This window comes from Coenobita brevimanus, chromosome 97, assembly GCF_032717465.1.
Source record: "Coenobita brevimanus isolate Jiangsu-jjx chromosome 97, ASM3271746v2, whole genome shotgun sequence".
Taxonomy (NCBI): Eukaryota; Metazoa; Arthropoda; class Malacostraca; order Decapoda; family Coenobitidae; genus Coenobita; species Coenobita brevimanus.
Window position 1 is genome coordinate 5,517,295 of NC_137050.1, and position 120,847 is coordinate 5,638,141.

The 120,847-nt window shown below is 40.8% G+C and overlaps 4 protein-coding genes and 1 long non-coding RNA gene across 5 annotated transcripts; 3 read left to right on the forward strand and 2 right to left on the reverse strand.

The window, feature by feature from the left end:
- The first annotated feature begins 11,783 nt into the window (after positions 1-11,783).
- LOC145413790 (STAGA complex 65 subunit gamma-like) lies at positions 11,784-30,565 on the forward strand. The gene is made up of 8 exons (XM_080283445.1): positions 11,784-11,847; positions 15,695-15,879; positions 17,184-17,283; positions 18,507-18,625; positions 21,636-21,870; positions 23,162-23,337; positions 26,726-26,881; positions 30,412-30,565. Exons 2-8 carry the CDS (start codon positions 15,707-15,709, stop codon positions 30,563-30,565), a joined length of 1,113 nt encoding a protein of 370 aa, XP_080139571.1. The 5' UTR covers positions 11,784-11,847; positions 15,695-15,706.
- A 3,556-nt stretch (positions 30,566-34,121) lies between these two features.
- Positions 34,122-51,691, forward strand: LOC145413703 (uncharacterized). The gene is made up of 10 exons (XM_080283359.1): positions 34,122-34,251; positions 37,198-37,282; positions 38,148-38,338; positions 40,339-40,446; positions 40,815-40,991; positions 43,376-43,486; positions 46,202-46,414; positions 47,973-48,160; positions 48,953-49,199; positions 51,448-51,691. The coding sequence occupies exons 1-10, from the start codon at positions 34,159-34,161 to the stop codon at positions 51,643-51,645; spliced, it is 1,611 nt and encodes a 536-aa protein (XP_080139485.1). The 5' UTR covers positions 34,122-34,158; the 3' UTR covers positions 51,646-51,691.
- Positions 51,692-54,336: 2,645 nt separating this feature from the next.
- pelo (pelota mRNA surveillance and ribosome rescue factor) lies at positions 54,337-73,088 on the reverse strand. The gene is made up of 9 exons (XM_080283398.1): positions 72,959-73,088; positions 71,415-71,618; positions 70,481-70,634; positions 69,020-69,160; positions 66,296-66,424; positions 64,247-64,340; positions 59,772-59,964; positions 57,133-57,239; positions 54,337-55,270 (listed from the first exon to the last, which is right to left on the reverse strand). Exons 1-9 carry the CDS (start codon positions 72,997-72,999, stop codon positions 55,176-55,178), a joined length of 1,158 nt encoding a protein of 385 aa, XP_080139524.1. The 5' UTR covers positions 73,000-73,088; the 3' UTR covers positions 54,337-55,175.
- An 11,224-nt stretch (positions 73,089-84,312) lies between these two features.
- Positions 84,313-84,987, forward strand: LOC145413847 (histone H1.0-B-like). The gene has a single exon (XM_080283514.1). The coding sequence runs from the start codon at positions 84,367-84,369 to the stop codon at positions 84,877-84,879; it is 513 nt and encodes a 170-aa protein (XP_080139640.1). The 5' UTR covers positions 84,313-84,366; the 3' UTR covers positions 84,880-84,987.
- Positions 84,988-105,287: 20,300 nt separating this feature from the next.
- Positions 105,288-112,158, reverse strand: LOC145413791 (uncharacterized). The gene is made up of 3 exons (XR_013899768.1): positions 112,142-112,158; positions 111,315-111,461; positions 105,288-105,379 (listed from the first exon to the last, which is right to left on the reverse strand). It is a non-coding gene; the product is annotated as an uncharacterized LOC145413791 (long non-coding RNA).
- Between the last annotated feature and the right edge of the window lie 8,689 nt (positions 112,159-120,847).

The window sequence follows — 120,847 nt, forward strand, 5'->3', positions numbered from 1 at the left end:
TTTCTAACGTTGCTGTTGAAACCAGGTCAACATGTCTACGTTTCCAGTTTCAGATTACGATAATAACACTGTTGGTTCACTTTCTAAAATGCTTGTGCTGGTTCTAAGTGATGTGTTGATGCAATGTTTGATTATTATCATCACCGAGTATGAGTTGCTCTTGACCTATCGTTTTTTTTTTTTTTTTCATATAAAAAGCGTTATTTCTATTCGCAGAATCAGGAGCAGTTATTTTAGCAGAGCTCTTCACTTTTCGTAGTATGTGCCAAGGTCGTTGTCAGTTTTACCTTGTGAGATATTGTAAGCAGTCATTCACAAAACTAATTCCCATTTGTATTAGAATGGCAGAAGTTCAAAATGCCAGATATATCAATGTTGGCAAGTTTAAGCACACAAAATTCATATATGGTCTTATGATGTCTGGAAATAACATTCACTGTCTGGAAACAGCATTCATTCATTCAGATATCGTGTGTTAAACACTTCAGAATCTAAATCACATTAAAATCCAAGTTAATACGGTGGATGTATTAATTTATAATTATTTGAGCAGCAGTATAGGCACTGTATAGTTTTTGCAATGTCTTGGAACGATAAAATTCTAAAAGACATCGAATTCGCGCCACTTAAATAGATTATCCTATAACACAATGGAAGTAAAGTCTGTGCATTATGTTTTTATATAATAATGCACGTATAGTTTTTGCAGTGTCTGGAAACCACATCAAATGCGCACCATTTGAAAATTCCAAAATACGCTGTAAGAAAAGTTTGTTTTCTATTTTTGAGCAGTAAAGTATGCACAGTAGTATTTGTAGAGCTTGGAAATTATACAGAGTCCTTACATATACTATACCCTCAGCACTTGAAAATCCCCAAACTCACTGGAGGTAAAGTATTGTTTGTCGGCAATGTGCTAATGGCGCATTCGGCGCGTCGTCTTCACAGTCGCCCGCCACGCCACACTCTGCCTCCCTCCTTCCTCGCTCACTCCTCTTCCTCGCGTGGGCTTTCACTCACCACGCCTCACTGCACCCGAGCACCCTGCGGAGAACCTTGCCTACAGACTACATAAATCTGATGCTGTGCAGAGGTGTAGGACAGGAGTTTGCCTAGTTTCACCTCTTCTGCTTCTCACTTTCTGCTGTTGGCTAATATACCGAAGTTGAGACGGGTTTGGTAAGTTTCTCTGTCCTCGTGTTTCACCTCTTCCGCATCTCACTTTCGTCAACTGGATAAATATACCAATGTTGAGAGTGGCTTGGAGTATTTCTTCTCCCATAGTTGATTTCCTGATACGATGAGTCAGTGACGAGAGTGACGGACATGTTTTTAAGTGTGAAGTGAATGTGGTCGAATAGTACTCAGTATATATCACTTCTTAAATTTCTCACTTTCCTCGGCTGGTTGATTTGTTCCTAGGCCGCGAGAGGCTTCATATGCTTATCTTCCCATGAATGATTCTCTTTTTTATTTGATGCTCCAGAGAGGAAAGTTGTCGGACATTCCCTAAGGGTGAAGTGGACGCAGCAGAATAAGTGACGTACTTTTGTCCCTGTCTGTACTTTGCGTCATTTGTTTCACCCCTTGCCTGTGATTTACCAACTTTGCATTGTATTTCGGATAATGGTAGACAATTTTACGCGACTCAAAAAAGAGAAAAAAAAAGACAAGAAAACAAAAAAAGAAAAAAACTAGGACACAAAAATGTTTGTTAAAAATCACATTTATGTTTTGGTCGAGAATAAAGAGCTTGGTATAATATTTCAGCTTATGATGCATGATTCGGCTGAAAGTAGGTCATTCGAGCCTGAGTGTGTTAATACTGTCACCATTAGCCCTTTCATGGTCGGAACGACCCTGGTATTCTGTTCCAACTAACGCCAGACGATTTTATTCAGGCGAGAGTACGTCAGAGGAGCCATAGTGTTAATCAAGTTGAGGACAGGTGTACCTAGTGAAAGGGAAAACAAGCGGGTATATCAAGCGAGGCCGGCATATCAAGCTGCAGTGACTCACCTGACTTAGATTTAGTCACAGCGTTGACCACCATAAATAATTTGCATGTGCTTTTCTTTCTTATCGATTTCTTTAAATACGACGAAACTTTAAGCCGACGGGGTTATCACTGGTTTCCTAAATACTGTAGACAGTTTGAGGACCCTAGCTGCAATTTGTTTGGCTGCTCTTATTATATATATATATATATATATATATATATATATATATATATATATATATATATATATACACACACACACACACACACACACAATATTTTGCCTGGCGGCGCACTTTGTGACGGGTGGCCTCGACAACACAACCTCCAAGCATTTCTGTCTTCACTCAGTAACTCTTCCCACGACACACCACTCTCCTTTACACAGTCGTGCATATTGTTTTTCCACCTTGTTTTCGGTCTCCCTCTCCTTCTCCTGCCAACCACCTCACTGTTAAAGTCTAGTCTCTCACCCTCCATGCTTCACATGACCCAATTTCCTTTAAATGTCCCTCTGTTTTTCTCACAGCATCAGCCTGTGCCCCACAGTCATCACGAATCCTTTCGTTTGTCCATCTATCCCTCCCCGCCATTTCACAAACGCTTTTGATGTTAATTCTCTCACTACAGTCATATCTTTCAAGCATCTTTCCACGCTCCTCTACTGTACGTTACCGTTGAGATTAATATACTGCCATGCGAAACTTTCTGCCATTCCACGCTTATACTCCTACGTCTCGTCACTGTTCTCAGCGCCTTTTCCATGTTCCTTCATTGTTACTTTTTTGTAATTCATTTCGTCTGTCATAAATTTTTCTTTACAACCCAGCACAAGGATCTTAGCGTCTGCACATATTAAATTTCTGTACCATCCCGTCTCGACCTGCAGTTTGTTTCTATACCTTAATAAAACACCATCTATTGGACTTTTTTTTCACATTCACTCAAAATTATTTTTCACACGCACATTTCACACAGACAAGCGAGCAGATAAACAAACACATCCACACACATACATACATCCACACTCACCCACCCACCCCACCCTACACACACACACACACACACACACACACACACACACACACACACACACACACACACACACACACACACACACAAATAAAAAAATAAGAAAAATAAACATCCACATATACATACATCCGCCCCCACACACACACTTCCAGATTTCCCCACCAGGCTGTATACCTTCCTCTTCACATCTGCCATTATCAGTGCAACATCTGCAAACAGAAGGGCAGGCGGTTCTCACTCATTACTTCTCCTCAGAGCCACTCCCCTGACAAATGTCCTCGCTTTCACCTCCCTCATTACTCCACCCACATACACAATAACTGGCCGTGGTAACATGGCACAGCTCTGTTTTACTCCAACAATAGAACTGGATCTCTTTTTCGATGTAATATCCATTTTTACCGCTGCTTTTGTTGCGTCATACATACTCTGGATTGCTTTGAGTGTCCTGTCTTCCACCTCACATAGCCTACGCCTAGTACCTTCCACAATGCCAGTCTGTATGCTCTATAATATCCCTTCTCCAGATCCGTTGGTGTTGCAAGTAATTTTTTTCTTTAAAAAAATCCGTGTTAGACGTCTTAGTACAACATCTAGTCACACACATCCCCTATCCTCAATAAATCCACCCCTCTCTTCACATACGACTTTTTAAAACTGTAATGTTATATCCTTTTCCAAAAACCTCACTGCCAGGCATCTTAGTGCAAACTCTAGTCATCGCATCCCCAACCCCCGCTAAATCCACCCTTCTCTTCACATAGCACTTTTTCACACTATCTCTACCCTAACCATCAAAACTCTACCTTACACCATTCCTGCCACATTCAGCAAGCATACGATTATGTCCTTTTGGTCCAACAGTCTCTCCTTTCATCCTGTCTTTTGTACAAAGGTAGATTATATCGTCCACTCCTCAGGCACTGTTATCTCGTACTCAGGGTAATCTACACAGCTTCCATGGAGGTCAAGTTTATTGCTTCTTCCCGTTCCCAAGACAGCCTTTCTCCACTCACACCATCAACCCCTGAAGCTTTGCCTCCCATGAGCTTTGCTATTGCTGTACGTGCCTCTCATCTGCTCCTCTCTTCTCACTCTCATTCCTCCTGCCTCTCTCCCTCCTTCTCTCTGGTTTACTCCTCCCAAGTTTGATATCACAGCATCCCTTTTGTTTACCATATACGGCTATTGACTGAAATGTTCTGTCAGTCTCTACAATGCCTCTTCTTTCCACTAACACTGCCATTCACACCCTTAACATCTCACTTGTAAAGTAATTCTTATTTTATTTATTTTACAATCACCCGTATAGTGTAATTTTATGTAGAATATAACATTAAAGCTTATTTGATTCATAAAATACATTTGATTCATAAAATATAGTATTTCGTGCAGTACCACTACATACAAATTTAGCAGCTAAGACTTACCTGTTAATACAGTAATTACAACTGATAAAACTTTACAATAAAACACTACCAATATCATTCAGTCAGACGCGTGTAAATGCCTATTTCCTTAATGATTTAAATTTTTTGCAATTTTACAATGTAGTACAGTACAACTTTGTATTTAGTGTCTCAGCAACGGGCCTGCTCGACGATGATCTGACAGAATTAGATGGTGAGAGGGGAAAAAAAAAGTTCGATAACCCCTGACTGGCAGGGTCAAGAGCAGAATTAAAAGTCATCACACTATAGTCGTCTTCTTTTCATCTAACATACCTGGGTCACTCTTACAACTGACGTATTAAGTCGTGGTTACATGAAATATGACGAGCTGTAATTATAAGGTAGGAATGTTTCTTCTTGGTTACTGTTTAAAATGACCCTCCAGCCTGACTACACTTAGCCAGTAATCGATCTGAAAGGCGCTAGCGATCTTTGGTCTATATTCTCGTCTGGTAAGGAGGGTCTCCAGCATCTCTTCCTTAGCTGTTTGTTTTTGGATATGGCTGGTTATCCATTTGTACGTTATTTATGCAGAGCATGGCGATATTTAAAGGATTTATATAACGCAGAATAGGACAGTAAGGTGTAAATAAACAAAATAAATTGCTTAGGAAAATGTGTTAAGACAGCGTCCTTAACGGACGAGAATATGACCTTTGTCAGGTTAAGCACGCAAAAGGGATCGAACCATCGCTGGTGTGGACCCAGTTATGTCATCCCACGAACGTTAAATTTACTCAGATGAGACAAATCCATGGGATGAACGAGTTAAACCTCTGGGCTGGGATGGGTTTCTTTGGGCTGAGTTAAAATCACCTGGCACTAACTGGAATTGTCAATGCCTGGAATCCGGTGAGGTGTTTCTTTAATTCAGACCATTCAGCTAAGGAAGGATTTCTGATATATATATTTATATATATATGTGTGTGTGTGTGTGTGTGTGTGTGTGTGTGTGTGTGTTAGCCTTGTAGTGAGATGAGAGCAAATGAGACTGGATTTATTGACATTTTGAGGGCATGGAAACCACCTGATGTTGTTCATGTTGCTGCTGCTGTTGTTGTTGTTGTGAGGCTCATCTGTACGTAAGCAACATCAATAAGTGTTCTCCTTGTTCTCAAAATGTCAGTAAATCCAGTCTTATATGCTGTCATCTCACTAAAAGGTTAACACACACACACACACACACACACACACACACACACACACACACACACACACACACACACACACACACACACACACACACAGATACCAGTGAGTGAAACTGACAGGGAGAGTGTGGTGAGCATAGCAAGTGGATGTGGGTCAACGCAAGATGTGGAAACCTAAGAATTCAAGGCCACGGCTGGTATTCACAGACACATTTACGATCACTTCTCCATCGTAACTCACTGTAGATTTGTTTTAGTGGAGAAATAAAACACACACACACACACACACACACACACACACACACACACGACAAAACGTGGGAACATCTTGCCCTTTTTCTATATCCATCTTTAAAAAATAAAATAAAATAAAAAAATAAAAATAATGCTTGGTGATGCGATTGATTCCCTCTTTAACTAATTTTTTCTTTTCGTTTTTTTTTTTTCTTTTTCTTTTTTACGGGGGTGGGGGCAGGGAAGGAAGAGGGGAATGCCAGCAGAATATCCCAGCGTTTTGTTGTACCTGCAAAGAAAAGTATTAGTTACAGGAGAAACTTATCCTAAATATTTTGTCTTCAAAGGAGGGGAAATGGAAAGGGATGCAGTATTTCCCTCTGTCCCTTGTCTTAGAAAATCAAGAGAGAGAGAGAGAAAGAGAGAGAGAGAGAAATGTTACGACTGGGACCTGATAGTAAATAATATGGTCGTGAACCCTCCGGCAAAAGTTTCCAAGCACTTGCCACAACTCTCTCAAGTGTTATTTTTATTATTTCATTTTTATTTTTACTTCATCGGTTTTATTTTTTATTCTTTGGAGACAAGGAAATGAGACTGCAGAAATTTCCACTGTTTCTTTTTCCATCCCCCCCCTCCCCCCCAAAAAAAAAAGTTCGAAGCGGCGCTTGAAGTAATCTTAGGGAAATTTTGATATGTATTGCAATTAGTCAGAGAGAGGGGGGGGGCAGAGGCGGGGGGGAAGCTGTCTACCATATGTACTGTACAATGCAGGTTTGGTTAATGTACGTTTGTTCTTGATGTGCTCGTAACTAGGCCTGAGTACTGCGTCACTGCGTCAAGAGGTAAGGCCTTCACTTTTTTTTTTTTCCTTCCAGTTTGACCTTCACCCATAATTTAGGTAATTTTTTATTGTTAACTCCTCCAAGGAGGTTATGTTTTCACCCCTGTCCGTTCGTTTATGTGTTGGTTGGTTGGTTTGTGAGCAAGTTTACACAAAACTACTGGACGGATTTCCACGAAACTTGGTAGAAGAATGGGCCTTGGCGCAGAACAGACTCCATTAAATTTTGGTGCGGATCCGGATAAAGGTGTGGATCCAGGATTTTTTTTTTTTTTTCACTTTTTTAACATTGCGAGATAACGCATTTTTCAACATTTTCGTAAATTTTTCAGTGAATATTGCATGGATCTTGATGGAAAAAATTAGGCATATTTAGGATGTTGGTATCTACGAATGTGTACAGTTTGGCGCGGATCCATAAAAAATTCCGGATCTAGCGGATTTAAATATGCTTTTATAGGGGAACAGTCTTTTTCCAGCTGCCGTACAGTAACAAATAGGACTTGACTGAATTAAAAGGAACTGCATGTTGGGCCTTGGCTGAGGTATGCGCTCAACTGAGTGCCATTCTAATTATTAATGTGTTGATTATTAACTCGTGTTTTTGAGGAGTGAAGGCAGGACAGCTCAGAGCTCTGTGAATTTGAGGAAACACAATGGAGGTTGAGAAACACATTGGTTACGCATTATACTGAAAACAGGGAAATAAACTGAAGCTAAGGAAGTCCAGGGAAGACTAGAAAATAGAGTGAAGGTAGGGAAGCGTAGTAGCACAGTGAAGATACCGTTACATAATGAAGTATTGGAATCAGAGTGAAGATTATAGAGTATAATGAAGGTGTGTAGGATTAGAAACAAGCGTAGTGGGACTGTGAATCAGTCAAAATGAGGAAGCATATTAAAATTGTGGAGACTCAGTAGACCACCAAGACTGCTAACATCCCCATGAGAATGCAGGGTGGTTTCTATACAGTTACAGTACACCGACATGCTTCGGTTCAAAATGCCATAATAATAAATGAACATACATCAACAGGATTTCAAAATTTGCGTGTTTACATGGCTTGACGTTTAAACCTATATATTCTTCTAAAAGCCCCCCCCCCCAAGAAAAAAGAAAGCTATAAAGTGAAAAGTATCTGTGGCCACTATCCCAAGAACAATTGTGCCAAGTTTGAGGCTAGCTGGTGAAGAGATAAAGGAATGGCAGTAAGTTAATGAAACGTTTTGGAGAAAGATGAAAGAGAAGGAGGAAATACAGCAACGCTAGTCACTTTAATATGGAGACCTAAGTAAAAAACAAGAAAGGTCGTGGTACCTCAAAATCATGCTACAGTACCAATGTCTTAGGAAAGTAGGGGCCTCTGATTTTTTTTTTTTTTTAACTTGGTACTGATGTGAGGAGGGAGAGAGAGAGAGAGAGAGAGAGACCTTGAGTATAGACATGGATAATACTGTGTTACTAGAGACATAGATTCTTTACTGTCCTGGAGACGTATTGTCCAAGAACGGGTCGTGAGGCTTAGGAAGGCCTTTTGTTTGGGGCTGACTAGAAGACTGTGATCACAGTGTAGAGGCTCTACACTGTGCGCCTAACGGCCTAGATAACCAAACCCCATCAAGATGACATTGCTGAAGTTGAGTTCGGTTCGGTTAGGTGCGGTTAGGTTAGATTAAGTTGGTACAGTTTTGTATAATTTTATCACCCTTCAGCCTAAGCAGCTCACAGCCTAGAGGTTCCTGGGGCCTAAGCGTCTTATGTCCTAAATGTCTTACGGCCGAAACTCCAAACGACTAACGGCCTAACAGGATCACGCCGAAAATAATACGGCCCAATAGTCCCGAACTCGGAGGATGATGGTGGGATGTGGAAGCAGTCTGTGAAGATCATGAAGTAGCCTGGGTACTGTGTATGAACTATCTCTGCGAACTTACGGTGGGTTCCCAGTCGTATTTCAAATTAAAGTTTGTAGGATGGTCAGCGACATTAGAATCTTCCGCTGTTTTGCTTTCTTTCGTAAAAAAAATTTCCTGGTTACGAGACGAAAACTGACACAGCAGTTATCAGTTTTGGGTGAAGAAAAAACTTTTCCTGTCTCCTCTTCCTCCTGCAAAAGTAAGTCACAGTTACGACAGGGATTCAATCATCGTAAATATGTTCGAGTATCTCACGGCCCACCCCTGCTTTGCAAGTGGGGTACAGCTGGGGCAGATCCGACCAAGGAGGTTTGGGGAATATAGTTGTGTGGCTGGTACTGGAGGAGAAGGCGGGATGTGGAGGGACGCCAGCTTCCTGAGAACTCGAACTAAGTATGGTTAAGACAGGACTAGAGGGTGAGGGTTTAGGCGGTCCATTCTTGACTGAGTATGGAGTAAGAGGCGACTAAAAGGGCCTCACCACACCTGTCAGTGTTCCTGGGATTTGCTCCCCAGACGCAGGCGGCCTTCCATTAGATTCTTATTAAGGAATGATTAAACCAGAGTAAACTCTTCGGCTAGGCAGGATTACCCGTTCTTTCGAATCCTAAGCAAAAATTTAAGCCGGGTTAAACTTGCCGGCTAGGCGGGATACCCATCCAATAGAATCATAATAAGAGGTGAAACCGGGTGAAACCTAGGTGGGGTTACCCGTCCATTAGATACTTGGTATGGAAACGGTTAAGCCGGAGTAAACTAGCAGGCCAGTTGGGGTTACCCATCCATTATCCTTAATAAGATTAAAGTTAAGCCTGATTCAACTCACCGGCTGGGCGGGGTTACACATACATCATCATTAATAAGAAAAGGGTTAAACGGGATTAAACTCACCTGCTAATTCTGGTGGCCGGACTCACCTATGGGTGCCCAGTATATGCACAGATGAGTCGAGTTCCAGCACCAACACCTATCTGTTAAAGCAACAGCCTTTGGTCTTACTTTGGCATTCTTCGATCCCCTTGACAGTATTTTTTTTTTATTTTAAGTTTTTGAAAGCTGATGCGTTCTTAAATTTTAGCATTTATTTATATTTACCACCCTTCAGTAAATCTGCAGAGGGAAGTGCAGAAGGCAGCTTCAGCTACTTCCTTAGCTTTTATCATTCTTTTTCTGTGCCTGCCCTCCCCTCTTCCTATTTCTCCTATCTTTCCTGTCACTTCTTATTCCTTTTCTTTACTTTACAAGTGGCTTTACATTGAGTAACAAGCCAAATGGTTTCCTGTAAGCCAAGAAACCATTTACAACGCTGGGTGGTAACCATATAACCAAACCATACGTGCTCTCTACGTGTCAACAAGTGGGTTGGTGGAGGGTTGGTGCCCCTCCCTGTAAAACAACTAACTCAGTGTCAAATGGCCACCCTTTACGGGATTATGGTGTCTGGCAATAGATAGATAGATAGATAGCTTCAGCCTCAAGTCTGGAGCTGCCTTCTGCCGTCCACCAACCTCCCAGCGGATTGATAGGCTATATTATCCTACTTGTATCACTAAAGCCCCCGTCACACATTCCATAATCGAACCACGATAGCGCCACTAATTCAGTTATTATCGGCGTCATGGTCCTGATTATGGGTCTGTCGTGATCGATCGTGACACTCGTGGCTTACTTGGCCGAGGCCACGAGAAATTAACGCAAGCATTTACTTCTCGGGAAGCTTCCCGATTTTTGTACCCAGCGTAGCGCTATCGTAAGTCTTACGTGACCCTATCGTGATCTTCGTTGCAGCTACGTGACTGTCGTGGCCGTCATAGGTCCTTTCGTGACTGTCGTGACAAAAAAACCGTTACGAGTCACGACAGCCCTAGTACTATGCCGAATGCATCACGATAGGTGCAGCCATGAGTCACGATAGAGCTAATAATTTTGACAACCATTTGACAGTTAACACACACGTGTCACGATGGTCCTAAGATGGAGTCACGATAACCCTAAGAATATGGCGATTAAGTCACGATAGAGCTAATTATGTGTCATGATAGTCACGATAGACCTACGCACTTTTCGCGGCCTCAGCGATTTGGCAACCGTGCGGGCACACGTGGCAGACAACCCCGACGCCTGTGAGATCCATGTTGCTCAGACGTGAGGGGGGGCATAAATCTTTACGCTATCGTGGTACGTCATCGTCGTGACTGCCATGGCACTATCGTGGTGATCGTGGCCTCATCGTGACGACAAAATGACCGTTAAGAATTTGAAACTGCCAATCGTGCTTCAGTCTTACAGTTATCATGACTCCATAGTGACCATCTTACGCCCATCATGACACATACTTGCAGCCATGGTGACATTGTTTGTTATCGGCGTTTATCATGGTCAAATTTCACGACAGTTCGTGGTTCGAGTATGGAATGTGTGACGGGGGCTTAACTGGGGACACCGCTGATAGGGGTCCAGATAAAGAGAGAGAAAAAAAAAAAAAACGCCAGGTGCTGCAGTCTGACATGCAAGAAGCAGGACAATAATAGAAACAAATTGAATGGTTAAATGTATTTTCCGCGAGAAGTTCTGTTTTGAGCTAAAAACCAGTTAGTACATGAAGTGGAAAAAAATACAGCTTATACATGTGGTTTAATTGGCCAGGTCATGCTGTTTAGTTACTAGTCACCGTTTCTCGTATGTATCTTCCATAGGAATCCAGTGACAATATTCACTTTAGTTATCCCTTTTTGGCATTTCATTTAAGAGGTCATCATTATTCTGCGTAAGGAAGAAGAGGTAGTGTTTTGTCTGGGGAAATCAATCTACAGTATTCTAGCAGTGACGAGAAAGCAAATTGCTGACATTGTAGTGGCCACTACGTCAGATCATCTACCAAAACGAAGAAACAATATAAAAAGTAAATTCCCTGGGGAAGTTGCCCCAATAGATTTGGCGAGAATTGTAAATATATTTTACTATATTGAGGAGGAAATCGGCTGATCGCTTGATCACACATTTCACTTCATCATATCATGCTATGCTAACTGCCATCCGTAAGACGTACATCACCATATACTAGTTTCCACTGAACCGTTTACTTCATCACATGAGGCTATAGGAAGCAAACACGCAGTGTTTACATAATAGAGATACCAGTATCAAGTTGTTAGAATATCTCGGGCGCAGTATTGACTAATGATGAGACTTCTTGTCCTAGAGACCCTGTTGATAGTATGAGATTTGATAATGTTGCTGAGTTTTGATTGGCTGAAGAATTGAATGCCCTGATGTGTTGCTAATCTGCCGTCCACTAGGTTGCCATACCATGTGTGGGTGATATTGCAGGTCTCAGTAAACTTTAACATAATTATCATCGTGATAGCTGTAAAAAATTGTGGAATTGTGTAAGTTTTAGAATATCAACTGTAAAACCACCAAATGACATGCAAACTATGGCAAGTGGTCACAGGCTGTTTTGGACACATAGATTGATTCGAAGTCAGTTTGTCATTAATTGCCCATCCCAGCTAACGTAATTCAGCTAGACCTAATGAGACTAACCTAAACAATTTTGGGATGAATGAGTTTGGATCTGAATCGACTTGTCCTCACTAGGACACCACTGCCGATGTAAAAAAAAAAATAACTTGGTGCTCTTGAGTAACATGTTATTTTTGCTTAAATTTGGGAGCCATGAATGAAATATACAGTCTTTAATAACATAAATGACATTCCCTACCGTGACGTATGGAAGTGAGGCGTGGACCTTGCAAGAGGGGAACAAGTCAAGAGTGAGAGCAGTGGAAATGAGTTACTTGAGAGGAGCATGTGGAGGGACAGGTTGACGAATGAAGAAGTGAAGGAACGCTGTGGGGTGGATGTGGATGTGGTTGAGAAGATTAGGAGAAATATACTGAGGTGGTTTGGACATGTGAAGAGAATGGAGAATGAAAGACTGACTAAGAGGGTGTATGTAGGTGAGGTGGAGGGAGGGAGAGGGAGAGGTAGACCGAGGATGAGGTGGAGGGATGGAGTTGAGAGGTATATGAGGGAGGGGGGGGTGAGTTGGCGGGAGGGTAGTCAAATGGTGGGTGACAGAGTGACTTGGAGGCGTTTTGTCTGCGGCCATCCTTTATGGGATTAGGGCATTGGGCTATAGATAGATAGATAGATAGATAGACATTTCAAGTAAATCTAGGTGTCATGCATGTCTATCTATCTATAACCAGACGCCTTAATCCCGTAAGGGGTGGCCATTCGTCTTGAATTTTTAATTATGAAAGATAGTCCCTACCATAAAATTTTTAACATTTGTTAATGGGAGCTCTCCTGCAATTTGTGTCATGTTTGTAATGATCATGGACTATTTTACTCCCTTGTCGAACTACGAGAGATAGTAATGGCATTTATCGTTGGAATTACTAAAATATTACCTGGAAAAATCATAACCATTTAGAGTGATCATTTTGAAATCATAACCATTTCAAATGATCATTTTAATATGTATAATTTTATTATTTACGATTGTAGACTTGCTTCTCATAGGACAGTCCTTCACATCTACTCACTGAATTTTTTTTAATTGGATGATTGAACACTGTAGCCGATCACTTGTGTATATTAAGGCTGAGCTTGACTGTTCAGTAATAACATCATTTTTTGTACTGACAATTCAAATATTTTCTCATTTAATACACTAAGTTTAAGTCTTTAACTTAGCTCTACAGTATATTGGAAGGAGACTCATACTTGTGCATTAAAGGGACGGTCTTAAGTATTCATTCATGTATTTTTTCTTTTTTTATTGACAAGCATTGTAGTGTCTCTAATGGTCTGTGTAGATCCCATAAGTTTACGTAGACATATATACCGTGTATAATACTGTATTCACAATAGTTGAAGTTCCCGTTTTTCAGGACTGAGTTAGGCTCCCTAGCTAGGGAAGAGAGGAAATTTTTAAAGTTTCCCATTAAGTGCCCAGCACAGTAGAATGATGTTGCCAGATCACAATAACAACTTAGTTATTGACATCTTTATTAATTTTACTCAAACCAGATTTTACCAGCAGTTAGCTATGTGTTTAATGATCTCCATCCAATATATTACCAATATGCTGGGAATCGAACCCAGGACTCTCAGGTGAGAGCCAGGCAGCATACCACTACAGCATGACCAGATAAAAAGTTATCTCACATTGTCACAATCGTGTAACCTTGTTACAAGATTGTGACTTAGTGAGATAACTTTTATCTGGTCGTGGTGTAGTGGTATGCTGCCTGGCTCTCACCTGAGAGTCCCGGGTTCGATTCCCGTCATATTGGTAATATATTGGATGATTTTTCCTGTGTACAGTACAGGTTTCTTTCCTCAATGATCATCATCATCATTATCCGGACCTCCTTTCCTACCGTAGGGCAGGGTGAGGAACAGCAGCGTCCACACAGCCCAGTCCAATAGGCCACGCTTCCATTCACGGATCATTCAAGCCCCCGGAATCCTGGCTCAATGTGATCTCAATGCAGATATAATAACATAATAATAAAACAAGTAAAGGAAATATTTTTCTTTTATTCATGAAAAGAGTAATTACACATTCCATTTTGATTAATCATGATATCGACAGCCGTAGCCTATAGCGTATGTAGGCTACATGTTTTTATAATCATTATGGAGAGATTTAATAGAGGAAGCATGCTCATGAAATGTAAATGATTGAAACGAATATCCGGTTATTTGTTATTCTAGCATCATTAGGCATTTGTATAAGTGATGTTGTACTTCCCAGGGGACCCAGATTGGAGTGGTCTTGTCTCTTTATATCTACCCACCCATGCAGACCAGAGGCAGAGCCCTTATTGAGGTGGTTTGGCCATGTGTAGATAATGGAGAGTGAGGGACTAACAAGGAGAGTAAGTGAGTGAGGTGGAGGGGAGGAGACTGAGAATGAGATGGAGGAACGGAGTAGAGAGGTATATGAGAGAGGGGGGTATAAGATGGGGGGAGGGACACAAAATGGCAGGGGACAAGGTGACATGGAAGTAATTTGTTTGTGGCCACCCCTTATGGGATTAAGGTGTCTGGCTATAGAGAGATAGGTAGATTATTGGGTAGGCTACAGTAGTGCTTGTATATTGAAAGCTACCAAGTCTCGGTAAGGAAATTATTCATGCAGATGAAGACAATTGGCTGTAGATATTGAGTGCTGGTATCTAATGTCAAGCTTGTTGAACTTGACTTTAGTAAGCTGTGAGCCTGGGCTTGGAACCATCCAAGCCCAACTTCCAAGTCTGGCTCGGGCTTTGTTCTGGTGCCTTAAAGTCTCTTCCTAGAGTGCTTCCAAGAGGAAGAAGCATAGAGTGAAAAGCCTATCCTTGTAGGGAAGAGGCTAATGGAGAGTGTTTCTAACCTCTTCAGTATAACAGGACCCTACTGTGCTGAATACTGTTGTCAGGCAGTAGCTAGAACAGATCATGAAAGCAAGTTACCATACTGAGAGGGTTAAAGGCATGACAGTGTGAGACACATTAATGCATTTGCAAAAACTGTGCACAGTAAAAGTCCTGTAACCCGACCACCAATAATCCGAAAATCCCAATTGTTGGAAAGTGAATCGTGTGAAAATTAACACTATTCTAGGAGTAAATCAAGTATTTTCTTTTCTTTCTCTCTCTCTCGGCTTTATCTGTGGATTTATCTGGCTTGGGCTTGTTATTCAGCTACACTTCTTTGCATTTCTGGTGAGTAAAACAACAACCCATATCATTTTAAGTGTTTATTTATTTGATCATATACATATTTCTAATGTTTTTAGGCCCCTCCCATAGTCTGATAAATCCAATAATTCAAAAGACCCTCGGTCCCTCACCATTAGGATTACAGGACTTTTACTGTACCATCATTCCTTCAGTAAAAGTGGAAACTACTTTCTTGTACTAGGAATGAAGTATTGTTCTCAGTTATTTTGATGAAAGACGTAAGTTTATTCTACCTGTGGGAAACCATTCATGTTCAGAAAGAAAGCCAGAATCATTGATAATTCAAACAAGTACAGTACTCTATATTATTTTTTACCCCCTAGGCAGCATAGAGAATGAGCTGTGCTGGTGTCCACTGGGGTGAAGAGATGGATGGAGAAAGAGGTGGCGGGGATGACTGGGGCTTGAGCAGTGCAGACATGGAGGACCTTCTTACCCCCAAACCACCTCTGCCTACATCACCAGCCCTTCACCAGCCATCACAGGAAGAAACACCATCATTCCAGATGTGTGTATCACCATATGGCATGTTTGATCAATTTACCACCCTAATTTTTTGTTTTACCAGTCATATTTCTTACATATTAGATCAATTTGTCTACTCTGCTATTAACTGCTGCAACCCTTACAGTCATGCAGAAAAAGGTACAGTACCATCATTCCACATATGCATATTCCATTTGTTTATCTATTTGTCATGCTTCACACTGCAGTATTAGGGGCAGGTTCAACAGATATATCTCCAGACATGTATGTTCCTCTTAGGTAAAACCCCTCTTCACATGACAGTACAGCATTCCGCAATTTGCTGCCTTGTCATGCCCATCAGCTTCATCCGTGGTATACGATTTCTTTGTCCAGTCATCCTACTTATGTCTGCAGTATCTGTGAATCATGCAGATGCCTTATCCCCTCCTGTCAGCAACCCTGCAAGTGATTGTTATGGCAGAAGAGTCATCCATTTTCTCCTTAAGCTCAGTACCCTTAGTACAAAGGGGATCCCCTTTCGTGCAAAGGGCGCGCTCATCAAAACATGTGAGAACTGTAATGCTCGGCAGTGAGACTTGTCCAGTGAGAGGAGAGGATAAAGCTGATTGAAATTCACAGATTTTAGTATGTTGAGATAGATAAGTAGGGCATCAGTGAGTGATGGAACTGAGAATAATGTATTTAAAGAGAGAAATGGTGTAAGAGATATTAGAGAACTAACGAGAATTGGTAATTTATTATGGTATACCAATTAATTACAGAAACTGAATTTACTTCAGGACTTTTGATAGAAACAGAAGCCAGTGGAAAATCCTAGACCTAAAGCCAAAGCCAGTCACTCTCCAACTCGAAGCCAAAGCCATTGCTTGTTAACATAGCTTTCTTGAACAGAAGCTATTGGTGACTGTTACCCCATTTCTGCCCTCTGTATATAACCCCTCCCCTGCCCCTCAGAACATAATCTCACCTTCAGGTTCTTCCTTGACTGCCCAAGACATAACCTCTATTATTATTTCATACCACCTTAAGCTGTAATTTTCTCTGTCTCCGACTGCCCCAGAATACATGGTGGCCCATATTGTTGGTTAATGAGGCTCCCCAGCACCTCTACCTTACCAGTTTACTGTACCATATTTCCTCTTATAGCACATTAATGTTGTGTGGTATGTATTAGTATGTGTAGATAAGAAGAAGATTTAAGTAGGATAGAAGAGAATTCCTGTATTGCTATGTAATATGAAAGGTAAATCAGTAATAAAAAGGTGCTTGTAAGCCTCCCAAGCTCATGAGAATACAAGTCATCTTTCTTTATCTTTGCACTAGCCTGCCAGGGGAGTTTTGTCGCACAGATCAACTAGTGTTGCAGACCATCCGCCTCCTTCAGCACCAGCGCCAGGTCTCACAAGTCATCTCACGTGTCCAGGTTGATATTTTTTTTTTACTTTAATTTAGCCTCAGATTACCATATTTCCATCTAGAATGCTGACTTCTAACAGTAGTTTAGCGATGAGGAAATGCTGTGGAAAGTAGATAGGGCTGTAGTATTGTCTTTTTCTGCTACTGAGCCATGTGAACTAAACCAAGAAAGGATGGAACCCAGGCTAAGTTAACACAGTATAGTTGGTTTAGTGATAACAGGCAGTCCAAAGTGAGCTACTCCCTGGTAGGTGTACGGTAGGGATCTCAGGCTAAATCACTATAACCTAGAACAATTTGAATAGTAGGAGACCATCCTACATCCTATGATTAACCTTTGCTTGTCTGATTCTTTGTAAGTCACTTTATCTCCTTTAAGTCATTGTTTTAAAACCAGAGTAAATTGTACTTTATGAGGCTTGCAGCTTGGTTTGTGCAGACCTTTGTTGTGCCTCACATGAGAGCTGAAGCACGGCAAGGATTAAAAAACCTCCAGTTTTCTCTTAGGGATTCGGACTAGAGCATACAGCACCTGACTTTTACCCAGGCTTGCTCTTAAGGCCACCAGACTATCTTACTGTATATGTTTTGACTGGTATTTATTGTGCTTCCTTTTACTCACCTTAGCAAAGTAGTGCCCCAGACATGATACATGGACCATATAATATCCTCACATGTACAGCACGTCCTTATCTTATGATGAGGATGTGTGTGAAAAATACTTCACATGACAATGTATCGCATAGAGTCATATAGCCTACCATGGGTTCAGTGGGGGTACATTTTTGGCCAAGGGTGACCCACCCTACAGTTTAAAAACAAAGTTTCTAACTCACTTAAGCTTGTTATTTCACTTCAATGCACTTCACTTGCTGCTTGTACTTCAACACCCATATTAACATATGAGAATGAAACTTTGTTATGGTATGTGTGTGAAAAGTTCAGAGTAAGAGTAGTAGAGACAGGATTGTTGAGGGGTGGGTTCAGAATGCATTGGATAGGATAAGAAGTAGAGCAATAAGCAAAAAATTAGGTGTAAAGAAATCTTCTGGTTTGTAGGATATGAGAGGATTTGCATGGATGTAGATAGATGGTGTTACTAGTGCTGTACTGTATTTGTGAGTGAGGCATTTGTATTTCTGTGAGTTGCTTTGTCATATAGAACTATATGAAAGATGCCAGGAGGTAAATGATACCTAATGCTCATATTTAACTTTACTGTATTTATAGAGTGTTGGTGTGGAGGCAGGAGGCAGCATTCCGCTGTGTCCCCCACCTCCTGAAGATCCAGCATTGGACCGCAAGACAACCAAGTCACCCTTCCTTAATTTCCTGCATCCAGAGAATACGTGAGCTCATACCACACTGTTTAGCTTTTATCAGATTTTACACATTTGCATATACAGTAAACTCACAATTATCCATTGTTGCAATATCCGGCCCAGTGCAATGTCTGGTGCTACTGGCTTGGCTCTATTAAAGCAAAATCAGGCACTGCTGGCCTGGATGTATTAAAGCAATATCCTGCACCGAAACGGGATGTAACCAGCAGTCCTATGCAATATCCGGCGTCAAGGCGTATCAACCTGCTCAAAAACAGTAGCCAACCGGCGCTCTTAGTGTATTGTTTCATTACTTTATCGTATTTTTTCTTAATTTTCATCTTTTACTCCTGGGAAAGTTTTTAGGGTAGAGGTTCGAGATGGATAATATCGCAGTATCCGGCTCAGCCCCGAATATTGAGCCGATAGGGGATACTATGAAATATCTGGCATTTTACTTTAACTGGTGTAGGGTTTGACTGAATTGTGCCAGATAATTGAGTGTTTACTGTAGTTGGGTGATATCAGTATACTGGTACATGCCGTTCTTAGTTGTAAGCACTGTGTGTAGTAGTACAAAGTACAGTACTTTCAAAATACCAATAGCCAGATAAATTGGTCATGATACAGTTTCCTAAGGTGATCCCTGTTATATATGTGACCACTTTTGATCCTCGATTTTATTACCGGTACCCACCATGCTCATTAACCCTGTTAGCTGAGTATTATCTACAAAGGCAGTTACTTTAGTGCTGTAACCGATACAATTAACCAAACTGATATATTGCCGATTTTTGTATTTTAGCCAGTTCTGAACCAGTATCTAGTTTTTGCTATCATTATCAGCATATAGGATTGGGACAGAGGAAATGTTTATTTTATTCAAGATTTTGTTCATTGTTTGGCTTCTGTGTGAAAGAGTATTGTCACCTTGACAATTTTTCAGCTTAGTGAAGAACAGTCTTACTGAAAATCATTGAAGGGTTAGAAGAATAAGTGAATAAGGGGAAAAAAAAAAAATCCAAGGCTGAAAACAGAGTAAGTTGACAGTGAGGTGTACTGGATTTACTGGTGGTGTGTAAGTATGGTGACCTCGAGAGTTTATTGCATATATAAAATACACACGGTGTCAACAGAAGTACGAACTGGTGCAACCATACTGATAATTAAGATATAAATTTGATCAATTTTTAGGATTTTGTGTTTACAGTTCAGATGAAGGCCTAACGTCCAATATCTGTAGATTCCTGGTGACAGATATTCCTGGGGGTTAAATCTTGTAAATTGATGTTGGCACTTGGGATTTTTGGTCCATCCATCCATCATCTAATCCAGTGTTGCCCCATGAGGAGCATAGGAGCCCGGGGCAAGGCAAGTTGGTTCTGAGATTTAAAATGAGAATGACCAGCCTGACTCATTGTTGAGTGGCATTACATGAGCAATAAACCCAAACCATCCCTTGAATAGAAACCTGCACTGGCTCAATCCGATTGGAGGGCCTCAGTTACCCACTAAATCACCAGGTGCCGTAATTTGGTTATATGGTTACTGCCCAGCACAGTAAATGGTTTCCTGATGTACAGGAAACCATCTGGCTTGTCACTTATTGTAGAGTCACCCGTAGGCAGAAGGAAGAGGAAAGAATAAAGGAAAGAAAGAGAGAAGAGGGAATGTAAAGTCACCTGCAGGCAGAAGAAAGAGGAAAGAATGAAGGAAAGAAAGACAAGAGGAGGGAAGGAAGAGAGGAACGGGCAGACACCCAAAGCAGCACTACATCATGTGAGTGGATGGTGAGCTTCCCCACCCACCACAGATTTGTTGGTAATTATCAGATTTGTATTTTCTACCTTGTAAGTAATTTAAGATATTATTTACTAAAATTATTATGCATAACAGATCACATGGATCTTGTGTAAGGGAGAAAATTTGAGTAGATTTTTTAATTTAATCTCATTAGTAGAGCCCCGTCATATAATCTAATACTGTATGGATTTTGCAAGTTCCCCATGAATCTCAAGGATCCATCTTCTTTGGTTACGCATTATGTTTGAAATACCTCAGCTGGCAGAGGCCATCTTGATGCCATAATACTTTCATTTTCTCACAGTTTATTTCATGATACAATACAACACAGTCTAATGCTGTACTGTATTTTGAAGTGATGGTGCAGTACACTTTTTTGTTTCGGGCTTAGTGATATGAGATTTAGTGGGTTTAATGAGATGTGGATTGGGTTTGGTTACACTGCTTTCTCACCCCAGTTGAAACAATATTTAGTAAAACGTAGCACAATTGCATCAGGTTTCTTACCTTTTTGCATACTGTGCAGTTTTGTACTGCACATTTCTTGCATTATAACATCAAATATCCTAAGTAATTTGGTCAAAGCACAAACATCAACTGAAAATCAGATTTGAAGTAGAGATCATAACTAGCTGGACTTTACATTATTCATATTTTTCAGCCCCTTGAAAATAATACTTTTTTTATGTACAAGTCAGCCCCATCTATTCTGGTTTAAAAGATTTTTCCTATAAACTCAGCTTGCTCATTAGCATATACATTGTGTAGTAATAATTATTGAGAGTATTGCATAACTGAATCAAATAAAATTTTGCTATAGGCTCTTTCCCTGTTCATCATTTCTTTGGCTTACTACAGTAGCAATATATTTTTAGAGTTATCTACATGTTAGTGCTGGAGACAGACTCCTTCATGTAGTGGTATTGATCAAACTGGATGGTGAAGCTGCTCCCAACTTCCATGCTGTCTTCAGAAAGAAAGATGGTGGGCTGCAGGAGACGGGCAGCTTCAGCCTGCAGTCAGTTGGGGTCACATTCATATCAGCTTGGGATCAGCAACAGTAATAATGACAAAAACCTGCAAGTTACATGTCCTTGATACTGAATTTACTGGTATATGCTATCAGTTACCAAAATTTAATTGGTAGAACTGAATAAATTGCTGCTTTGTCAGATTATGATCATTTAAAGCCTCCCTGATTTGTTCTCAGTTATGAACATCCTCTTCACCACAGAGCATTCACTCGAGGCCGGAGTCAGACCCCTGCTGTGGAGGTGGAGGCTGCCACTGCTCGATTGATCCTACGTAAGGCAGTGGCTGGACTCTTGGCTCATACTGGCTACACAGATACATCAGAATCTGTTCTGCGCCTTCTCACTGATACTGCCCACCATCTTTTGTCACGTCTTTGTGCAGTCCTCCGTGCCAACACTGATCTTCTTCTTCTCACTGATCGATGTCCATTCCATGTTAGTTACTTTCTGTGTACACTGTTCCCATAGACACACACATCATTTGTTATTTATGAAACTTTGATACCATAGTTTTTATTCTACAAGTGTTTTGCAATAGGTTAGCAGAATGTAAACTATGATTCTGAAGTTTAAATGAGTTAGCAAGTGAAGTGTGTTGGAAGAGCTGTAATGAAAGGCGGAAGGAATATATTACTAAGTGGTCCTTGTTTGCACCATGTGTTGGGGTGTAATGCCGTATGGTAGTATAGGAGGAAGATATTCATAGGGCAGTATAGGAGGAGGATTTTCGTAGGCGCAAGAGAGATGATAATTTGATGGATGTGTACTGATTCCTTGAATGACTGAATGATTGAAGTCAGTCAGACAGTCAAATGATACCATGCTTCCTTTTAACCCCTGCCAGCTCATTGCCTCATATGAGGTGATATGCAGGCCACCCCTGGCTGTATTATTGCCTCATATGAGGCGATGGGTCTCAGTGCCCTAATTTTAAGCAAGAGGAAGTGTCAGTGGTTTCCATGGGAACGTTGAGTCTCCCTCTACGCCATCAGAGCAAATTGCCAAGCCCTGCCACACTGTAGTTGCCAAATATCGCATATTTAATAAGTCAGATATGCAGTCTATCCATGGCCATGCGGATAGCCTCACATGAGGTGATGGGTCTCTGCACCATAATTTCAAGCATGAGGAAGTGTCAGTGGTTTCCATGAGAATGTTGAATCTCCCTCTACGCCATCAGAGCAGTTGCCAAGTCCTGCCACACTGCAGTTGCCAAATACCGCATATTTAGTACAGTAATTTAGTTCTTGTTTGTAGCCCAGCAATGGCAGACTCATGTCTGACTTATCATGCAACTTATTGCTGTCCTCACACCCACCCAAGAGGCATAAATTACAAAAAGATGAGGGTGATGAAGAGTTTGAGCTTAGAATCACTTGATCTGATGACAAAAAATCAACTTAAAAAAAAAAAAAAAATGTCCGAAAACTGACACAGGGAAGGTAACCAGATTGATAGAATTAGTACGGTGGGGGTTAAAGGAATCTTACTGAAGTTGCCAATGATACAGTTAATGTTTTCTAAGTTCTGGAAGCTAAACCAGGTGCCAAACCTAGCTGATTACTTCCCAGTAAAGTAAAGATCAGGATGATAATTTTCTGGATTCCATATACCTGTATCATGACTCTACCAAGTTTGTTAAGGGTGATTTAGATGGATCTTGCTGAATATCATCCTGTTTCATACAGTTATCCAGTAGTTTTTTTCATTTTTCTCATCTTTACAGGATGTGGTGGAAAAAACATTGCATGATGTTGGTCTGGGCAGTATGACTGGTCTGCACCAGTTGTATCGTAATCGTGTTATCCAATACCACTCCAAGGTGAGACAGGAGACCACACATCTCTACCATCAATACCTCAGCTTAGCCCATGCCCGTGACACAGCAGCATCAACACCTGGGTAATGTCATGTCATATTGTATCTGATTTAATACGCTCAGTAATGCAATACAGAGGTTATATTAAAAATCGTAATATCCAGTTCTGTATTACCTGTGTAAGGTATATGCATCAAGACTTGGTTACTGTAATCCACATTATTATGAGTGGGTGACTAGTTCCATTAATTTTGTGTTGTTCAGAGAAGCATGGTTAGGAGTGTTATTGACAAGAAATGAGTGAGGACAGTGTGGAGGATGTATGTTCAGACATAGTGGGGACACTGGCTAGTGATCATGACAAAAATGTACTTTATTAAAATTCTTCTGTATTTTTATTGACTCAGCCTGTATCATAGGAAGCACCCTGGGGATCTGGGATAGAGGTCTCAGTTTGGTGAATACTAGGCCGTATTTCAGATCAGAGTAGTGGCTGGATGTTTTCTAGCATTAAATTGTTGCCAGGGATGTAGAGTGGCCACTTGTGACTTAAATATTTTGGACTGTAGTAACCTTGCCTTCATTCACTTTATGCTGTGAGCCTTCTTGGGCACAAAGTAGTTAATAGGGACAGGGTGGTAGGATTATGATATGGTTAGCAGCAGTGGTCATTAACTAAACATGAAACCATCAGAACTGGCAAGTTTCAGAGTACAATAACCAGACTCAGAGCTGGAACTTCCAAGATTTTCATCAGTTTCTGGTTTTGGTGGGTGATATGATGCTTCAGCAATCTGATATGGTACTAATAATGAAATGTAATTCATTCATTCATCCATCATACAGTCCTATGTTGCCCCTTGAGGAGCATAGGAGCCCGGGGCTAGGCAAGTTGGTCCTGACATTTAAGATGTGAGTGACCATCCTCACTCATCCCTGAGTGGCATTACATGAGCAATAAACCCCAACCACTCCTTGGATATAAACCTTCACCTGCTTAATCCAGTTGGAGTGCCATAATTATCCACTAAACCACCAGGTGCCAAAATTTATGTGGTTACCATCCAGCATAGTAAATGGTTTCCTGGTGTACAGGAAACCATTTGGCTTGTCAGTCAGTGTAGAGTCACCCACAGCCAGAACAAAGAGGAAAGAATGAAGGAAAGAAAGACAGAAGAGGATGGAAGGAAAGAAGGATGGAGGAGAGGAAAGGGCAGACACCTGAGAGCAGCACTGCATCACGTGAGTGGATGGTGAGCACCCCCACCTACCACACAGATTTTTTATGTAAATTTTGTTACACGGAAGCCTCGCTGTAGTGGATATTCTGACTTCATACTTGTGGAACATTTTTGTAGAAAATTTGTGTTGCTACTATTATTAGTTCTGGAATGGGTTGGCCTCTGTGTACTGTAGCAGCTTGTGGCACTCTTGCATCTTCACTGAATGCTGTATATAACTATGGTACTTCCAGAGTACTAATAAATTCATTGCTGGTGATAACTCCGAGCAGAATGTTATTGTCAGCCATTAGCTGGGATAAAATACTAAAGGTCATATTTCAGTGAAAGAATTAAGGTAGCACAATATATATTACATGCTGTTTTAGATTGCATTTCATTAACTAGAACAAAACACAGAACTGAATATTGCAGTGAAAGTATCAAGAGTTAACTTGGATTCATTATGTTATTACTCTTTTAACAGAAACTAACTTTCCATAAGTAGCTGTTGTTGAATAACCCGTCTGTCTGGCCGAGCAGTCCCATCAATCAAAAGCACCTGTCCCTGCAGGGCCATCCAGTGCATCAAACTGATGTTCTCATGTGATGCACAGCACCTTGCCGCAACAAGGCACTGGGGAAATTGTGGAGGTTTGGTTCTTGGATGGACCTCACATTGGCATCTCTCCATCCAGTTAATGGGCATCAAAGTAGGCTAAACATCGCCCTGTTATTTGATTAAATGGTTACCACCCAGCATTGGTTTCCTGGGTTACGGGAAATCATTAGGCTTGTCGCTCAGTGTAAAGCCACCTGAAGTGGAAAGAAAATTAATAAAAAGTGGGAGGTGAGAGCACTCACAATCCTTTCACTCAATGTAGTGCTGCTTTCAGGTGGCTGCCCTTTCCTCTCTTCCTTCCGTCTTTCCTTCCTTCCTCTTATATCGTTTTTTCCCTCAGTCTTTCCTCTTCCGTCTGTCTATGAGTGACTTTACACTGAGTGACAAGTCAAATGGTTTCCTGTATACCAGGAAACACTTTACTTTGGGTGGTAACCATATAACCAAACTAGGACACCTGGTGGTTTAGTGGGGAATTAAGGCATTCCAACCAGATACAGCCGGTGTTGGTTCATATCCAATGGGTGTTTGGGGTTTATTGCTTGTGTAATGCCACTCATTGGTGAGTGAGGCTTGTCACTCATCTTAAATGTCAGGACCAACTTGCCTTGCCCTGGGCTTCTATGCTCATCATGGGGCAACACAGGTTTAGATGATGGATGAATGGATGGACAGGAAGTGTGAGAGAAATAGGAAGAGAGGTAGGCAGACACAGAAAATGAATGATAAAGGTGAAGGAAGAAGTAGACAGCATTGCATAAAGTGAGCAGATGATAATTGTGATACCAACTCTAATGTATGGGAGTGAAGCTTGGACCTTGTTGGAGGGACAGAGGTCAGGAGTGAGAGCAGTGGAAATGAGTTATTTGAGAGGAGCATGTGGAGTCACATGGAGAGAGAGACTGACAAATGAGGAAGTGAAGGAGCATTGTGGTGTGGATGTGGATGTGATAGGAGGTGTTAGGAGAAACACAATGAGGTGGTTTGGCTATGTGGAGAGGATGGAGAGTGAGAGACTAAATAGGAGAGTGTATGTGAGTGAGGTGGAGGAGGGGAGAGGGAGGGGGAGGCCAAGGATGAGATGGAGGGGTGGAGTGGAGAGGTATATGTGAGAGGGGGGTGTGAGCTGGGAGCAGGGCAGTGAAATGGCAGGGGACAGGGTGACATGGAGGCAGTTTGTTTGTGGCCACCCCTTACGGGATTAAGGCATCTGGCAATAGATAGATAGATAAATAGATGATAATTGCCACCACCATCCATAAGGAGCAATGGACAATTGATGATAAAACCTGTCTTTTTTTGGAATGAATGTATACATGTCACATGAGTAGATTAAAGTGAACTAATCAATAGACTGAATATATATTATAAACTCTTTTGCTTTTGACCCAGGACAGGTATTTAGTTCTTACAGGATTTACTCTTATTTAATAACCAGTTGTAGAATTGATTTGGTTAACTGCAACCAAACCCAAACCCAAGACTGATTATATTTGATTCCACTTCATTTGGTTGTCAGTGATAGGATGATGATTTCTGTTTTGCTAACCATTCCTGAACTAATCAAGCTTAGCTGCTGTACATTGTTTTTAATTTGGAACCCTCCACCCCTGCTTCTTCTTTCCCTAGTTCACGTCGGGAGAGCACCAGTGAATGTTGGGGAGCAGAGGATGGTGGTGTTGGGACAGGGGGTGTAGGAGATGAGGCAGCATCTGTGGCATCCATCAAGAGCAACTCCAGCATTGACCATGACCCCTCGCTTCATACGTTTTCTACACTGACACAGTAAGAACAGTTTTGATAGTAATTTACCATCTATAACTAAACGAGATGACAGCATTACCAGGCTAGACTGGGGTCCTCTTTGCCCGACACGTACCCTGCTTTAGGCCCACACAACGTAACACATGTAGTGGAGCGCTACACAGCACATGCCATACTAAGTTGTAGACACAGCATTAGAGGTTTAGCCAAGGAACCTGTGGAACAACCCCATAGGAGAAGCTGCATACCTGTGGTCAACGTGTCTGCTCGATCAGATGGACTGGGGTTGAGCAACAACAACAATTGCCTCTTGAGTTAGTAGATTGATGGCTACCATTGACTCTGGGAGGTACTACCATGAAAGTGAGGTGTGGACACAAGCCTGGTAAATCACCACACAAGGACCACTCTTGGGCATGAAATTCATCCACTAGTAAATAGAATCACAGTCCAAGCTGAGACTTGCACATTGTTGAAATCCCATTACACATCACATATTTCTTTTCTTCCAAAAGTTTCCAGCAACTGTTTGGAAGTACAGTGGCCTTGCATCCAACATGCGTATCTTTGTCACTGACTGTCTTTAATATGGTAGACACTGAAAATATTAATTGAAAGATAAATTAATGTAGTATGGAACACTTACATTAGTAGAGTTTGCTTCCACAGATGTGCATGAAATATGATTTTTTTTTTTTTTTTTTTTTTTTGGGGGGGGGGGATCTGTTTTCCTGGAGAGTCCTGGGAGAAGCGTTGCAGTCAGTGAGAACATGCATTGGCTGGGAGAGGTGCAGCAGCCAGTCAGAACATTCTTTCACACATGACATCAAGTGTTAGTCTGCGTGCTGACTGTGGCTTACTAACACCGTAATAGCATGTTGCACTTTATCAATGTGTATTTTTAATGCTGCCTGTCCTTATTCATCATGCCGTGCATGCCAGCAGCCAACCCACAAGTGAGGCAACACCTCACACATGAAGAGAATATGGAAACAAATAATGCACTGGAAGCAGTGGAAGAACAGGGTTGAGAAGATAGTCAGCATTACAAAATCGTATGGAATTAATGAGTCCAGTATGCGGTGCATCTTATGGAACAAGAACAGGTTACTGAAAACTGTTAAGGCATACATTGGCAGACTACTGGTCATCAGGTGCAGAACAGCAGGGACAGTGATGATTATAATGGAATGATATTTGACTACTTACATATTCTGGAAAGAGAGAGAGGACGTGCCCATTGACTTAGTGAATACTCGTGAAATGGTGTGGATTTTTCATCGTGCTGTTGGCAAGAAAATGGGAGCAGGACAGCCTTCATGGCTTCTTCAGGCTGGTTTTCATCTTACAAAAAAAAAAAAGGGCGTCATTGAAATCGTCTGAGTAAAGAGATTGCTCTTGCTGACATTGTTGCTGCCTCAGACTTGTCAGAGGAAGGTAGCCATGTTTAAAATATGGATGGAGCTGGGTTACAGTGGAAACAAATTCCAAAATCATCTTACATTTCTAAGACAAGCAGCCATGGTTGAGGTCAGAAAGCAGTATAAACAAGAGTCACATTTCTCCCTACAGTAAACGCCTCAGGATCACACAAGTTGCGTCTTTTTTATCATTAAAGTTCACCACCCAAGGTGTTTTGCTGACCTCAGGTTTAAGGCTGACCTTGACATTATTTGGCACACCAGTATGACTCAGACTACCTGTATTGAATGGTTCGAGAAGCCTTTTGTGCCAGATTCTAAATGCAAGTTGCGTAATTTAGGTCTGCCTGTAAAACTTCTGTTGCTGGCAAACAGTGCCCAGAGCTGTCCTCAAATCCTCTGTGACATGGATCCTGCAGTCAAATTTGTATTTTTACCACCCAATACAACTTCACTTATTTAGCTGCTGGATCAAGAATTAATGAGAAATTTCAGGAGTTTCTATAGGATTTTGGTTTCTCATCATCCCATGTCAGCCACTGGGAAGCCTTGAGGAAATATCCATGGTAGAAAATGATTTGAATAATGGCATGGATGACCCAGATGAAAGTGTAAGTGAACCTCACCGCAGGTCCAACTGGCCCCCTGTCGCCTTTCTTACCCACAGCTGACAGTGTTGCGAGTTCAAGTGCACCAGAGGGGACACGTGGTCATGTAAGTTCTCAGAAAATGTAGTGCCACCTCTTGTCATGCAGCAATGGTGGTAAATCAGTTTTGGTGGAAATTTGACATGAAAGCTTGGGTGAAGAACATCACTGCTACTTGGTGTGAAATTAATGTGGCAGCCATCAGTTGTGCTTGGCGATAACTCACACCACAGCATTAAACAGCTCCAAGAGCTGTTACAGTTTCCATTTGTTAGCAGACAGGCAGTTCTTGCTGAAACCCGCCAAGGTCCTGGCTGTGAGGAGGTACAGGACGAGGAGTTAGAGGCCCTGATACAGCTGAGGGAAGACACGACATGCACGGAAGCTTTGAGGAGAGTTACAAATAATGGCGAAGCGTGTGAACATAACCATGAAATACATGCTGCATCACAAAATCTGTCCCCAGAAGCCAGTATGAGGAGTGTCACAAGTATCCTTGGTACTTGCCAAGCCCTGAAGGATGCCATTCAAGATCATGAGCTCAACTTAACTAGATGTCAGGAGTTGATTTTCATGGTGGACAAAATGCTGTGGCACAACAGTGTGATGCACAAGGCTTATATCAGGAAGATGAGCCTTTCACTCACTATTTTCATCAACAACAGGAAGCAGAGGGACAAGATGAACCAGTTGCAGAACTGGCAAAACCAGCAGACGAGACTCAAGTATCGGAGTGTGATTTTGAAGGATTTATGATTGAAGTTGAGGAGATTTCAAGTGACCCAGTCAATCACTTTCAGGCTTCTTAAGTTCTCTTCATCCTTTCCGGTTTACTTCAGCTGGCTGTACATTCCATAGTCTCGTGGTAAATGTTTTAATACATATTTTATATTGCATTTTTATGTGGTTGCCTGTCATTGTTTACAACATTCTAGTGATTATGGTACCCTGAATTAGAGTTTTGTCTGATCTAAATAAAGTAACCTTTATGGTTTATTATTAGTTCAGTGTGGAATTAGTCCAGTATGGTAGTGTTGTCTGATCTTATACTGGATGCAATGTCACTGTAGTTAGCTGGTTGCCACTTGGTGTAGTTCCCAGTCCATTGAAGACATCAGCTTTGCCATGGTCAACATCAGTACTGTATGAGGATTTCTTAAGGTGAAACATGGTGTTGTTTGATTTTATTTGTTGATTATGTCTGTTGTGTACTTCTCAGTACATATCAAACTGGACTGGAAATGTAAGTACATATCAAACTGGACTGGAAATGTAAGTGTGATTTATGGCTACTGGGCATAGCTACTGGATTGGATTATTCAGTATATCTTTACCAATTCCTAGCATTGTTTAGGCTGCAGGAATATTCAGTATTTTTGTTTATTAAGTATTGATTTATGCTGACAGTCACCTTCCCCATTAAACTGGATACAGTAGTGCTACTGAAGTGTTGCTGTATCATTATGGGTTTATTTTTTAACAGAGTGGGTGGTGATGGTGAAGAGGGGGTGCAGAATTCTCCAGCATCTGTACAGCAGCAACAACAGCAACAACCACAACAACAACAACAACAGCAGCAACAGCAGCCACAGCAACAACAGCAGCAGTATCAAGTGTACCCTCACACACCAAGATAAAAGATTGGATTTGGAGGAAAAGAAGAAACCTGCAGGAGTATGAAAAAGAAAATAAGAAATACAGCATGTGTGTAATTTATTAACGGGTATGTGTCTGTGTCTGCATTACTGGATGCCTTCTTCTGTGATAGTATCATTGAAAAAGAACATCTCCAGGCATTTTTATAGATGTCCAATACTAGCCATTCCTCCCACAACACTACCCTCCCTTATATAGCTGTTATTTCTCCCCCCCCCCCTTTTTTTTTTTTTTTTTACATTTGAGGCACGCAGTGGAACAGGGCTAGTTAACCAGATCCCAGATAGTGAGATTTTTCATCTACCTTGTCTTTGGGCTTGTTCCTTATTTAGCTACATCAGTATTCATGGGCAGATCTTAAGCTGAAAATTAGGGTTGTTTACTGAGTATTGATAAAAGAAAGCAAAACAGGTTTCAACCTCACTTACTTCAAATCATTATTTTGATAAATAGGTCACACTTCAGCATTTTGTTTATTGTATTTATTTATTTATTTCTATCTTTCTTTTCTTTCAGGCATTCAGCTCTTATTTACTTGCTTCTAGTCTGATTTCCTGTTTGCTTTGTTTTACATTGGATCAGCCATTACACTGCATACCCTAGAAAACCATATTAATTCATAAGATGATGCAAGAAACTGTATAAGTTCTGTAATAAAGAGTCAATCTGATAGTGATATGCTGTGACTTATATCCCTGGTTACAGTATACTGGTATGTAAATGAATGAAAACCATATTTTAGTACTGTTTTGTTATATGAAAACTAATGGGAGTTGCAGGACTTGATGAATGAGTTTGAAGGTGTATGTCAGAAATGGAATTTGAACATGAAATAGGCAAAGAGTAAAGTTACTTTTTATTTATTTTTTAAAATTAAATCTTGAGTGTGTAATGAGGCGAGTTGTCAGGAAAAGGAGCGTGAGTGTCTTCAGGTATGTATATATCCAGGTATGGCAGTTATGAATAATCTGGTTGGTCAGAAGAATATAACTGATAAACCAGCTTCTGTATCAGATGCCTAACTGCCTTCTGATTATGCTCCATTTGTCACAACTAAGATATGCATACAAAAAAATTAGAAAATACCTCTATCTGTGAGAAATTCTTAGTTAAATTCCAGTCATGGTGCACAAAAGACCATGTGCGTTAATAATTTCACCCATTGATGTAAACATGTTATATTGGAGATCTTAATTAAACATATTGCCTACTTGATCCATTCAGTGTGTCACAGTTGCCAGATATGTGCAGACATGCAGCAGCCATAATTTATAAAATAGTAAACAAATTCATCTTAGAAGTTAACTTGTGCATTCCAAGAAAAGTGCCTACCTCCAGCCCCTACTTGAGAAGCCTGGTCTCTGTGTTGAGGGCTTGTTAAACAATCATCCTGTCTCCAACTTATTATTCTCGTCCAAGATTATTGAGCGGGCTGCACTGGATCAACTCTTACCATTACTGGAACAAAGCAGAGTTTTTCCTCTTTTTCAGTTGGCATGTATGAAATACATGTACCACTCAATTGAAACTGCAATATCGAAGGCTCCTGACGACTTGGTTTTGAACACCAGCAGTGGGATGTTTTCTCTCTTCCTTCTCTTGGATCTGTTTGTGGCTTTTGACATAGTAGATCATGACCTACCATTAATAACCTGCATTTTTATGGTGTCTTTGATGATGCCCTTTCGATCCTTAAGTTGTATTTCTCTGACATCTCAGAGAGTAATTGCAGACAACAAAAACTTGTGCTCAGTTCCCCTTCTATTTGGGGTTCCTCAAGGATCTGTTTTAGCTCCAGTTCTGTTCCCAGTTTATATGAGTAGTTTATCGTCTTTACTTGCTGCACGTGTGTCTTATCATTTTGATTCTGAGGACATTGAGCTTTATGTTAAGACAACCGATATTAATGAAACCGAGCATAAACTGGAATCTCTGGTTACTGATAATTATTTGGATGGCAAAGTGGAGATTTAAGTTGATGGTAAAACAGAAATCATCATTATTCAAGGAAACAGGAGGGATGGTGATGCTGATAGTGCCTTAACTGAGGACTGGCAAGTCACAACTTCATCCAGCTAGTATTGTCCAAAACTTGGGTGTATATGTAAATTCAAAACTGATGTGTAAAGAACTTATTAATCAGCTTGTCAGAGGTTGTAATCTGCACATCAGAAACCTGTGCAGTCAGGCCTCACTATACAATGAATTGCTAGAATGAGAAATAAGAAGCTATACCCGGCCTCACTGAACAGTCATGAGAGTTGCTAGAGTGATGGCCAGAAAGATCATCCCCTATGACGACCCTGTGCATCTATGTGGCTAAACGCAAGCTGGCAGTCATATGTTTGAGTCAAAATGGCCACCTGTGTTTACCTGTGAAGAACCCTTTTTTGACATCATGCTCACTTCCTCCCTCCTGCCACCCCTTTGAAGTCTTCACCATGCTCAGCTGCTGTCACATGTTCTGCCACAATAGTCATCTCTCCTTATGCTTATCATTTTACGTCATCACGCCAGTGTATCGCCATCAGACCACCATTGATATCACAATATCACATTGCAAATGCATTCCCATTATTGTAGTGTACATTGTAGTGAGATGCAATATATTAGTGAAATACAGTAAACCCTTGCTATAATGGACCAATTAGGGGGAAAACCAGGTCGATTCTAGAAGACAGTTTGGTCAAGTAGTGAAGAATTCACTGATGAATCCCCATTGCTCTTGTAATGCAGAAACAAATAGCAGATATGAAATACTGTATGGGCACAGTGATGTGGGGGAAGGATATGAGGTTTTGGCTACTGAGATAAAATTTGTGTGGCAGCAGTGGGTTAGCAGAGGGGAAGAATTCAACAAAGGAGCAAGCAATAATATGAATGAAGTACCGGTGGTATGGATGGATGCGGGGAGGCTGACCAACAAGGAAAGTATTGTATGTTACTTGAAAGGTGTTGCAGTGACCAGAGTATTTCTAGCAGTACATGGGAGAAGAAGTGAACATTTTATTGGTCAGGTTTGAAAAGGTAAGGAGTCACTATAAGAGCAAGGGATGTGCAAAAGGCAGAAAAGCCTGGAGAATGTACCGGTATGGCTTCAGTATGGGAGTTCCTTGAGCTGGCCGCCGTAAAGTAGTGGGTAAGTAATTAAAAAAGAGAAAAAAAGTGCTATTGCCAAAATCGTTGTATTTGTTTCATTGATTCTGCGTAATTATAACGTATCATATTTTCCCCAACAATCAAATTACGCGGGTAAGATGTCATGCTTATCTACGTGTCGATTTATTATTTTGGTAATATCAATCCGACTTCCTATTCAGGTTCAAGTACCCCATGTAGCGTATTCCAGGTGAAAAAATGAACTTAACAGAAAAGTTCCCGTAATAATGCTAAAGAAACATCAAGTAAGCAAAATTAATGAATCGTCCCTCTTGTGTATCACTGTATCTGCCATTGGAAAATTAAAAACGTGTCGAGTTGCGGTGCGTAAACAAACCCACTTCCCAGTTTGAAGAGGCCGAGAAGGGCCTTCTAAAACGCATCTCTTCCATTTTATGTTACCACAAGCACGAAGATGATGCACGAGTATGCTAAGGATGTCAAGAAGGAACCAAGATCAGGGACAGCCAAGCCATTTCAAGTGAAAAAATTCAAGACTCTAGCAGAGGTACAGTATACTATATCCTACCTGCTTTTCGCATGAACTTCGGAAAAACCCAGTAAGAATATTTGGTAAGCTTCATGCACAAATTCGATTAAGGTACTTGGAGATGAAGTGGAAATCATCAATAATTTGAGTACTTTTTTCTGAAGATTTCATTTCTGATAATGCATGCATTAAGTTTCAGGTGCTCTTTCCCCACTCTCTCTCTCTCTCTCTCTCTCTCTCTCTCTCTCTCTCTTTTCAGGCCATACTAGGGTGAAACTGCAGGAGAGGTCCTGTACATAAAATTTACAATTTTATATTCTCAATAAAATATAATGCAATTATCATTATGATTGCATTAAAAAGTAGTGGAGAGCTGTATTTTTGGAGATATCGATCTTAAAACCACTAGTTTTATATGCAAACCATGCCAAGCAGCCACCATCCATGTTAGACTTAAAGGCTGATTCAGCCTCATAGTAAATTGTCACTAGTTGTTCACCAGTACTAACCTAACCTAAACTAACCTGAACAATTTGGGGATGTATGAGTTTGAATCCAAATAGACCCATTGCCTTGTGAAAGATGCCACAACTGATGTCAAGATATCTAAGTTTGTGCTCTTGAGTAGCATGTTATTTTCGCAGAGTTTCGGTGTCATGAATGAATGATTCAGTCTTTAGCAACGTAACTTATATTTCCACATCTGGGTGTCATAAATGAATCTACAGTTATGAAAAGATAATCCCTGTCATAAATTTTTTATCATTTGTTAATGATAGCTGTCCTGCAGTTTGTCCTGAATAAGTTGGGGCCATCCCTATGATTTCTGCTGCAATTGCTTCAGGAGATGGAGAGGGGAATTTGGACAAAATGCAAGAGAGCCTTGTTAACAAAAGGTGAAAATTTCATGACAGGTAACTCTCATAATGTAGTTGTATTTGATCTGACAGTAAAATACTGTGGAACTAACATACAGTATTTAAGTTACGAAGAGCACCAAGTTAGGTTTGTTAATACTGATGTTGGTGTCCTGCAGAGGGCAGTAAGTTGATTTGGACTTGAAACTCATGTGTCCCCAAATCATGCCACTTTGGTTAGGTTAAATCAGGGATAATCCGTAAGGAGACATAGGACCACTTTATTTCACAGTGTTCTTCTGTTTTTTCATTACCTTGGCTCTTCATGGGATTCTCTTAGTATTTTCTGATTACATTTTCGTGTTTCAATTTTATTGTCCTTTCGAAAGTGGTGAAAGGCATTTAAAAAGTGGCGCTTGTTTATTGCTGAAGAGAGACAGATGCCATCTTGTGGTGAACAAAAATGAAAGAATGATATTTTTAAATTAAATTACCCTTGTCAGTGCCTATTTATCCAAGCCTAACCTAAATTTTTGTAATTAACCCAACCTTATTGATCCTAATGTAACCTAACCAATTTTATGCTAACCTAACCATACTTATCCTGACCTAACCATAGCCTATCCCATACGTAAGCATATTTTCCTTGTTTATTGATGGATCCTCTTCATACACAAAGATGCACTTCGGTACACCTTTACAGTCACCAAATCATTTCAATTATTTATTTATTTATTTATTTATTTATTTTTTTAAGAGGTGGTCCAGTGTTTCCTGAAGGAAATCAGATTAGGATAGGTTAAATTAACCCGTACCACGCTAGCGACGTAGATCTACGTCCCCATCAAAAACGCTGGTGACGTAGATCTACATCCCTCAGCACTGAAAAGTAATTGAAAACAACCGAAGTAAAATGGAAGGTAATATCATATCTCGCTAACTTCAGGCATTTCTCCGCTATGCTTACAACACTGATTTAGGAGCATGGAAGTTGAGGGAGTCTTCACAGGCTCACAGCCGCTCTGTTCTGTCTGTAACCGTGAAGATTTCATAGGTCGAGTGGCACCAACCTGACTCAATTCAACCTACTTTCTGGCTTTGATGATTACTTTTATTAGTGCCCACAGAAAAAATCCAAAATTGGTTCACAAGCTCACAGATGCTTTGCACTCTTAATAACCTTGAAGATTTCAGAGGTAGAGTGGCTCCAACCTGGCTCAATTCAACTTACTTTCTGGCATTGGCGATTACTTTTATTAGTGCCAAGGATCTTCTACTGATGTATTAAGCCCATGTAGCCAGAAAAAAATATCCAGAATTGGTTCACAAGCTCTCAGACGCTCTGCTCTCTCAGTAGGCTAACTCTGAAGATTTCAGAGGTAGATTGACACCAACCTGACTTGATTCAACCAACTATCTGGCTTTAGTGATTACTTTTATTAGTGCCAGGGAGCTCATATTGATGTATTAAGCCCATATAGCCAGAAAAAAAAGAAATCCAAAATTGGCCTGCTTAGAGGGGTATCAGTCTTTTTTTAGCCCAGTGCGGCACAGGTTAAATTAGGTTAGGTTTTCAGATTGGGTTAGGTCAGTAGGAATGAAACGATTAGTCACAGATTGACCATGGAGCCATCCCACTGTTGTAATTATGTTGCACCATCCTAGTCCATGGATGAAAAAAAAATAATAATAATAATAATGATCACCCACCCAACATTGCACAGTCTCAACATCCCTCCTCTCCCACCCAGCATCACACTTCACAAACATATGCATAAACACAAAGCCACCACAGCCATCCAAAACCTCCAGCCAGACAGTATCCTACATAGACCACAATCCCTCAGGAACTTCCCTGCCTAGGATAACAGGAGTATTCCTAGCCGGACTCTGATTTGACCATCATCTTTCCCATCAGCATTATCAGACATAAAGGGAATCATTATCTGATGTGTGTCTTAGATGGTTCAACTTTTCTGAAATATATCCACTTAACCTTTGGTAAAATACTTGTTTCATTTACTGTAAATACATACTGTAATATTTTGATAACAGTGCGGTATTACCCCACGTATTCACATTATTTTTTTATTGTTATTATGACAAGGTTGCTGCATGTGTAGAGCAGTACCAAGAGGAGACAGTCACTCACTTCATCAAATACAACAGAGATAAGCAGTTTGGCAATGAATGTAAGTGACAGATATATTTAAGTCTTTAATTTAGTTTTGAATGTAATCAACAAGGCAATTGAAGTAAACAGAGTGGGGAAGAGGGAGGACAAGGAGAAGGTGGAAGGATGGTATGAAGGAAAAAATGAATAATAAAATTTGAGCATGTAGGAGGGTGGGAGTCATGTGTGGAGCAGGAAAATTGGAGTAGAGTAATGCATTTATGGGGATAACTTGCTGTCAGTGATAAATAACAGCAAGTGGTGAAGTGTCCGGGGTAAATTGTAAACTACGGGGGCATGTTTGTGGATGACTTAAAATTGCTTTGTGTAGACCAGTACATATGACAGCTGAGAGACTGATTATAAGCACTATAAATGAGGTTACTGTCTCTTGTTTTCGTGTACTATCTGGTGGAGTGGATAACAGTGAACGTGTGTTAAGAGATACAAAATTGTGTGGTGGTTGTCTGTTTAGGATTTGAAACAGAAAGGAAGGAAGTGATGGTTGTTAGATGCACAGTACTGTAACCCCAAATGGTTTAATAATTCCAAGGTGAATGATGCTGCAAGAGTGGTTTGTTATTATCTTACATACTGTATATACTGAACAATTGTTACAAAATCTCAAATATTTTCTTTACTAGTTTGAATTTATATGCAGACTTAGGCTAGCACTATTTTACCGGCTATTTAGAATACTGTACTTGCTAATATTATTATTGTTATATTTTATTTATTATTATTATTTTTTTTTTTACATAATTTGTAGTATACATAAAATGGCAGAGCAAGTTGTCTGTTTCCAGGAAATATCATACATGCATACAGAAATGTCAATAAATGTTCCCTGTAATTTCTAGTAATTTTATTATGTGTCATTACAGCATATATGCCAAATATTGAGCGTGGCCGTATTCACTACTGGTCACACACTGGGAAGTGTGGGGTGCCCATTGAATATGATGGCGTGCCCTTCATGCATGTTGGTCGCTGGGTGCTCATGTGCCACCAAGGTCATGACACCAACAAGGGACATAAGGAGAAGTACCAAATGCGCAAACTACGGGAGCAGCAGGTTAGTATTATAGCTGGGAAGTAGTGTATCATAACCAGTGAATTGTGTACTGTGCTATACTCTCCATACTCTAGCATGGTGCAGATTTTCATCACTTTGAAGTTTGTTTCCCATAGTCCAGTGGTATGAATAGACAATACTGCAGCTCTACATCCTATGCACAGCACATCTTCATGATGAGCGGTATATTTTAATTCACTCTACTCGGCAATCAAGATAAAGAGATGACAGTTTTAGTCCAGGTTAGAGTAAAAGCAATATGGTGTGCAATATTTAACAGTATTCTAGATGGTAAATGAATGCAGTGGCACTTCATGATAGCACTATGACAAATTTTGAAATATAACTCACTGGCTCGAAAGCTTTATGGTAAGGTTTGAAAAGTGATAGATACCATACTGTGCCTAGACTAGGCTCCCTTTTCTTTTAATGTTAGGCTCATAATTATAATTCCACTTACCCTATAGAGAAAATCACACCAGTATTGCATCACAACATTGGCCAGGCACTTAAAAATAAGTTTGTGGACCTTCCTGCTGGAATTAACCTCCTCTTAGTAAAAACTCATATACTGTATGCAACTCACATGTGTTGTTTCCACTGACATCCTTTGTCTCAGAGTTTTCTCTGTAAAGAAGGAGGACAAGAAGGAGGAAGGGTAAGTAAAATCACACATCTTTATTTCATTCCAACACCAATCTTTAAGCCATTTATGTGCCTACTTACCCATATGCATGCATAACTACCCTTGTATGTCAAATAGTATTCAGCAACTTACCATCGGTATAGCACACAAAACCTTCCATAATCCCTCTTTGTCTACCTTGTCATATGCTTTTTCCAGATCCATAAATACCATAAATACTGTGTATTTTTTCTCACAAACCTACTCCACTATTTGTCTCCTTGCAGATATTTAATCTGCACATCCACTACCACTCCTAAAGTCATCCCATTCATTACACACCAATCCTTTTGATATACCCCTTAGTTTCTCTATATTATTTCTTCCATATACCTGTCCAACAACACTAAAGAGGTGCTAGGTGCTGGCGTCCATCATCCACTCACTTATTCAGGGCCAAAATCCAACACTATGAAAAAGGTTGGGTGCGATTCCAGGCAGAATTACCCCTTAATGCATGTGATGAATTAAAAAGATAAAAATCCGCTTTTATTTTGCTTGTTGAATCATAGAAGAACCATATTATAGGCAAATGTAGTAAGAGATTCATTGCATATGCAGATATTTTGGTAAACAGCATTGTTTTTTTTTAATTATACCGGTAAGTAATCATTGGCCTGCTGGGGGGGCATACACCCCCCCCCAAATATTCGTGCCAGCTTATTGTAACACTGCCTACTTCTTCATTCACCTTCTGTCATTCATTTTGTATATCTTCTCCCCTCTTTTCTAATTTCTTCCATCCCTCCAGTCACTTTTTATTAGAATCTTCATTCCACCCGTGGTAGATCTACACTAAGTGACAAGACTAATGGTTTCCTGTAACCCAGGAAACCATTTGCAGTACTGCACAATGCTGGGTGGTAACCATATAACCTAATAACAGGATGAAGTGGACTCTACTGTGGTGTACCTGTTAACCAGGTAGAGTGATGCAAATGCTGCATCCATGCACCCAGAAATGAAACCTCCACACTTTCCCCACTGTCTCACTGTCGCGAAGTGCTGTCTGTCACAAAGGAACATTGGTCCTGTGCATAGGACAGCCTTGCACGGGTGATTGCTTGCCTGTGGTTCATGGGTCTGCTCAACCAGACAGACTGGGATTGCATACCTGCAACAACACTCAAGAAACATGCCACAATAGTTTTTGCATTCTCTTTCCTCACCTTAATTATTGTACAGGGGTACAGTCATAGCCTTTATTCACTCTGCTGATACAGTATATGTTGTTTCTTATCTGTATAGCAAAAGTTAGTTTCCTAGAAAGAGAGAGAAATTGTGTGATGCTTAATTTGTTTTATGTCCTCCTCAGGAGAGCGGAATAACTCCAAAGAGCCGTAATCGGTCACAGGTAACCAAAAAAGTGGACTGCCCAGCTGAGATCTACATTACACACATCATGAAGTTCCCACAACACAAGGTGAAACACCATACTGCATACCACGTTTAAAAACAGTAGAGAAATGCAGAACCTCAGTACTGTTCGGTTTTGAGAAATCCAGGCTGTCAGAATTATAAGAACTCTGCTAATCATTATTACAGGAATAGACACATTTAATTGTTATTCAGGCAGAATTAAGATGATTTTGTTTGCCAAGAGGAATTCCAGCAGTCAAATAGCTGGGATCCCAAAATAGCTGCTCCTAGCACACTGTTCAGTTCATTGGCTGTTTCATTGTAGTGTTCAGAAAATTTCTGATTGAGAGAGAGAATGTCTCTGACTAGTATATTGTACTGTGCAAGGTACTATGCAGTAACCAACCAACCTTGATCTCTGCTACTGCACAGGTACCTAGTGCACTCCTAGCCATCAATTCGCTGCCAACAGACCACATGCGAAAGCTAGCCAAGAAAAGGATGATTGCCAGCTACCGGCGGCAGGGGACCCGCTTTCCCCGGGAATCCTGGTACTACGTCCGCCTCCCTGACCCAGCCACACATGAAGGCCATCCTGTTCTAGGCATGGTAAGTTTAATTGGGTCAGATAGTAAGGAGAATCAATTGATTATGTAAGGCCTTTACAGAAGCAAGTACTAACTCACCATCCAAGTGAAAATGCAGTTTTTGCATCACATGCTTTCTATATACTTGCTGTATTTTATGGCAAAGAATGGTTGATGAGGTTTATGCAGAGATGCTTAAGTGTAATGGAGAGAGTGGAATGAAGTGCTTGTTGGAAATATGTAAGAAGGCATGGATGAGTGAAACTGTGCCTGCAGAGTGGAAAAAGGCTGTCATTGTACCCCTGTACAAAAATAAAGGTGAGCGAAATGAGTGCAAGAATTAACGTGGCATAAGTTTATTGAGTGTGGTAGGGAAGGTATATGGAAGAATTATTATAGAGAAAGTAAGAGAGATATCAGAAGTCCTAGTGAGTGATGAACAGGGTGGCTTTAGGAGTGGCAGAGGATGTGTGGATCAAATATTTGCAGTGAGACAGATAGCAGAGAAGGCTTGTGAGAAGGACTATAAGGTGTTTATGGCATTCATGGATCTGGAAAAAGCATATGACAAAGTAGACAGAGGGATCGTGGAAAGTTTTGTGCATGTACGGTGTAGATGGTAAGCTGCTAGGTGCCGTCAAGAGTTTTTATGATGGTAGTGAAGCATGTGTAAGGGTTAATGGGCATCTAAGTGAATGGTTCATGATTGGTGTGGGCGTGCAGCAAGGTTTTGTGATGTCCCCATGGTTGTTCAATATATACTGTATATGGATGGGTTGATGAGAGAACTAAAAACATGAGTATTGGAGAGAGGGATGGCATTGGTAATGAATGGTGGTGGATGGAATATCTCAAATTTACTGTGTGCTGATGATGCAGTACTGTTTGCAAGTACCAGACAAGAGCTTGGTAGGCAAGTGCAGAGTTTTGTTGATGTCTGTAAGCATCATGCCCTGAGAGTAAATGTAGAAGAGAGTAAAGTGATGGTTTTTGAGAGAGTAGGTGACTCCCAGTGTGATGTTACAGTGAATGGAGAGAGACTGGAATTGGTGAGAGAGTTCAAATACCTGGGTACAGTGATAGAAAAGAGAGGAAAATGTGCAAAAGAAGTTGAAAGTAGAGTGACACAAGGAAGAAAAGTACCAGTAGCTGGTGCAATGAAGGCCTTGATAAGAAACAAAGGCTTGAGTGTTGCAGCTGCACGAGGCTTACATGAAGGAGTGTTGGTGCCAACTTTATCATATGGATGTAAGACTATGGTGTGGCATGAAAACGAAAAATGAAGAGTAAGGGCAGTGGAAATGGGACTGCTGAGGAATGTATGTGGTGTACAGAGGGTGGATAGGATGCGAAATAATGTGGTTCATGAAAGATGTGAGGTGAGGAAGTCGGTGGACACCAGAATAGAAGAGAGTGTACTGAGATGGTATGGTCATGTGGAGAGAATGAATAACAATAGAGTGGTGAAAAAGGTACATCTGAGCAAATTTGAAGGAGGGAGGAGGCAAGGTAGGCCAAGGAGAAGGTGGAGAGATATGGTGGATGAGTGTTTGAGGAAGAGAGGTTTGGAAGTTGGTGAGGCTAGGAAATTGAGAAGAGATCGAGCTGGCTGGATGAATGTTGTGAGGAGGAGTGCATGATCAGGGATTTGGCACCCTTTTTAACATGGCAGCGTCCAAATTGACTCAGTCGGATACGTTTATGTGAAGCTACAGATCGTGGTGAGTGTTTTTGGTGTATCCGATAGAGCCAGGATTCAGGGGGCTTGAATGATGAGTGAATGGAAGCATGGCCTATTGGATTGGGCAGATTTGGGCTGTCTGGACATTGCTACTCCTTACCCTGCCCTAGGGTGGGAAAGGAGGTCCGGATGATGATGATGATGATGATGATGATACTCATAGTCGCATTTCAGGCAGTGAAACTTCAACTTGGTAAGATAATACCTGTATCTTGTTTTCTTCTGGTAATGTAACCTGTAATCATAATCGATTACAGACATTTGGAATTTTAATCATAATTGATTCCAACTCTTTGTTGATGAAATTGTAACTGTAATCATGATCATGGACTTCTTAAGTAATCATAATTGTAATCAATTTTGTGGGTGATGGAATCACAATATGCCTGATCATGAGATAGATTACCTGATCTACTAATTAAAATGAATACTAAAAAACTTTTTTCAATCTTTTATGTTCCCAGAATGCATAGCAGGTATTCAAGCCATGAAAAAAATGAGGAACTTATATTTTTATTGGGAGCAAATTGGAGTTCTGCTGCTCATAAGTATTTATACATTTAGAGATTTTCTAACATGTTCCAAGTAGTTAGGATTTTTTTTTTCTCTTCTTTTTGTGAAATCGTAAATGTACAGTATTCACATAGTAAACTTTTTTCTTTCAGGTGAAGCAAGAAGGAGCTTGTAATCTGGGGGAGGAGTGCACTGTGGAGGTTGCGGATCAGATTGCTGTTGCTCCACCAAGAGAAGAAGTCAAGAGAAAAAGGCAGTCACAGGTGACTCGAAGGGAGGGAAGATTGGATTTATTGAATTATTCTTCCACAGTGATGGAAGAATATAGAGTCTGGGAATTAGAGAGTAGATGGTTTTAGAACAAAACTCCTTATACTGGCATGAAGGGTTTAGTGACTGATTAAGTATACTGAACATGGTCTTGATTGCAGTAGGCTTCCTTATTAACTATCACATAGGCAGAACAGAAAATCACATTAGTGTTGAAAAATGTCAGCTAAGCAGTCATAAAACCCTTTGATCTCCCGCTCTTCTAACAGTTTTATTATTGAGCTTTATTGGATTATATGGTAGGTGGTGTATCGTATAATATAGGGAGTCTGATAAGAAATATTGAGATCTCGAAAGATGTTGAATAAGGAAGTTGATGAAGAGGTGAAAGAGTAAGGTAAAGGCGGGAGCAGACACCATGAGGCACTTAGCTGTGGTGCTTATCTCTGTAACATAGGGATTTTAGCCTGTGGTGGGTTCTTCTTCCCATATCCTGGGATACAAGGCCACTGCATCATCCATGTTACCACAGTTACCTCCCGTAGGTGTTACTCTGGGTACTCATTTTACCTAGCAACCCACATGGTTGATGGACACCTGAGTCGAGTGACGCTAGCTGCCCAGGCCAGGATTAGAACTCTGACACTAATGGGGCAGCAGCTCCACAGTCAGCAATGCTAATCACTAAGCCACGGTGGCAGCAGTGTCTGCTTAAATTTAACAGTATGTGGGAAAGTTAGATGAGGAAGCAAAAGTAGTAATTAAGGATGAAACTAAATGGGTGAAGTATATACGTAAATAAACACGATTATAGTCAGTTTGCTCTCATGTGACAGAGCTAAGCCACTCCCACAACTCAGATACTTAGTTGTGATTGCAGAGAATTGAATAAGCCTCAGCTGTAAGGTAGGAATGAGGGTCCTTGGCTATATGCTGTTTTTACTTTAATTTGGCCCAGATTTTCGTAATTTTGTAGTTCATTTCATGTAGTTCGGTGGCAGAAAGAGACGGTGGAATTGTTCGCCATCTTTTACATAGCAGTTCATCATGACTAGCACTATATTTTAGTGTTAATCTTCTACTACAACTCAGCATTCAAGGTGGAGAAATGGCAGTTTTAGACCATGTTAGAGTAGAAAGGCCTTAGTCAAATCCAGCCTCCAGTTTGACCATAGGCAACCAGCTGAGTTGAAAGTTACTAATCTCCATCAGTTGAAAACAAACTGACTGTAGTGTTACACCCTTTGTTAAAGTTGATAGTTGATGGAAAGGTTTTACCCCACGGATGGTGCGAGGGCATCTTAGTCAGTTGAATCATATAATAGGGGTTGTTTTCACCTATGGGATGTAAGTGAAAATTTTAAAAGCTTCAGTGATGTAATGGATGTATGATTTATTTTATTGGGTCTCGATCTAATAGTTTCTCCTACACCTGTGTTTGTTTTTTTCATGTGACTAGATCCTGTTCACCTCATTTATGATAGTAGGAAATAGGGCATGGTTGATGATGATATATGGTGCAATATTTACTTTGCAGATGTTGTTATGAATTTTAGATGATGATGATATATATGATGCAGTATTTACCTGCAGGTGCTGTTATGAATTTATCTATTTATTTATGAATGTGGGAAATAGAGCATGCATGATGATGATGATGATGATATATGGTTCCATATTTACTTGCAGGTGTTGTTATAATTTTTGGATGATGATGATGATGTAGGTGGTGCAATATTTACCTGCAGGTCTATCTGTCTATCTATCTATAACCAGACACCATAATCCCATAAGGGGTGGCCATTTGTCTTTGAGTTAGTTGTCCTACGGGGAGGGACACTAGCCCACCGCCAACCCACTTGTTGACACGTAGGAAACATGTGTAGGTTGGTTATATGGTTGCCATCCAGCATAGTAAATGGTTTCCTGGCTTACAGGAAACCAGTAGGTTTGTAACTCTATGTAAAGGCACATGAAAAGGAAAGAAGGGTAATAAAATGTGACTGGAAAAGTGGGAGAAATAGGAAGAGAGGAGGGCAGACACAGAAAGAGGATGATAAAGTTGAAGGAAGAAGTAGGCAGCACTACATCAGTTGCAGGTACTGTTATGAATTGTTTATCTTTTATTTATGGTACAGTACATGAAATTTTTTTGCTGTACCCTTTTCTTCCTTAGTTATTCATTATTATCATCATCATCATCTGGACCTCCTTTTCCACCCTAGGGCAGGGTGAGCAGTAGCAACGTCCAGACAGCCCAAGTTTGCCCAATCCAATGGCCCATGCTTCCATTCACTCATCATTCAAGCCCTCGGAATCCTGGCTCTGTCTGATATGGCAAAAACATTCAACATACTCTGTAGCTTCACCTTAACGTATCTGATAAAGTCAATCCGGATGCTGTCATGTTACAATGGGGGGCTAGATCCCTGATCATGCACTTCTCACAACATTCATCCAGCCAGCTCGATCTCTCGTCAGTCCCCAAGCCTCACCAACTTCCATACCTCTCTTCCTCACCCTCATCCACTATATTCCTCCACCTTCTTCTTGGCCTGCCTCACCACCTCTCTCCTTCAAATTTGCTCAGATATACCTTTTTCACCTCTCTGTTGTTATCCATTCTCTCCACATGACCACCTCAGTACACTCTGTTCAATTCTGGTGTCCACAGACATCCTCTAATAATGGTACTTCAATAATTGCAGAATACAAAATATAGGACCAAAGAGCCAGTTGACCCTCGTGTGTTGACCAAGATGTATGAATTGACACGACAAGGAGTATCAACTGTGAAAATGATGCAGGAGGCCATTGCTGAGTATGTTCGGGAGGAATTGTTTCCCTGTGGCGAGCCTCCACCATCTATGTATCGGCGATATAATCCTACGTCTTCTGATATCCAGAATGCCATGTACAAGGTGAGTTGGGAATGATCAGAATGGATCTAGGATGCAGAACAGGTATATATTACTGTTTGTAGATGGGACAGCTATGCAAGTAAAAAAAAAAAAAAAAATGGATATGTTAAAAAAAATATATATATATATATGATTGTGTTTTTTTGTCTTGAGTGGAACCTTTATTAAGTTTTGTCATTACATGTTAGCCTTGTAACCATTGAGTGCAGTTGCACAATGATATTTTAGAACAATATGAAAAGTTGACATTGACCAGTTTTTGTTCCAGGCCAACAGTGCATGTGATATAACAGTTCATTAATCAGTGCAGGTGAATGCATCTGTGCACCATTCATGCGTCATTTGTCGTCGTTATCAGTGTTATTGTTATCATCATCATCATCTAATTACCAACATTTAAGTAAGTTGGGTAGGGTCTAGAAATAAGATAAATGATGGTAGCTGTACAAGTGCTAGTGATAGTAGATGCTACTATAGTACTGGGATTATATTAGCTGCTCTTTATAATCACTGTCTTATAACCGCTATACTGTATTTCTTAAAGATAGGGTATGTCTTTAGGAAGCATATCAGTGGGCAAGTTGTTGTTATTGTTGTTTAGTATCCCTGGTCAATCTGACCTAACAGACCCATCAACTGCAGGCAAGCAACTGTCCCTGCTGGGCTGTCCCATGCAGTGAACTGATGTTTCCTTGTGTCAGACAGCACCTCGCCATAGGAAGATGCAGGAAACTGTGTGTAGGTTTGGCTCTTGGATGGATGCCGCGTTTGTCTCTCTCCACCCAGTTAACGGGGGCACCATAATATGCTAACCCATCACCTGATTATTTAGTTATATGATCACCACATAGCTAGTTTTCGAAATGGCTTCATGGGTTATAGGAAACCATTATGCTTGCCATTCAGTGTAGAGCCCCCTGAGGTGGAAAGAAGAGTAATAAAAATTGATGGGAAAAAATCAGAGAAGAGGAGGGCAGGAACAGAAAAAGAGTGATAAAAGGTGAAGGAAGAAATAGGTTGCACTGTGTCACGGGAGTAGATGATGGTTGCCACCACCACCTACCACCTGTGGGCAAGTTGGGGTCTTATGTGATTTTTAATTGGAAAGTGGTGACCAGGTTAGAGATGTTAACACATAAGTTTTATTACAATGGGTTGAAGGGACCTACTTATGGTATGCAGTTCCCAGTGACACAGGGAGGTTAGTTAAGTCATTAACCATGTAAATTGGGGTCAGTTGTACCATTTTTACAAGTACTGGTATTTAGCAACCTTACCGGGTATTTCACAACAATTTTTGTATACAGACATATTCCACAATTAATTTTTGCACTCATTTCAGTCATCTTTACTTTTGTACGGTGGTACACACAGCATTTTTGTACTCCACTTACTACAGACAATTTACTGAACTCTGTTGGTTACATTTTATTATTTCTGCCTATGCTTTATCAGCTTCTGATGCGTTCACATACTTTAGCGTGATAACAGTTTCTGCTTCTGCTTTTTGTCACATTTCCAGCCGTTTAAAACATTAATAATCCACCATCTTTCCCAGGTGAAGCAGGAGATGCGTCTAGAGGGCAAGAGCATTCTACAGTACCGGTGTGCAGCTCTGGTACGGGAAGTGACGGAGCTGGTGGTTAGAACGGATAGTGAGGAATACCTAACCCAGTTGGAGGAACAGTTACGCAACATATATAATGCTGTTAGGCACACACTGCCTGTTCAGGAGGTTCAGTTCAGGTTAGTGTTTATGATGTATATAAAGGCGGGGATGTCTGGAAGGGGGGAGGAAGGTAAGGGGAGGCCAAGGATGAGCTGGAGGGATGGAGTGGGGAGGTATATGAGACAGGGGTGTGTGAGCTGGGAGCAGGGCAGTGAAATGACGGGGGACAGGGCGACATGGAGGCGATTCGTTTGTGGCCACCCCTTACAGGATTAAGGCGTCTGGCAATAGATAGATAGATGTCTGGAGTCAGGCCTGAATTTTGTTCAGGTGGTTTTAGTTGCATAAAGGTAGCATTGAACCTTTATGTCAGGCAGTATGAAGGGAAGTTGATAACATAAACTAAGACCAGAAACCCTAAGAATGAGGAGATTCACTTTTAATGCTAGAACTGGAACTGAACCTTAAGACAAAATTCACCAGAATTAGCCTAAAGGACCAGACCCAGGCTGGTACTAGATGTGGAGGCAAAATGTCGATTTATCTAGGAAGTCATTACAATATTATCATTTACCTTTCCCCCCCTCTTCTTTTTAGTTCCAGAAACCAACTGGAATTAGTCTGCCAGACGAGACTAGAAGTAGTTTAACATAACTAGCCTATAGGATGAGACCATGGCTAATATATTTGTAGGGACTGGGCTGGACCATATTTTCATGGGGAAAAAAAAAAAGTAAGATAAACCACGTCTCTGGAAGTGAATTGGATTTTCACTGCCATACCTGAGCTCTGATTTTATTTATTGCACTTCACACAGAGTTGAATTGAAGGAAAGAAAGAATTATTATTTTTGCACCTTCTTTGCACAGAGCTGAACCAGAGGGAGAAAAGGGAAGGCACCTTGAAGGGTCAGTAGGAGAAGACTTAGTGATGGATCAAGTTATGAGGATGGAGGCACTAGGGGAGCCACGGACAGCTAAACGTGGAAGGAGACGCAAGCACAGCACCCATCTGCACTACCACAATCAACAGCAACAACAGCATGATGCTGAGATCAGCGCAGCAACATACCATCTTAAACTGGAGAATCAGCAATTCAGGGGTGACGTGAATATGGTATGTGGGAGGTCATTGAGTGCTATGCTGTGTACAGTCTCAGTCTAAAATAAGCATCCAGGCCTGTTAACCCCTTGAATCCAGATGATGTACCATTTAGTTTATTGTTACTTGTTACTGCTACCAGACAGATTTATTCAGTTTAGGAAGCATCTGTAGTAGTGAGGAGGTATAATAAACATATATCATCCTTGCTTTTTCAAAAATTCTCCCTTACATTGAATGAAATTGTCTAGAAATAGCACAAATGAACTGAAAAAAAGTTACTGGATTCAGGGAGTTAGAGTCAGAGCCAAACTGTCCGGAATGACTAGGTGACCGAACTTGCTTGTCCCCTTCCTCATTACCTTTCCACCCTCAGTGGAGATAAATTTGCTGTCTCATTGGATGATTTGAAGGTGTTAAAGGTTGTCATTAATAACATTTCACCGTTGGGTCACTATATCTCTTGATCACTGTTTTGCAGGCAAGAATAATTAATGGGCCTACTGATATTAGGGATGAAAATAAAGGAGTTTTTACCAGTTTTGTATTGTAGAGTACTTTAAACATAGTGGTGTACTCTGATATTGTCTTGCTGGGATATCCAAGTATTTTTTGTGGCATTCATACCAAGGGTGATGATCTTCATTGTACGGTACTGCAGTGTATTACTGTCCTTTTATTAGAATAGTTAGTGATATTTCATTTCTCTGCTCATCATATGAGGAGTTTGGAGTACGAGAAGTGAATACGCCAGGTTTCCCATTTTCATTTTATGATGGATTCATAAACTTGAGTCCCCCATCTATCCGGGCAGTGAGGCAGGACGTGTAGATTTGCCCTTGCTCCACTAGATATTCCCATTCTTCTGAGGCTATTTTTTTTTTTTTTATATACGCATCAGAGGATCTTTGTGTTTTGTTTCGTTTCGCTTCATTTTCGAAGGCTCCAACATGCTTACATGTGTCGGCCTTGGTTACTTAATGGCAGCTCTCCGTGCTGCTCGATCACTGGCAGCCTCCCTGTTCAGTCCCTTTAGTGTCTGAGTGAGAATATACAACAGGCGAATCTACTCTCTGTGCCCAAGTGCAGTATCCAATCAACGAGCCATATGTTATCCCCACCCACCTCACGGGCCTATCAGTGCCCGTTTTGCCCTTCCTGCTGGCCTCAGTCGCACACCTGCTCTGCTTTTGACTGAACTCTTCCATTTTGGTGTTATTTACTTTCGTTTTGGTCAGTATTTTGTTGACAGAACTGCAGAAATGTGTTGTGATGATGGTAAAAATGTCTGTGGATCTTTTGGGCACACTTGCAAGTGTGCATGTAACGTGGAACAGTGGATTATGAACGTTGTAAAGGGGAAGCGTAACATTGGTGAGGAGTATGGGTCTCGACAAAAGAAGCTTGTTCCCGCCAGGAAAGTTGGTGAAAAGCGCAAGTGTTTCTGATTTGTCAAGGTAGGAAGTGATAAAGTGGAAGCTATTTTCAAGGCATTTCGAGATCAGCAGGAGGGGGAAGTCGATGTGGATGACGACCTCCTTGGTTATTAATTAAGACAGTAATCCCCTCTCATCAGATAAGCCAAGAAGTGTGCTTAGGAAGATATGTAATAATTTTTATGCCATGTATTTTCATTGTCATTACTGTATCCGTCTTCTCTGATGTCTTTTTGGTGACTTTCTTTTGCACAGGAGTAATACATTTTCAGGTATGCACTCTTTATTAGGGCTGCATGGGCTCAATATTAATGACATTAGTAAAACCTTACGGGCATAATCTAGACACATGTACATAGTAACCTGCAAAGTTTCTTGAAGATAGGTGTAAAAGTGTGTTTGCTGCATGCTTTTAAACACTCATAACTCAAAACATGATTTTGGCATATTCGCCACTTATATTCCAGACTCCTCCTATTTGAGAGCTTTTACATTTCTTTAGTGTATATAGATTTTCATATGAGATGTTTATGCTTAGCACTTGCATGCTGTTGTCTGGTATAAATATTTCTTAAGACCAGTAACTTTTAGCTGTTACAATGATGGCAATGTAAAGATACCGGTATTTTATGGATGTCCGTGTAAAAGAAAGTAGTCTTGGTGAATGTATTTCTTTTTAACAAGAGCTAGACCACGTATTCACTTGGCATGGAAGAGAAATACAGTAGGAGGTGTTAGAATACGACTCTTTGATTGCAGGCTTAAAGGAGCACATAGGGAACAAAGCTCATTATCATTTTCAAACCTTGTGTTCGTCTTTGGCACAGGAACAGGAAGTGACGACTTCAGAGCTGGATACAGTACTGGATCATCAAGTTCATGAGATCATCCAGCAGGAAGATGGCACCATCATGGAGGTGTATTACTATCAGCCACCTGACACTGGCCCTGACCATGCCACTTCAACCATTGTCATCCACCCAGACAACATCAAGACTGAACCCAGTCATGCTGACTATGTCTAGCACCTGTTACCTGTTTGAATAACTTAACTCATCAGAGCAAGAAACACACATGGCAAGTATATTTATAAATTGCAAAAGGTAATCCTGCTTCTACCCTGTTTGCAGAGAAGATTGCTATATTTTATGCTTGTTTGTTTTTGTGAAGAAAATCTCAATCAGAGTTGTAAAAGATTTTGTTACTTTTATTAAGAAATTGCTTACACTGTACTATGCTATGGAGAATCTTAAAACTTTTACACTGCTGAACAGGGAAGAGGGAAGGATCTGATAATTTGGGAGAGAGAAAGTAGATACAGGTATGTCTAAAGCTGCGATAGAGGATGGTAGGGGTAAAGGACTCCATGGAAAAGCAGGTGCTTAGGCACTTGCACTGCATTTTTTGTGCTGTTTATTATCTCGCAGATAATCTTCCTTTGTCTTTGTCCCCATGTTCAGAACTTTATTAGAATCCTTTTGGAAATCAACAAAATACCAAAGTTCTGGTATTTATATATGTGAATTATGATTTCCATGATCATAATTATGCTCATATAGGCCTCTGTGCTTCCTCCTCAACCATCCATGTCCACAGCATGGGTATGATGGTTACTGTAGAACATTTATTATTCTTTTAAAGGCTCCAATATGCTTGCATGCGTTCGCCTTAGTCACCTGATGGCTACTGTCCGTGCTGCTCTAACAGCCGTAGTCTCTCATTAATGATGTCAACGTACATGACATTGTATCTGAAATGTGTGTCTGCCTTTGTTAATATGACTGATAGGTGGGGGCATCCACCTCCCATGCAGAATAATGTAGTGCTACCCACCGGCGGCTCTACCTTGAGTGACAAGCCAAGTGGTGTCCTTTGTATCATTATCATCTTTATTATCCCATCACAGATTTTCTCCTAAAAGTTGGGGTGATGTAGGATCTAAAAGCACCATCATGATCACCTGACGAACCCTAATTTTTATGTAAATGATAGGATGAGGTAGGATTCAGAGTCTGAGAAAGTATCAAAAGTAGGAGAGCTGTCAGACAGCATGCCCAATGCAATGGTCAGCATATTCTCCTACACATTATCAAGCCTTTGAAATCACTCATAAGCACATGTGTCTGCACAAAAGGGGGTGCCAAACCCTTGTCATGTGCTTCTTTGTACATAGTTCATCCATCTGTTTCGATCCATTTCAGTTCCCTATCTTCCATAAGTTGCATTCTCATACTCATTAATTGTACCTGTCCATCTTATTTTTCATCTACTACATTTCCTACCACCTTCAAGCCCAGTCACGTACAGGTATGTATACCCTGTACATGATCAGACACTCACACGTGTGCAACACTCATGTAATACGTTATTTGTAGCTGTTTATAGCTTTAAATCACAGGTTTAGGTACTTGAGAATATACAAAAGCTCCATGAAATGAAAGACAAAGACATGTTGTCTTGGAAATTATTGAGTCAGCATGTACTGTGTGTGCAGTGGAGGCCTTTGGGTTCAGCATCTGTTTTGCCACAAAGAGGCCAGTCATTCACTTGAGATCCTTGCTGACCCACTTAGCATGGCTTTGCAACCTATTTCAGGCCATTGCCCTGAAGTTAAGAACCCTTGGTATAAGGTGTCAGGTAGTAGAAGCAGATATATAGTGTGCAGGAAACTGTTCTTAATAAAATCTTAATTTATTTCAGAGCTGTGTCTTGGCAAGTAGAGGAGACCAACACCAAACTGAGTTCTAGCATGATCACCACATTGTACAAATGTCATATAATTTTAAAAGCATGCCTTATATGTTTTGTTTGACATCCTATGGAATCATTAAATATGGTAATGTATTGCAGCAGTGTGATATCCTTTTTCTTCATGGTGGTAGCTTCAGAGTTCAAGTGATTGCTGCTCCAACATTTGTACTGAACTTACCTCTTCTGTTGATCCCACACCCAGTCGCCTTATTCAGTTACAACAGAATCAGTATGGTAGTTTGGAACTCCTACTATCCTTTCACAGTTTAGTGTAGTGCTCTCTCTTCAAGGTGAGTCTACAATGAGTGACAAGCCAAATGGTCTCCTTTAACCCAGGAACCATTTACTGCACTGGGTGGTGACCATATACATATACTCAAGTGATACCAGGTGGTCTAGTTGGTTATGGCGCTCCATCCAGATGGGGCCTATAAGAGTTCTCATTTGAGGGATGGCTGGAGTTTCTTGCTCATATAATGCTACTCGGGGACAATTGATGCTGGTCACCTTTAAGTTTGAACTGAGTAGCCCAGCCCCAGACCCCTATGCCCATGTTTGTATGGGGTAAGCTGGGTATGGATGATGAATGAAAAACTATAATTATTGTAGGAGAAACAAGGTGCTGCACTCTCCTTTCCTTGTCCTTCCTGCAGAAACATACCCTGGATACTACAGGGAAAGGATTTTAAGCTTGTTTGTAAATCTGAGCCCTGACATGTACTGTACAAGTCCTGGTTGGCTTTTGTGGCTCTTCTGTGACTCCTACATAATAACCTCCCGCCTTCTCCCGTGTGCATGTATCTCCCTGCTATAATGCGCAAAGAATAAGCAAGTAATTTTTTTTTTTTTTTTCCTATATTCAGATTGCAAAGGGGAAATGTCCTTAGTGGAAGATGGAAATGGGGAAATCAAGTAAATAGGGTTCGGTACCCCTGTTTTAAGGACAGTCAGGTAATTATTCTTTATGCTTTATTATTTACTTATCATATTACACATAACTGATTCTGCATTGCTTTTTATCTTGCTGGTGGTAATATAGAAAGTATGTGGTCAAAGAAAAGAAAGGAGGGGGGGGGGGAAGGAGTCAGACATAAAAGGCTAAGATTAAATATGCATCCAAATACCATCCTCAGTTGCTGATAGTGATGCTCTCATACCCAAGACTTGGCACTGATAGCTATATCCATTGGTTACTGCATAAATACTGTACATACTAGTAGTATACAAATAGGATATGCTTATCAAATGCTTAATTTGCTGATATTATCATAATAAATGATGCATTTTCAGCTAACATGTACACCAGAGGAAACTGGCAGTTTCAAAGATAAAATTTATGAAGCAGTTTCCTTATTGTCAGTATGTTAAAAGCTTTCCTCCAAAACAGAGATCATCTATTACATTTGGCTGGTACCCAACACCTAAAATCCAGGTCTTTAATTTCTTTCTACAAAATTATCAGAGGAAGCATTATAATATGGGAATTCAGTACACTGCTATGTTTAATTGACAGTGAATATTAAAATGCTGGATGTCAGAAGTTTTGTGAAATGTTAAATCATGAGACTAGAACTGTAAAATTATTAGTTTTGACAAAAAAAGATAGTACAGTGTATAATGAAAAAATAAATACAGTAACAAAGAAAATAAAGTAAGTACAGTTATGATGAACAATCAGAAAAAATGAAGTCCCAGACAAAAGAGAATTGCACAGCTGATAGAAAGAAAAACAAATTACAATGGAATAAAGTTGGAAAACTTATCAGCGTGGGGCTGTCCCCCTCCACCCGATGTTGGGCTATGTTTACTCCTGGTCAGAGTCGAGTGCATGGTCCTCCTCCTCAATTTCTGGCATGGGGAAGCGCAAGAGAGCAGCCACACCCGTCATTTGGTCTAGTTCTGGAGTGGAAGCAAGGGTGACTGATTAACCTCTCATTGTTGCTGTTGCAAAGGCCCTAGGCTCATTAGAATGTGAACCTTGTGGACTGCAGACTGAATTAAAACCTTTTGCTGCAGTCTGTCATCTTCCTTTTGAGATATATACAGAGAGATGAAGGATAATTGCATATTCAGGCAGCAAAGCAAATCAACTGTATCAGTGCCACCATGTTAAGGCATCCATCTGCAGCAGTGATTAACCCGCTGAATCTGGGTGACATCCTTTACATTTATTCTTATGTTACCAGATATTATTATTCTACTTAGGAAAGACCTCTCATACCGAAGGTGTTTACTCAGGTTATATATGACTCCCACTGCTTTGAAGTTTATTCTACAATGAGTAAAATGGGCAGGGGATGCAAGAATAAAGTAGAAAATACATCCTTGGGCTGAAAGACTTAAACGACAAGCATTTAGTGAGGTCAAAGTAAGTTTACTCAGTGAAAGGTAACACTTGGTCATGCACATGAGCTGGCAGTGTGGAGATGACAAATTATCAATGCACTACGATAATCATCCCCCAACTGAGTGTTATTTTGTATATTATGCTATTCAGTAAAATCCAGCGACAATATCCCCCCCACCCAGCAATGCAGTTAATGGGTCTGGGCGTTTCGGCATGCAAATGGAAACCACGTAGATGGTTACAGTGAAACCCATGTTATACGGACAAATGGGTCTGGAAATATCCCAAAATTTTACCAAAGTCCACCTCTGACCCTCAAAATTTTTTACAGCATACCAAACATTACTGGTAACTAGAGTACACACAGCCTCTACAAACATTATTATGCACATGAGATCACTTACAAACCTCACTGATACCAGCTAAGTGCACTGCACACTCAATTTTATTTATTATTTGTTTATTTTTATTTTTTTTCCCCTCGCTGTGTGCACAAGTGACCCACTAACACTGAGATGGTTAGCCACCTCCACCACATGCTTACCACCATCAAGCTTGTGAAATATTACCCTCTTTTTCTCATAAGACAGACTACTCCAGTGTGCTTTTTCTTTGGCACCAGAAGCACTTGAACGCAGGGAAGACATAACATTGAAAGCACACCACGGCACTGGGAAGAGGCACGTTTTGTATGGGAGAATGCAGAGGATGGTCAAGGCTGGGCAGCATGAACAATGGAGGGAGGGTATGGGGCAGGACCATCAAGGAGGGGGTTGAGTGCATGGGCGCAGCGGCCATGTTAGCATTCGTCGCCACAGGGGAACTCCAAATGGAGTGCAGAGGAGTCCCTCCAGTAAGAATTTTCTTGCACTAACAAGGGGAGTTACTGTGCTGATTGATATGGGATATGTTTTATGCTGCCGCACAAATCACGATTTGTGCACACCGGAAACTGCACTGCTCATGGACCTACTGTACACTGAACTGGACTAATTGGCAGATAACTCAGCCTATTAAATGCAAGTCTGTTATAAGCAAGGTTTCATTATACTGGAATCTTTCTGGATACCAGTTTATCAGACTAGTCAAATATCTGGGAGGAGACTTTCTATCCAACTTGAGACTAGAAAATGTGAAATATGCATACATTACTATCACAATCAACACAATAAGTACAGTACTGCAGAAAGAAATATGTTTCAGTAATAAAGCTTAGTGAATTTGCAAAGCCCACAACAAGATAGTTAGGCAATGGTCTGAACTTTCTTCAGTTAAACAACTGAACCTGATGTACAGTAAGTTAGGTATGTTTAAGATGTTGAGGGAAAAAAAAAAAAAAAAAAAAGTTATAGTGACATTTTACAGTACAGTCAATTCTTGCTATGAGACACATTTGTCTGGAAGGTCAACTTACGCTCTCCTGAAACGTGCAGACTGGAAAAGATTTTAACGTCTCCCCCATTGTCCCGAACACTGTCTACTAGACGTACGTACCGCCTTCTCTCATCTAGATTCTGTGACCTGGGGGTGAGGGGAGATCTTATTAGTTGAAACTTACTGAGTAGTTAATTATCTACAGCTAAAACCTTGAGCTATCCATAAAATCAACAACCTCAGTCAATCTGCAACTTACATAGCTATTATTAAACCTTGCACTGTCTAACAAAACCTAACTTGCCTCAAAGACTGTTTAAAGCTACGTAAACTCTCCTGATGTACATTTTTCAAGTAATATTGATTAACATAGTCCCCAAGTATATATATAAAAATAACACTTCACATCATGCACAATATCTAAAGTGAACCAACTTTCCCATGAAATATCACCTCTCTATCACTTGCACTACTCTGGATATTACTTGCATTTCAACACTTGGCTCAGCATATACTGTAGGAACATAGTAATAGTCCTTCTCATTCATATTTTAAAAAAAAATCAGTGCTTATGCAAAACTTAGAATCATCATACCAAAACTTACAATCAATATGCAGTATTTAAAGTTATAAGTATTGTACTGCAACCTAAGCTAAGACAATACTGTACACATATTTCTTTCCTCCATTCAACAAACTACTCTTTCTATGCCTTTTCATGCAAACTGTATCGCCTCACCTGACTGTAAATACATCCTGTCACCTACAGACATCCAGTTCACTCCATTTTATCTTTGCCTCACAAAGTACCATCACATCACTTCTTAAATATGTTAACTATACTATTCCCATTACATTCTCCATTTACAATAGTCAAGCATTTGGGCTTATATAATTTTACAGTTTTAGGCAAGCACATGTTTGGGTCTGAGGATTCTTTATTTTATTTATTTATTTATTTTATTTTTTTCAGAAAGAAATAGTATTCTTAGTTTCAAACACTTTGTTTTGCATATGCGTGTGATAAAGACAGTTAAATTATAGTCAGTTGGGAAAAGAGAGGAAAATGTGATAGAAAAGAGAGGGAAATGTGCAAAAGAAGTGGAAAGTAGAATGACACAGAAGGAAAGTACAGTAGCTGGTGCTATGAAGGCCTTGATAAGAAACAGAGGCTTGAGTGTTGCAGCTATGCGAGGCTTACATGAAGGAATGTTAGTGCCAACTTTAACATATGGATGTGAGACTATGGTGTGGCATGAAAATGAAAAGTCAAGAGTGAGAGCACTGGAGATGGGACTGCTTAGGAATGTATGTGGAGAACAGAGAGTGGATAGGATACGAAATAGTGTGATTTGTGAAAGATGCAGGATGAGGAAGTCTGTGGACACCAGAATAAAAAAGAGTGTACTGAGATGGTAGTGTCATGTGGAGAGAATGGATAACAATACAGTGATGAAAAAGGTATATCTGAGCGAATCTGAAGGAAGGAGGATGCGAGGTAGGCCAAAGAGAAGGTGGAGAGATATGGTGGATGAGTGTGTGAGGAAGAGAGGTACGGAAATTGGTGAGGCAAGGGGACTGACAAGAGACTGAGCTGGCTGGATGAATGTTGTGAGAAGAAGTGCATGATCAAGGATTTGGTACCCCTTTTTAATGTGACAGCATTCGGATCGATTCTATCGGATACGTTTATGTGAAGCTATAAAATGCAGTGAAAGTTTCTGGCGTATCAGATAGAGCCAGGATTCTGGGGGCTTGAATGATGAATGAATGGAAGTGTGGCCCATTGGACTGGGCAAACTTGGGCTGTCTGGATGCTGCTACTCCTCACCCTGCCTTAGGGTGGGAAAGGAGGTCCGGATGATGATGATGATGATGATGATGATGTATTCACATGACACAACTGGGCCACTATCACAACTTGACTACTACATCATGGAATGCTGAAATTTGATTAGCCTTAACCCTATGGATCTGGTAACTTTTTTCTTTTTCTTCTACAACAAGGCAATTTCACTCACAATGTTAATCTAGTAAAAAGAGAACTGATTAAGACTATTCCCTTCAGCTCGAAAAGTCTACCCAAAGTTGAATAAAATCATCTGAAAATAACAAGAATTAAATAAAAAATACTTGATCGGACTTAAGGGGTTAATTATGGGGTACGTCTCTTCAAAGTTATTGGTTAAGTCAACCCATCAGTCTGACTACACTTGATGATCCTGGAAGCTGAAAAAGTTAGAGACCTTTGTCAGGGCAGAGCAAATACTCTTTAGTTTAATGACACATGATCGGGTTTCACTCCTTGCGCATTTGGGAGAGCATTTCCATTAGACAACAAAGTAATACATGTCTGTAGCTAAACACACAGCTAGTGGCAGGTCTCAGAGAAGCCTTCATACATCTTGATTCAAGCATGGGTAGGATTTCAAAATAAACTACTGGTTATAATTATGTAACTTTCTCTAGCTCCTGGATTATCAACTGGCTTCAGGTTCATGAATTTTAAGCAAGGTCTGCTTCAGCCCCAAGGCATTCTCTGAGGGGTTTTGTTACCCACAGCATCCCACATGTCTTTTTCAATCCACATTCTTCATAAAACCCTCATTATTAAAGACATCATACATTCTTCTCACCATTCACAGCACCCTTGAGCACTAATGAAATGTGCTTTCTTACCTGAAGAGTGTGTCTGATACAAGCAGAGTCTCAATAGCTTGGCTGTCATTAGCACGTTCTACATGCTTGATGCCATAGAAGGCGCGGTCAGGGTCAGTGCCGAGGAGGGTCATGAACTGTTGAAGGGCCTTGGTCTCACCAGCAGCCTTGGTATCTGCCAGGCGTGAGGCTACATTCGGGTCCTCCAGCACTTCTATTGACATAAAAAGAAGTAGCCAGTCAGTGGTTACAGTGGGGGAGGGGGAGGTGAGATGAGATTTAATCCCCGAGCTAGGCAACTATGGCCATATAGCCCCGCTAGGTTACAGGAGCACGCTACCACTCCCAGCACAGCAGTCCCGAGCGAGGCTCGAACTCGCAATCCCCCGATCACGACTCCGATGCTCTACCACTGAGCCACCGTGCCCCAGGAGGTGAGATGAGAGAGAGAGAGAGAGGAAAAATCAGACAAAAGAAACAATATATAGAAGGGTATGTATGTATTATCATCATCATCATCATCTGGACCTCCTTTCCCACCCCAGGGCGTGGTGAGGAGTAGCAGCATCCAGACAGCCAAAGTTTGCCCAATTCAATGGGCCACACTTCCATCCACTCATCATTCAAGCCCACGGAATCCTGGCTCCATCTGATAGGTCAAAAGGTTTCACCATATATATACTGTTGCTTCATATAAACCTATCTGATTGAGTCAATCCAAATGCTGTCATGTTAACACTTCCCCAGTCCGACCCTCCTGCAGCCAGCAGAACCCTCCTGCTTTACCCCCCTCTCACTCTCCCTTCCTCCTACCCTGCCACGCACTCGAGTTTTTTTCTTTTCCGATCATTTTTTTCACCCCAAAATATTTGGAACAGTAGATTTGTTTTGATACCGCTAGAAAGCCGAGACTTTGTAGAATAAGATGAGAGAGAGAGAGAAAAAAGGGATATTGCATAAAGTAAAAAGGTTATGAAGAGTATAAGTTGAAAGTGCGCATAAGTATGTTTATGCAAAATACAAGCGCAGGAGTTCTTTCTATTCCGATCATTTTTTCATCCTGAAATAGTTGGATTTGCAGATTTGTTTTTATACCTTTAGAAAGCTAAGACTTTGTAGAATAAGATGAAAGAACAAAGGAAGTGATATTGCATAAAGTAAAATAGTTATGACGAGTTTAAGTTGAAAGAGTGCATAAGAATGATTACATATACAGTACTGTACCAATTTATTTCCTAAGCTTTTATTGGTCATGTTTTCAAATTTTCCCATGAATGAAAATAGTACCAACAAACTGGAAATTCAATCAGGTTAATATGAGACCAAATTTCTGGATGCTAGACACAGTTCCTGATTTATGGTGAATATTTCTTTGGACACAGATCTGCATCCAAAAAGCGGATTGGACACTTTCAGGATGAACATGTATCCATGTCAAAAGACCATGAAACTGTTAAAAAGGGGTGTCAAATCCCTGGTCATGCACCTCACCACACAAAATTCATCTAGCCAGCTTGATCTCTTGTCGGTCCCTTAGCCGCATCAACTTCCATACCCCTTTTCCTCACAATCGTCCACCATATATCTCCACCTTCTTCTTGGCCTACCTTGCCTCCTCCCCCCTTCTAATTCACTCACCTTTTTCACCACTTATTATTATCCATTCTCTCCACACGGCCATACCATCTCGGTACACTCTTAGATTCTGGTGTCCACAGACTTCCTCACTCCACGTCTTTCACGAATCACATTATTCTGTATCCTACCTACTCCCTGTACTCTACATACATTGCTCAACAGTCCCATCTCCACTGCTCTAACTTTTGATTTTTCATTTGCATGCCACACCATAGTCTCACACCCGTATGTTACAGCTGGCATTAACACACCTTCATGTATGCCTTGCACTGCTGCAACATTCAAGCCTCTGTTTCTTATCAAGGTTTTCATAGCTCCTCTCTTTTCTATCACTGTACCCAGGTATTTGAACTCCCTCACCAATTCCAGTCTCTTTTCATTCACTGTAACATCACACTGGGAGTCACCTTCTCTCTCAATAACCATCACTTTACTTCTTTTCTACACTTACTGTCAAGGGACGACGCTCACAGACATCTACACAACTCTGCACTAGTCTACCAAGCTCTTGTGCAGTATCTGCAAGTAGTACAGCATCATCGACATACATCAAATTTACATATTCCATCCATCGCCATTCATTACAAATACCATCCTTCTCTCCATTATTCATCTTTTTACTTCTCTCATCACCCCATCCATATATATGTATATATATATATATATATATATATATATATATATATACTGAACAACCATGGGGACACCACACAACCTTGTTGCATGCCCACAATGATCATGAACCATTCACTTAGATGCCCATTTACCCTTACACATGCCCCATTACCATCATAAAAACTCTTAATGGCACCTAGCAGCTTACCATACATAAGTAAAACCTTCCGCAATCCTCCTCTGTCTACTTTGTCGTATACTTTTTCCAGATCCATAAATGCCATAAACACCTTAGAATCCTTCTCACAAACATTCTCCACTATCTGTCTTACTGCAAATATTTGATCCACACATCCTCTGCCTCTCCTAAAGCCACCGTGTTCGTCACTCACTAGGGCTTCTGATGTCTCTCTTACTATCGCTATAATAATTCTTCACTATATCTTCCCTATATACAAAACAGACTAATGCCATGATAATTCTTGCACTCACTTCGCTCACCTTTATTTTTGTACAGGAGTACAATGGCAGCCTTTTCCACTCTACTGGAACAGTTTCACTCATCCATGCCTTCGTACATATCTCCAACAAGCACTTCATTCTGCTCTCTCCACTACACTCGATCATCTCTGCATACACCTCATCAACACCAGCTGCTTTCCCATTTTTCAGCCATTTCACAGCGTTCTTCACTCTGCAAGTGTCACGTTTCCTGGCACTTCAGTCCTTGTCTGCACATCCCCAATACCAATCACGTTTACAGCTGTTCTGTTCTCTCCATTCCCATTCATCAGACTTTCAAAATATTCTTTCCATCTGGTCCTTACCTCATCCCCATGGGTTAATAATCTGCTGGTACCACTTAAATCCTTCACAAAAATCACACTTCTTTCCACTGTCACTTCTACATTTCTACACCTCTTTCCAGAATAATTTCCTATTTTCTGAGCAATTTGCATTCATTTTTCTTCATAGATCATCATTTGCCCCCTTTTTTCACTTCACTAGTCTCTTTATGTGCTTCTTGCTCTCAATATATTCAATTCTTATTTCAATTGAACCCCTGTCTTGTATCCACCCTAGCATCTTCTTCCTCTTTTCCTCCACGGCTCTCTTAACCTCTTCATCCGACCATGCCATACCTTTCTTCTTCATTGTTACTCTTGCAACACCACAGACCACTTTAGCATTCCCATCTATGCAATCCCTATATGCATTCCAAAAGTTGTCCAGATCCATTTAATTCCAATTCACTGACTCCAACTCCCCTACTCTGGCCCTGTATTCATCTGCCATCTCTTTAATCGTCAGCTTCATGACTCAGTCTCTCTCCCTGACTGCTCCTCTCTTTTCTGATTCACCTCACTCCTCTCAGCTTGATCCTGCATACCACAATCATATGATCTGATAAACTTCCACATCATCCTCTCACTGCCCTCATATAAGCAACACTTCCCAGCATCGATTTCTCTACAAGCATATAATCAATCAGGCTCCTTGCAACACGATCCCCAATCCCTCCGTACCATGTATATATATGTGCATCTTTATGCCTGACGTAAGAATTACAATGCACAACCTCCTTTCCTGACACAAGTCCTTCAGTCACTTTCCATCATCATTCTCTCCTGGTTCTCCATTACTACCCATTAGATCATCCACAGGACCAGGTATGTATGTATGTATGTACTGTATGTAAGGACAATAAAAAGGAAGACAATGAATGGCTTGGAATGAGTTCAGATGGGAGAAAGAAAACACCATATATGGCGAGCACAATGTATGTTGAGATATGCAGACATAAAAAAAGTGTGGAAGGGGACAATGAAGGCTTTTGAAAAAAAACAACGGATGCTTTTATAGAAATGAGAAGCTGTTTCAAAAACAAGAAATTTCTTTTATGTCCACACCATACATAACAAACACCTTCCACAATCTTTCTCTGTTCACCTTATATGCTTTTCCCAAGTCGTGAGTGCCATAAATACCTTTAATTCCAAGCTCAGCTACCAAATATTCTTATTCAGTTACTGAATGGATCAAGGACAGATTCTGAACCGAGACTTTTGTTATGTTATAGGCATGGTACCATTACATTTCATGCATGTTTCACTAATATCTACCATTCACTGATTTGGGATTGTCAACTGAATGTCTGATCAGGCATATGAGCATCCGCAAATGATAAGCAACAACTCAATGACAACACCACAATAAAATACAGCAACAAAATAGAGACTAACCTCTGAGGGAATGCTTAAAACCAGTGGAAGAATGAACCAAGACAAACTTGCTCCGGTTTTCCAACAGCAGTTTGTTGTCCGTCTGTACGGCATTCTGTAGACATATCAACAGCCTGAGACAGATTTTCCTCTTGGGCTTAGATATAAATTAAGGAATGTTGCTTTTCATATAACTTTCATATGAGCATCACTCTAGTCCTTACCTCTTGAGAGAGAGACAGTGCTTTCTACACAGTTCCTTGCATGTTACACAAGGTGCCTGCTAAGTGCAATGAGACTGACATCTCCACTAAAAGTAAATTTTGGGAAGTGATTATAATGGGATCCACAGTGGCTTAGTGGTAACATGTTCACTGATTGATCTAAAAATGTCCCAAGCCCAGGGTTCAAGCCAGAGCTGTGGCAGACATTTAAAAAGGGTGCTGTTTTTTGTCTTTTTATATGCTTGCATATGTTTTTACCCTGTAAGCTACAAGACATGACATATAGACTCTGACACACACAAAGATGGCCAATAATGTGCAACTCTTCCATTTTCAGGTGTACTGTTCTCCCTGAAGACACTCATCCTAATTCATACTTGGCCAGCTTGTGGAAAACTTAATTTTGGGTATCACTCTCCTTTGGGGAAAGTCGGGCCCTGCATAGGACCTTATATGGGTTGATGCAGATACACCATTACTTTCAAGATGATAAGTTTCCCCAAACCATGCCAAACAAACTTTTGCTATACATGAGAGAAATGGGATCTGTACTTTGTTTTCGTTGACTTGAAGAACACCTTTGACAGACTCCCTAGAAAGGTGGTGAAGCAGGCAATGAGAAAGCTTAGGATCAAGGAGTGGTGGGTTAGGGTGGGTATGGCTATATATGTGGGTGCTCGCACCCAGGTAAGAGTGAACGGAGATTTGAATGATGAGTTTTCTGTGAATGTTGGTGTGCATCAGGGGCCAGTCTTGATCCTCTTGTTGTTTATCATGGTAACTGAAGCCCTCTCACATGACATGAGAAATGGACTCCTGTGTGAGATGTCGTATGCTTATGATTTGATACTGACTGCAAAGAATGAAAGGGTGGAGAAGGACAGACTTAGGAAGTGGAGAGATGATATGGGACACAAGGACTTGAGAGTAAATGCTGATGAAACAATGGTGATGGTACTGTCAAAGAAGAGGAAGAGTGGCCATGTGCGGTTTGTCACAAGGGTGTAGGAAGTACTGCAATTCCATCTTGTGCAGTGTTGATAAGTGAGGCATAAGAGATGTAATGATATTAGAGGCAGACTGTGAGATAATGCTTATTTCACATGAGCAGTGTCTCAGGGAGAGCATGTGGAAATTGTCAGGTGTGAAAGGACTGATCTTCCTAGTGAGTCTCTTGAGTGTGTGGAAGAGTTTTGTTATTTCGAAGACATGTTAAGTGCTGGAGGTGGGGCTGGAGCTAGCTCTGTGGCTACAGTGAGGGACAGTTGGAAGAAGTTCAGGGAGCTGCTGCCTCTCCTGACACTGTGGGGGCTCTCCCTCTGTGATAAAGAATCTTTGTATGAATCATGTGCTAGGCATGTAATGCTGTATGGTGGTGAGACCTGGGCAGTAAAGGAGAAGGATATTCACAGGCTCAAATGTACGGAAATGACAATGATTAGGTGGATCTGCAGTGTGGCCTTGAGTGCGAGGCCTGGGGGGAGGATACGTTGACGATGAAAGAGTTAGAAAGTAGAATGGAACTGGAGTGTACTGGAGTTGTGATGAGGAGGGGTAGACTGAGGTGGCTTGGGCATGTGGAGAGGATGGGGGACAGCAAATGGGTGCAAAAAGTGAGAAGTGTTAACGTTAAAGGTTGGGTTGCGAGAGGTATACCAAAAAAGACCTGGGATGAGGTCATTAAACGTGATCTCAGGGATAAGGAACTGAACAGGGAGACTGCTAGAGATCGAGCAGCATGGAAAGCCACCATTAGGTGACCAAGGCAATTGCATACATGCACGTTGGAGTCTTTAAAAACAAAGACAAAACTGTAATGTATACTGATGATACAAGGCAAGATTACCTTCATCATGTACTCGAAGAACTGGTCCTTGACAAAGCCAGGAGATGCCACAATGACTGCCTTCACCACATCAAAGTTCAGGTGCCGCAAAATGGCTGCCATCACCTGATCAAAGAACTTGGCAACAGCCTGTAATTACCAAGAATGTGTTACCTGCAGGAAACAGAATGCATCATTGTCATCATCATTATCATCATCATCATTATCCCAGCCTCGTTTCCCACCTAAAGATGGAGTGAGGCACAGAGGAATGAAAAAACTTAAGAGGGAAAAATGAAAAAATTTTGCCCTACCAAATGGTCCACACTCTCATTCACTCAGCATTCACGCCCCCAGAATCCTGACTCCACCTCACAGGCATAAATATCCACACTTACACACTTCACATTACCTATCAACCCCTTGACGCCGGGCTCCCTGCACCCTACCCCCTTCCCACAGCCGGGCTTATTTTCGTCATTTGGATTTTTAAAAAAATATTTTGTTTTTCGTACAAATTAATCACAAATGATACAAACACACAAAAAAAGTGTGTACTTACTCTCTGCTGGTGTATGGTGGCTGACTGCAGTCAGTACATGTGTACTTTGCCCCACCAGGTGCATCTCCCCCCTCCCAGGCCCCCCACCCCATCTCTGTCCCAGCTAGCCTCTCCCCACACCCTCATGTGGACGACAGAGCCTGCCACACCTATCTCAGCGAGTTTGGTGTGCTTTAAATTTGAAACATGCCTGTGAAATATGAAAAAGTCCTCAGACATGAATCAGCACCTGTCGACCACACATCCTCAGACATGAACCAGCATCAGGGGGTTAACAAGTGTCAATTCAATAACTATCACATTACTGGGGGGGGGGGGGTAAACCCTTGTCACACACTCCTCCAAATAAAATTCATCCAGTATTCTTAAAGATATATGCATCATACATTTACAATAACTGTCTTCATTCTTACATCTCTGTTGCATCTTTACTGATTATAATGCTATAATGCAATGTAAGTGCAGTTCATGTTATTATAACAGACATACAATTAATAAATGTATTAATGTATAAAATGTTTAAAATATAAGTGGCTGGTGGGGGCATTCACCATCCACTCACTCGATGTAGTGCTGCTCTTGGGCACCTGCCCTTTCCTCTCTTCCTTCCCTCTCTCCATCCTTCCTCTTCTGTCTTTTCTTCCTTCATTCTTTTCTCTTCCTTCTGTCTACGGGTGACTCTAAGTAGGGTAACAAGCCATATGGTTTCCTGTATACCAAGAAACCATTTACTGTACTATGGTAGGTGGTAACCATCTAACCAAATTATGGCATCTGGTGGTTCACTGGGCAATTATGGCGTTCCAATCGGATTGATCCAGTGCAGGTTTATATCTAAGGGGTGGTTGGGGTTTACTACTTATGTAATGCCACTCAGGGATGAGTGCGGCTGGTCACTCTCATCTTAAATGTCAGGACCAACTTGCCTAATCCCGGGCTCCTACACGCCTCATGGGGCAACACTGGATTACATGATGAATGAACAGAATACAGTACTGAATTTCTTACAGAAAACTCCTTGGAAAAGACCAGTACATTCATACCCCGCTATATGATCCCCCTTTATGTGATACACCGTATTAGTGATGTAAAAAAATTAACACTTCGCTGCCTATCGATGGCCAGTCCCTGGTTATCCGATGAGTTTTTATCAGATGGGCCTTTTTTAACCAATTTTGATGATACCTTAGACTTAAATTTTGTGTTTTGATTGATTTATAAACTGTTTTTAGGCTTAGATTAATAGGTTTTACTCACAGGTGGGGTAAACAGTGCCATTTTTGGGTACAATTTACTGTATGATTTTTTTCCAAACTCATTTTTGATGATTTCCAGATTTTATTTTTGGGTTTAGGTGAGTTATAAACTACTTTTAGGCTTAGTTGAGCTTGTTTTAAAGCTATTTGGGGGTTTAGGTGAGCCTGAAATTTGTTTTTAGACTCATCCAGGTGGGTTTTGAACTTGGTTGGGATGAGGGGAGATCCCAAGGCTCCCAAACACATCCCTATACTTTCTATGTTATAACGCCCCCATTAAATGATACCCTGGCTCAGTGGTGGGTTTTGCCAAATGCATCTCATCTTTATAAAGAGGATGGCCTGTATGTTGTTCTTACTTTTACATATAACTGCAGGATAGTCATTTTTGTCAACTACCAAATTTAAAAAAGGGGTACAACCTTTTGTCATGTATCTCCACATATATACCATACTACTTCAAAATCTCTGTGATTCTTTACCATTTCTTTTTCTTTCACAATTTTTATAGCTTGCTTGCATGCCTTTCATTTATTACATCCAGCCATTTCCTTGACCTTCCAATTGTTTGTTTATAAAGGCTCAAACATGCTTTCATGCATCAACCTTAGTCACCTCATGGTGGCCCCCACACTACTCGATAACTAGCAGCCTCTCCATTCGGTCCCTTATCCCGGATGTCACATTCTGTGACCTACTCCTAGGATTTTTTATTTTTAGGTCTGCTTCTTGCAACTCTGTCCTCAACATTCACACCTTTTGTCCACTGCACCCAGTTGTCATCCTCCATCCTCTCCACATGCCTAAACCATCTCAATCTATCCCTTCTCAGTACAACACATTCAAGGCACATCCTTTCTTCCAACTATTCCTTTGCAATAATATTTTGGAAAAAAACACACACACACAATTCTCTGGTTCTGATACCTTCTTTCTTTGTGTGTCATCAGCCTTGCCCTTCTTTGGAATGTTGACGTCAATCTTGGCACGGTCAACTGTCATGGCAGAAGTGATAAGACACACAAATGCAAGCCCCTCCTGCATTACCACAGCTGCCAGATCTGCATGCTGCCAAGGAAGAAGCAACAAAGAATTAGTGTACTGGCACTATACAGAGAACATGAGCACCAGGGCCCTGATTTGCTAACATCCCCTAGATACAGACATTCTTATGGCCATCACAAACAGGTATGAAAATTCTCTACAGTGGTATTTTCTGACTGTTCTTATGCTTTTTTGGGCTACAGGTTATTGAGCTGAAGTTAATGTCACTATGTCATCACAGACCTCCACTGCCAATTACTGTATTGGTAATCATAAGATGAGAGTTCTTAATCAATCCAGAATAATAGGAACAAGTGAATGATGGACACAATTAATAAAGAGTTACCATTGCAAACACTGATAATATTGACTAAAACCCTTTATCAGTGAGATTACCAAGCTTCAATACAATGCAGTGAATTCATAATTAAGCTGTTGTAACCAAATGAATGATGGTTTCCACTGGGACTGGTGTGTCTACTGGAGATTTAGAAAAGACAGTACATTGTCTGTTGGAAAGCTTGCTGGTTAAGTACTGTAATGTGCTATTCTGTGCCCTGAGTATATGTTTCATGGCATTTGCCAGTAACAAATGGGATTTTTTCAACACAAGATGATACAGTACACACAGTAAAAAAGTTAAATTACATATGTATAGTAATGTCTATTATGGACAATCAATTCAATCTCAACTTAAAAATAAGTAAGCCTCAGTAACAAAATTAGTAATACAAAATGATGACATGATGCACACAAATGTACCTTAACCACAGTAGCAAAATGATTATTCCATTAATGCCTGGTATTAGGAAAACATGACAAATTCAGAAGCACATACTAAACTACAATTCAGTGAATTGTTCAAGTTACTATCCAAGTAGTTCAGATCACAAGGGAAAACACTTGGTTCTGGGTTTATTAAGTTCTTAGGTTCTAGGATTATTAAATCTGTTATTATGGCACAATATGGATCTCACAACGACTGTCTCAGTTGTGTGATAACATCATTAATCCTCAGACCAACCAGTTGTGTTAAGACCCATATTCAGTCCACTGCATAATACAACTGACTTCTCACATGCTGCCACTCTCAGCCCCTTACAATATAATTATTTATTTATTTTTTTCTTGTTTTACACAGGTACTTGTGACAACTTTATTAATCTAAAGATGGACCTCCCAAAGACAAGGGTTTAGAGATAAGTTCAAATCCACCATTCATTGTGATGATGATGACTTCACTTTTATATTCTCGTTGAAGCACTTATACAAAACAGAATTTAGCTGAGTGTGACTTATAGGAAAAACTGGAAAAACCGCCATTTGGATTACTCTCCTACTAACCTTAGTAGGATCACAAGCACTCTCCACTCGTTCAATAGTGACCGAGTCCCACTCCTCCTTATGAAGAGTGAACTTGCGGTTGGGTTCTAAGTCCACCGTGTGATAGGCACCCATCTTGATGTACTGGTTCTCCACAACATTGCGGCCTTTAACCCTGTAAAAATGGGCACAGTAATAACAACTGCATACTGTACATTATTATGCGCTCCAATGAGTGAAAGGTTCTAAGCTCTGTGGTTCATGTATAAAACCACTGCACCTCTTGCAGTGTGTTATGTTGGGGTCTGTGGCCACACAATCAAATACAGGTTATAATATGTGCTGATCTGCATTTCTAATGATGCGCCAGGACAAGTATTTAAAAAAAAAAAAAGTACCGTATATACAGTATTAGGACAACAAAAGACTAAGTATCCAGAAAACTACATAAGATAACCACCTACTTTATCTATAAACAGACATCTAGCTTCCAGGTGTGGCTGCCAGGTACTATCCGAGTATCCTGTCAGGTTTTGAAAAATATAATTACTGTAAAGCATTTTTTTATTACTGTATTAAATTCAGTACTTGTCTATATACCCAGTATGATATTACTGTAGTTTACTCTACTTTACATTTTAGCAATAGGATATTTTATTGCACCAGTATATTAAGACTTCATTTCTTATTCTCATGTGTTAAAATATATAGTTTTCAAGACTAGCTGAAAGTGGTTCTGTACACTATTCATCCAGTGATACCAATATACAGTATACAAGTAATCATAAGTCAAATGGATACATACTGTATTGCAATCTGCACTGTAAAGAAAGTACAGTTGACTATAGTGAAGATTATATACCCCATACGGTACTGGGAAAAGTGGCCACAAAAAATGGACAAAATCAGTTTAGCATACAGTCTAGTCCAACAAAATAATCTGAGCATGGCCTACCGTAGCATACAGGCAGCAGTGTCGAAGGTGACAGCCTCGACCTGGATGGTGATGGTGGTGCGAACCCGGGAAGAGGTGGAGGACCCTGTGGCAGACTCCTGCTGCACTTTGCGGATGGTGGTAGCACACAGCCGGTCACTCTCCGCAATGATGTTGTAAGTGTGCCACATGTCCTCACCCTCATCCGGGATGAGCACCATACTCCTGTAGGGAATTTCAAGAACAAATCAGGGAATGACAACCATACTCCTGTGAGGAAGACTAGGAAGCTCAAGAATCAGGCAGGGATGAAAAAAATACAATTTAATAATCACATTGGTTTGTAGTGTACAGCTGATGTGGTGGGAAGTGTGATGGCTACGTTACGTGGTGTACAGGAATGAGGTGCTTGGAAACTGAAGAGCTGACTGAGGTGAGTGAGTAAGAGGGATGATGATTAGTTGAAGGAGGGTTCAGTACTGTTCTGTACAGTTCTGGAACATCTTTCACTCAACCTCACAGGATTATGAAAAGATAATACAGTAACTCTGGCCTATTTCAATACTGTGGAGAGAACTGAACTTATTACATCAAACAGAAGCTACCGAACTCTCTACAACACAGCTACCTGTATGTATCAAACTTATCAGCTATCCAAGAATGATCTCTTTTCAGTCTAGCTCCTATTTTCATCCATCTCATATTTTCTGACACTGCTACCAGTTACTAATATTCCTTCTTTCTTCTTTATTGTTTTGTCATTTCTTATCCATACCTATGTATTCTTAACCACAGCACGTCTCTTACAGCTCTTCTCTCTCCTGGTTTTCTTTCTACTTCTAATTTAATTTCCATCTTGTACTACGGTACTTTTTAATACTATTGTCTCCCTCTCTTCTTTCACAGTTCACTTTACTAAAACTGTTTTGCCTGATTTCTTTCATTGCACTCAAATTGAGCCTTACATGTACTATTAATTTCTTTTACTTTAAGTAATCAACACTCACATAGCTTCTCCTTGATGCTAACATTTTCAGCAATTACATCACTTCCTCTGCCTAAGAATGGCCTACTGTTCTTCAGCATAAGTTACAACAACCGAGTATCTCTTAACAGCTGTCAGTTCACTCTACCTATCTTATGCATCAAACAGCATATCACACTTCTTGAGCATAAAGTAGCAAATAAAAATATTGGAGGCATAATGCAATCTAGTCACTACATACTTGATTAAAGGCAACATTGGCGTACAGTTAATATAATTCGAAAATCTGAGAAAAAAAAAAAAAGGCTTGTATGATGCTGACAAGCAAACCCAGAGGCCAATTCTTCATCCATATCAACCTGCTGCCCACATGCATTGTTATGAATTAAACATCAAAGTTTACTATCAGTATAAATTAAATAACTTGTTCAAAACTCAAGGAAAAAATTAACATTTCAACCACTGAAAATATACTGTATATATTGTCACTTTCTCATACCAATGATATTTTCACTAGTTTATTCAGTGCCTCAACACGCCCTCACCAGAACAGTTTGGGGTTCATATATTCAGTACTTACCCCTTGCCATCTTTATCGATATATCTATTTACCAACTTCATTTTTTATATGGAAATAGAATAATAATAGGCCAACGTGTCTAAACATCGGGTCGAGGGGGAGAAACTGAGGTCCGACCGTCTCGTTTTCCGGCGCTATTTTGTGAATGGTAATTATTTGGTGTACAACATACATTTTGTTAATTTTTAAAAGAAAATGAATCATCATAACGTCTGGCAATTGATTATCTCTGTATTTTTAATCATCATATTTTGCAACACACATTGAACTTATACCAGAAAGAGGGTAAGTCTAGCTATTGTGACGGTACGTGTATTTATTTATGAAAGTGCATCATTTTCGAGATATCGTCATTTTGTAGAGTGATTGTGTTCAGTTCAAGGGTTAATGAACTACATACACCTTGGAATTTTAGTGCATTACCACACACACTTTCGAAATATTGTGAAATCACAAATCAATGATCGCAAGTTGGAAGAGATGACGGTGGAAGGTAAAAGCTACGTACTGCTATTTGTTTTCTGTTTACGAGTACAGTATCATGTCCAGAAATAACCTGACAGTGTCTCAACACAAATATATATCTCGTCCTGTACAAATAGTTTGTATTTCTAGAAAATCTAGAAGAATTTATTTGCGTTTTCTGTAAAGATTTTTCAGAGAATAGCTATAGTCATTGGGTAACTAGTTATAATTATTATGGGTCGTACAAGACATGTTAGAACATTTCATGGTACTGTGAAACAAGATGTTCCAGAGTGTTGGGAACTTTGTAATGTCGGGTCCGTACACAAGATTTTTGAAGGAAGATAAGGGGGAAGGGTACTGCATGATCTGTGGGCTTTTTAACCTTCCCATGCGCCATATAAAAATAATAATATGGTATAACTAACTGTACGTGAAAATTGTATCTGACACTACATTATCTTCGTGGCTGATGCTTTCTTGTGTGATTAATCCAGTTGTCAGCGCATGCACGTGACATATGTTTGTACATCCTTTCTGGCAATGTTTTGTTTTTGAGCCAAGTAGACGAAGTCGATGGTCATTATTTTTGTACTGTGAAAGAAGAGGGAGAGTAGCCACGTGCGATTTGCCGCAAGGGTGTGGGAAGTAATTCCATCTTGTACAGTATCTGTGATAAGTGGGTGCATAAGAGATGTAGTGGTATTAGAGGTAGACTGCAAAATAATGCTGATTTCATGTGTGCGTGTGTCGGGGAGAGCGGGTGGAGATTGTCAAGCGTGAAAGGATTTAATTTACTGGTGAGTCTTGAGTGTGTAGAAGAGAATTTGGGAGACTTGTTATGTGCTGGAGGTGGGGCTTGAGCTAGCTCTGTGGCTAGAGTGAGAAGTGGTTGGAAGTTCAGGGAGCTGTAGCTTCTGGCATTAAGAGGACTCTCCCTCCGTGCCACGGGATCTTTGTATGCTGCATATGTAAGGAGTTTAATGCTGTATGGTAGTGAGACTTGGGCAGTAAAGGTAGAGAATATTCGCAGGTTCAAACGTACAGAAATGACAATGATTAGGTGGATGTGTAGTTCGTCCCGGAGTATGAGGCTTGGGGGGGCTAGGAAGATGGAAGAGTTAAGGGTAGGATGGGACTGGAGTGATGAGAGGTAGATTGAGATGGTTTGGGCATGTGGAGAGGATGGAGGATGATTACTGGATGCAGAAAGTGAGAAGTGTAATGTTAGGAGTAGGGTTGCGAGAGGTGGACCGGAAAGGACCTGGGACGAGGTCATTGATTGTGGCCTCAGGGATTAGGGACTGAATAGGGAAGCTGCCAGAAATCTAGCAGCATGGAAAGCCGCCATTAGGTGACCAAGGCCGACGCATGCAAGCTTGTTGAACGAACGAACGAAATGTGTGTGTGTGAAGATCGATCTGTATTTGTCAAAAACTCAAATTTCAGAAAGTATTGATTGTAGAAGGAAAAGTTATTAATAAAAGTTGTGTAGAGCCACAACTTGAGTTCACATGTCACTCAATTAGCACTTGGAGCACTGATGTACAGTATATAGCCTACTGGGAGTCATCCGGGTTGGATACATAATAGTCTAGATTTCATCAAACAGTATAACTGCAGTCTACCTGGCTCACAGGTGACGGGTAGTCTTGTCCATTTTCTTTTTTTCCTTCCTTTTTTTTTGGGGGGGGAGGGGGATCAGGATAATTGAAGACCAGTTAGGTCTTTTGATGGTGGAGGTGGTGGTGGTGATGATGATGATAAATATTAGGTAATCTTATGAAGTAGTTTATTGGTGACCAGCTTTACCGTACTAGGAGCCGGTGATGACGTCACGTAACCATGAAAACCGCCGTGCTGGTTCTACATAAATGTCCGACACTGCGATCTCTACAATATCGTCTCTTGTTTCTTAGAGGAAGGAAATCAGTATATAAGTGCGAAAACTGCTATAAATGTATTCATATATGAACCTTCTCTTACAGGGCCCTACATGCGCAGGATTTTTTAAGGGGAAGGGTTTTGAAAAAAAAAAAAAAAAAATCATAGCATGGTTTATTCACTTTCATCCATTCATTCATCATCTCATCCTGTGTTGCCCCATGAGGAGTGTAGGAGCCATGGGCTAGGCAAGTTGGTCCTGACACTATTAAGATAAGAGTAACCAGCTTCACTCATTCCTGAGAGGATTACGTGAGCAATAAACCCCAACCATCTCTTGGATGTAAACCTGCACCGGCTAAGTCCGATTCGAGCGCAGGTGCCATAATTTGGTTGTATGGTTACCACCCAGTGCAGTAAATGATTTCCTGGTAAACGGAAACCATTTGGCTTGTCGCTCAGTGTAGAGTCGCCCTTGGACAGAAGGAAGAGGAAAGAATGAAGGAAAGAAAGACAGGCTATTAAGTAGTATATGTAGCTCTGTAACTATGTAACGCAATACGGTGAACTTAGGTACTCTAACTGACTACAGTACTGAAAAGGTAAAAGCTCAGGGTAATTACCATACTGAACTCCACAGAACCTTAGAGGTGACACACAGAATTCGGTCTTTTGCTTGACATCTTTCACTGAAAAACACAGGGAAAACAAGAGATAACACGTCTTCACTCGCTGATTTCTGACCGTAATCTATCTCTGCACGGAAGTACCGTTTACTGTATTTTTTTTTTTGTGTGTGTGTGTGTGTGTGTGTCCGACTCTGGGCATAGGCTTCACAGCCTGCTATCAAGGCCCAGTAGTCCTCCTACATGCCAAACACCCCTACATGTCACCACTTCGGCGCTAACACCCACCGTCCATATTGAATACATGCTAGGGCTGTCTTATACAGGACTGGTGTCTTGGTATTAGTGGGGGTATTTTTACATGTCGGCGGGTCTTCTGGGAGATCAGTAAAGTCTGATTTAATGAAATTCAAATCCTTAAACTGTTCCCTGCCCCAGTGGGGATTTGAACCTGTATATACCCTTATAAAACAGAAATTTCCACTACGTTCTACAAACTTCCATTTTTTTTTTTTTTCAGTAGCCTTCCATGACTTCAATTTATGTTCTTTGGCAACAAAACATTATCGGACCTTCGTGAAACTTCTCAGTTCGTTCTTTCTTATATTGTAGTAGAACTTTTTAACTTTAAATTATTTCTCTATCATAACATTCTTAACAGGTTTTAATTAATTTAATGAGTTGCGTTTTAGTATTATTTTTATTCGAATTTTTCGTTCTTTCCAAATGGGGAGTTAAACCTCAACTCCCCCACCACCCCCAGTGTGCACAGCCTTGTTTTCTTACACTAGTGGTATAACATCAGGTGAAGTTAAGGCTAGCGTCAAAGTCTACAGAACTAGGGTGTCTGGAGTGTCAGGTTTGGCTGCAAACTTTTTCTTCGTATATACCTTTTCGTAATTTTATGGTAATATACACCAGTCCTGTATGAGACAGCCCTAGCATGTATTCCATATGGACGGTGGGTGTTAGCGCCGAAGTGGTGACATGTAGAGGTGTATGGTATGTAGGAGGACTGCTGGGCCTTGATAGCAGGCTGTGAAGCCTATGCCCAGAGTCGGACACATAAAAAAAAAAAAAAAAAAAAAATTGCTGGCAGAAATAAAGTTTCTTTACCATCTTTCTTTCTGACTTGCAAAGCTTAAGTTGGTGCATGTACTGTATTATCAGATGATAAGTACTATGGTTCTGTGACACATAGGACACTGGAATTCAGTGCAATATAAATTTGAATGAAAGCAGTGACGCAGATATTGTAGTACCAGTTATCTTTTCACCTCCTTAGTCTGATTTTATTTTTTGCCACAACAGCAACTTTATGGATTTGCTGGTTTTACTATTTAAAGAAAAAAAAAAAAAGACATTTTCAGGTTCTGCCTACCAAATTCTCTCATATTCCATCAAAGGGACTCCTGTTATTTGCAATATTTTAATAGAATCTAGTAGAGCACACTTAAATTACTTTTTTTTTTTTTTTTTTCATTTACGCACGACATCCACGCTTAGTGGGTGAATAGACCGAAGAACGTAAACAAGCTGAATGTGGTAGTGTTAGTTCTTGCTAAACGTGTTGAGAAGACTCAAGTTATTATCAGTGATATCCGAGATGTTTTGTTATTGTCGGTTGGTTAAGCTCTTGTGCTGAGTAACTAGGTGTTAAAAGAAATTTTAACATTTCGTGAGAAGTTAACATGAACAAAGACGTGAAAACTTCCGGTAAGGAACTAAGGACACCTTGAAGTATTTTTAGCACTCACCTACAGTTTGGCGAATCATTAAGTTTATAAAGTGGCCGTAGAATAAGTGAGTGACTAGTATCAAAGGTTCTTCGCTGAAGGTACGTAACCATGAATTCAACAACATCGGCATGGATCTGGCGGTATGGGAATGAAGGCAGCGCCATAGGTCGGTGATTCGGTACCGGGTAGGGTAAGTCAGACATGTACCATTAATCAGTGTGTGAAATTGATGGTAATTCTCTATAGATGTTATTATATCATATTAAGTTGTCTTATCCGCGTGAGCCTGACATTACTGGAGGGCGCTAGTTTTTTTTTTTTTTTTTTTTTTTTTTTTTTTTTTTTACGTGCTAACTGTAGGATGGATGTTTAAATCTGTTGAGTTTGGCCTTGGTCAAAACCTGTATCATTGTATGAGCAGGTTAGTAGATTAGGTTAAGTTTATTACGATACGCATTTTTTCATAACGGTTTTCATCAGTTTAATGTTACAATTTGCCATGTTTACAGGTGTCCCTTCCACCCCCTCTCCCCCCCAAAAAAATCCCATATTTTGGGAGTAAGAGTGATTGTTCTGTAGCGCCCTTCAGTATCACTTTATTATTATAGACTTTTCTGAATTCAGTATATCCCATTGGAGCCCAGCGTTCTCAATATAGGACAGAACTGGAAATTTTCAAAGGTTAATAAAGTAGGGAACCCCCAGGTAGGGACCTATGAGCTTCGCGACTACCGCCCAGCACAATGCCCCGACCAGGAACCCTGGGATCCAATGGGATATGCACAGTATTATTGCATGCCTGTAAAATTAGTATAAACTTGATTGATTTGTATGGTCCATAGTTTACCAAATTTCGGCTATTTTGGGAACATTTTAAGTGTAATCAGGAAAGTTTCACAAATGTTCATAGGTTATATACACATTGTAGGCAAATTAAGCGTTGATTTTTGTGAATGCTTATGTATCTTATTCGCGTTTATGTAATTAATATTGAAAGTCGGGAGGAAATGTGAATGCAGTTCATCCTGGTAAATCTTTACTGTTGTGTGTATTTCATTAAGTTTTATGAGTGATATCAGCAGTGGCTTACAGTGGCAGTGTGTGGTATTTTAGGTGGTTATGAAATTGATTTATATTGGTTCTGGATTCAAGTTAGATAAAAGTAATCCCCATAGGACCAACGTGTAGAACCCCAGCAACAAGTTCTCATTGAATCCATGTTATAACGTATTAGGTTGATAATAATCCGATTTACGATACATTTAGGGACAGAATAACCGTGTCGTGAGGATAACTGCACTACAAGTCTTTGCGTGTTGCATAGAAGTCGCCTGATATAACTTCTACACGACGTAATACTGCATACAAACGTTTCTTATTGATTCTCATAGTAGGCAGTACTGAGTTACAAATAAAGGAATGGTATGTGATTATTAATCAGAAATAATCAGCTTTTCCTCTAGCTTTCTAAATTTATATAAACCTGTTGTAGTCACTTGTTTTGCAGTGTAGTTTCAGGTGGTCAGGAAGGATCCATATTAGCACTGATGTTGCGTCAAAGGGATCCTTAACCATAGATATACAGGTATTTTTTATCTTTGTCGTTAACCATAATACTCCAAACGCCACAACATGATACACACTGTTGAGCCGCCTGTGACCCGAAACATGCATCCGTTTCGAGGCAGTAATAAAAATAGTAAGTGCACCGGAACCTCTTGTGCACAGATTTTGCGTATGCGTGTCAGCCTTGCACCCTTGCCAGATAGCTACTTCATCCTCTCACATAGGCTATATAGGCCTACATGACCATGCACGACTGACAAGCGGGGAAATTGGAAAGTTGTACGAAGTGTGGCTCTAAAAACATTTGTTGTGTTTTGTAGTGGTTTCGTCATTATATTACTAATAGTTTACACTTTTCAACTTTTATAGCACAATATTATACTGTAAAGGTTGTACTGTACAGGTGCAGAAAATCTGAAACTTAGTAAATGTATTGTGTGCGTGCTAATCTTAAGGTTTCCATATTCTGACTATTAGTTGTGGATATTATTTTTTAATATTCCCTGCCTGTTTATTTTTTTTTATTAATATTGTTTGTAGCATGTGTAGTACACGACTAGAAATATGCTGAATCCAACAGTATAACTTTTGTTTGGGTTTGCTGGGGGTTGGATTTGGAGGAGATGTGGGTGAAGTTCCGGAGGGGTCTGTACATCTTTCCCGTACCGGTATGGTTTAGTCCTTACAGTAGCCTACCTGATTTCCATTAACACTCATTTTTCTTGGTCACCAAAGTCATGTAAGAGAAAGTGCATTATTTTGGCCTTGTTTGCCCAATTAATCTTTAAATGATAATGACAGTAATAAGAGTTTGTGTGCATATACACTGGTATTGAAGGTATGCCTAAAAACAGCCGTGATTAATCCCCCCCCCCTCTTTTTTTTAATGACTTTTTTAAGATGGTAGGTTGGAGCACCAATCTTCCACTGATATGATTTAGTGCTGCCTTCAGGCAACCTAACTGTACACTGATTAAGAGAGTAAATGGTTTCTTGTGGCCCAAGAAACCACAATAAATTGGACGCCTGGTGATCTAGTGGGTTAAGGCTCTCAGGTTAAGTGGGTTAAGGCTCTCCAACCTGATGTGGTCCATAAAGATTTTCATCGGAGAAATTACTGGGGCTCATTGCAGTGTCAGTCAGGGGAATGCGAATGGTCACTCCTTTTATATATCTGGACTTAAGGCTCCTAGTCCAGGTCTCGTGTATGCTTATGATGGGGACTGTAAAGGACTGGATGGTAGATAAATAGGTAGACAGATAGATTTGTAATAGAAGTTTAGATGCCTTATCAAAATGGACTTGGCATGAACTTGTTAGAGTGGCTATGCCTTTTAGTGATTTACTCCGCGTGTCAGATTTCGGAGCCATATTGATAATAACAGGAACAGTGCATGTACCGGTAACCAGTTCTCTCGAGTAAGTGTATATGCTGTACACATGATGAGGTGAATACTGTACAAGTGCCAATGAATATGCAAGACTGAAATGGGTAATTTGCATTTCCGGACAGTCATGCCCCTCGTGTGTGTGTGTGTGTTATTTTGGTATGACCGAAATTTAATGGTTTCTCTCTCTCTCTCTCTTTCTCTCTCTAAGTACTTTGTTTACAGTACTAAATAAATGAGGAGGAGGAGGGGGATACTCATGCTTCGTCTGGTATTGCATCTACGTTAATATTGCACCTTCTGCTATTGTATCTACAGTATGCTGAAGTGCGATGAGTTAACCTAACCTCGCCTAGCGTAACCTAACCTAACCCAGCGTAATCTAACGTAAGCTAACGATTTTGTTGTTGCAGCCAACAAACAGACGATTTTGTTATAGCTACCAACGTACGATTTTATTTTCCCCAAACGATTTTCCTCTTGCTACCAGTGAACGATTATTAAGTAGAGCGCTAGATACCAGTGACCTTTTGAGCTTGGCCTTGACTCTCTCTCTCTCTCTCTCAGACCGAGTCCCAAGCAGACTTATTATCAGTTCTCGTAGTTATCAACCGTATGCTTAATCGGTCCGAAATGTGCAGGAACCGCACACGAACGAACAATATGGAAGTGAACGCTAACTTAAGACAGATCGCATTATTATTATTATTATTATTATTATTATTATTATAATACTTGTCAGCATTTTCGTCACATCGTTTCCCACATTTGTAGGACCGTATGAGTTTTATTATTACCGTAGAGTATGATGATGATGATGATGATGATGATGATGATGATTTATTATTACTACTACTACTACTACTACTACTACTTAGAAAAAGAATAAGAACTACAGGACGATTGTGAATTTTGTGTTGTGATAGAGAGGCGCCTTCACGCGGTGGCACTGATATAACCATGCATCCCTAGTGCCCGGTTATACATGTCTTTCAAATCTCTTCCTGTCCCCGCGAAGGAGGATGGTGGACTGCAGAAAGCCATCTTCAACCTGCAGTCCACCGGGTTCACATTCAGATGATTTTGGGGCAGCAACAACAACTTTGCTACCCTCACTCCTCTCCTCTCTCTCTCTCTCTCTCTCTCTCTCTCTCATTTTGTTACTTTGCGTCCTTCGTTTCTCTCATTTTGTTGCGCCCTTCGTTTCTCTCTCTCTCTCTCTCTCTCTCTCTCTCTCTCTCTCTCTCTCTCTCTCTCATTTTGTTACGTTGCGTCCTTCGTTTCTCCTCTCTCTCTCTCTCTCTCTCTCTCATTTTGTTACGTTGCGCCCTTCGTTTCTCCTCTCTCTCTCTCTCTCATTTTGTTACGTTGCGTCCTTCGTTTCTCCTCTCTCTCTCTCTCTCTCTCTCTCTCTCTCTCTCTCTCTCTCTCCGTTACGTCCTTCGTTTCTCCTTCTCTCTCTCTCTCTCTCTCTCTCTCTCTCTCTCTCTCTCTCTCTCTCTCTCATTTTGTTACGTTGCGTCCTTCGTTTCTCCTCTCTCTCTCTCTCTCTCTCTCTCTCTCTCTCTCTCTCTCTCTCTCTCTCTCTCTCTCTCTACGTTACGTCCTTCGTTTCTCCTTCCCTCCCTCTCCCTCTCTTTCTCTCTCTCTCTCTCTCTCTCTCATTACGTTACGTCCTTCGTTTCTTCCTCTCCCCTTTCTTTCTCATTACTGTACGTTACGTCCTCCGTTTCTCCTTCCCTCCCCCCCTCTCTCTCTCTCTCTCTCTCTCTCTCTCGTTGCTCGCTCATTTTACGCTACGTCCTTCGTTTCTCCTTCTCCCCTTCTCTTTCTCTCTCAAGCATATAATCACAGCTACACACATGGATTTGATCGAAGGAGAGTTCATCACAGTGCTTTCCCTGTCTCCATTGCATTCATATTTCTTAGTTACGAAAGGAATTGCTCTTAGGGTTCTGAACTCTGCTTGGTTATCTCCAGTAGAGGAATTGATGGTGCGGTTTCTCTCTCTCTCTCTCTCTCTCTCTCTCTCTCTCTCTCTCTCTCTCTCTCTCTCTCAGGAAGAATAGTAAATAGAGGAATATATAGATTAGTACGTTCTAGACTCCTTCACTGTTCTGTGCAAAAATCAGTCTTAGTAGAGAAAAATATTGACCGTAAAAGGAAAATAAAAACATTGTAAGTGATGAGAGAAAATTGATCATAAAAACGTGGAAAGTGGTCATGAAAAGGAAAATCTGCACTGTAATTTTTTGTCAGTACTACAAAACAAAACAGTGGTGACTGGGAATTGAATGGAAGTGTGTGAAATATGTCATGGTATTTAGCATAAGGAAATAAAAACTTTTATTCAGGCATAATGTTAAGCCTACACGGAAATGGAGAACCTGGTATAGAATGTGTGTGTGTGTGTGTGTGTGTGTGTGCAAATTAAGTGTTACTCAGAATCCATTGCGTATGTGCGGCTGTAGCAGTGAAAATACGATATATATTTTTCCTTTAAATATTTTCCTCAGCCGGATAATATCACATGACATTAAATGGGAACACAACCCGTAAATGGGGCTGTAGCAGTGACGGGGTCAACGAACTCTCCCGCAGGCTTACATTGTAGCAGGTGCTTTAAATCGACGTAGGGGAGACTTAACTGTAACACGGCTTCCCCCTTTCTTTTTATGTTGTAGTATCAGATTCCATTCATAATTTTTTCTTCTGAGTGTTTAATAATTGATGTCTCTTATAGTTCTTCGCCAGTTTGATAGAAGAAACATTTTATATGCCTGTATTAAGATCAAGGTTGATAACAGTTATGTGTGCGTTGTTCGCAATGTCCTGGTAGGATGAAAAAATAGATTGTCTTCCATCGGGTCATAAAATACTCGCGGCTTACTAGGAGGTTAGAAGTGCGATCCTATGAGGAATGAGGTAAACGTAGTTAATGTTCTAGTTGTAGTAAGTGCGTTTATATTGCAACATAGGGTGGTGTTTGATGCTGAACTCTGTCGACCTGTGATGTGACACACACTCATCAATGACACGATATATTTTCGCCCTCCTACGTATGTTTATTGTTTTTTACAAGCACATGTGTCACTGCTGTGGCTACATGTGAAATAAGAAACGGGTAGTCCATAGCAGTGCAAAAATGAAAGGCCATGATATGACAGTGCATAGTGGGTGGTATCGATGGAGCGTCGAGTCAGGACTTTGTGTTAGTTCTCCAACTTTGTCTGCCACGGAAGACATTCTTAGTCTGTTATTGGGAAGCCTGTATTGAGTGTTACAGAGAAATATTCTTACTGTTTTCGATGAAACAGTTAATGCACTAAATATGCGTGGTTGATATAATATAATGTGCTTTTATCTGAACGTAGGTGGTGTAGGCGATTGGAACTCCGTGCAGAAAGTTTGATAAAGTTTCTCCATGTCAGTTAGAGTAGAATCATTTTGTTACCACAAGTAAGTCAAACTTATTGCTAACGTAGTCACAGAGATGAAATTTCATTTTACTTGAAGCGTAACAAGAGACAGGCCGGCAAAGTAATCCGAACAAACACATATCTTCGCCTCTCCCTGCGAAACTCACTGAAAACGGGCGCTCGCATGAGCATCGTACTTTTGCGTCCGCATCGGCCTCATATATGTTGCAGAGGCGAATCATGCAGGCACTCTCTCTGACTGCAACTTGTGCCTGAGTTGCCTTGCCTTGGATTGTAACCCTCGACTGACTTTCCGTTGCCATGGCTGATCCCGCTCCCGCTAAGAAGGCCAAGAAGGGCACAAAGAAGACTGCGTACCACCCAAAGTACTCAGTCATGATCGCAGCTGCTATTAACGCATTGAAGGAACGCAACGGCTCTTCGCGCCAAGCAATCCAAAAGTATATCGTCGCTAACTACAAGGTGGAGGAGAAGTCCGTCACCAACCAGCTTAAATTCGCCCTTAAGCGTGGTGTGGCATCCGGCGCCCTCAAACAAGTGAAAGGATCTGGTGCATCGGGTTCGTTTAGGATCAACAAGCCCTCTTCTGAAGCACCTAAGAAGAGGAGGACTCCTCCCAAGAAAGCCGCCAAAAAGCCTGCTGCCAAGAAAGCCGCCAAGAAGCCTGCTGCTAAGAAAGCCGCCAAGAAGCCTGCTGCCAAGAAAGCCGCCAAAAAGCCTGCTGCAAAGAAAGCCGCCAAGAAGCCTGCTGCAAAGAAAGCCGCCAGGAAGCCTGCTGCAAAGAAGGCAGCCAAGAAAAGTGCCAAGAAGTGAAATGCGTGTGGTGCATTGAACTGTTCAACGTTATCCAAAGAAAAAGAATATCATATTGGCTCCAATGGAGTTATATATATTTATCGTTACCGTACCTGACTGCTCTTAGAGGGCAAAATGTATTTAAAAATTCTATTAAATATATTGTTTTTATTGGTGTTTCTGTGTCCAGATTTATAAAGGGTTTTGGGGTGGTATTCATATCGGCCTTTCAGCTTCCCTAACAACTCGTCCTTAACTAATTCTGCATATAACACCTTCCTATGCTTTTTCTCCCTAGCAAAAAGTTGCATAAATGAGAAATTAGCGTGCAATTACACTACTGAAAGTTATAAGGGAGAGGTGTTAATAAGGTGAAGAGAATACGGACTTTGATTTTGTGTGAGGTTTAAATTTTGTTCAACTCTTTTCTTACTGAAGTTTCCTATGGTACTGATAAAGCAGCCTGCTGGTAGCAATAGTAAAAGATCACCATGAAGGGGTTAACGGGTTTTTCCGGCCTTCATACAAGAGGTCTTGATCTAATATAATTTTACCTCGAGTAATCAACATGAGTAAATTCTGGCGGCGTATGACCTAACTGCGCCGTCAGGATTCTTGCGCTAATTAAAATATTTTCAGATGTAATATATGTATTATATATATATATGTGTGTGTGTGTGTGTATACATATATAGCGGGAATCGGCGTTGTGACACTGGGCAGCATCGGCAGATTCGAAAATAAAGAAATCGGCATTAACCCTTTGAACCCAGCGAGTCTAACGTATGCAAATCGTTCGCCGTTAGCCAGGGTAAAATGCGAATTATTTCAGGTTGACGGAATTTAAGATAATATACCATCGGTTACTTAGAAATATGCATTACTGCTATGTTTATACTTAAGTTACTATTTAAAGTTAATTGCATTTTTACCACTGAAAGGGCTTAGTAACTAGCCTATAACTTATGCATAGAAATATGAATATTCGCGAGGTGGAAAGGTTAATGACACCATTAGGCTATTGTTTTATGATTTTATAATGACTGAAAATGTAAAAATAACGCCTTTTAAATACCTCCCCGTCCTGTAGCATAGTATTATGTTCTTGCTACCTACATTTTTTTTTTTTTTTTTTTTTTTTTTGAGAGCGGGGAGGCCAGATATAGCCTTCGTTAACCTTCACTACAAGAATAGAAGTGAATTATTCGAGATATTGGTGGTCATACCCTATACTTAGGTTTTACCCCACCCCCCTCTCTCTCTCTCTCTCTCTGTCAGCTTTGTAGACTTACGATGTTTACTTAGAGGAGCGTCCCCTCGCCCCCTTCCCCCCCTTTTCCTGCAGTCCTGAATACGTCCTCTGGTTGAGATAATGATGATGGTGATGATGATGGTGGTGGTAGTGGTGGTGGTGACGATGATGATGATGGTGGTAGTGGTGGTGGTGGGGTGTGATGATGGTGGTGGTGTGGTGGTGATGATGATGATAGGAAGAGAATCACGTAGGAGTTAACCCTTTCCATCCGATGACATTTTTTTTATCTTGTTCTTGCTGTCTCCAGACGGTGTTATTCAGATTTCAGGAGACTTTGAGCTGAATTTGTTAGATGTAGCCTACATTGACCGTAGCGATAGTGGAGATTCTTCCTAAACTGAATATAAACGTCTGACAGGAGCAAAGAATTCATGCATAATTCAAACAAAACATAGACTAACAGACAAACAAGCAAGCAAACAAACTAACTGTCTAACTAACAAGCAAAGAACGTCCTCTGTTTGAAGGGGTTAACACTCGTGCTGCTACGGCTCACTCGGCTGAATAAAATCGCCTGGGGGTAACTACAGTAAAATACTAGAGTTGCCCCTACCATGAGAGAGTTGATGGTGACTACATGATCGCTCAGGCTGCTATAAACAACTCTGAGATGAATAAAATCGTCTGACTAGCTGGAAGAAGTAGTAGTAGTCTCGACCAACCCATTCAGCCCGAGTGCTTTGTCACGGTGTTTTTATATTATCACGGTAATTTTGAAATAAATGGTTAAATATTATTTAATTGATAATAATATTCAATAATATTGAAGAGCAGGGACAATGATTGTCTTACTAAATCAAACAACGATTACTTTACGCTGGCCTGCTTCGCACGATTCTCTCAGAACGAGAATTTACAAACTTTCTCAACAGTACACAGCAGAGACTAATTACTCACAATTGCTGAATTACTGTACTGTTAGCCTCTGGAGAAAGTTACATCACCCCTGACAATAAATAACTAATACTAATAATAATAACATCAGGTTCTTGCTGATGCATTAACTCCTGGCACAACGGATTTTAAGTTAATACAACAAGACTGGTCTAAGTACCAGTTATGAATAGTAAATGTTTATGCAAGCTAGAGCTGTATGGAAAATAAGCTTTAATTATGGAGAAATGAAACAAGATTTTTACTCTACATTAAGCTCAAGAAATAGAACTGTTAAATTTATTAATTACAAAAACAAATTTAACATTACACATTTCAAATCAAATTAAATGAGACGCACTCGCTCACTCACACAGAAGCTAAATACTTACGCCTAGGAAAAACACCTTAACTAAACTCTTAAGACTACAAAATACACAAAGGAAATACTAGTCAATGAATGCGGTGTATCACCCAAAGCTGGAGAACTAAAGGTGGGAGTACTGGGATTAACTGTAGGCTACTAATGGAGCTTGGGGTGCTAGCTGACCTCTCCACTTCTGAGCACAGACCCTTTCTCCGTCACAGCAAACACAAGACTCAATTCAAATAATGCATAAGCAGGACGCACAGGCCACCGGAAGAAGGCGTGGCTAACAGTTGAATGAGCAGTAGAGGCGAACGATAAAGAAACAATAGTATCGCTCAGTAGCGCACTTAGTGACGTGCATCAAATCGGTCACCCCTGAAAACGGTGACGAATGATTTGAAAAATATACCCCGAAATGGAGAGAGAAACGGTTAACTGAGCGATACACAGTGAGTTTTCCCCTAATAGTTCGTGGCTTCTCACAAAAAGGAAATGTCGCGAATTGATTCGTGACATTACGCCCCATGAAAATTAAATCTTTCTTCCTTCAGAAGAAAGATTTCAATATACATACATATAAATCCTAACTCAGTCACACAAGATTCACACTGTGGTGTGTGTGCTATCCTGCTACAGGAGAAAGTCGCAGTCGTCAGTGAGCGAAAAAACCTCGTATTTACGTTAATAGAAGCAAGCTTGAGGGAAAAACTCCGTGACGACGGTGAAAATCCTGTACTCAGGTTAAACTGAGCGAAAATTCGCTACATTTACACTGACAACTAATTGTTGTGTAGCGTGGTGTATGTAATACACGGTGTAGGTGTGACAGTTGTAGTGTAACTGTACCTACGTGTAAAATGACATAGTAAATATTATGGCGACGACGGAGGCAGAGGAGAAGAGGCAGCAGCGTGCGGCAGATGATCAGCTGGTCCGCACAGCAAAACTGCTACACCCATTGCTGAACCTGCAAAACCAATTAAGGTGGAGCATCAAAAGTGTCAATGAGACAAAATTCTTATTATGTTACAATCACTCTCTCTGGCTAGCAGTCAGTACATGCTATGAAAAGTACACTCGAGGTCGCCATTAATTTTAGCACACGATTATGATCGGCAAGTTGAGAATCCCTGTGCAAACTCGGGTCTTCCATAGCCTCGAACCGCACACGGGTCCTCAACCTGTGCCTCAACCTACAGTACTTATATTAATATCGGAGAGCTGAGAAACCTTGTGCAAACTTGGGTCTTCCATAGCCTCAAGTCGCCTCTGCAGTTCTCACTTCCCCCTTAACCTACAATACAATACTTATATTAGTACCGGGAAGCTGAGAATCCTTGTGCAAACTTGGGTCTTCCATAGCCTCAAGTCGCCTCTGCGGAGTTCTCTCTCGAACTTCCCCCTTAACCTACAATACAATACTTATATTAGTACCGGGAAGCTGAGAATCCTTGTGCAAACTTGGGTCTTCCATAGCCTCAAGTCGCCTCTGCGGAGTTCTCTCTCGAACTTCCCCCTTAACCTATAATACTTATATTAGTACCGGGAAGCTGAGAATCCTTATGCAAACTTGGGTCTTCCATAGCCTCAAGTCGCCTCTCAACTTCCCCCTTAACTTACGGTACATAATATGTATGTACAGGCCCTGGACATAATGTGTCCTGTGGGGCCAATGGGTGAGACGTCAGGTCTGCACCCACTTCACCACTACCCTGTCTCTCAACTGACTCAGAGATTACAGGTGTAGTTACAAATGGCACAGGAAGGGCATGTCCTTGATTAGTGGTGATACTTTGGCACACACTGCAAGAACGGACAAAACTATCTATGTCCCGTCCCATCCCTGGCCAGAAAAAGTCAGCTCGGATACGGCCCTGGGTCTTCCTTTTGCCCAGGTGACCTCCTGAGGCTGGACAATGACCCCATTGTAACACTGCTGGGCGGTACTTGGCGGGAACGACAAACTGCAGTCGAACCTCGCCCTCGGGTGTTCGTGACTCACGGTAGAGCCGTCCTTGTTTGCGAAGGAACTTGGCTCGACCTCCCCGTGAATACTTAATCACTCGACCCTTTTGTTTATTCCGCACGGCAGCAAGTGTCGGGTCAGAATATTGTTCTTGTACAACAAGTTGACTACACATCAGATCTTGCGGCGATTCAATGATCACTGGGGTGACACAATCTGGAGCCTCAGTCATGGCTCGTGTTACCGCAGCAGCCGAAGTCTGAGTAGCGCCATCGGAGCAACTATCCTTGACTCCATTAATATTGCCTACTATTAAGTCAAATAGAGGCTCTGGCATGACAACTGCAAGTGTCATACCAGTATAAAATGGAGATGCCACCTGGATACATGCCTCAGGGAACAATCTCACTGATCCATCAATAAGCTTTGCATGGATCTGTCGACCTGTATACTGTTCAGGCCGAACCAAACTCTGCTTAACAGAGCAACCTGAGGAACCATTGTCTCTCAGGACCTTCACAGGAATGCCTCCCACAAACCCTGGCTGAACAAGGAAGGTACTGTCACCTGTGGGAGGGCCTGTGGAGGAAGCAGCTAGCCACTCATGAGGCTGCTGAATTGATGTGGCAAACATTGTGCCTTGAGGGTTATATTGGGAAGATGGAACATTGGCCATCTGTGGAGGGGGGTTCACTGTCACTGTGGGACTAGTGAACTGTGGGGAAGTACCCACACTGGTAGGGACGTGACCACCAGGCTGCTGCTGAGGAATGAAGGCTGCATTCGCTTCCTGCCTCTTTTGAGCTGGTGGTGAAAAAGTTTGTCCCGACGGTCGGTTGCGTGGCTGATACTGCTGCTGGTTGGGGTGCTTGTTGTACCTCTTCCACTCAGGTTTCTGAGTGTTTTGCCCCTGGTCCTTCCACTGCGGTTTGCTAGGACCTTGACCATTACTCTGAGAACGGCCTTGGTGCTGGGATTCAGTCTGAGACGGCTTCCCAGACTTGGCAGTATCTTTTCTGCTCCAGGTGTTTTGCTTACGAGCTTGATACCCGTATGCAGTAAAGAATGCGTCAGCCTTTTCTGCCATTTGGCTGGCATCTTTCACCTGGCAGATCTTAAGCTGTGCTATGAGCTCAGCAGGCCACGACCTCTCTAGCTGTGTACGCAGCATAAGGTCAATTATCCCCTCACGCGTGGAAGGAGTTTCATCTTTCTCCATCCACTCATTTAAGTAAGCTGTGAGACGATCAAGGAACTGAACAGCTGTCTCCTTGTCTTGGAGACGAGCTCGCATGAACTGAACTTTGGCGTCGTCTACTGTGAGACCATACGCCTTAATGAGTGCAGCTTTCATCATCTCATATGTGAGATTGTCTCCACGAATTCTGTGGAGAATATCGAGGGCAGGGCCCTCAAATAGGCTAAGAAACTGAAGCCGCTTAGCTGCCTCATCCAGTTGATATAAGTCTGCCATGTCCTCAAAACGAGCTATGTACGGCTCGATTCGCTCGCTTTCCTTGTATGAAGGAAGCTTGATGCGTGGGGTCGCCAGGACATGTGCAGGGAGAAAGCTCGTGGAGCTTGGACCAACTGCAGCAGACGTGTCTGAAGCCAAGGAATCTCGCTTGAGCTTCAGCACTTCAAGTTCATGTTTTTCTCGTGCTTCTCGCTCGGCACGTTCGTGTTCTCGTTGTTCCCGCTCGTATTCGCGCTGTTCTCGCTCGCATTCGCGCTGAATCCTACGCTCTTCACGAGCATCTTTCTCACGTTCTTGCTCGTAATTGAACCGTGAGAGAACGTAACTCTGTATTTTCTCTGGGTCTGTGAGACCAATATCTTTGGCTTCCTGTACAAATACAGCGGTAGCCATGGCGCTAATTTATTAAGCAACCCGAAATTGAGCACTGACTGCTTAGCGACGAATACTAATAAATAAAAGTAAAGAGTACAGACACAAGCTAGTGGTGACCAGTCTTATCCAGTTAACTGGCAAAGAATAAATCAAAAATGTAAATGACTGGAAAGACTCAATAATAAACACAATGGGTACGGCGACTTCCCAGAAGCGAATAAAATTGTCTGGCGTTACCAAAAATAAATTAGAGTTAAGTACTCTATTGATTAATAAAGCAAAATTCACTTGCTAAATTAAGGGTAAACACCAGTAAGCTTGTGCCTATAAACTTTAATGATAAATACCTAAATATGAATGAGTGAGCACTATCTCGTGAATAGCTTTAGAGCTAGGAGTTAATATCCTGGCGAGGTCGCCAATTGTCACGGTGTTTTTATATTATCACGGTAATTTTGAAATAAATGGTTAAATATTATTTAATTGATAATAATATTCAATAATATTGAAGAGCAGGGACAATGATTGTCTTACTAAATCAAACAACGATTACTTTACGCTGGCCTGCTTCGCACGATTCTCTCAGAACGAGAATTTACAAACTTTCTCAACAGTACACAGCAGAGACTAATTACTCACAATTGCTGAATTACTGTACTGTTAGCCTCTGGAGAAAGTTACATCACCCCTGACAATAAATAACTAATACTAATAATAATAACATCAGGTTCTTGCTGATGCATTAACTCCTGGCACAACGGATTTTAAGTTAATACAACAAGACTGGTCTAAGTACCAGTTATGAATAGTAAATGTTTATGCAAGCTAGGAGCTGTATGGAAAATAAGCTTAATTATGGAGAAATGAAACAAGATTTTTACTCTACATTAAGCTCAAGAAATAGAACTGTTAAATTTATTAATTACAAAAACAAATTTAACATTACACATTTCAAATCAAATTAAATGAGACGCACTCGCTCACTCACACAGAAGCTAAATACTTACGCCTAGGAAAAACACCTTAACTAAACTCTTAAGACTACAAAATACACAAAGGAAATACTAGTCAATGAATGCGGTGTATCACCCAAAGCTGGAGAACTAAAGGTGGGAGTACTGGGATTAACTGTAGGCTACTAATGGAGCTTGGGGTGCTAGCTGACCTCTCCACTTCTGAGCACAGACCCTTTCTCCGTCACAGCAAACACAAGACTCAATTCAAATAATGCATAAGCAGGACGCACAGGCCACCGGAAGAAGGCGTGGCTAACAGTTGAACGAGCAGTAGAGGCGAACGATAAAGAAACAATAGTATCGCTCAGTAGCGCACTTAGTGACGTGCATCAAATCGGTCACCCCTGAAAACGGTGACGAATGATTTGAAAAATATACCCCGAAATGGAGAGAGAAACGGTTAACTGAGCGATACACAGTGAGTTTTCCCCTAATAGTTCGTGGCTTCTCACAAAAAGGAAATGTCGCGAATTGATTCGTGACATGCTTAATTTTTTGTTGTATTCGTTTACCAGTAGATTCTTTCTTTAAAGTCTGGGGAGACAGGTTGGTGATGGGGTTAACGATGGGTATATCAAATAAAATAATAATAATAATAATAATAATCGGCGTTGTAAACAAATAAATAAATAAATCTAAGGTGCTGTAAATATAATAATCAGAATTAAGAAAACTAACAAGATGCATCATCGGATTGAATGGGTTAACCTTTAGTCCGTCTGTGTGTGTGTGTGTTACTCCATTCATGCTGTCTTCAGATGATTTCACTCACTTCAGGAGAGTATTCGAACTGGTGGTGTTTGATACAGAATTCATTTACCGGTACCTGTTTAGTACAAGGAGTGTCCCCAATTATTATCATGTTGAAGCAGCGAAAGTCAGCCAAAAACACGCCATAGGATTGAATGTGTTAAGAATATTGCCGGGATCGCAACTGCAATGTGTGTGTGTGGTGGGGAGCGTGCCTTGTGTTGTGTTTATGTATTATAGTGTGCCTTGTTGACCGATAGCTATGTATTGTGTGCTGTTTGTATCAGTATGTATGTATGGATGTCTGTGTATTGTAGTGTGTCGAATAGACTATGTGTATGTATAATTGTAGTGTATCGTGTGTGTGTGTGTATATATATATATATATATATATATATATATATATATATATATATATATTGTGTGTGTGTGTGTGTGTGTGTATTATAGTGTCGTGTGTATGTTTCGTAGTATGTCGTGTGGTATGCATGTATTGTAGTGTGCCATGTGTATGTAGGCATGTAGGCTATGTGTTGTAAAGTGCAGGTGGAATGTACTGGTATGTATCGTAGCGGGTTGTATATACGGTATGTACAGTACGTATGTATTGTTACCTGCCATGTGTATGTATGAATGTATGTATGTATTGTAACGAGTATGTGTGTGTGTGTGTGTGTGTGTGTGTGTGTGTGTGTGTGAAATATTGTAGCATGCTATGTGTATCAGCGTTGGTAGACGCTATGAAGGAATGGGTCAGACGCGCCCATTAGCCTTGATAAACAACATGCTTCGTAACACATAAACACATAAATTTTAGATCTATATATTCATCTACCCTTGATCCTTGAGTTATTCTGTACCCAAAGCAACCCCCAGAGTATCCAAAACACATCTTTAAAACATTAAAACCCAATCAGCAAAAAACCATATCTCCATATTCATTTTTTTTTTTTCCCTTCGAATGGACCAGCGCCAATAACGGCAAATTCAGTTACCTAGGCTTTTTCACTGAGGCTTCATTCACCCCTGGGTATGACACGTGATATGATTATGTCCTCATCCCTACATCTTCATACATTTCATAAGAATATATATTTTTATGCCTATACATGTTTATATTGGAGCATGTCATGTACGTATTAATGTATGTATGTATTGTACTGTAGCGTGACATGTGTACATACTGTATATGTATGCATTGTAGCGTGACATGTGGAGTGAGTACTTTAGTGTCTGTGTGTTTATGTATGTATTGTGGCTCACCAACTCATTTTTATATAAGTATGTATTTACTTATTGTAGCGAGCGTGCCAGGTGCCACGTAGGCTATATGAATGTATGTGTTTTGCCGTACTATGTGTATGTAAGTACGTATACATTATTGCGTTGTTGATATTGTTCCTATTTCCAGACGATTGTATTTACCTTAGACTTTCCAACCTAGAGGGGTTAGATAAAGCCTTCAGTAATGCATCTCTTATGGTGCTTTCCTGAACTGAATGAATGAGTTTTGTGTTAACGATAGCATAAGAATCACATCCTCGGTCTGAAAGGATAAAGTTCGCGTTCATGGTAGTAGTAGAAGATGGTCTGGTTGGTAGGTAGGATATATGTATTGTACAGGTAAGCCTTGTTTACCTGATGGCAGCTCTCCACACCGCACAATTACATTCACCTCCGTGCTTTAGGTGGCACTGGCAGGTAGCATGTCATCCATGGCGATTTGTTCTGCATATTACACAGTAACAAGTATTTTTTTTTTTTTTTTATGTTAGGTCGTTTTAGTATGATCGGATATTGAATTTGGCTCTCTTGTATTTTGTTTTTCTCTTGGAAGGAACAGTTTTGCGGGCTTGTTGCCTTTGGTTCCTTCTTCCTCACATAAATAAAAAGAACAGTTTACATCAGTAACCCAGAGGAGGATGCTAAGAAATGTGCAGGTTAAGTCGCTGAGGCAGAGGCGTCACGAAATCCCCAAAGCCACGTAGAATACGACCCACAGCGTTCTTATTAGAGGCCTTCGCCTTGAGATCAGTGCACAGGACCTCTTGGCCATCCTTGGGGGTATCCTTCCAACCACATCCGTATTCTGTCCATATTCTTTACACATGCCCAAACCACCATAGTCGGCGGACAACCTTAGCCACAGCATCCTGGTCACTACAAATGCGCAGTAGCCTAGGCCTAACTGGGGACGTAACCCCCCCACCACCACCACCACCTCCCCAGTGTTCACAGTTCACCTTACAACCTGCATACTTAGTCATGGCTGGTGAAAACTGAGTTTGAAATTCCAAATCTCTGCATGGATAATCTGTTGACACGAACATTTTGGGGTCGAGCGGCTTCGGCTATGTGCTGTCCTTGTCGTCACCTTCGCATTACGTATCACAGATCCATCAGTGCCAAGGCATGGTTTATTAATTACTGGTAGGCAGGTTAATACCTAAGGGTTGATTTATTAGTAAGACTGTAAATATATAAGGATTCTAATATTTGTTGAGTTTGTTTTAGGCAGTTTACTGGTAAAATTAGCATAGACCTACAGTGTAAGAGTAATGGCTTTGAGTAAAAAATATACATAAAAGCAGTAAAATCCACAAATACTTGGAGAGGAATTGCACAGGTATGCGTCTGAATTCGAAGCATATGAGAGCAATTTCTGCTTATATCTTTCTACCCAACTCAAGTTTTGAGTATTGAATGGCTACTTGCTTAAAGGTCAGTTGCGGTGACAAACTCGTGCATGAAATTCTTAGTTCAGCAGCAAGTATGCATCATTATAAGTCATATATTAACACATTATGTTTAATCATTGCTAAAAAGCCTCTTAATAATCCACCAAAGTCGTCCAGAAAACAGTGTCTCGCAGCTAGTCAGAAAATCAAATATGAAGAAAATTAAATTTAATACATAACATATGACGTCACGAGTCAATTGCTTTCGACCAGGTTGCCGTATTGCAAGACATGTAAGTAAAAAGTGTAAAAGTGTTACATGTGTTCAGTGTTGCAAATTGGTGTATTGGGTTGCAACAAAGGTTATAGTCTCTTAGGTCAGGCCATGTAAGTGTTTGGCAATGGCTCTTGTGACGTCACACAGGCTTAGTGGGTTTTCGAATGCAAATTGTTAAATAGTATATTTATTTTAATTTATTGTGGATGACTAAAGAAAAAAATATCGATTTTCACTTGGCAAAATGACAGAAAATTAATAACAGTATCTGATCATATATGGAATTCAGATTTTATTTCCATCGCACTGTTTGATCTTTAAATAAGATTTTCAGATTTACATAAACTGTTGTTAATTCATAGCCAGTTTAAAATGTATTTGTCCTTCGCCTAAATTACTCTTTTTTCCAAAAAGAAGCTCAGTAAGAAAACTGGCAGGCTGTTAAAGAAAAAAAAAAAAGTTGATTTACCGTACAGTAATATATCATTAGCTATAATTCCACTGTATTTGAAGCAGATACCAAATACCAACATCAAATACAGACACAGGTATATTTTCATTAACAATTACACGTAGGAATAGTACTGGAAATACCGTACTTGCAGATACGGGCTGATTCACTGTTCCGAGGTCCTAACATAACGCCACTGTTTATCCGCTGATATTTAGTGGATTTAAATGAAACTGAGTACTTACAAACTTCAGTCTGTGTCGGTTACACTTTACATTAGAGAAGCTGCCAATAATGGACTTTAAAGAGACATGCCTTTAGTGATATGTTGGCTCTCCCACCAGCGCGGCGTGGAGTGGCTATCAGTTGGTCAGTTGCAGAGATCCACTGATGATACCTCACTCTATAACTGACTGTGTATTTTTATTTTCCCTGAATTATCCCAAGAGAGTGTCCTGGCTTTGGTACCACAAAGCTATAGAGAAGACAATTTTAAAATAAGCCACACATACTTGATTAGCTAAGTAAAAAGAGCATTATCAAGGAGAATGCAGTCATCCCAGTGAATTAAAATGCACCGAAAATTTGCTTTATGGAACACTAGACTGAGTTATGCTATGCTGAAGGAGACAGCTTTCAGGGATAAATTATGATGATGTTAAGAAACTGTATGAGTACTGTACTAGATTTCACGTAATTCTGATTATTAATAACGAAAATATTGAAATTACTCTGGGAGACCGGAGCAAATTAATTATCCTCTACAAATACAAATGCTTATTGGCCCGAACTCTTGTGGATGTGGTGGTTGTGGTACTGGTTGTGGTGGTGGTTGAACTGACTGTGGTGCGGTTGTAGCACTACTCTTTCTGGTAGTTGTGATACAGTGTTTGGTTATGGTACAGGTTGCAGTACTGATTTTGGCGATAGTTGTTGTAGTAGGGATTGCGGTTCTCGTAGTGGTAGTTGTGGTACAGGTTACGGTTTTGGCTATAGCGGTAGTTGTTGTGGTAGGGGTTACGGCTGTGGTTCTAGCGGCAGTTTTTGTGGTAGGGTTTGTGGTTCTGGTTGTGCCGATGATTGTTGTTGTTGTGGTAGGAGAAACAGTTGTAGCTGAAACCATAGTTGTGTTAGGAGTTACAGCTATAGGCTAATTGTTGTGGTAGCTGTTACAGTTGTGATTGTAGCGGTAGTTGTGGTAGGCATTGTAGTTCTGGTTGTGGCGATAATTGTGGACTTTGTGGACGTTGTGGTGGTTTGTTGGACGGGCCGAGAACAGTTTTCCCTGCAACACAACACAGTAGATTAGAGAGAGAGAGAGAGAGAGAGTGCCGAAACCAGTTATAATGACGTTTATACATTAAGAACATCAATTTTAGGCAATACACCTTTATCTCCAAATTTATGCACAGATGAAATGAATACAGTTTAAATAGAGTTAAAGATATTGAATTTGCTTACAGGTGACATAATTCGAGAGTGGTCAGAGAAGTGATATACGCCATTTTGTCACGAACTGACACGTAGGAAAGGAGCGTTTTGTGTGTCTGTGATGAACGGCATTGTGGATTTGTTATAAATAAGTGAGATGGAATTATGATTAGATATTCCAAACTATCAGTGAATTTTAGTGATAAGTGGTGGTGAAACTGCGCTCCTTTTACCTTGACCTGGTACAAAGTTTCATCCTCTGCTTCTTATTTCTTGCCGGTCAGAGGAGGAAAAAGACAGTACTACACCTCTACATCCTTTCCATAGCACTTCTTCGTAACTGGCATTTTAGTGTTAATCTATTCATACAACTCGGTATTCATGGAGGGGTGGCAATTTTAGGCCAGGTTAGAGTAAAAGCATCATATTTACCATGAATATCATTAATAAAGTCCCCCTTGCTTCATAATATTAACCGTTTTACATCTATTCCCAACTGTCAGAGTGTCAGGGGTTTGTGATATGTCAGGCAGTCACCTTTCTGGCCACAGCTGTCACACCCTGCTAAAACATTCCTCAAAAACTAATCTGAGCATAGTCAAGTGAGCGGATATTGGGTTTTCTGCAATCTGTACTTTATCTCGCTGTTCGTTGCAGCAGATATCGGTAACTGATTTTGTATTTCGCCTATCACGAGAGGTTCAGCGGTTACCATAGGCACGTGTATGATATCAAGGGTAGTGTTTCAGGGATGGAGGAACTGTGTTATTGTTTGAGACTATAACAGTTTTCTGACAGTTTCCTTTCTTCTCCTTGAATATATTGTAAGTCAGTTGGGTTGTGGGCGACACTAATTTGCTGATTGAAATATTTATTGTTGTAAAAGTATACAAAGTACATGTACAGAAAAAAAGGTGATGGTTCATGTCACACACCTCAGTCAGCAGATAGAGAAAAACTGTATTAGCCTTCATACAGTGAAGTGGAAAAGAATTCATAAGGTATTGTACGTCCATAATATAGCTATGGAATATTATGAAGGTATAATCTGGGATATACAGAGCAGTTAACATATCTTTTTATACAGTGAGGATGTACGGTCATCAACAACAGTCCTGTCGCCTCTCTTGCTTCTCGCTCCTTGTACCTTGACGATCAGCCTCAAATCCGCAGCAACCGACCTCTAATGGATGTATGTGGTCACCGGTCATTACAATCGGTGTCGTTTGCTTCAGTTTCACCGAAGTACTTTTTCAAAGCCCATGGAATGAAAAGTAGGAGAGGTGACAGATCTTTTTTCGCCGATTGTACATTCAAACTAGGAAATAATATATTTCCTTGAATCAGCTAGGCTAAATCAATCCACAGGTAGCTCTGACCAAGCCGCTCAGGGCTCCGTCCGTGGTAGAAGAAAAATAAATGGATTATTTACTGAGAAATATAATTAATACAAGAACTACGATTAGTAACCAATTATATGTTATTAAAAGTAACGTAATTTAGTTAGGGCTTCCCACAACCTTGGTGCAATATCGGGGTGTAAGAACTGAAATCAACGTATTAATTAGCTTTGAAATTTCCTCAGCTAGTTTTGTTAATGAATGTTAAATGAATTCTGATACGATGAAATCGATTATTTTGTTTTTCTATTTATTTATTTATTTTGTACTAACGTGTGTAGTCAGGGTCTTCATTAAATTTGCTGCCGTTTTGGTTAAGTGGATTTTTTTTTTTCTAAAAGCATTACAACTGGATAGATAACTGGCATACCAGTATTTTATGTTCCCGTTATGCAGTACCGGTATCAGGCGTATTGGACATGGGGGTAACTGATGTGGGAAGAACTATCATGTGATTTACTGTTCTCAATAATAATAATAATAATGATATTATTATTATTATTATTATTATTATTATTATTATTATTATCATCTACCGGTACTTGCGAGTGCGTATGTATGTACGGTATACGGTATATATATATATATATATATATATATATATATATATATATATATATATACCGGTATATGCAATGGTATAAAAAGAGAAAAGGAGAAAAACAACATGCAAGCTGTTTTCCTTGAGACCGTAGAAATTAGTTGGTTGGGGTTGTACTGGTTGTTGCCGTTATTGTCGTTGTCGTTGTTTAACCCCGATCTATTTGATTGAGCAGACTCGTCGACCGCAAGTAAGCTACTGCCCCCATACGGTTGTTCCATAGGTTCCCTGCACCGTTGATGTTGTGTTTGCATCTCGTTGTTGCATGTGCCACAGTCGCTTAAGGACCATTTATAAGGAGAAAGATTTTTTGTTTTTTCTCAGAAGATAAACAGAGGAAGGAAAACCAGTTTTAATATATGAGAAAAGTATACACTAGAGTACAGGTGTTCCACATTCATAAATATCATAACAGGTGGACTTGAAATGTTGTGGATTGAAGTTTGGGGGGAAACTAATCTGGGGAAGCGAGCTCTAATGAGAAGCGGTTCTGGGAATAAATGAGATCTGATAAGCAGTTCTGCAATGTGCGTGTCATGAGCGCTACTAGATGTCCGTGTAGCACAGGGGAAGGCTTGGAGAGGCAGCACAATGGATGCAACGCCATCTGAGCATTTACCATAAGACTATCTGTAAAATAATGCAGGAGAGGCAACATTCCATCTTACTTGTAGGGGAGGTGGTTCATTTGTAGTGGCAGGGTTAGTTGTTACTGCTTTGTTCCGAATTTTGTTCAGTTGTTTTAGTGCAACGTCTCACCCATGCACGCTACCTTCGCTCAAGGATGGTTCATAAGGAGAGAGGAATCCATAGTATATAATTTAATGTTAGCGTCTGATATTACATAGTGCGGTGAAAAATAGGAATTAAGATTGTGATACACGTGAACCTAACAATAATCAAGGAATCGCAGGTGAGGGTAAAACAGTCACAACCTCTTGAATCCAATGGCGTATTTTGGTTCATTTATTTTTGCCCCTTTTTTTTTTTTTTTTTTTTTTTTTTTTTTTTTCTACTTCCAGGTGATGGAAAATTTTTTGTATATTTTGGTAGCTATTTCCAGGTGATGTTTTCCTCCCTACTTATTAGATGGTGTATTATTTCTTAGTTTATTTTGGCTATATACAGATGATTTTTTTTTTTTTTTTGCTATATCCTGGTGATGGTTAATTTTTAGTTTATTTTTGGTGTGTCTGGGTGATGTATTTTTTTTCTCTGTCTAGACTTTTTTTTTTTTTGCTATATCCAGATGATGCATTACTCTAGCTTATTTTGGTCTGTGCAGGTGATTATATATTCCTCAAAGCAGGCAGATATAGCCCTCGTTAACGCCTCCAGTCTTGTGTCGATCTCCTAAGTTGAAGGAGCCATCTGAGAATAACAAGATTAATGTAAAGTAATTCATCATGTGGAAGGATAAGGGAGACTAATTCATCGTGGGACTGGAAACGTTAATTACAAACGTAGTGTGCAGCAGGTAAAGCAGATACAGCTCATGGATTCATCAAAAGACAGTTTACCTTTTAACCAAATATGTACTGTAGGTGTAGTAGTAATAGTAGCAGTCCCAGGCTCTTCTGACACGTGGACCCGGAGGACCGCAGTCTGGGATGGCCCGGCTGGCCCGGCTGCCATCCACCAGCCGTCCTTGGTATTCCACCCTGCGCCTGATCGTGCATTCCACCCTGCGCCTGGTCGTCCTTTCCATCCTGCTCCTGGTCGTCCTTTCCATCCTGCTCCTGGTCGGCCATTCCATCCTGCGCCTGGTCGTCCTTTCCATCCTGCTCCTGGTCGTCCATTCCGTTCTGCGCCTGGTCGTGCATTCCGCCTTGTTCCTGCTGGTTCAGTTCACCGAGTTCCTTGTCTTGCATTTCATCGTGCTCTTGCATTCCACCATCCTCCTTCATGTTCATTGCATCCTCCTCCACGTGATATCTACTGTCCTCCACGTTCTGTCCACCATGGTCCTCCACGTGCACTCCACCATCCTGCTCCTCTTCATGTCCAGTATCCTCCTGTTGTGCGATAGGGAGGAAGTTAAGGAACATTTGTATACCTGGGCAACGGAGTTACCGGGTTATATTGTTGCCACAGCGTGAATGCGTCCCTCATCTTATCAATCCGTCCATATATATATATATATATATATATATATATATATATATATATATATATATATATATATATATATATATGTGTGTGTGTGTGTGTGTGTGTGTGTGAAGAGAGAGAAGGGGGGGAGGCCTCCGACCTCTCTCTGGCTTCACCAAAACCCTAAAAATGCCAAGAATAGCCCCAAAATAGTAAAAAACTTTTTCAGAGTAACATTTGCTCGGCTTGGCCATGACGTTTTCCCCATTTAGTGTGGATCACTAGTATTTGGAGAGCTCAAGTTTCCGGTCATCGCCTGTAAGGGTTTGCATTTTTTTTTTTTCCCCCTATAAGCACAGCTAGAAAGCAGATAGGGATAGTTTCCTTTTTTTTGTTTTTTCCCCTCAAAGGGTCCTTACTATCTTTGCTTTTGGAATTTGTTGATATCCCTTACCGTTTTTGGATGATGCTACGCAGAATGTTGGGATTACAGACAGAAAGACATATAGACGTAAACTGAACTTGGGGGGAGTCGGGCGTTGACCTCTATCTCCCTACTTGATGTAAAGCTACCCACAGATTATTTTACGCTTAGTGACCGGCCAAAGTGTTTTACATGCTTCAGAAAATAATTGGCTACTTTGGGTAATTAATATATGATCAGTAAATGAACACCTCGTGGTCTGATGGGTTTAGGCGCTCCATTCACCGCTAAGGGGTGAAATATAAAGGCCGTTATTTTGAGGTTAATTGCTCACATGATATGAGCCACTCAGCGGAGAGGGGATGGACACCTTTGCCTTAATTAGTCTGAATACATTGCCTAACTCTGGGCCTCTTCGCTGCTGATTGAGCAATATAGGACTGGATTATACCCCCATAGAACAAGGTGTGTGTGTGTGTGTGTGTGTGTGTGTGTGCAGAAAATAGAAAAGATAGTGTAGGTATGGAATGCCTTTCGCAGTGACTGACTCCGAAATATACAGCAGTAAAAACAGCCTCCGTTAAATTGTTCCGTGCGATTTATTTTATTTTATTTTATTTATTCATTTATTATTTGCTACGGTCAGATATTTTGTTCAGCTTAGGGAAAATCTCTAACAACGGGATAACCAAGAGTAAATCCTGATCCTTCTTACCGCCGCCGCCAGGTCGTCTGCGTGTGGGCGGCCGTAAATTAAGACTGCTTTCGGCGGGACCGTTCTCCCAGCAGCGTCGTCTTGGTCACCAGCATCCCCTTGATCAGCTGTGGGATCTACGCCGCTATAAGGGAAAGCATCTCCCCCATGGCGCTCATCGTACTCTTTGCGTTCCCAGTAGTCCTGTTCTTCTGTAAAGAAATAAATAGATTTGTAAATAAAATCATCATCATCATCAATCACCATCACCCCATCGTCTCCTTCACTAGTCATGGTGATACTTGCTCTTTGAATATGCTGACACGACAGAAAAAAAAAATACAAAAATAAAGAAAAAAGAAAGAAAGAAAAGAAAAAGAAAAGTCGGCATCTCACTGCAGCAGTGTTATGGACATTAACTCAGTTTGACTAGCCTAAGCAGCGAGGCTTTACCCAGTCCAACGACATTTGCCGGAGTTATGACCCAAGGACTTGGCTGAGGTTAGGACCGAGGGATGCCACGGTTAGGACAGAAGATGTCAAGGTTAGGACCTGGGGATGTTGTGGTTAGGACCGAAGGATGACAAGGTTAGGACCTAAGAATGCTAGGGTTAAGACTGAAGGATGCCACGGTTAGGACAGAAAGCTGTCAAGGTTAGGACCGAAGGTTACCAAAGTTAGGACCGAGTGATGCCGTTGTTAAGACCGAAGGATGTCAAGGTTAGGGGCGAAGGATGCCAAGGTTAAGGGCGAAGGATTCTGGGGTTAGGAGCAAACGATGCAGACTTTGTGGAATGGCCATACACACCCTCTGAAATAAAAATGTTAGGACCGAAGAATGTCAGGGTTAGGGCTGTAGGATGGATGTCGTTGAACTTTAGAGTACCAAGGCTATTATTATACGATGTCACGGTTAGGACTGGATGATGAATAGATGGATGGTCACGGTTTGGACGATAGGATGTCAAGGTTAGGATCATAAGATGTCAGGGTTAGGAACATTGGATGCCATGCTTGGGGATACAGGGTGTCGGAGTTAGGGGTGAAGGATTGCGGAGTCAGGGCAGAAACATGCCAAGGTAGGGGTCGAAGGATGGCAATGTTAGGACCAAAAAAATGATAACTTGTGAGCATTTGCGCCTCCTCCCCCTCAACACATTTTTTTCTTGTGTGTATTTGTCACGGAACTCCTTCCACCAGACGGTTTCCAAGACTTCTCTAAATAAAAATAGATAAATAAAACAACTCGGTTAACCCCTTGACCACATGGTTCAGGGATATGCTGGTACAGGTACCTTTTGAAAGGCAGCACCTTGTTTTGGACAGCACTATTACAGGCGTAATTAATCCAAGCCCTTATAGCATTAGTTAGAAGGTAAGAATAGAGGGTGTTTGCATGCATTCCCGAAAGCATAACTTTCATAATGTGCAAAGCGCACTCAGATGACTGGCCATGGAAACAGTTATCATTCCAGAGAAGGTCAAAAGACTTCCAACCTGCAGCAGCAAAATGCTCCCTGGGTGGTCCACAGATCTTCCCGAAGTCACAGTAAATTACTGTTATAATACTGTGATCAGAGGGGCCAGGTAGAGAAAAAGACTGACCAAGTAAACAGAAGGATTAGTCATAAAAAGTCAGGTATACTGAAACTCGCTCGAAGACATTAAGGTTGTGGGTAGGGTGCTGTACAAACTGCTGTAAGTTGTTAAGTATAGAAAAGACGTACAGTAAGCTTGTTCATCATGTTGATCAGTGAAGTGGAGAACTGAAAGTGGTGGTTAACATGGAAATCTAACAAAACGAAGGTTTCAGGGAAGGAGAGTCACTTCAGAAGTAGTGATAGGACTTTATTTTACCTGATCTTGTGTACGGTTGACATGCGACTGTGTAGTGAAGGATGAGAATGACCTTACAGTACCTTATCTGTTCTACTTTACATCGCACGGGTGACCTGACTTTGTTGTGTGGTTTACATGTGACTGTGCGGTGGAGGACAAGATTGACCTTCTGTGGTTGACTTGACCTTCTCTGCATGACCTGATGTTGTGCTGGTGACCTAACCTGTCAGTGTTGTGGAGTTACCCTGCGCAGCGTCTGATGTGGAGTTACCCTGTGCAGATGTGGAGTTACCCTGCGCAGATGTGGAGTTACCCTGTGCGGATGTGGAGTTACCCTGTGCAGATGTGGAGTTACCCTGTTCAGATGTGGAGTTACCCTGTGCAGCGAGTGATGTTGAGTTATCCTGTGCAGCAATTGATGAGACGAGGAACAACATCAGCCATCCCACCAGCAATGCGTGCCTCCCCATCGCCGATCAGATCACAGTCTCTGTAACAACACCAAAATTAATTACCTGCCTCAGCCTACTTTTGATGTTATTTTTGGCTGATATCAGAACTCTAACTATGCTCGAGAAGGCTAGGATATCCAAAGAAGTGGCCAAACGTTGTAGCTGTGAGAGGCAAGGGAGCAGAATTTACTTTGCTCTTCCAGAAAAATACTGTAGTTCAACACACAGAGCGAATAAATGAAAATTTTGTGAGAACAGTATATGAAGCCGTCACAGAATTAACAGTTGGGGAACCTTAAAACAACAAAACCGAACTTTCAGAGAGTGTTTAGCTCCTAAAAACAAGAAGGAACATGATCGTATGGATAAGGAATTATAACACTTTGGAAAATTCGTGTAATGACTTTAAATTCCTAAAACAATACTTTTTAATAACTCTTGTTGTTGACATACTTTCACTTAAGTCTTACACATATTTTTCACCAGTCTTAGTTCTGAGTTGTTACATCTCTTCATTAGATGCAAGCCAGCCAAAAGAACAAACCGGATTTCGCAGTGATTACGTGACAACAGGCCATGTTATTTTTTCCAAGTGACTGGGAAAACTTTAAAAAAAAAAAAAGTTAAAAAAAATTATTTTTTCGTTAAAAAGATTTTGACATTTTTCAAACCATGGCAGTAATGAGATCCATTCGAGGGTAGGTTAATTGAAACGTTCGTTAAAGTATTAGGAGGTACTTATAGAGTTAACATAAGTATAGCCAGAAAGTACGGTACCTATAAACAAGGTAGTTAGATAAAGGAGACAGTTTCACTCGTTATTTGTGGCATGTCCAGAGAGTGTTGTCAAAAGTTTAGATTAAGATGATTAAGAAATTGACGTAAACGATGAGTGACGGAGCAATATTTACTGGCATCAGAGTTCATTGAAGTGTATCATGGGAAGAACAACAGGTGGTAGCTGATATGAACAAGGAGTGAAGTGGGCGTCAAGATGAACGTGAAGAAAACGAAAGTAATTTTTAACTCTACCACCCGGGTTAAGGGTTGGGTGACATACTTCCATGAGGGGAAAATCGGGATTAAGTAACGTTTCCCAAAATTATTATTTTTACCTTATTATTAACCTTAACAAATTGACGAAATAATATAAAGGGAGTTAGAAGTCAAATGACGGACGAGAGGCAGATAAAAATCCTCCTTAGTAACGAAGAATGGCCCGTATTCTCGTCGGTTAAGGAAGCTCTCTAACACCTTTTCCTAAGTAACTTACTTTGCCCATTACACCTTGCTGTCCATCTCTGTATTATACAAATCATTCTAATATCGCCATACTCTGCATAAATAACTTGCAAAAGGATATCAGGCAGCCATGTCCAAAAGTAAATTGCTGAGGAAGAGCTGCTAGGTAGCCTCCTTAACCGAAAATACGGGGCTAAGGGTGAGGCATTGTTTAAATTTCCTGGCCGTGGCTGGAGGAAGAATAGTCATGGCGGATCATGTAGGGCATCTGTGGGCATTCAGATAGTCCCGCCAAGTTAAAGTCGACTTGTTTGTGTCCGAAATTCGTCACTCGCACAATAGCAAGTCGTGGTTGTATGAAAAAAAAAAAAAAAAAAAAAAAAAAGCCTCTGAGGGAGGAATGACTCTCCATGGTTACAAGACAAATCGAACCTTAAATCCGACTGAAAATAGATGCAGAACTGAAATTTTGTTGAAAATATACATGCCTAGGGTATCATTTCAAACAGTTCCATTTCATGGCAGAACAGTATACAGTCGTGAAGGGTAGGAAACTGCATCATGTGAAAAAGAAGAAAACAAAAAAAAAAGTTATATAATCAGTGTCCCTCCTGTCTGACCCATGAATAGGAGACGCAGTGTAACAAATGCTCTGAATGTAAACTTATGTGTGCTCAGAGATTAATGGGAAGTAATATGCCTCGTATTACATGGAGAGATGATAGAAGGAGAGATAATAGAAAGAGAGGTTAATAGAAGGAGAGTTTTAAGACTGAGAGATAATATCAGAGAAGAAGGAAAGTTTTTAGAAGGAGGGATAATAGGAGAGAAGAAGGAGAGCTAGATGGAGAGGAGAGAAGTATAATTTAGGTAAGAGGACAAAGGAGTGTAAGAGTGTAATACTTAATTCCTAAATCAATATCAGAATGTGTAACAGATGACCAGCAGAGCAAGGCAGTGGCAACCTATAGACGGAGCGAAAGGAAAAGGAGGATAGAGAATAAAATAAGGAGGTGAAATTCGGAGACCTGTTGAGTTTGGATGGAGCAGATTGACAGGCAGTAGGTGTGGAAGAAATAGATCGTCTCAGGCTGTTGATGATGGTGACATGTGAAGGTGTGTGGAGTCATCTGTTTCGCGTAGGAGGACTGCTGGACCTAGGGAACGAACTGCATTGTCTATTCCCAAATTGATATACGTAGAAAAAGAAATCGATGTTTCAAAATACGATAAATTAAATTCCGATGTTGTATATTAAGCAAAAATATCTTATGTTACTATTTATTAAATTATAAAGGAAGAAAATATGGCAGAGGCATGTAAGAAGAGAAGAATCGCCTTGGTTCACGATGGAGGATTAAAAAAAAAAAAAGAAGAAAGAAAAAGAAAGGATAGAAATGAAAAAATAGGAAAAAAGAAACATGACATTTTAGACGCATAAATATAATGTAATTTTTGGTATGTTATTCAGTCTTATACCAGATTTCACTGATATTAAACACAAAAGAAATCCCAACAGTCAGACGCTTCAGCACCCATATCAAGTAACTCTCTCTCTCTCTCTCTCTCTCTCTCTCTCTCTCTCTCTCTCTCTGTCAGTAAAGGAAAAGGCTCACTCTACTGTATTAGGACCAAGGCTTATTCTCAGTCTGCCCTCGACACCCCGCACGACCTCACTACTGGTGAAGACGAGAACAGAATCTCAACTACGTCTTGTGATTTCCAAGGTTCCGATAGTTGGCCAATCCAGGTATCATGTGTAATTAATATAGCTTCCGTCCTCGCGCCCAGGTGTGGTATTGCGTACTGCAGGTGACCCCCTTCACCTTAAGGAGCCGGGAACTGTTCTTGAGTCACCTTTCTCTAATTGGTTGTTGTTTTGTGAGACCAGAGGGATTTATGAAAGACAGTTGACTTCTGTGGAATCTTGTATGAAGCAACACGATACCTGCCTCCCCCCTCTGTGTGTGTGTGTGTGTGTGTGTGTGTGTGTGTGTGTGTGTGTGTGTGTGTGTGTGTGTGTTGTAATGAATGCTTACAGGGTTTAGTTGCTGCCACTTCTGCATATAAAGTTTGTACTGTATATGAATAATTCTTAAGTAAAGTCCTTTAGAAGAACTAGTGCTCTGAGACTAGGATATTATTAGGTTTACGATGGAAGAGTTGAGGGGTAGGATGGGACTGGAGTATATTGGTGTTGTGATGAGGAGAGGTAGATTGAGATGTCTGGGCATATGGAGAAGATGAGGGGTGATACTTGGGTGCTGAGAATGAGAAGTGTTAATGTTAGGGGCAGGGGTGCGAGAGGTAGACCGAAAAAGACCTGGGACGAGGTCATTGAGTGTGACCTCAGGTATAAAGGACAGAATAGGGAAGCTGCCAGAGATCGAGCAGCATGGAGAGCCGCCATTAGGTGACCAAGGCCGACGCTTGCAAGCATGTTGGAGCCTTCAAAAACGAAAGTTAACTAAACGATTATTTAGTAGTAGTAGTGGTAGTAGTAGTAGTCGTAGTATGTTGTTATTTCTTTAGGTACACCTATAAAGTTAAGTCAGACGAACACCATACAAGTTTATTCAGCCGTAAATCTTAGACTGAGTTTATTTACCAAGGCCTGAAAAAAAAAAAAAAAATTGGTCCTTGGTAAGATAGAATAAAAGAGTCATTACGGTATTCTCTGCCAAAATGTCAATCGTGATAGCCTTTAACATTTCTGGTCCTGTAGATTCCTCTTGTGCGCAGTAAAATTATTTTACCTTGGTAAAAGAGAAGATGCAGATTCAGTTTACAGTATATTCAGTAGGAAAAGGAAAAAAGTGAAAAGCATTCCGTAATAAGACAAGGCTATGAAAAAGTGGAGTGTGAATTCCGTAGACTTTTCACGCCCGTGTAATTCTGTTCTCATTGGCGATTCTCTTGCTTATTTTATATATATAGTTTTAATTATTATTATTGTTATTATTATTATTATTATTATTATTATTATTATTATTGCATAGTTAACGTCATTTTCCTTGTGTATGTTTTTGACAGCGACGTGCACAGTCTGGAGAAGGGAGTGGGTCGTGATAAATAAGTAAGAGAGAGAGAGAGAGAGATCCTTAACCGGCAGGGCATAGGGGTGGGGTCTGTAGTCCCTTTGAGCCTAACCTGTGCACGCAAACTATCGATATTAGACAGTAGAATGGTAAGATACAACAAGCAAAATAAATCTCAAAGGAAGAGGTGTTAAGAAGTCTCCTGTACCACGTTGAAGTGGACCCCAGAGGCGAAGTAAAGTCCAGCTGGTTAGACAGACGCTTTGTTTTCCAGGAGGGTCTTGACTGTTAAAGTAGGTCAGGTTAGCGTAGATTTGAAGGGCATCTTTTCATTTCCAGGACACTCTAGGCTAGGGTGAGCTCTGTTAGATTAGGTTAGATGAGCACTTTTCACATCCAGGACGGTGTAGGCTAGGCTGAGTTAAGGTAGAAAATCTGAGTTATAGTAGAAAGACACATTTGTTTCTTTTCCAGGACAGTGTAGGCTAGGTTGGGAGGTGTTAGATTACGGTAGCTTAGATGGACACTTCTCATTTCCAGGGCAGTCTAGACTAGGTTGAGTTATGTTAGATTAGGTTGGGTTAGAGGGACACTTTTCTTTTCCAGGACAGTCTAGGCTAGGTTGATTTATGTTAGACAGTTAGGGTATAAGTGTTCAGTTAAGTAAGCACGTTCATCCTTGGAAAAGAAACAATAAGGCACTGGGTGGAATATCTGCCAGAGCTGTATTCTTTGGCTCGTATTCTCGTCGGTTAAGGAAGCTCCCTAACACCACTTCCTTAGCGATTTATTTCTGGGTATGAGCTGTTTGTATATTTTTATACGTTAGTTATGCAGATTTTGGCGATATTGGAAGGATTTATGTAACAGAAGTGGACAGGAAGGGGTAGTAAGCAAAAATAAATTGCTTAGGAAGAGGTGTTACGGAGCTTCCTCAATACGGGCCTTGGTAGCATGGGAGGCCTCGTGGCATCTCTTACTTAGCGATTTATTTCCAGTGTTACATCTTACTTAGCGATATTTACCATTTTTACATCTTGACCTTTTTATCGCTTAGCCTTGGCACCTCTTCTTTAGCGATTTATTTAGCATTTTACATACTGACCTTTTTATCGCTTTGTCTTATCACTTTTTTTTGTGTGTGAAGAAGAAGGAACCAAAGGCCACGAGCCCGCAACTGTTCCTTCCAAAAGAAAAACAAGATACAAGAGAGAGCCAAATTCAAGATCCTTTCATTTCGAGATTCATCACCGACGAAGAACTTGCGATCGATACCCTGCCATAACTAAGATTTTTTTTAAAGGAGTAATTTTACATTTTTCATGTCCTGTGTACATAAAGATACTTCACATCAGTGCTCATGCCCTAACCAGTATTTTTTTTTTTTTTTTTTTTTAGGAAAGACAAGAGAAGGAAACGAGTCTTCCCATTCGTCTCGTTCCTCCTGCATAAGCACAAATCTTGAGTTACGATTTTTTTTTTTTTTTTTGTCGCATCTCAACCCATCCCGGATGCACAGACTTTTCGTTTTTTTTTTTTTTTTTTTAATACGATCAAGAGATCTGGAAAGTTTTTGCAGTCTCCTTTCGTTGTATCTCGTGCCAAAAGAAATTTGACTTACGGGTTACGAGAGGAAAATTAGGTTTCATTTTTTCCCCCTCAACTGAGTCAATCGCGCAAGATATGCAATCACCTTGTGTCGCTGTAGATGGCGTACTTGTGGTGTGGAAGTGGTGTGGTGGTGAAGCTGGTATAGCCGAGTGGCTGTAGTAGACTGGCGGTGGTGTGGTGGAGGAGAGGGGCCGTGATGGTGTGGTAGAGATGGTGTGGTGGAGTGTCACTGTTGCACCGCACGAACCTTGGATTAGACTACTGGGTGTCCTGGATCGGCCCACTCCTTTTATACGGGGGGGGGGAGGGGGTGCTGGGAGGGGCATACGGTCAGCAGAAAGAAATATCCTACACTCAGGGACGTAAATATGCTTGCTATTCAACTCCTTCTACTTCACACTTGTCTTTCACTCTGCTTCCTGCCAGCATAAATAATAATAGTAATAATAGTAATAATCTCTAGGTGGTGAAGCATACCAAGCTCTCTCAGCCTAGGATTATTAGTTTGTGAAGGGAGGTGTGCTTAACGTATTTTTCCATCTGTTTCACATTCAGGTTTTGTCCCTCACCTTACCCCCTGACGCATCAAAGAAGAATGTTTTGTCTCTGGGCAGTGAAACCTACGTAGCCTCTTTCAACTTTAGGAAAATTAGATAACAAAGGGAAGTGAAGGGAGATAAGTTCACCGATTCTTTATCACGGCTTCTGTCTACGCTTAGGTTATGTCTGTCACCTTATTCCCTGACGCATTATGGAAGAAAATTTTATCTTTGGGCAATGAAACATACGCAGCCTCTTTTTCAGCTCTAGGAAAATTAGATAACAAAGGGAAATGAAGGGAGATAAGTTTGCCGATACTATTCCACGGCATCTATTTACATCTGCTTACGTTCAGGTCATCTCCGTCACCTTACTCCCTGGCGCATCGTGGAAGAAAGGTTTATCCCTGGGCAGTGAAACATAGCAAGCATCTCTCAGCTTATATCAACCAGCAGAGGGAAGTGAAGGGAGAAAATTTTGCCCACTGGTGCTTCCCACTTCATCAGTTTAAACATTCAGGGCATCTCCATCACAGTCCTCCCTGGCGCATCATATCAAAGAGGATTGTCGGTTGTTAAGAGAAAAATATCCAGTCCCTCTCACCTTAGGAATATTAGCCAGCAGAGGGAAGTAAAAATTGTAACAGGTAAAATATGAAGCGAACCTTTTTTTTCCTTAATTGTTCAGAGTCGTTCCGTGTCACCTTATTATTTTTGTGTTACATATTTTTGCTGTTAACCCTTCCAGTGTGATGACGTCACGATTTAATTTGTATGCGTGTGTGTGTGTGTGTGTGTGTGTGTGTGTGTGTGTGTGTGTGTGTGTGTGTGTGTGTGTGTGTGTCCCGATGAGCCCCATGTTGGCAGGGTTAGTCAAGGCTGTATCTAACCCCTGCTGATCTAAATGTCTTGCCTGTCTGTCTCCGTATCCATAGCTTGGCGTCTTAATCCCGGAAGAGGTGATCCTGGGCCAGCGCAAAAGAGTGTCAGATTAAACAGGACGCAAATGAGAAGGTTAACTCATGGTCGTCATAAGTAGGGGACCCCACTCTCTCTCTCTCTCTCTCTCTCTCTCTCTCTCTCTCTGTATTTTAACTTTCTCCGGCCACACTTCCCTCTGTCATGTACCACTCCGTCCGATTTCTCTGTCTCATCCTCGGTTTCCCGCTCCCCCTTTCCCCTTCACCTCACTCACGTACACTCTCCTAGTCAGTCTTTCATTCTCCATTCTCTACACATCCCAGGGTACGTCCAGTGCTTTCTAACACATCCACACCAGCACCACAAAACACCTTCACTTCCTCATCTGTTAGTCTGTCTCTCCGCGTAGCATCGAAGCTGAATAATACCGCCTTGTTTTTAGCGAGAAAAGGAATACGGTAAAGTCTTGATAGATAAACTGTTAATATAATGACAACATATACTCTGCTTACTTTAATTAGGGTGCTGGAGAGGGACGCCTTCTTGTGGTGGCACTGATACGAGTGGGCGCCTCCACTGCCTGGTGAAACAAACGTCCCTCAAAAACTCCCACATCCCCCAAAAGGAGGATGGTGGCCTGCAGGAAGAGGACAGCGATTCATGATTCAGATAAACCTAGAGCCACAACAACTACTGCTTTAGCAAGGCGCAAAATCACCATTCTTCATCTTGAATTCCGAACTGTAGTAATAGACTGTCAATAGAATATTAGGTGCATTCCAGTCAACACCAGACGATTTTCACTACATTTAGCGCGTCGTCAGAGCTGGAGAGTAGCTGGGAGTATGTCATATATATATATATATATATATATATATATATATATATATATATATATATATAATACCGCCACTATTAACCCTCTCGTGATCGAAAAAACTCTAGTTTTGTATTTCAGTTAACACCAGACGATTTTACTACTTTTAACGTGAGTCGCAGGAGCTTGGTAGTAGCATAGCGTGAGAATAGGTGCCTAGAATGGAAGTATGAGCGCGTGGGTGTTACTGCCGCCACCAGTAACCCTCTCTCGGTCAGAGGATAAGTGTTCCCCCCGCAGTAATTGCCTGACCCAGCATTGCGAGGTGCCGGCTCAAACCTTTCAAAATCACAATGACTAGTTCTACCAAGTCATGGCCCCCAGTACCCAGTAGCATTGGCTTAGCTGACCATGGCGGGAGTCAGGCCTGCTCCAAAGAAAGGGGTGCTAAGAATCTCTGGGGAAGGAAAACTAACCACTCTTGGAAATTGGATCTTGGGACTTACAGCGTCCTAACCTTTGCCAGTGAAGATAACTTAGCTGTTCTTCTTGAAGAACAGAAATGTAAATTGGGATATCATTGGTCTCAGCGAGGTCAGAAGACCAGGTGAGGCATTCGTAGAATTATATGATTGTCACTTAATCGTCACTTACTATGCACAGAGGCAAACAAGAAAAGAAGGAACGTGGTGTAGGATTTTTGGTCAACAAATACATATGTGGCAACAGTGAACATTTCTTTAGAATAAATGAGAGGGAACTTCGCCAAATACATAAACTGGACAAGGGATTTATACAATATGAAATTAATCGAAGTCTGCACACACATTAACGTCAGCTTTTGATAATGATAAAGTAAAAAAATTCTGTGAAGATGTAGAGGAAGCCGCGAATAAGCACAAAACCTAGTATATATTATTTTCTGGTGGGAGACGTTAATGCAAAGGTAAGGCAAGAAAAGAGTAGGTGAGACTACAGTAGGGTATTTTAGACCGGGCATTCGGAATGCAAGACGTGACGTGCTAGTGGAATTTGCTGTAAAGAACAATCTGAGAGTGATGAACACGTTCTCTGAAAAGAAAGTAGAAAGTGGATTAGGTAGGGACCAATGGTAAAACAAAAAATAAAGCAGACTTCATCCTCACTGGCATAGCACATGCCAGTACAGTGAAAAACGTAACTGCACTGAGCAGCTTTGTCGGAACTATCACAGAATGTTGAGAAGCCAAGTAGTGCTAGATCTCCGCAGAGAATGGGAGAGGCTAATCCGAAGGAAACAGCCAAACTTTGTAACAGTGAAGGAGAAGGCAGCAGAATTCAGCTTATTCATTCAGAACAAATACTCGCAGTTGTTGGATGACTTGAATTCTGACGCAGAAAATGTAAACGTTAACTTCACAAGAATAATAAACTAAGCAGCTTTAGAAGCTGGAGGCAGGGAACCACGAGACAACAACAGCAAGCTAACAGAGAGTACAAAGTAATTTCCATAGAAGAGAAGGAACATGAATGTAAGGACAAGAAGAGATCACACTGACATAGCTGAACTGGAGAATACCATCAAAAAGTAAAAAAATGAAGATATTCGGAAGTTTAACATGGACAGACATGAAGAAACTTTAAGGAAAGGAGGAAGCCTGAAGGCAACCAAGCGGAGGCTTGGTATAGGAGGATGCCAAATAATTTCTCTCAGAGACTATCATGGAGAAGTAACAAACAACAGAAATGAGTGATCAAAATAGCAGAATAATTTTGTATAAATCTTTACAGTTGTAGTACTGTGGTCAACGAGTCAGTTCAGGCTACAGAAACATAGACACAGTCCTCCCCAGCGTCACATTAAGTGAGGTAAAGAACGCTTTCAGAGCAGTGATAAAGCAGCAGGTGATAATGTTATGACTGCTGATCTTATTAAGGATGCAGGTGACTTTGCATTAAATGAACCAACAGAGCTATTTACGAAATTTATAAAAGTCACAGCTGTACCTAGATCTTGAAAATGCGTCTATTACTCTGCTTCACAAAAAAAAAGGTGACATCAGAGACACAAAGAACTAGCGTCTAATTAGTCTTCCACCTGTTGTGTACAAGTTGTTCACAAAAGTCCAAACAGATCGAACTGGTTTAACCTTAGATGCAAAGCAGCCAAGATGTCCGGCAAGATTTCGGAGTGGTTACTTGGCGACAGTCCACATTCTGGTTGCTAATTAGGTGACTGAGAAAACTTCAGAATATAAGAAACTGTGCATGGCATTTGTTGATTATGAGAACGCATTTGATTCAGTTGAAACAGCTGCAGTGATGGGAGCTATTCAAATACAAGGCGTTGAAGAAATTTACGTTAAAGTACTAGAAGATATTTATCGAGATACCAGTCATTATATAACCCCATAAGGACAGCCAGAAAATACCAGTAAAGAAAAGTGTTGCACAAGGAGATAGTTTCACCCAAATTATTCACTGCGTACCCAGAGGACGTTTTCAAAAATTTAGATAATGAATTAACATAAATGGTGAGCGATTGATACACTCATCAGTGAATCAGGGGAGGAACAGCAAGAAATGACAGGTGACCTGAACAGGGAATCTGAGGATAGGCTTGAAAATGAATATGAAAAAGACGAAGGTTATGTTTAACAGACATAATGAAGGAGTAGAATGTTTTGAGGAATACATATACCTAGGGCAGACAATTCAGGCAGATCCAGTCCGTGACAGTAAAATCAAGAGAACAGGGATGGATGAAGGGCTTTTGGCAATGTAGTATCATGAAAGATAAGCAAATAGTATTATGCCATAAGAGAATGTTACATAAGCAGTGTGTCCTTCCTGTTTTAACTTATAGATCAGAAACATGGAGGCTAACGAAGTCCATGGAACGTAAGCCTAGGCGTGCTCAGAGAGGATTGGAAAGGATTATGTTAGGGGTCACATGGAGAGATGAAAAGAGTGCTTCCTGAATAATAGAACAGACGGAAGTATAGGATATAATCACTACAGCCAACACTCATAACTGGATGTGGGTAGGTCATGTCCTTCGTAGCTAGAACAGATAACGTATGGACAGCCAGGGCAACTGATTGGCAGCCCAGATATGGAGTGAAAGGAAGGGGCTGACATAAGACGAGACTGCCAGATGAGATTTGAAGCTTCTCATGGGTTGAACTGAACAGACTAACAGCCAATCGGTCAGAGTGGAAAAAGATGGGAGAGGCCTTTGTCTTGCGGTGGACTGACTCAGGCTTATGATGATGGTGGTCGAGTGTTCTTCAGGTAATGGCCAACAGGTTGCATTCAGGGCAGAGAAGCTGTGTGTGTGTGTGTGTGTGTGCGCTTGTGGTGTTGCAATCCTGTGTTCGGGCTCCTCCCCCTTGTTTGGATACGCCCCCAATAAATACTTTGAATGCACTCCACGGGCACGGCGCATTGATATTCTTAGCGAAGGACAGTGTCAAGCCTTCCTCTATCCCGGTCCTACCCACTCACTGTGCCATCATCATTAACAACAACAGCATCATCATCATCATCATCATCATCATCATCACCACCACAGCTGCGGGTCATGTACTCTGCCTACTGCTTCATCGCCAACCATTTACGGTGCACTTGTTTTAACCTGACAGACCTAACTCATCCAGTTCACGCGCTAACCAAATGTAGTTAGATTGGAGAGCTGATTAGTAACCAAGGAGACTCATTCCTACTTTAAGGCCCAATTCCGTCGGATGAAAACAAATCCAGTACATTAGGAAGAAGGAGAAGGGTTAGATTCAGAGTCGAGATCTTAAGCAAATTTACGATCAGTTGGCCGTCGTAACTTTGATTTCTTTTCTTAGGAGGGACAGAGAGATAACAGACTCGCTTTTTATGCTTCCTGTGGTCGTCCTGTAAACAGAAAAAAAATTAAGAGGAAAAAATTACTGGGAGTTTTAAGTTCGAAGGAAGGACAGTGCCATAATTATTTCCCCTTGCGTTTCGTGCTTCCTGCAATATGAAATCCAGTTCACGGCAAGGACATTGAGTGAGAGCCTTTAAATCCAATCATGTATTTCCGTATTTCATTTCCGTATTGCATTTATTTATCGTTGCCGCCTCCAGACGATTTTATTCAGCTTTGAAATGCACCCAGGCAGTGCAGGGGTTAATGAAGCAACAAAGAGGGTGATGTTTTGTGGTGCTTCGAAAGCTCTGTCAAAATCATCCGCGCTTTCGTGAGGCTTGAAGGCCAGTGTAAACCAGTTCAAACCGGTTCCATGGTTCTTGTGAGTCAGCGAGGCTGGACAGGACTGGTTAAAGGCAGTTCCATACGATACACGGCAGCACTGGGTAACGAAGGCCCGGATTCCCGTCAGTTAAGGACTCCCTAACACCTCTTCCTCAGCGATTTATTTTTGGGGGTCTGTCTAGTTAATATTCTCTTTAACATTACTTATGCAGAGTTTGGCGATACTGGAAGGATTGATGTAACACAGAGGAGGACAATGAAATGCAGTACACAAACTAAATCGCTTTGGAAAAGGTGTTAGGGAGCCAAGGACAGCATGAGAATCCCCTCCTGGGGGTAAACAGCTGATGGCACAAAGATGGCGGATGAAATAAAAAGTAAATTAAACTCAAAGGTAAATCTGTAAAACTCTAATTAGGAACAACTGACAGCCAGCACCGACAAAGCGAGGCGATGTAATGTAGATGTTAAATGAATGAGAGAGAGAGAGAGAGAGAGAGAGGTCATCGGGCGTATTGATGGCTTATAGACGTCTGTATCAGTTCCACCAAATTCGAGAAATTTTTCCTCAGCCTGAATAAAATCGAGTATAGGAAGGAGGAGGAGGAGAAGAAAAAAGGAGAAAAAGAGGAGGGAGAAGAAGAAAAAGGGAGAAAAAGAGGAGGGAGAAGAAGAAGAAAGGATGAAGGAGAAGGAGAAAAGGATGAAGAAGAATGAGAAAATGAGGAAGAAGAAAAAAGAAAAAGGAAAACAAGAAGAAGAAGAAAAGAAAGCATGAAAACAAGCAAAAAAGGAAAAAGAAATCTACTGTATTGGACTGTAGCGTCATCCCTCCCTTTGTTTACGTCACTCAGCTGCTTCCTTCCTGCCCCGCCCACTCCCTCTCCCCGGCCAATAGCGGCAGCGTTCGGGATGTTACCGGTATAAAACCCATTCTCACCGGTAATGGGAGATTCTGACAGCTTTGGCCGGCCTGGACTGGTAAGAGAGGGGGAGGGAAAGGGGATAGATATATAGTTAAATAGATAGAGAAGGAGAGATGGGGAGGGAGGGGGATAGATATATAGATAAATAGATAGGGAAAAGAGGAGGGAGGGAGGGATGTACAGATAGATAGATCAAGGGGAGATAGATGAGTAGATGGAAAGGGGAAAAGATAGGTAGATTGACAGATACAGAGAAAAAAATAACTTCAGAACGCAGTGTATATAACCCCTCCAGTTTATTTTAAAATCCCTACTAAGCTGAAATGCATCTGAAAATAAAAAATATTTAAGATTAAGCTGATAAAAAATAATAAAAGAAAAATAAAAAAAACTCACGAAGACACGGATTAAAGGAAATAAAATTCTACCCCAACAATCTAATTTACTTCCAGGTCCTTGATTAAGAGAGAGGCTTCGTAATACCATGTCCTTAGCGATTTATTCTTCGTATTACATCTGTGCATTGTATTGTCTGTTATTCGGTCGTTTTAATATATGTGCTTGTGTGTAATGGATGCAGAGTATGTCGGTATAGCGATAACCCACACACACACACACACACACACACAGAAAGAGAGAGAGAGAGAGAGGAGAATGTCAAGATGTAATGTGCAGAAGAAATCGCTAGGGATGAGGTGTTACAGAAAATAATACATGATAATGTCAAGCTGTAATATGTAAAATAAATCGCTGAGAGATAGATAGAGAGAGGGAGAGAGAGAGAGAATCAAGATGTAAAATGCAAGATGAGTAACCAGGAAAGAGGTGTTACAATAACAAATAAGTAAATAAATATATTGAATGTCAGCAATAAAGAAGAATAAATCGCTTGGGGAGAGGTGTTACGAAATCTGGCCACTTAAAACCCCGTCCCCGATACGAATGAGTCTGCTGCGCACTTAGAACTCTCGCTGCGCCCGCCGCATCACAAGACCACCCCCCCTGCCGCTATCCCCACACTCATCACGTGCAGGCTCCCATCAAGGTTAGAGTGTAGGGAGGGGATATTTCTGGCATTATTTGGTATTAAACTGAGAGAGAGAGAGAGAATAAAAAATAATATGAATAAGAGCGCAACGATGGGACTGCCCGCCATTATTTACTGTTAACTGGTCACTTTCGAATTCTGACCTACAATTGAGAGAGAGAGAGAGAGAATTACTATGAGCGCAGGAATGGAATATACTCGCATTTACTTTCAGATCACTTTGCGATTAACGGCCTACAAGGAGGCGTAAAATATCGACCTTAATCGTTTTCGTAGTATTTGCGCAAATCGCTTTTAAAGAGAAAAATATCGTGTGAAAATAGCTTTGACGTTATATCAAGTAGTTGCTGAATATTGTTTTAATTTTGACGTAAATATGGAAAATACAATATCCAAGACTTCCATTTTTATTCCATTGTGTTTGAGAAATTGCATATTATTTTCTTTATTTACGGCCGAACAGAAATATGTATTTGGTATTATGTTAAAGATATTTTCACATGATATACTGTATATCCATTTTAAACGCGATATAGGTTCGTACTACGAAAATTATCCATGCAGATATTTTCAACTTCCTTTTGAGCTCTATTCTAGCAAGTGGCCAATTTGATGAAGCTTAGTTATATAGTAAGAATGAGTCTCCTTGGTTGCTAGTCAGCGCTAAAATCTGACTACACTGAACTGGAAGGGGTTTGAGATCTCTGTCAAGTTAGAGCAAACTTACTATAGCAGGATGGCGGTGGTGAAGTAGGTAGAGTACATGACCAGCAACTGCGAGATAATGATGATGATGATGGTGATGATAATGATTATGTTGTTGATGATGATAATGATGATGATGATAATAATAATGTTTGATTTGTCCAGTCTACGAAAATTATAATTGTCGATATTTTCAGTTTCCTTGTAGGCCAAAACTCGGAAGTGGCCAAGAAGAACGAGTCCAGTATTCTCGTTGGTTAAAAAAATCACCCTAACACTTGTTCCAAAGCGATTTATTCTGCTTATTACACCTTTATGTACTCCTATGTTACTTGAAATCGTCATAAAATCACTATATTCTGCAAAAATTGCGTACAAAATTATAGTAATTAGTCATATCCAAACACCTATTCCTTAGCAGTTTATTCTGGTTA

What these genes read in the sequence shown, in the direction of transcription:
- LOC145413703 (XM_080283359.1), top strand. Translation starts at nt 34,159, where the DNA reads ATGATGCACGAGTATGCTAAGGATGTCAAGAAGGAACCAAGATCAGGG. An exon ending in AATTCAAGACTCTAGCAGAG is followed by an intron (nt 34,252 to 37,197) that starts GTACAGTATACT and finishes TATTATGACAAG; the next exon opens with GTTGCTGCATGTGTAGAGCA. An exon ending in AGAGAAAAAGGCAGTCACAG is followed by an intron (nt 43,487 to 46,201) that starts GTGACTCGAAGG and finishes CAATAATTGCAG; the next exon opens with AATACAAAATATAGGACCAA.
- pelo (XM_080283398.1), bottom strand. Translation starts at nt 72,999, where the DNA reads ATGAAGTTGGTAAATAGATATATCGATAAAGATGGCAAGGG. An exon ending in GTATCAGACACACTCTTCAG is followed by an intron (nt 57,240 to 59,771) that starts GTAAGAAAGCAC and finishes CCTCACCCCCAG; the next exon opens with GTCACAGAATCTAGATGAGA. An exon ending in TCTGCACGTTTCAGGAGAGC is followed by an intron (nt 55,271 to 57,132) that starts GTAAGTTGACCT and finishes CTTCCACTCCAG; the next exon opens with AACTAGACCAAATGACGGGT.
- LOC145413790 (XM_080283445.1), top strand. Translation starts at nt 15,707, where the DNA reads ATGAGCTGTGCTGGTGTCCACTGGGGTGAAGAGATGGATGGAGAAAGA. An exon ending in CTGATCGATGTCCATTCCAT is followed by an intron (nt 21,871 to 23,161) that starts GTTAGTTACTTT and finishes TCATCTTTACAG; the next exon opens with GATGTGGTGGAAAAAACATT. An exon ending in ACAGCAGCATCAACACCTGG is followed by an intron (nt 23,338 to 26,725) that starts GTAATGTCATGT and finishes TTCTTTCCCTAG; the next exon opens with TTCACGTCGGGAGAGCACCA.
- LOC145413847 (XM_080283514.1), top strand. Translation starts at nt 84,367, where the DNA reads ATGGCTGATCCCGCTCCCGCTAAGAAGGCCAAGAAGGGCACAAAGAAG.